Here is a 132868-nt window from a genome sequence, read left to right on the forward strand (position 1 = left end):
CTACCACTCCCACCTGCCTGTCTGGCTCCCCTCCTTGCTCAGGGAGAACATGCACCTCCTGTTACTGCACTCATCCAGGTCTCTTTATTGGAGCAGCTTTTGGATGGGAGTGTGCCAGATGACAGTTGCTACGGGAACCATAAATACCGGCGAATAAGGGGGCAGTGCAGATAAATCGGCTGTAATCGGGCCTGTGGAATCACAGAACTGGGAGAGAAGGTCTCCTTTACGAGACACAAACACAGTTCTCCAAAGTAGGGATGCTCGGTGACAGCTTGGTGCTCGCTGGCCGCCATAACCCATATGCTGCCCTTTCACGTGCTTCAAGGTTGAAAAGAGGAGACATTAGTTAGGAAGGCAGACAGGCAAGCAAAAGACTGAAAGGTCACATCCAAGCGGCAGCCCATCCTGAACAAGGTGCTTAGAATGTCAAATTGTATGTTTGCTTGGAATGAAAGCTTCTGTTCTGTTCTGACCACCTCATGACCCAGAATAAAGTCTCCGAATGCTCCTGGGGTGAGCCAGCTATGTGTGAGAGCCTGAAGAGGATGACCGCAGGGAGATGAAAACAGCTCGTTTTGATGAGAAAGTCCGCATGGATGTGAAGCCCTTCATTCTTTTATCACTTTCTGTTTTTTATTTTTGAGGTTTCTTGGTCTAAATTGTATCTTCATTTCTTGAATTGGGTTATATTCGGCTCACTGAGCAATCCTGGCAGGGGCAGCGTGATGGAAATCTCCTGTAGTGAGTGACAGACCTCGGAGCTCCGTGAACAGCAGGCTCTGGGGGCCTCAATGGATGCATTCTTCTATAATTTGGCCCGTAGCTGTTAATTTTGTGAGCCGCGGTCACACGGTCAGATGACTTTATCCTCAGCTTTGTTGCCGGTAGTGTATGGCTTGGTGGCTGCAGAACTTAGAGCTACGCCCACCGCCCCCCACCACCCCGCAGGACTGGCACCCATGCCCGCTCTTGGCCTATGCTCATGTCTGGGGGGCCAGGGGTCTCCCGGGGGTTGAACCCTACCAGTAAGTGATCGCTGTTGGTGGTAGCACAGCGTAAGGAGTGAGACAAACACTGTCAGTATGGCTGGGGGGGGTACATGAAGAATTTGAAAGGATATGAACAGCACAGATGGGGAAGGAGTATGAGGTGCTAATGTGAAGCTGAAGTTAGGCTGGCAGCAGAACATGGGGATCCATGCTGTGGGGGTGTGCTCTGCCGGTGACACGTGTCGGGACCCCCACGGTGAAGTAAGAATGCTCACTGGGGGCCCCAGGGGGCTGGCCTCGGACCTACATTTCATTTCCCCCGCTCTCGCTCTCTACTACTGCTCCACTGCCTCAGCCGGCACCTCTCTGGTCTGACCCACATCTGTGGTTCGTCTGCGAACCATGCGAAATGGGTCACTGGTCTCACTGAGGTTTTTTTTTCCAGAAATTTCTATGCAACTGTTATTGTATCAGGCTACGCTTGTTGCCATTTTGCTTTTAATATATTTAATGAATTGTTTCCATAGATTTTTCACACTCCGGCAATTACTGTAAAAACAAAACACTGTCTCCTGTCTTGAAAATCATGATATGATACGATATGATATGATATGATATATTAGGAAGTTGGCGACTAGTGCTTTTTTAGGAAGGAATAATGGCAGGCAAACAGCACAGTGGCGTGTGTGTGTTTGTGACAGGAGGGGAGGCAGCAGCCACGGCAGGTCATGGTCTGCTGTCTTCTCGCTGAACGCTTCATCAACATGGCCCTTCCCAGCTCCCCTGCGCCAGGAGCAGCCTGACAGGATGCTGTCACAGCGACTCTGAGCCAGCACCTGGGCTCACGGCCCTGGCCGTCCGTCCTCCGGCATCTGGGAGCACGCGCTGCACCTTTAAGGAACTTCATCACCATAATTCACCATCTGTTATGAGAATCTTTTTGGACAAAATGGCCTGTGACTTTCCTAGCAAGGTCACTAACAGGCCCTGGAATATTGTGCCCGTGGTAGTGGGAGGTGATGCAGTGTGATTTTCATCATGGCTGACCCTTGGAGAGGCGCAATGCTGATCTCAGCTTGTAAAATGAACCAGAGCTTTGTGACCATACAGTCAGGACCTACGTTTTCCACCTGGCAGCCAAAGATGAAGTGAAATGACTCTAGCAGTTGAATTACTAGGTTGTTCTGATGATGGCCAGGTGAATTGTAGTGTACCCAATGAAGCTATTTTACAATTACACTGAAATGCTGTTTTAATGGTGTTTTAATTATGAAAAGAACACTGGAAGTATTATTTAGACATTTACATGTCACTGAAAAAAGCACTTGATTCGACCCTGTGATTATCTTCGGGCTCGGGGATTTGAGATTTTTGTTCTAATAACAAAGCTTTATATCCTGACTCATCGGCTGCCTTGGAAATTGTTAACATGGCAACTGAGTAGAAGAGGAGAAGTCTTAACTGACATTTTCTCACTTTTCTCATTAACAACACTGGGTGTGTGAAAAATGTCCTTCCCTTTCTTCCTGAGTTCATGCGAAACAACTTTACCACTTTATCCCTGTCTCTCTCTCTTTCTCTCTCTCTCACACACACACACACACACACACACACACACACACACACACACACACACACACACACACACACAAGTTGGTCTTCCTATCTAAATGGGGACCATCCATTCATTTCTATAGCAAAAACCCTAATCCCAATCACGACACCCTTAACCTCTACCCATTCCTAACCTTAACCATAAGTAACCAACCCAAATACAAAACTTTTGGCATTTTTACTTTTTTGATTGCATTCACAGGTTTTTATAAAACTGAGGTTATCCAAATGGGGACCTCAAAAGATGTCCCCAAAAGTAGGGACATTTTTTCGACACTTTGGGGACAATTCGGTCCTTAAATGTGATCTATGCAAACCCACACACACACACACAGACAAACAGACAGACAGACAGACACACACACACACACACATAGAACCTTTAGAATTTTATAGACATTAATGTCCATATTTGAAGTTTCACTCGAGCTCAGTGCAGACGGCACCGTTTTTTAGAACATCTAAGCTCTCGCTCACATCTGGTAGTTTGACTCCATGAATCGTAAAAAAAGCTGGAATTTAATGTTGACAGCTGTAAGGATAGGAATGCTGAAAGGGACAGGCTACCTTTGCATCCTAATGACATGAAGACAGCAGACAGTCCATGTTTTTGCTCCTTCCCAATTCCTGATGGACTGTCCGGCTGGGAACTGGGAAGGAGCAAAAACACGGACTGTCTGCTGTCTTCGTGTTGGTCTGTTGGTCCCTGAGGACTGGGCTGGGAAACACTGAACCACAGACCCTGGCTGTGTCCGGCGTGCTGAAAGTCTCCAAGATTCATTTTATTTTTGGCTCCACCCTTTTAAAATATATGAAGGAACTTGAATCCCTAAGACTTGGGACCTTTTCAGTAATACAAAGGAAGAGGAGATACTTCCTCGTTGGCTGCACATGCTCCAGGCCCGAATCCTTTTTGCCGTAAGCATTTTTGACCTGTGGGAGCTCATTAAGAAGACATACAGGTGGCACCGGAGGGAGTTCACCTGCTAAAGTTTTCTCTTCTGCCGCCCCTGTTGGAAAGCTAGGACTCCAGGTAATCCATCGCGTGTGCTGCTATGGACCTGCAAGGTGGCTCTTCACACTTCCAGAAATCTGTCTCGCTTTGCTGTGTGGGTGTCCTATCTCAGGCGATATTCTGGCATCTGCTCTGAATTCTTCCCAAAAAAAAAAAAAAAGTATAGCTGTAAAAGTGACTAAAAGCTGGTGAATCTCTCAGTAATGTACCAGTGTAACACCAGCTAAGCAGCACTGAAGTGAAAAAAATCCCTCGGTCTCGCAGTGTATCTAACAAGCTCTCCAGCTGGTCGGTGATTCATGTAAGATGTTTCATGCATGCATTATAGAGGGTTCAAGCTCCATGTTACCTGTCGTCAAGTTCTCATCCATGGGAAACCATAGCCATGCATATATGTGGTCTGCTGAACCATTTACTGTTGGCAATATGTGCAGCCTGATATTGGACAGCTCTGATCTTTTAGTGCTTATCTGGAACATGATGTACAGTGTCACCTAATGTTACCTCTTAAAACCACTAGAATTTGGCCAGTGTGGATTCTCTGATTATCATTCCCATGTGTAATTATGACTCTCAAGTATAACCATGCGGGTCTTTTGATGTATGAGCCTGAAACTGGACAGGTTGTCTAGGTTAATGATATAGTACCTTAGAAGGCCAGGAAGAATTTAACCCTGGAAATTCGAGCCGGTGATTACAACCGATGTGTGCATCAATAACCAAATTTTGTACATCTGACAGCAGGGCATGATGGAGTGAGAGTAGAATGAGCAAAATGTCCACATCTTGCAGTATAAAAGAAATTGAGTATGGAAGGCTAAAGTAAAACGTGAAGCAGTCATGGTCATGCTTTGGCTACTGCGATTTTAACTTAGTCTTCATTTTGTTTGAGGACCCGTTCATTGAAATGGAACTAGGTTGCTAAACAAGGATTGGTTGTATTTCTTCCCCCACCCCTGCACCAAATAAATTCCCAGTTCAGTCCTTTCATCATCTGATTCTTATAGGACACGTATGGTAGAATCAGCCTAATTTGGCGCGTTCTTCATGCATGTGTATTGAGAATATATATATATATGCATTGCTTTGTGTACTATTTGCCAGACAGTTTTGCTTTTAACATTCAAAGGGCGAATGCTTCATGAAAAGCTCGTCAGGGTGCTAGGCAACGGTGTAGGTCACCAGGTGCTGTACGACGTTGCAGAGCATCCAATGAGAAAAGTCTCTCTGCACCTCAGTGTCAGGAATATAGTCCGTGGTGGGGTTTCTGATCCACACACAGGGGCAGAAGAGAAGATTCCACTTCTGAGTGTCACTGAGCAGCAAAAGTCTACATACTGCATATATAAAACAGTGTGTTTATGTGTTTCGATATAGAATGCGGCAAGGTCACTCCTTCTCGGAACTGAAAGTATAAAGTATCTCTGTCGTGTCTCTAAACATTACCTCATAAATCATTTAAAGCGGAATATTTCTGCGTGTTTTCTTCTTTAAAGAGGAACGTGTCACAGATGTTTTCAGGTGGCTTTTTTTTCTGAGTCCTTTCAATGCTCCCCGGGTTTCTGTGAAAATACAGTGCGACTCCCTTGTCTGTCCATACTGATGACACCCTTGCTTGAATGACCTAACCCTAAGCCTAACCCTAAGCCTAATCCTCGACTGCTGGCATTAGCTAGGCTTGGTCACATGATCACCAGTTACCATGGTGGCTCATCGGAGGCCTTTCCCACTGTTATGAACCTTTAGGTGCATCCGAAAAGACGGAAAGAGATGCGATGGTATACAGATTAAATTCTCTCCAGTAAGATGTTAAAACTTGGATTCTATGCGAACATCATAATTAATACAAACCTATACAGTATACTTCACCTACACTGTACCTTTACTGCCTAAATAGCCCATTTTATATGAAAGACAGAGTACATATTAAAATAACTACATAAAGTACAGTAAAGTCAATACATATATCAATCATATAGATGTTCATTGTCGCTATCACGTGTTATGAGAATTATAAGTTAGATACATATGTAATGTACAATTATACTAATGGCAAAGCAGTCACTTTATTTAAACCAGCTACACGATACACTATGGCCACTTACATCTGTTGTGTCCCATTAGCCGTCAAGGAATTTTTAACTCTGTTTTAACCTTATGGGACCTTGGATGTACATGCTGTCGAACGTGTTGAAGGACGTTAAGCAAGTAATGACTGTATTTGCTTGCTATGTAGTAGGCAAAAAATAGTATGTAAAAGAGTGCAGTATGTCCGAATCTGCAGTATAGATGAGACGTTTGGATAAGAGTACCTGAATGACGTACATCATTCTGTGAATTTACAAAGTGTGCAACCAATGGACTCTACAATTATAACAATTGTTAAATATTAAATAGGCCACTGAAGCTACAATCAGAGACAAAGAATGTTGCTTGCTCAGAAGCTTGTGTCAAGATGGATGTGCGCCTTTGGACTTCAACAGTTCTGCAGGTATTGCGAAGAAGGGAGCGGAGGACAACAGCGAAAATGCGTGTGTGAGTGTGCCGTTCCAGGCTGTAATGAGGTTGTCTACACTTTTCATATCCTTCTCAAGGAACCAAACTGTCAACAGGCATGGTTGAAGTTCATCTTTAACAGGTAAGTCAGGGAAACATTTCCCAAAAGCTCCCGTTTGCAACTTACATAGTTGCAACCATTCAGCTGTATGGTTCTAACTATGTACGTAGCTAACAACTATGCTTTTGGGAAAACATACTCCCAATTTAGCAGGGGAGTAATGGACAACATTAAGAGGTCTGTGATACTGACATTGACAACAGGCTTAGGTGCTTCCCATAGCCTACTTTCGGTTAGCTAAACAAATACAGTATGCAGTCGATACTGCAGTAAGAAAAAAGAATTTAAAAGCAGAACTCCAAATTCATCACAAACAACACACTACAAACTGCTCAGCTTGCTGATTTCATAAAATCATTTGTTTGCGTGAGATGAAAAATAACTTCAATGTTCTCGTTACAATGCTGAAAACAACGTTATGATTATGCTAACATTGTGCCTTGGCTGAAGAGGGATTATTACAGTTATGTGTGGCAAATGGTTCCAGGAAACATTGAATGACAAAACATACTGTTCATTTGCAATCTCCGAGCAACAGGCTGTTCCTAAACATCTGATTCCTCCTCTGATACAGGCTCAAATATATAGGTATGAGGGCCTAAATGCTCCAAGTTTCACCTCACCTGTAGTGATCTATGTTGATTTTGTGTAAGCCATCGCAGTGCATCACTGTAAACTAGCCAATCAGAGCAGAGCTCATGAACATATTAATGAGCCCACCAAATAAGGTAAAACAGCCTGTTTCATTCTAAGACCAAATAATCATGTAGACATTAGAGAACAATTTGGAGAAAAAAAAATATTTTATGGCTCCTTTAAGAAGAAATTAATCTTCATATACATAAATTGAACTAAATTACATAAGTTGACTCAAGTTTTTCGTTGATACCTTTAAACAAAGTGGCCAAGCTATGTCACTGATAAATATCTGGGTCGGATACAAGATTGTATGTCTCATTCCATTCGTACTGTTCTCATGCATACATACAGTATGTACTACATTAATGGTCAAGTAGTAGGCTTCTAACAAAATTCAGTACATACTATTTAAGAACAGTGGTACCTCGGTTCTCGAACTTAATTCGTTCCGGACTCCGGATCGAATCCTAAAAAGTTTGAGTTCTGATCGAATTTTCCCCATAAGAAATAATGGAAAACCAATTAATTGGTTCCCGCCCCCCCAAAATTACACCTATTTTTTTTTTTTTTTTAGCATTTAAACACAAAATGAACAGGATAAAACAAGAAGAGCATTTTTTTCTTAATGGCTTCCAAAACGATAAAGATTTTATCCCAACATTACCCCTGTCCTGCCCCGATTGTCCGCTCCTTCCGTGTGCCACGCCCCCTCGTTAACCTCGTGTGGGATCCCCATGTGATCAGCTGTTTCTGGTTGTTGTCATTAGTCCTCTGTATTAAGTCCGCGTTTCAGTTTGTTTCCCCAGTCCGGTCATTGGGTGCGTTGGACTTGCTTACAGCGCTGGCTTAAAGCAACGCATTCTGATCCTGACGCAATGCATTACAGTTAGATGCATTGCGACCTCTCACCCAGCTGCACAAACTGGAACCGCCTCCGTGACGACACACCTTTGCCCTTATTGGCTGAAGAGTTTAGTTACACGCATGACGTTTGTATCCCAGGCAGTTCCGATGCGTAATCTGCTATTTCTCCTGAATATCACGTAAAACAGTGAGAACTGGTTTTTAGTTAATTTGCCTGGTAAAATAAAGTTTAAATAAATTACATAAATGCTCTAATAATACACGTAAGTTTGTGGTTTATTTATTGTTAGTTACTGTAATGTTGCGTTGCTTTATTTGGTTAATCGTCCAGTCTGTGAAGAAGGCATTCAAGTAGAAATTGCATTGAAGTATGACTCATTTCCTGGCGCGTACAATTTATACTAGGTCAGCGTTCACGGTTCGACTTCTGATATTCAGATTGAGTTCTAGGTCAAACTGGTTTGTTCGCCTTTAAAGAAATTTGAGTTCTAGTGAGTTCAAGAACCGAGGGACCACTGTATTCAATTTTGGACACACCCCTTATTTTTACTAACACTTTCTTGGATTGGTTAGATTGGTTATGTGTTACCATTTTGTTCTTTCTCCTTTCTGCATTCTGAGAGCTATTTAAAGGGGTCTTTAGGAGCTTAATACAAACCTGAAAATATATCAAACCAATTAAATCTAGACCTCACACATTTTCCAAATTCTGATTTGTCCTGGTCCTTCGGCATTCTCTGGCAAACACCACTCCGTTGCTTAACTCCAGGACTGCGTCCCAGCAACCCTAGTGCGGGCAAGGCACACTGATCTCTGCAGAATGAATTGCTGAGGGAGGAGGGTCTGAGATCTTGGTGAGCGGCAAGTTGGTTTGATGGCCACACCATTGCCACCCTCGAGTAGAGCTAAGTCGTGACCCATGGTCATGAGCTGTGGATAATGACTGAGAGAACGAGGCTGCAAAAATAAGTGGACAGAATTAGGCCTCTCCGTAGGGTTGCTGGGAACTTTCTGTGACAGGGTGAGTTTCGAGATCTGGAGGGACCTTCAAAATAGATCTGTTTATCTCTAGAAGAAAAGGCTGAATTGGTTCAGAAATCTAACAAGGATGTCACTTGGTTGGCACCCAAGGGAGCTGAATCGGGTATGTCCTGCTGGTCAGAGTACCATGGGTGAACACAGGAGGCGTCACATCTCCCAGAAGACACGTTTGTGCCCTTGGAATGATACGTCTCTTCTGTCTGTTTAGCATTTTGCCGCCTTCACCAGGAAATGTGGTCTGATGATGGATGTATGGAGAGTTGGGCAGCCATGTGTCAGCCTCCGGGTGTGGAAAACTGTGGAAAAAAACGCTGTACATTAGGTGCCGCCTAGGTGCCATATTCCGACTGATGAACAGTCTCTCCCTTTCGCGGCAGTGGTGAACCTTCAGTACCTGAGGCAGTTACTTAATCTTGGAAGGCAAGGCAAGAGTATAAGCGGAGTAGCCGTCGGCATCATCAGCTACAACGATAAGCTCTATCTTGGCTACGGACACCTTCCCAGGCCAATCATGGTGGCTTCTTTCCTTCTGTCAGGATTTACAAGAGCAGGTTGTGTCTCTGCCTTCCCCACCCAAACTCTTAAAACTAAGGGGAGCAGCTGAGATTAGGGCTGGAGGGGCAAATGGAAACGCAGAACGTCCAAGAGTCCTTTGGGGGATTGTAGCACATCAAGTCGTCGTGGTTATGCATGTCTTCCGAAACGAATTAGCCCATTTACTTAAGGGTCTGCAAAAACCCATGAATATTTGATGCCCCCCCAGCCACTGATGAGTATATACGATGATTTCCTTATCTTATGCAGTCAGCCTGCAAGCTCAGTAGTTCAGAACTTCTCCCTTGACACGCAATTTGGATGGGGGCACAGGATTCAGTGTGACCTCTCAAACACTGTCCATGTTTAGAGTTTTCAGAGGACGACGATAAAACAGCAAAATCGGCTATTCCTTCCTCCTGCCCCTAAAGTAGACTGGGCTTTAAAGTCGTGCACCTTTTACAACACGCTAAATCTGCACCTCCCTCTCACCGATCAATGGTATCATGGCAGTATTCAGTCTCTGAGCTGCGCTCTCTGAGACACTGTCTAGTTTCTTCACTCTGTTAAATAGTAATGCAGGATGTGATTTGTGTTTCTGGTTTGAGTGGGTGCTCAAGGTGCAGTGACTTTCGGTTCATAGTATCAAATGCTTCTGTAGACTGTGGGCTGAGGGTTGAATCTTGGAAGACAAGCAGGAGTCTGAGGCCTAGGGGACAGAAATGAAATCATTACATACCCACCCAAGGGACATTTCCACCCTGATGGATCTAGAGGGGCATCAAAACCCAGCTTCTCCCCTTCGAGGAAACAGAAGATTGCTTCACTTCATTCCTTACAAAAGTGGAGTCCCCCTACAGTAAGTGTATTCCGCAGGATCTCTCCGCTTTACTGCTGCTTCACACCTGCTGAGGAGGAAGGAAAAATGTTTCTGCAATAGGTGCCGAGCTCATGAAATGAACTGCCATGCTACCCCAGCCTGCGCAGAGAGAATCTGCTGAGAAGATACACGACGGTCATGCACATCTAAACGCAGTCCTTTGACTGCAAGGCAAACTATGGAAAACTCTGATGCCTTTTCCCTGTGCGTCACCCCGAGATAAATATTTAGCCTACAGACACTGTTAACATATAACAGAAAAGCCCATCAGCTCAAGTACCCTTGACGTACAACCATTTCTCATTCATTCGAACTCTTTATTTATCTACATAGCCGAAGGGATATTTGTGAATCTGCAGCAACACTGAACCGGTTAAGTGGTTATAGAAAATATCTGGATGGATATTTGTGAATCCAGTCTCATAATGTGAAAACCACCTGACCTGTACATCTGATCTTTTCTCTGTATCGGCCTATTGTGCGGCACTTCATCCCGAAATGTGCAAAAAGTAAAACCTGCCATTACATTTCTAATGAATCTAAACTACGTCTGGGCCATGATGGCACTGGGGGTATAATGTCTTAGCACGGCATATATTTCATTTGATCAAGTCTTAAAGGCCCAGGTTCAGGCTCGGAGCTCAGGGACATGACCTCAGAGCCGCATTGTGCACGTCCACCTTCTACGATGTTAGGCCTTGTTGCCTGGGATTGTGTATTTATGTGGGCATTGCCTTGCCTGACCCAATAAGCATCCCATTAAACAGTCGAACATTCAGCACCACCCACCCAAAGAAAGACACACAGCACAGACCTCACCGGCCCTCGTCAAGCCTCTAATGAAATCACCGCAATTCATTTCGTGTAACACGGACTTAATCGCATTACGGACGGGGTCAGGAAGTGGAGTTCTCGGAGCGAGGGAGGCAGAATCTGGGCTGCCATGGTGATAACCGCATTAGACGGCATCTGGACTGCATTGTGGAGGCACAGTGACACAGAAGAATGAGGATCTTCAGTTACGTGAAGGCGTTCCTTGGGGACAGGCGGTGTACGGGAGCCCCCGTCGAGCCCCGTCCCGCTGGGACTCAGTACTGTCATTGTACGGATGCTTCTTTTCAGCTTCCCTTCTCCCAGGGCGGGAGAACATCTTCCACTCTGGATCATAAAAAGGCCCAGTTGATGCTCCTGCATACTAAGCACAGCATTTACATACTGGTGGGTCTTCCAGCTGCCATTGCTTAAAAACCACCTGGTTGTGAGGGAGATGCATTAGGATTGTTTTTTAATAAATAATCACATGGAGCTCAGTGGAACTTCCAAATGCATGTATTTTTCAGGATGAGGACACTGACGCTCTAACCTAATTGCTCAGGAATGGCAGCTGGATCTTATGACACACTAATAGTGACGCTTCAGTAAACGCTGCAGGGAGATTCTCTTTTCTTCTACCCCATCTTTCTCTCCACGCAAAACACGTACAAGCTTGGGGGTGACAGCGCAGGGTCAGCCGGTGTGCAGCACCCCTGGAGCTGGGGGCTTGAGGGCCTCGTTCAGGGGCCACCACACATGTGACTGTTTTGCTGAGGAGTGCCAGCCACAGGCAGAGAGGCTCGGCCCCCAGAGAGCCAGCAGGTTACTGCCTCCTCCCAGTTTCAGAGCAGAGCTGCATACCTTCTGATACACTTTACGCCACATTACTATGGAGTCCAGATGAAGCCTCATCCTGGGGTTTGATTGTGCAGCCACCTGCTCAGAAGCTTTATTCCGTAAGGGTGCTGCTCAGCACCAGCGTGTGCGTCACTCCCACACCGAGATCCCAGAGACAGCAGGAATACAGTAGGGGAGGGTTATTCAACTCACGGTCCTCATGGGCCGAGCCCTGCTGATTATCCCGCTTTCCTTCACCTATGAGCCAGAGTGAAGCCTCTGACCAATCAGAATCAGTGATTATTAAACTAACTACCTGGGAGAACAGAAAACAAGGCCTGGATTTGGAATCGATGGCCAGATTTGAAGAGCCCTGCAGTCAGGGGCCCCGTAAGGGGAGGGGAGAGTTAGGACGATTCCAAGGGCCCCGGAGTGACTGGGGCCCGAAAATATTTGGAAAATAACTGGATTGGTCTGGGGGCCCAATATGATATGCTTTCATGGGGCCCAAAATCTTTAGCAGTGCCCCTCTCTGAAGTAGAAATACGTTCAAGTAAAGTCAGTTAGATAGCAGGCAACAAACAAATATGGAAAATTTATAAATGAGTTTTTTATTGACTCAGGGACACAGGGTGTTTATCTGAAATCCATTTTTCTTGAGTTGTTATGTGAACACAAGGATAATGGAACGGCACGTTGGTGTTGCGTGAGGATTGCTGGCATAATGTCTGTAGCTCACCGGAAGTAAAGGACATAATCAGTCAGTTCTGTCAAAATAATGATGCAACATATGTGTCTCTACAACCTGGATATCTTTATTTTAGATGTTTTAAAACATACAATTAAATCATATAATTATAGCAATACATAAACTCTTGAATTAAGCCTCGATGTGTTCATGCAATTTTAATACAGCTGTAACTGAATTGTTTGTGTTTTTTGCAATAATTTGTTATTAAGTGTCTGAAGGGGAGAAAATTAAAAGAAATGGAGCGGATGTTGAAAATAGAGATTTCATGACCTGATATGAACGAGCTGTCTGCTTAAGTACCTTGAAGTGTAGATTTCCTCTGCACTTACATTGTAGCCCTGCTGAAGCCATTTTTCTGTGTGAAGCAGCAGTTATGTTTCATGTGAAGAGCTTCAAATTGCCCCCCCAACTCCCCCCCCCCAAACACCCATGCTAGCAGCCATTTTCCTGGTCAGGCTCTTCCACCTCCTTGTGGGACCTCTGTTCGTATAGGTCTCTCATTTGTGGCACCCCCTTTTTTGCTCCAACTAGCGTTGCAACCCCCCTGATGATAAAATTTGTGTGTGTGGGGGGGGGGAGGGGTGGTCTGGGGATCGATTACATGGTCCCAAAATATGACACAGCATTTTATTTTGCAGTACTTCAGGATGTTCCGTAACATGCAGGACCATCCTGTGATATATCGGACGAGCGCTGACTTTCTGTTCAGAACATGGCCGCTGTTGGGTCCGATCACTCAGGGCTGTAGCCCTGAGTATTTCAGCCCTGATGCTAATTATCTTCCTTCAAAAGAAACAAGTCAAGCCCCAGGTAAACTAGACTCAGCCCCAGATCTTTTCGAAAGCTAGAAACTCCCCGGGTTCAGAGGATACCTTCATGTCGAGCCTTTGCACAACACGGCAGCATTTTAATTAACAGCCTCCAGTGAAGCTAATTCCTGAGTCAGCCTGTCCCCTTGTTGGGGTAAAAACCATACCATCCATTCATAGGTGCCACCCACCTTCGTCTGCCCCTAATTCCTCACTGTTCCAGGAACAGCTTCGCTCCCTCGCCCTGCCACCCTTCCCTGCTGTGCCACAATCACGTACGGAAAATGTGCTTTGCATCAGGAAGTGAAAGAGGACCAATGCATTAGCGCTTTCCACCAGGGAACGGAAAATATGAAGCCATAAAGCAGAAACCACATTGAGCCATTATATTCCCAGGCCTAATTGATCCTGTTTCCCCCGACAAATTAATTGGCTGGAAAATATCTAATTGGCCCAGCAAATGTCATAAAAAAGCAGGCCACTTAGTGCCAGCCGGGCCTGGGGCCGTACTTCCGTGGGATTTCTCTCCATGGCTCAACTCGGAGCTATCGGATTCTTCCGGTGCCCGGCCAAATCTCGGGCAAAACCTAAAAGAGACACACCTGCGGCATCCGTCTCTGTTAGGGTTGTGTTTTATTTTCTGTGCCATGGAGGCAATTTTTACTCCCACTGTTGGAGTAGAATAAATAATTTCCTGGTCAAGGCTGGGAGTGGGGTGGGGGGGTAGTCGGTGCTGCGGGTGCTGGAGCACAGCCTGGCACTATGATCCTGGAACACATGCTAATTTAATCAATGTGCTATAAATCTGCCAGGATGCTGACTCATGCGTGTCTGCTGCTGCCCTATGGGACCAGAACCAAGCCCAGTGTCCTCTAGTTTAAAGGGCTGCAGTCGCTGCATGAGCCCCACAGTCCCCAGGGCTCCGCAGGGAGGAGGCAGAGCTGCCGAAGTGGCCCAGTTTTAGGACCCGGGAGAGATGGGACGGTTAGCTCTCCCTGCCCGGGTCTCTGGGCCCCCAGGCCATCCATCCATCAGGAGAGGCCTCTGCTGTCCTTCGGTGAGGGATGCCACGCCCAGGAGGAGCCCCGGCCGAGCAGAACCTGGGGGCTTGATTCCCTGGCTGCAGGGAGCAGATCCAAGGTGCACAGCGCCAGCAGCAGCGACGGTAGAGACTTAATTAACGAGTGGCAGCTTGTGTCGGATTTTAAATCAATGATGCAAATTAAGCGACTGCGAGCATGTGGGCCTCTCAGGCTCTGCAGATTTCGAGGGCAGCGTTGGGGCGGCGGGGGGGGGATTCTTTCTTTGCCCGGGGTTACTGAGCATAACTCAGGCTATAAGAGAGGGCTGACGGTGGGTAACACTGAGCATCTCAGCACCTGTGCAGGGTAAGAGCTGTGTAGGATCTACAGTATATCACATCTAATGCTTGCATTTGGGTCGTGGGAAATGTTACTGCCAACACCAGCCACCTTCACTGGACGGGCTTGAGTGATACTGAACTGCATTCGACCAATACAGAGCCAGCCGCTCCCTCTGATTACTCTATCCTGCATATTTATATTGTCCGTTGCATACAGCAGTGTGCCCCAACCCGAGCCTCGAGGACCCCCAGACAGTTCATGTTTTTGCTTCCTCCTGGAAGGGAGCAAAAATGTGGACTGTCTGGCAGGGAGCAGGGAGGGAGGAAAAATGTGGACTGTCTGGCAGGGAGCTGGGAGGGAGCAAAAATGTGGACCGTCTGGGGTTCCCCAAGGACCGATTTGGGAATCACTGTTATATAGGATTGAACAAAAGTCTTAGTCTTAGGTAGTCAAAGAAAATGTTTTAGGCTATTTATCTGCATACTACATATATATTTGCTAAGAAAAAGCATAGATTTGCATTAGAATATATGCAAATTAATGAAACAATAAAAAATAAATAGGAATTTCTTCTATTCTCCAAAAAGTTACTGATATCTTGCTGGGTGTCTAGATGAACACGGCTTCAGTTCCCAAACCTCTCCTCAGCCGCACATCAGCCATTCTATGTATTCCTTATATTTTACCACCAGCTAACTCAATTAATTAACATAATTAGTAAAATAATTTGAGGTATGTCACGCCCCGCTCCGTCCGCTCCTGATGTGTGCCACGCCCACCTCGTTACCTCGTGCTCAGCCCTGAGTGTGATCACCTGTGTCCTGTTAGGTCTAGCTTGTCTTTTGTATTTAGTCCTCGTCTGAGTCAGTCTTCCCCAGATCTGTCATTGTATTGTTACGTATTGTCCATGGATGTCTCGACTTTGCCAAATGAAACCCCGTTTGCCTGTCAGTCCGGCTCCATTCGCCTGCTTCCCTGCTCACCTCCGTTGCCGATCGTGACAAAGTATTAGCCAAACACAATATGTTAGTGATCGATTCAACAAATACACATGTGCTTTTGATGGTTCCTGGAGTAACTTTCAGAACTTCAGGTTCTGAAATCGCTAAGATGACACATATTGAAAAGACATAAAATAATAGTTTTACACCAACATAATTTAAATAGAATTGTAATGTAAACATTTTCTTTGACTGCCTAAGACTTTTGCACAGCACTGCATTTATTTTTCATCCACTGCGCTCCGTGGTGACATACATACTCAAGTCTAGCAGATGGAAGTACCTTCTTTGCTAATCAGTCCAAATTTTGTAGGACATCCAGCGAACAAGAGGCCTCTGGGCCCAGCGCCATCCGATCAGCACCCAACAGTCCATTTTCCTTGTTTCGTCGCCATTTGTCAGACACAGTAGCACCATTGATTAAGGGAGAAGTATCAGCTTAAAATCGATGCGAGGAGGAGAAAAAAACCTGACAAGGGAAGAGACGATAAGATCAGCAGGTGGATAAATCTAGGCTAGGAAAACACAGCTGTGACCTGGCAGCCAGGCAGTAGGAAGAGTGATTACCAGTTAGATGTCACTGGGAATGGGATAAGCCCAGGAGAGAATACAGTGGTGTACTAAATAAATCCGTAACAGCAGACAAAGGTACTGGGACTGATTTGGATAATGCGGCTTATGCATAATTTGGCACTGAAAAGTGTATCATTAAAGAGCTGTTTAGGTTGTATTCTCTTGGCCCCTTGTCTCTGTGACACAGATAGCAGTGATGTTGGTGTCAGTTCAATTAATGGCATACTATTCATCTGAATAAATATAGTTCTATTTTCTGTGACCTACAGTAAAAACACGATGACGGGGGTCACCCAGGATTCTTGCCTATCTGACTGTATGGGGCATATGCAGTCACTCAAAGGGCCAGTTTGGACAGTATCAATGCACCAGCTCACCTAAACTGTACATCACTGGACTGCAGTGGAAAACCCACGTAAGCCAATGGAGAACACGCAAACTCCACGCACATCTCGCATCCTCAGAACGAGGACTATTAAACCACAGTGCTCCCCACAGTGCCACAGTTAAAACACCATATAACCAGTTAGATCCTTTCAGCTGATTAATGCAGAGATTAGTGCAGTTTCATTGGGTGATTAAGAAAACAAGTCATGCACAAAGAAACTCATATCTGCACCCTCTGAGGATGTACAGTGTGGCTCGCAAACAAACAGAATCACATGAAAATTGGACGTCACACAGAATTAAATGCATTTCTCGGGGGAATGAAGCGATGGCCGTGCCCACTGCCGGCAATAACGTGACAAAGGGAAGAGCGTTGATGGTTTCTGCAGCATTTTGGGAGGCAGCTGCTGAATGACAGGGCGACGCTGTCAGAGGGGGTAGCAGAACGTGTCAGTGTGTGTGCACTGCAGTCAGTCCTCAAGTTATGTAACTAGTTCACAGCCTGAAAAGTGGAAAATGGCTGTTTTGTAATGCTTCAGTATTGTACTACCGTCATAGAAACTGTCATAGTCACTTATCGGCTTTCAGCATCCTGGCTCAACGTTCAACCTGAGACCTCACTGGTGACCCACACTGGAAGGGCCAGGTTAAAACCATTGTACTGCTGGTATGGTCTTGCTTAGGGCTCTGCACCAGTGGCTGGTCAGGGCCATTGTTTGATGGCAATACTTAATACTTTTTGAATATAGAGTTCAAATTTTTTATCATATTGTGTTGGTAACACTTTACTTGAGGGGGCACAATTAATGTAGTATTACACTGTTAGTTAATGTATTAATTACAAACGAAGTGTTAGTTACATAGTGATCCCATGCTTGTTCATTATTAACCAATCATAACAGTTATCTACATGCATGATTTGTACTTGAGTCGTAACTGAGTTACTAAGTTACTTGTGCCTCCCTCAAGTAAAGTGTTTCCATTACGTTTTAAGTCACCTTATAAAATATTCTATATGCACATATACTTTGTGTGCATGGGGCAGCAGAGAGTTTAATTTTAGATGGGACAACTGGCTGTGGAGTAAATGTGCAAACATTTGTTCCCAGAGACTGACAAAGGAATTTGAACAAAGGTCCATTTAAGCGTGTGGTACAGTAAATGTACGGCTACTGGGTGAATGTTCAGTTACATGACTGGGGGCCACAACCAACCAGCACAGAACATTCAGGAAACTTCCTCTTCCCATGTTTTACAGGCCAGATTATCTATCACATGAAGGGGGGGGGGGGGGGGGTCATTCACCAGTGTATTGATTGAACTCCTTTGTTTCATCGAGGAGTCCCAGAAACAGATAGTCCCCTGTGAATCACACAAACGACAGAACCTGAAATGCACTCCATACCACAGCAAACAAATTAAATAAGTCCAGTCTGGCTTGCATGTTCTACAAAAACAAACTAAAGAAGGCCTGAAAAATCAGATATTACAAACACCCACAGTCCTATGGCACACTACCCAAGAACCTGAAATGCTGCAACACCATGTATCATTTTTGGAAAAGACATGTTACACCTCCCTCCACGACACAATTATTTAGTTGTGCAAGTAAGTATAGCCACGCCCCATTTAGGGACTACCTCAGTTAGCGACAATTTGAAAATTCAACGGTAATCAAATAATAATTTTCTGAATGCATGCACAACCCAATCTTGTACACCTGACAGCAACGCGCACTGGAGTGAGAGAGATCTTTGAAGCCGAATGCACCGAATGTAATAAATGTCCGCTTTATGAAGGATAAAAGAAACTGAGTATAGAAGGCTGAAATAAAGTCGATGAAGTCGTGGTCATGCCTCGGCTGCTGTAATGTTCACTTAGCGACCATTTTGCTTAATGACCTGGTTGGTGCAATGGAATTCAGTCCCTAAACGAGGGGCGGTTGTATAATTTTGTTCGGAGGTATGCTGTCTGATCCTGGGGGCGTGATGAACAGTCTGATTAGAAGCAGAACAGGCCAAAGGCTGCAAGTCCAATATTTTTGCCATGTTATATACAATTGTTGTTGATTTTTGGTTGCTTTCCTAGATTGTAATACCCACCACAAATATATTTAGGGAACAGGATGGGAAGGTGTCACCGGTTCATTTATAGTGTCTTTTACATGCAGCTGACATATTTACCCAGGTGGGTCGTGCCTGAGAGGCGAGAGGTCCACACACTGCTGCTTTAGCGACTTTAAGAGCCAGTAGCATGTCCTGGAGACAAGCTGATGGCCAAGTGCTCCAGATGCCCGCAGGGAAGGCGCCAGTGTGGCACCCAGCTCCACGTTCACATGCCGTTCGGTCAGGAGCCCACGTGGGCGGTTTGCTGCTTCAACTCACTAGGGGACAGAGGAGTGTGACTCATTGCCTGTCATTTTGGGGGATACTTCTGGGGAGGGATTGGCTGTGATTAGATTACCTAAAGGAATCATATGGTGAGGACACAGCACTGTCCCACAAGGTGGGCTTGGGTTGCCACTGCGCAGCCTGTTCCCTGAGAGCTTTCTCAGTAACAGAATCCTTTCAATATCCCCCCCCCCCCCCCCCCCCTTCCACAGGCACCCTCCAAGTATACATCGCCATGGCTTTCCATGTTCCTGTGTTGGGGGGGTGCAGTGCTCTATCCTCAACTCATGGGGAGGCTGATCTCTGGTCAGCGGAGGGTTTGTGAGTCTCCCAAAGAAAGAATGATGCCCTTGTGCTTCCTCGACGTGGGTCAGGAGACACGCTGCCTCATCAGTCTCCACGCTGTGTCCCCCTTTTTTTTTTTCCAGTGAGGAAACTGAGTTATTGCTGCTTTTACAAGTCCCCGTTCTGCCTCACCTTCTCTCTCTCACCCGCCATGAGCGTGTGGCAGTACCTCCGCGGTCTCAAAGAGTCCTATCGCTTTACACCGACCTGTCAGCTCGCACTGTTGCCGTGGCGACGGACCACTGTCATGGCAACCTTGGTGAATGCCGGGAGGAGGGAAAGTGAAACCAAAGAGGAAAAAAAATAGTCAGAAAGTCTGCATTTCCTCATTAAACGATACTGAATATGCAGGTCTTGTCGTTTTGGTTCTGTTCTTACCTTCTCAGAATAGAAATCAGCCGCTCGCTGACTGGACAGGCAGCACAGTGCTGTTTGCAGGATAATAACGGCTCTTCATCACTTCATGCCAGTTTGCAGTAGCCTTCAGAAGCATCCTTATTACCTCCTTTTCACCCCGGGACACTTATTTTCTGATGCTGAATATTGAAGCTGGGAATTCAATAGAGCCTTAACAAGGGAGAAAGGATTCAGGTCAGTGGGTCTGGGCAAATACGTTTAACCTTATTACTGGCAGTGTGGCTGTGAATACTGCTGGCTGCTTTAACGGGAGCACGACACCCCCGCAGGATCCCCCTTCAGAATACATTTACAAAAGCCGAGGGAAATCAATGCCGAATCAATGTCCCTCATTTCACGCATACTACTAGATGGCTACTAGAATCTCCCCCATGATCCCAGTGCTTTTGATGCAGCCGACGTCTGACAAAATTGGGCGTCATAAAAATGTATTAAAAACGCTTCCAATGGGAGCTGTAGCAATATAAACACATAAGCCATTACATACAGCGGACTAACAGGCTAACAGAGTGGTATGGAGTGAGGAAGGACTCCTCCTCCTTCTCGAAAACGAGTCTGTCACACTTTCTTTCACTCATGCTTGCAGACCTTGCTTTTAATGCGTCTTGACTATGAATATTTTGGTCCCCTGTACTTTTTTGCTCATTTCCAAACAGCTTTTATCTGAGGCAATCTGGGAATTGACTTAATTTTTCATTGCTATTGCGTGACACAGAAAGATAATTAAAGCTGTGTGGCCCACAAGGTCAGGGGCTGTCAGGCCCTCGTCTGCTAAGAAGAAGCACCACCTGCTTCATTTTATTACCGCAGAGGTGTGAAGTGCCGAGGTGACCGAGGGGGCTGACGGCTGGGGCGGCATTTTATGGCCCCCCCCCCCTAAGCGGTCCAGGGGGAGGCTACATGCAACTTTTGCCCCCGTAAGTGGCATTATCAGTATAAATGAGACCTGTTAATCTGGCCTTTGGTCTAATTAGCTGAATTCCATTCCTCCATCCTTGCTGCCAATAGCTATTTAGTTTATGAGAAGCTACAAATGTTCTGTATAACAACAAAACCAGGGTGATAAAACTTGTCTAGTGTTAAATACGGCAACAATAAACTTCCAGTGCTGTGCATGTTCTTGAAGATCTGGGTTTTTTTTTTGTCATTTTGATGTTTTTAAATGCAGCCCCTATTTCCGGAGGAGGGATCAGACATAATATTGCCCCTGCCTCTAGAGGCAGACTGGAGGCAGTATCCCCTCACGGCCTGCCCTCATTCCTCCACAGCTCCCTTGTCAATTCCCCCCTCATCTAGCCACACTGCCCCCCCCCCCACAGCAATTTGCCCCCAACTCTGTGCCAAAGCCTGCAGCCCATAGTCCAAGTCAATTTGTTAATTAGCATAAATTATAAAGTGATTACATTAACCTTTTTAGGACCTGTTTCCCCGCTGTGTATCCAGTCTAACATCATGTAGACAAGAGCTCCAAAGGAGGAGACATTAATCAGTTTGTTTCCAGGATGGGGGGCGGGGGGGGGGGGGCTTGTTGGGGAAAGGTAGGTACAGTATTGGGTACCCCCCCCCCCAACACACACCTTCTGTATTCTCTTTCATCGGCATGCAAATAAGCATGTATTTGGAGAGCAAGTCACCATCTTACACTTCCACAGTCTTGAAGCGCCTTTTCCAAAGGTTCCTCCAGATTCATCTGTTCAGGAGAAACTGAAGAAATCCTGACAGCATCTGCTGGTGCTGAACTGTCGCTGCGGATCTGCTCCACTTTGCCCGTGTTAATATTTGAACAAGGATATTAAGTCCAACCTTGCAGCTTGCAAGCAGCACCAATTGATTAATGATCACCTTTCCTTTCAATGAGGTGCAACTGCTATTTCTAAAGGCCTCTTTTCCCTTCAGCTTACACTCAATTAACGGTAATTAATGGTAATTTTACTTTATGACACTAGAGCAGGGCTATTCAAATCACGGCTCTGAAGGTCGAGCCCTGCTGGTTTTCCAGCCTTCATTTACTTGTGAGCCAGGTGTGAAGCCTCTGACCAATCAGAATCAGTAATTATTAAACTACCTACCTGGGAGAACTGAAAACACGGCCTGGATTTGGAATCGAGGTCCAGATGTGAAGAGCCCTGCACCATAGCATTCTGATACTAGTTTCTGGTCTTTCGAGTCATTTTGGATATAATTGAACAGTTCATTTTCACATTGCGGCGAGTGCTGAAGCTGTCACCGCACAAAGCCCTGTGGCTTCCCCCGCTGTACGCTGCACGTTTGTGTTCTCTGGAATGTTGGATTACGGTGATTCATCATATCAGCTGTACATAGATCTTGTGTGTGATGTATTGCCTCCCTTTAGCCAATCCATTACATTTAATCATGCAATGAGGTCCAATCAGTTGTGCCCCCCACTCCCCACCCCTGCTCCCAGCCAGCAAAAGAAAGGGAAGGACTGCTCTGGGAGATTGATTGGATCAGTGTGGCTGCGGTGCTGCAGTTTCAGCTGGCCTGGTCCAGGCCTTTACCGCCCCACCGGATACATTTTCATGGGAAACGCTTCACCCACCAATCACAGTAGGCTGCTAATAATCCTTATTGATCAGCAGCCGGTGATAGATAGCTAAGTAAAAACTCTGCAACCCCTCCCTGATCAAGCTGCTTGCTGGGGGCTGTTGCTGATGCTACTGGCACTGGGCCCAGTCATGCCACAGTTGGGCTAACCGTGCGTGAAAAAAGAGGCACGCGGACGTTTGCTTTCTGTGAACCTCCGTTAGAAGAGCAGACCTCACAAGGTCCCGCAGGGTGAGCACAGAAAGAAATAACCTGAATTTAAAGGTATTATCCTTATGTAATATCCTAACAGTATCATTGTGCGGCATCCGTATTTTCCTTTTCACAACAGCATGTTTATCAGCTTTCCTAAATGCAATTCTATCCAGAAAGTGATCGTATCGTGTTACAGAATTACTGGGAGAAATAATCAATGGTAATTGAGACAAGAGAAAGGATTACAGTGGTCTGGAGCACTGATGGTTGATGTCACATTTGGCTGAATGTTTCCCAGTGGATTCTCCGCTCCTCCCGCAGTTGACTGAGTCACGCTCTCCTTTCCCCAGTACTTTCTCCCAGCTCTTGTTGGTTTTTATAGAGAATTAAAATGAGCCAAGGTCAGAAGCCAGGATGCAAAGCAAGAAAGGAACATACAAAAGCTTTGTGCATGCTGGCACAGTACTGCACATGCGGAGCAGCACAATGGTATCAGAAGCAGTGTGAGCGTCCAATCAGACAGCCGACACCTGGCACACACGCTATAAGCTCTGTTTAAATGAAAGGTCCCTTTTAATAACTGCACGAGCTCACGCTGAACCAAAAATCAAAGAGGTGTCATGTCCAGTGGTGGCGGAGTGGCTGCCATCAGGATTCCGCTTTGATGAAGAGGACGGAGAAGGGTTTGGCCGAAAAAGTGAGAGATGGAATTATGTGTGAGTACAGGAGAAAAGACAAGGACCGGTAATCTGTCAGAGTCTGCAAATGAGCTGGAGAATAGTCTGTTGGAAAGAAGACTGAGTGAGGGAAGGCCATCGGTCCAGACCATATAACACAGGCGTGCAACAGATTGCTTTTAACCAATCCAAGGCCAGACTCGAAATAATTAACTTGCAAAAATTCTTCAAATTATTAAGTCATATACGTCTGCTATTCTAGCAAGTAGTTATCATTTTATATAGTATTCCTGCGCTCAGATGAACCAAGCAAGCGACAATCAAGGCTTGGTGTGGGTACAGGAAGCAGCAGAGCCAACCCACAGCATGAGACATGCTTTGGCCGGACCTAACAGGAGCGCTCAGGGAAGCTCTCCAACAGGAACATTCGGAGCCGGCTATTCAGGGGAGTTTGGCGACGTCGTTCTCTAATGACATGGGGCCGGACCAAGCCACAGCACCGTGACAACCAGAGATACAGTCAGTCACCACACCTTCGACCTCAGTCATCTCACATTTCCTGTCTAATGAGAATGGGGTGAAGAGGAACCACAGACAAGAGCTGCACCCAGACAGCATATCAAGCTTGTAGAAAACTACCCAGATAACTTATTGTTATAATCACTATTAAAAACGCTTCCAATCAAAACGTTCAGATCACATATGAGTTCTAAAGAAATCAAAATGTTTCACTTTTCTTTTTCTTTTAGATTAAAAAAGTTTTTCCCAATCCGGTCCTCAGGGACCTACAGACAGTCCACATTTTTCCTCCCGCCCAGATCCCAGGAGGAAGCAAAAACTGTGGACTGTCTGGCAGGAAGCTTGCAGGAAGCAAAAACATGGACCAACTGTGGGTTTCCGAGGACCAGACAGGAAAACACTGGGTTAAAGTAAATTCCAGTCACTTTTTGTGATTGGAAATCTACAATTTAAGCACTCATTTATTAAACTAAACACAAAAAAATATGTGTCCCTTATTTTGGACCTTCACAAAATGCGACAAATTCTAGCAAATTGGCCCTGCTGTCAAATGGGCTAGAAAAGGAATTGCTCTGCAGAGGGCAGAAGGTACAATGACCCCTGTTGGAGATCAGATATATGGAGAACTGGGTGGGTTTTCAGCTCATGTATCTGTGGGTGGGGTAGGAGGGCACAGATGTTTTGGGGGAAGTTAAATACATGCATTATCTAACAAAAATCCCTGTGTTGTTGTCCTAAAAGGGGCTGTCCGAACCGTGTTGGTGACAGAATGGAAATGGGTTTTCAGATATACTGTACAGATATCCGTGTTGATATCTCATGAGGCACTGAGGCACATGAAGGGACGAGGCAGCCTTTTAAAGGCAGTAGCCTGTAATGAGGCAGCCTTTTAAAGGCAATAGCCTGTAATTCAGGTGCCGATGGGCATCGTCTGCTTTTCAGCATTAACTAGGCTCTCAGCCTGGAGTTACTGCAGGAGTCACATAACTATGAGAGGGAGGACAGGACTAAGATCTGAAGAGCTGTGATGGTATGGATTTAGAGGTGTTATAGACTGTAGATACAGGATGCTCCCTTCAGCAGATAAAGACAAGATTTGACCAATGGTCTGTCCTTGGGGTTCAGGAACATACCACTATGACTCTGCAAAACTACAATGACACGGCACTCATTACAGTAATACATTTTCTATGCAATCATATGCACAGTTGATGAGGATCGTAAACAGGAAGCTTCTAAGTGAACAGGTGTATCTCTGTAATCACGGAAGACATAAGGTAAAGGTCTGGGAGGAGACTGGGACGGGGCCAACTGGAGCTGGGAGCAGAGCCTTCATCGGCATCATACGCCAACCGGCACAGGGTTCTTGGCCGGGCCGGGAGCCAGACGCTCGCTTTCAGGCTTTCAAGGCGGGCGTAAAGGCTCTGCGGCGAGCGTTTCCTGGGTTTGCCCGGCTCAGGCCCAGCGTCTGGCCGAGGGATTATTCATCAGCTCTTGGGGTCCAGCTTCTTCGAGCCGCAAGCGGGCCCACGGATCGGTCAGGCCCTGCCACGCAAGCTGAGTCCCATGCCTTTTTTGCATTTGCATTGTTCTCTGCAAGTATGTATATACCTTTCAAAGAAGCTCCAGACATAAGCAATTGCGGTGTCACCTCATTTTTTCAGAAAACTACCAGATTATTATAAAAGTATGAAGCACACTGGAAAAGTGAGTTTTTGCTCCTTCTGCTGAAAGGTAAGGTTTCAAGTGTGTGAAAGTTTCATATCATAAAACAATACGAGGAAAACAGATACAACTATCAATGTTTCTGTCTTGTATTCGAAACCTTGATAGCAGACAAAAAAATCTATATATAGATATCTAATTGTACTGGACTACCCTCTCAAGGTCAACTATCTCCACAGACAAAATGGATCACCTAAGACAGTGATTCCTAACCCGGTCCACAGGGATCCCCAGACTGTCCATGTTTTTGCTTCCTCCCAGCTCCCTGCCAGACAGTCCACATTTTTGCTACCAGGAGCCGGGACCAATCTGAAGAGCACTACTCTAAATGAGTGTTAAATGCTAATGGTAATGCTAACCCACCTCTTCTGCAGTCGGGGCCAGGATGGAACACGCTGAAACCAGCTTTATCCTTATTTAGACTATACCACATAGCCTAGGTGCGGAGTAGGCTACACCACCTAGGTTTCTGTAAGTACACTCTGTAATGTTGGCACAACAATGGAAATTGCCTAACGACGCCTTTCTCGGGATGTTTCCCCATCGTTAGGCGACGCGCGACTGTTTTATCACTCAAACCAGAATCCCTCTGCATGACTCTTCCCTTCATGCCCTGCTTACAGGCCCAGCTCTGCAAAACGAAGCAGATCTTTGTTCTCTCATCCAAACATAGGACAGCACTTGAATCTACAAGTGACACAGTCTTCTTTATTCTGCATGAATAAAGACGTCCATCACAGTCATAAAAGAAAAATGCGTTGTGCCTTCAGCATTGGAGAAACATACCGCCTTGTCATTTGGTGCTACAATATAATGGCCAATAATTCCTGGCTGCACTGAACCACCTGTGAAATGGGGAGGGCAGCCAGAGGACAAGCCCCTCCCTCATCAGTAGTTGAACCTGCATTGAAAATATAAATCAGAAACTTTATTTGCTATTTGTACAAGCCTAGATATATAGTGTTTCTCTTGTTGTTGCACACCCCCATCTTGCCCCCCAATCTATTTTACATTAGTTTAGCAGACACTTCAATCCAAAGCAAGGTCAGGATAAGAGAGCAGAGTCAGATCGCATCCCTGGGGCCATGGGATTGGAGCGAGCAACCTTCCAATCATGGGCACGGAGCTGGAACCTACACGTCTCTCCTATGAGACATTTACACAGACAAGGGTCAGAGCACAGGGTTATCTGCTAATCCTTTGCACCTAGAGCAGTTTTTGGGGTTACACAGTTAAACTATTGCTTTGTATATTCCTTGCAGCTCATTACTATATATATTCCTATATTATCTTGAGGATGCTGCACTATAACCTGTATAAGCCTGTAATCCAGTGCTGCACTACATATTCTTTATAATGCTGCCACCTGTAGGCCATACATATGAATACACCTGACAGGAAAGAGTATTTAATAAAACTGGAACAAGAAGACATATGGTGGTATAAAGCATCATATACTCCCTGTCACACTTCTGGTCAAGACTGTCCCTTATACCCTTATATGTCCCATATACCCTTATATGTCCCTTATTCCCTTATATGTCACTTATTCCCTTATATGTACCTTATACCCTTATATGTCCCTTATTCCCTTATATGTCCCTTATTCCCTCAATTACTTTTGATGTGGGTCATTGTTGATGGAAACTGTGCTTGAATATTGTTCATGCAGAAGCAACACATTTTTACATAACAATTATATGCAGGGTCATCCATACATACATCCATCCATCCTTTTTCTGAAACCACTTGTCCTATTCAGGGTCAGAGGGGTGCAAAACCAAGGCAGGGAACAACCCAGGATGGGGCACCATCCTATCACAAGGCACACTCACACACCTGTCACTCACACACACTCACCTACGGGCAATGCAAGGTCATTCTTATTTAAAAAAAATTCAATGGTCAGAGTCCAAAGTGTGACATACTGTTGCTGAGCTGTACATAAACATATAAACCAGGTGACTGGGAGGGACCCACATCCCTTATGCAACACCTGATCCACCTATAAGTATCTTCATGGAGCATTTTTGGAGATTCTTGGCACCCATTGTATCCTGTGATCTGATGATCGCATAGTGGATGCATCTCCGGCTGAAGTCCACGTAGAGCTCAAGGCAAAGCATCAACGCCAGCGCGATCCGGTCGTTGTGTAGCTGTTTTGTGTCGGCTCCACAGATGGCGCTAGCATTTTTAGCGGTATGTGGAGCACGTAAAACGCTTTTATGTATCTTTCAGCTTCTGTCCTGGTTTTGTCCTGGAAGTGAGGACGTAACTCAATCTGGACGTACCATGGTCATTATTGGGGAGAGGTCAAATATACTGCACATAACATAAGACACAGTATCACATACATCTAACTACACCTCTCTAAGGGCAGTGCAGTCTTGGTTCTTGTTGCTCACATCCGCTACGTCTACTTCAGATGTCTCTATAAATATTATTAAGGGTCTGGTGTGACGTAAGTACAATGGGAAGTTACTCAATAGGATGTAAGTCAACGGAAGACTATGTATGTATGTGTATGTGTGTGTGTGTGTGTGAGTTGTATAATTCGCCATTATGTCAGAGTTTAAGATGCAGACAGAATCCCACACAGCCATCTCACTATATCCTTGGATCTGAATAGATCACCATGTCATTCGTTTGCTCCTGTGCAGACAGAAAAAAAAATGGAAACAGATTTGGATTTACACAGCCTATTTGCATATTTTAATTAGTTCAATATTACGTCCATAGTTATGAAAGTTTGTTTCTTCACATATTTCCACTAAATGAAAATCAGTCATATTGCTTAACGTTTCATAATCCTTTGTTTCTTATTTTTAATCCAAGTGCAGTAGTAGCAAAAATATAAAGAGTTTATCATACTACATATCATACTACACATCATACTACACAGGACAGACTTTGGACTGTAATAGTTATTTGTTAATGAAACTTACTGCATGTGACGGTTCAACCATTGTAGAGGCAGGAGATGCTGAATCTTCTAAGAAGATGCAGAATGAAATTGCATTAAGAACCAGAATTTTAGAAACAATTACCAAACTGCACCCAAATGTAAATTTTAGGGACAGATGGTCAGTTCTATTATATACATATGATCTGTATATGATTCATTAGAAGGTCCAGTATAGATTAAAGACATGTCATACAACCTTGAAGAAATTTTAATACGGCCTTTAATTTTCTTTCCTAATTAGAAAACGAACAAACTGTTTTGGCACTGCTTTGGAAAAAGTATTTTTCTCTTTGACCTTAAGTTTTACCTTTTTTGCTTTTGTTTTTTTTAATTGAGACACAGATTTTTACCACTTTCAACTATTACAAACTTTTTCAAAAAGTAGAAGTTATGAATGACGAATGATGTTAAACTCACGAGAACTAAGACTTCTTAGGACCAAAGCTGCATACTGTAGTTCTTGGTTCTCATCCACAACTGACGTTCTTATAGGACCTAGAAGGGAATTATGTAAGAATGGGAATAGAAAATGAATGCTTTAAGACACACATGCAGAATCTAATCTTTGTTCAACCTTCAAGCACTTGGCTGTCAAGTCTATGCACTGGCGTGTCCTCATGACACTGTATCTGTGTCCTCATGACACTGTACCTGTGTCCTCATGACACTGTACCTGTGTCCTCATGACACTCTACCTGTGTCCTCATGACACTCTACCTGTGTCCTCATGACACTGTACCTGTGTCCTCATGACACTCTAACTGTGTCCTCATGACACTCTAACTGTGTCCTCATGACACTGTATCTGTGTCCTCATGACACTGTACCTGTGTCCTCTGGAAGGTAAATAACGTTGCTGTAGATATTTTCAGTCTGGGCAGGTACAAGTTCTGAGTCATTCTGTACTTCTCTTGGTGACAGTGGAATGGCTAGGATAAGGAAACACGTGTCAGTAATATGATTAGCAAAGTGGCTCAGAGTATTGGATACTGATCAGCCCACAGGACCGGCAATGGTGCAAGGTAAAGGGAGGGTCTCACGCTACATTTGCACTCCTGCAAACTGAGGACGCTGCTGTACTTCGCTTTTGACTCGGACACATATTCCGCTGCCTCCGGAGAAACACCTGTACAGGATGTTTATAGTTAATGAAATGTTAGACGTGTTTAGTAATAATACGGCACACTGAAGGCTCCTAGGGCCAAATTAAGATGCAGTGTATTGATCCCAATGGGAAATTCCGGACATTCGTACCATATGAGCTTCCTTATAGAAATAGCTCAGCATAACATGAATGCTTCATGAATGCCACCCGTGCCCATCGTGACATCCCTCCAATTGGCCACCCCATTTGCCCCATTCCAATTCACAGCCCCCCCCCCCCCCATGGCTGTGGAAAGGACCTGGTTGCTGGTCTCACCTGCTGCTTGTCTCCTCTTGTAAAACAGCACCAGAGCTACCACTAAGAACACAGCGCTGAGTGGTCCAACAGCAGCTACCATTGGGATAATGTTGTTTTGTGAAGCAGATGGAGCTGGAGGAACAGCAGAACTGTTACGGACAGGCACGGTGAAGGACGGACAATTCGTGTTATGGATTCACACTATTTAAAGATACAAACAGGGACCATGAGGGGTCAAACCAAGGTAGGAGGGTAAAGCAAGAATTAAAACAGGAAACCACACAAGGCAACACAACTGGATACAATGACCTACTGAGGAACAAGGGCAAGGGTTGGTACATATATGCACAGATGACAAGGCTAAAGTGAGGGACAGCTGTGGGCCAATACAGTTACTAGGAACAGCATAGATGAGGGCAATCAACAGATAAGGGAAGACTAGATAACAAAGGTAACTGAACAACCCCACAACAGAAAGGAAAGCCTGGACGACAGCTGCCTACTCAGGCCATTAAGCCATGCAGCAACTCGGGGCACAGGACAAACATAAGGAGCCAACACCAAACAGGATGGCCAGCGACACCTGTTGGCCAAACGGGGAACTGGCTTACAGAAGGGGGCAGAACAAGGACCGATCCTGATACAGAACGTCATTGGCCATTAGTCTATAAAGGCATTTTGTACAGCAGGAACATAACCACAAAATGTTTCTTCAATTTCAAAGGCTCAGTTCTTTGAAGGGTGTGTGCTTTTATTGTATGAATTTTAATACTCCCCCTGTTATGATGGTCCATGTTATGATATTTTGGCTTTATTTAATAAATTGCATGAGACATTCAACACCTTTTCTTTTATAAATTAAGCTTTGTGTTAATTATTTTGTCCAGTTGTAGGCTAATGTAAGTGTTCTACGCGTGTTTAAGCTAGGCCAGGCTGTGACGTTTGTTAGGTTAGGTGTCCTGTATTAAAACACATTTTTGCTTCATGATATTTTTGCCTGACAGTAGGTTTATCGAGATGTAATCCCATCGTAACCCAGTGAGTGTCTATACATAGTAATGAGAATAAGATGGTCTTTCATTAGTTTGGAAGCTTCCAGAATCAACTGGAATAAAGGCCTGTTTATTTTACAATTGACTGGGACCCAGCTGCCAAGCAGTTAGCTCACACACCCCTTTTCAGAACCCAAACATAGGTTTTCTTATGTGTCCCAGTTTGTTCTGTTGGTCCAAAAAAACGTGGATCTGAACTGACATTTCCCAATAAGCCACAGTATGTGATTATGTGCCCAGGTATTCTGCAATGGACCAGCATCCCATCCACGGTGCTCCCTGCCTGCGCTTCCTAAGATAGGTGGCAAATTCACTGTGACCCTGTACTGGATGAGCGGATATGCAGAATGAAGGGCTCGGAAGTGAAGTAACGTAATTAAGAAATTTCAAATAATTTAATTAACAGGCAAGGGTTTAAAATATTTATTTAAATATTGATTTATTGTTGAACGACTCATTGTTTTACGTTTCAAAAATCTGAATAATTAGTCTGAATCCCTGTATTCAGCAAAGTTAGCAAACAGGGTAGATTACACTGAAATAACCCAATTTAATACTCAGGGTCAAGTTTTTAGTGTGGCCTTATAATTTACTGTATACATTTCTCGGAAAAGCAGGTCTACAGATGTGAAGGAGTGATGCAGGAAGAACATACCAGGCAGGCTGATCTGCAGGGACGCCTTTGCTCTCAGCGACCTCCCTCTGAAAATAACACAAGCCCAGTGCGTTTGGTCTCTGCTGGGGCTGGACAGGGTCAGCCGGAGCTTCCTGTCGAGCTGATTTTCATTCAGAGCTTCCTGTTTCTCCAGCACCCCCCTATTCCCCTCCATCCTCAACCAGGCCAGGGTCAACGAGTTAGTTGTCTCTGACACCTCACAGGTCAGGACAAGGGTCTTGTTCCCAAAGAGACCTCCAGGGGGATCGAGAGTCACTGAACACATGAACAATACTGTACATTAACATAGACAAGCGTTCAATTGTCACAAATGTAATAATACAAATATTCTGATGCAAAATAGCTGTAGTGCTAGTCAACAAAAAAGAATTACCTTCAAGAGTTACCAGTGTTATAGTGTTGTAGAAGTAATCATTAATATATAAGTCATACATTCCACTTTCTTCATACGTGACTGGTGAGATGTGCAGAGGTATGTAATAACCATCAAAACCCTGAGATGGGAATATCATTCTGGCACTGACAGGCTGTTTATTTTTCGCAGTTGTATGTGAAGCGGGTCTCCAGTACCACCTAGCTTTGCTGGCCCGTTCATAATGTTGGTTTATAAGCGTAACCTTGCTGCTGTTGGATGCCTCTCTGTACAGAGTGTACGGCTTACTGTAGGAGTCTGAAAAACATTGAGATGGGATGGTATCTGTGAAATGAACTGGCCGAACTTAGATTCCACCGCTAATCTCAGAACAGTCATATTAAACCACTTACATTGGTTGACTTTTAACATTTTCATAACATCATAGATTAGACGTCCATTCTTTCTGAATGTACAGTGGTATTCCCCACTGCTCTGCATGTCAACGCTGTGGATAATGATGTGGGCTGTGTTGATGTACAGCAGAGTGGTATTAGGGATGTGATTTTCTTTTTTCTCCCACTGGAGTGTGACTGAATCCGGCAGACGAGACGCCTCACAGCTGAAGCTCGCATCAGAACCTATGACGGAATCAGACTGCGGGGCGACAACTGGAGAAACAGGGAAAATATTTAAATTTAGTTCAATTCATTTTGATATGGTGCTACTACAAAGAGAAAAAGAACATCAAACAAATGATAGAAAGAAACAATAGTGAATAATGTTATATAATTTAATAGATTGGAGAATAACATTGAAGAGAATGAAACGGCTGTAATGGGGTGTTGTGGGAGGGTGGTAACTTGCACAAATAGTCAATATTGTTCTCTAAATCTATGCTTCCTTTGGGACCCCCAGACAGGCCACATTTTTGCTCCTTTCCAGTTTACTGCCAGACATTTTTGCTACCTGCAGCTAGGAGCAGTTTGAGAAACACTACTCTAAATGAGTGTTAAATCTCAGTGCAGTGTTAACCTACCTCTTACTGCAATCAATTCAGTCTGTGCCAGGATGGACCGTGTTGGTTTCATTTGTGAAAAAATATATAGTCCTCCATTTGCAAACTTCGGTTCCATCTGAATGCCATAGTTCTGACCTTGTTTAAAAGATGCCCTTTTTCCCCATGTCCAGGAGTAGCCATGATCTGACAATGTTATTTTGGCTATTTGAGTTTGTTGGGTCATCCCACTATGTGAAGTCCATTCCCAACTGAATTCTGTTCCATTTGTAAGATCTGGATATTGCAGAGTGATCCAAACCGGCTCCCCAGACAGAAAGTATTTTGTCATGATTAAGGCTGCAGTGAAAAAATGTATCGAAGTCAGAGGCCCTAAGTGCTGCGACATCATAAATGTTCATCATGTTTCATTAGGATTCATGATTGATTCAGTAAGTTTTCTGGGAATTAATATTCATTGATAAATATTTCTTACAATAAATAAAGCTTGCTTTGCATAAATGTATTTGCTAAACAAATAATGGCTAAAAATAGTCTCCAAATCTAGATTAAAGTGTAACGACAGCCCTACCCTCAAATTTCCTGTAATGTAACCTCTATTCACAAAATGTATCATCAGAATGAAAACATATTAGTATACAGCTTATCTTGCGGCCTCATTAATTCTTGTTTTTATTTAGACCAGACATACAAATACAAAACATCTGGAGATAGACAGGCACAATATGAGCTCAATAAAATGTGCATTAGGAAGTTTGTATTACAGTATTCTGAAGATTGTACTGCTATTGACTCAAGTGAATAAAAGAATTACACGTAAAATCAATGAATAAATATCTGGTTCATCGAGAGTTTGCAAAATATTTCATATGATACTGTTTTATGACACTTTTCATAAATGTTATGCTCATGATAGAAGTTAACCTTAATGAGACTTTCATAAGGGTTTAATGACGTTTAATTTAGAAATATTTTGAAATTTATTGAATCCATTTAGATTATTGGTCAAGATCATTCCAATTATAGTTGTGTTAAAAATTTCAGTGAAAGTAAAAATTACTCACGGTCAGCTGCGAGTTTCAGACAGTATCCTACTATCGACAGCAGGATCCACAATGGTGCCGCTTTCATGGCGATGCCACAGAGTTAATGCTGTAAATAGCCAGTAAAAACACTGATGAAAAGCTAATTGTTTGAATCCACTTTCCAAAATACAAAACAGGGCGTCTTTAAACAACCAGCTCAATGCTATAAAGAACCTAGACCAACCTAAAGGAATCTTTCCCAACATCTGATTTTTGAAATCATGTTAAAGAGGAAGTAGAAAGAAACGATAAATATCCAACTAATAGCATAGTAACATACAACTAATGTAATAATGAAACAATTTAAGAAATATGACAAAAAAAAATGCAAATGATGTTACTTTGTACGTTCTTTGGTGCAGTTTTCGGGTTCTGAACTTTGAAAGTGCTGGTTTCTTCCCCAGATTGTGAAATGCAGTTGTGATTCAACTTCTCGTTCGCATCTTCCTGCTCAAAAGCAGAGTCCACAAATTGGGTGCAATTTCAGAAAGCATGAACAGAAGCTCTCGCTCAAGCTAACAGAAACTGTTACACTGGTTGTTTTAACATGGAAACACAAAAAGAGACAAAACTCTGGGCAGGACCTGTGTACTGGCGAGGAAAGAGAAACCACTACAGCGTTTGTCAGGAGGTGCATTCAGAGTTTATTTCCTGTGAGCAATGTGGTTAGGAAGTTTCTCAATTTATAGTACACTGAATTAACCACGTTTAATTTAACTACAGGAGGGGGGTTTGAAGTAACCTGAATCTAAATGCATCAGTACATTATTTCCCCCTAGAATGCAACAAATTTTTGTTATTGATGTGAACGAGGAAAATTGAGTTTTCACATTTGATACATATTTTCGGATTTAAAAAAAAGGAAAAAGTTAATGGAAGGTGCCTCAATCAGAAACAGACCCATGTCCAGAGTCTTGTACTGTAGCGAGGGTGCCATACATGCTATGTTGTTCAATAATGGGACACACAACAACGACTTTGAACGGGAGACGGTGGTCATTTGCCATGTGCCATTCACACACCAACCCACTCACACTGCCCACTGTGCTGGTCACGCCGGCTGCTCACACCGCTCACGGTGGGCACACAAACACTGCTATTTACAACATGTAACATCAATCACTACACAGGACATTACGGTACATACAATAACGGTACAACAAACAATAACTATACACAGCTACTTACATTATTTACCGTTTGGATGCCGTCCAGCCTGCCTGTCCGTTCAGTACCCATAGCTCTATATTATATTATACTCTGCAACTGCAACATTGATTCACAATGGTTTCACAATCATCCAACAAGCAGCTCACCTGCCACACAATGGGCTCGAATTCTGCTATTCAGTGCATAATGAATTGTCTATATTGAGTTCATATTCATATTAAATTGGCCACGCGGGGGAAATTTACTCAGAATTACACTTTCTACTCTGTTTCACAACCCATTCTTACTTACCGTTCCTCCTTAGTTCCTTCTCTTTCTCTCACCCAAGCCCCCTTTGGACCTTCACAGTGATCTTACCAGCTTTCCACAAAGTGCTCATAGGACTGGCTCCGCCGGCTACCAACGCCTTCTCTTCTGCGACCCCGACCCAGAGCCCCACGTGGCTGGTTCCCTTCAATAAATCCCTGATAACTGCACCTGGGTCTCCGAGTCCCTCTCGTGACATTTTAACATAAATTCCCAGCTGACAAGCATTTGTTTGCAAGAACCAAATTTTATGGCTGACAAAAGGAAAGTTCACAGACAGAGGTTGAGACTCGAGAAAGTCGCAAGAGACTCTTGAAGGGAGAACATGTTTTATTGTGTGAGAAGCTGAAGGAACAAGCAAGAAGAAGAATGAAACAAGAGGGACAAAAGCAGAGGCGTTACTCTGAGAACAGAAAGACGTCTAATAAACACAGAAGAACAACCACTGTCAGAATAAAATGGATCTACCAAGTTTACTGAGAATTCTGTGCTGTCAAACACACCAGTAAAAGTCATACCCAGAACAGGGTGATGAGCAGTGAAAGAGGTAGAAGATGTTTAGCAAAATGTATCGGCTGTGTTATGGCTGCCTGGTCAAAAGTCACCTCCCTGGGGTGACAAAGCGGGCAAAATCATTACGAAAAAATCAGCTGAGTTTCATCAGAGACTGGAAGGAAAACCACATGGACATTGTGTGAACAGGAAGGTTTCTACAAGCAGGGTCATGATACATCTCGCACTGGTTACTGGTAAATATTTGGAGGCTGATGTGCTGATAGGCTATGCTGACTTCACATCTACAGTGCAGCCAAAAATTATTTGTACACTGTGAAAAAAATCGTCAAAATTATACTGAGGATATTGAAGAACAAACTTTAAAAACAGTCTAATATGTTACAATTATGTGCGTTATGTAAACAAACAAGAACAATTTTTATTCAAGACATATTCTGGAATTGTTTTCCAATCAATAATCAATGTCATCATCAACCATTTTCTCACATTATGCAAATATTTTTTTGCCTACACTGTATAGGTTTGTTATGTTTTAGTTTCACATATTGCTTTGAACAAAACATCTGCCAAACAAATGTAAATGTAAACATACACACTTGGACTTGGTTTGAGGAAGAAAAAAAACTGTTTATGTACAATGTATGACTGAGGGTGGCAACAACAGATGCAACTAATCAACACACCACACCCCAGCCGCCACAGAATTCCCAGAGAATGCCACCCCCCCAAAATAACACCTCCTTTACCTTATATGGGTGACTGCTCTCACTTGGCATTACTGAGCACTGACTTGGCCACTGCATCCTGACATCACTCCACCTTTAGGAGTCACTACAAACTCCCATGGTCTCTGAGTGTGAAAAATCGTTGCTGGATCTAAAAGAAAGTGAAAGGGCTCCAATTTTCTTAATTTACGAACAGATTCATGGGACGTGGGAATTGGAGGATATGGTCTAATGAGCCAATCAAGGATTTTACTGTCTAAAGTTGCTAATGGCAGGCTCAATTTCACCCAAGATCCAACTGAGAGCAAGTCTGTAATCTTCCCATTCAGCAGATCTGGGCACTGTTCTGCACTGAGCTGAGTACTGCAATGCAAATAAGAAGTGCACCCCAATATTTCTGTCCTTAGGGGGCTCAAATTCATACTTGCTCTTGGGTACCATCCCTCCCGGACAGGCCATCTTTAGCTTAAGGATTAGGAGGAAGAGTGTTGGACATCTTCAGCGTTAGCCATCAGCCCATATGCCTCGAAAGCCAGTATCAGCTCTCTCAGGGCTTCCAGTGCATCTGCCTTGGCACTGCAAATTAGGTCACACTGTCCCTGAAGAAACGATACAGAACAAAGAGTTACACTACACAGGTGAACCACAGCTGAAACCGAAAAAACAAAGATCACAACAATGAAGGCCGAGTCACTCCGATTGTAACAAAGTGTTTGGAGGGACTGGTTATGCAACACATTAAAGCTTTGCCTCCCCACAAACCTAAACCCCCTACAGTTTGTATTCAGAACCAACTGGTCCACAGTCGATGCTCTATCCGACACCCTCCACCTCACCCTGTCCCATCTGGAGAATCAGGGTGCCTACACCAGACTGCTCTTCATTGACTTCAGCTCAGCCTTAAACACCATCATACCAGAGCGACTGGTGGAGAAGCTGAAGTCACTGGAGATACTGGCTCCCGTAACTGGATCTCGGACTTCCTGAGCCAAAGGCAGCAGCCGGTCAGAGTCGGCAGCCTCGGTGAGTATAGGCTCGCCCCAGGGCTGCATTCTGACCCCCCTTCTGTCCACCCTACTCACCCGCAACTGTATACTGCTAGATTCAGCAACAACACAATCATCAAGCTTGCGAGTATTACTACAGTGGTGGATTTCGTCAGCAAAGGTGATGAAGTCAGCATACAGGATGGAGGAGGAGCAGCTAACAGCGTAGTGCAACCACCATAACCTCCTCCTGAACATTGACAAGGCTCACGCAGAACAGCACCCCCTGTTGACCACAGATGGCAGGGCCGTGGGGAGGGACAGTGGTATCAGGTTCCTGGGCATGTACCTGACAGACGACCTGACTTTGACCACTAACACTACGGCAGTTGTCAAGAAGGCCCAACAGCCTCTCCATTCCCTCCCAAGGCTGAAGAAGGTCAGCTACCCAGTCCGGCCCTCACCACCTCATACAGGAGCACCCCTGGAAGTGTTCTGACCCACAGTATCGGAACCTGCACAACCTCTGAACAGAAACAGATCATCGGTGCCCGTCTCCCATCCCTGCTGGGGATCTTCACCCATTGCTGTATCCACTGAGCCTCCAAAGTCATTATGGACCCCGGCCATGCCTGCCACAGCCTGTTCTCCATTCTGCCGTCAGGGAAGAGGTACAGGAGCTTCCAAACCAGGACCACCAGGTTTGGAAACAGCTTCATTCCCCAGGCTGTGAGGGCAATGAACACTACTGCCCCCAACACACACTGAATCACTGACCTCCCCCACTGTACTGTACATTTGTTTAACAATAAATGCTGCTACACCCTTAAAACACACTATGTTGCTAAAAAGGTTTCTTCATGCCACTGATCCCTCCGAATCGCACCATGGATCACCATGGATCACCATGGATACAGGTTGTTTGTGTACTGTGGTTATTGCGTATGTTACTTCTTAATGCTCCCCATCGTTCTTATTTTGTAAACTATATTTACACTGTTTGTCTAGGGAGAACGGCATTTCATCCTTGATTGTACGAAAGTGCATGATAAGATTACAATAAAGATATCTATCTATCTATCTAGCTATCTATCTATCCATCCATCCATCCATCCATCCATCCATCCGTCCATCCATCTCCTATCAGCTTGCTGTCACCTTCAGTGCGGTGATGTTCCATGCCGAGTTCTCCAGAGCCTTACTCTGCTTCCTCCCCTTCAGTTCCTCCTTCTCCCCAAGCCTGGACAGGTTCTCATGGAGCTCCATCCCTATTGGGTAAGATGGTGTTAGGTTAACACTTTGTGGAAGGTTATCCATTCAGCCAAACAGTCCAACTTATTTCTGAGGTCTAGATCTCTGTTGGACGTCTAAGTAGGTGAAGGAGTGAGGTTAACAATGTTCAGACCCACAAGACTATAGACAGGTCAATCCTTTCATGAAAAGAAGTTATTCTTACAATAGTCAGTAAACAGATAAAACAACTTACTGAAGGACCATGAAGAGCCATATTATTTTACATCGAAAGATATTTAAATGTATTATTTACTTTAATTATTTGTGAACTTTGAACAATAATACCTGCTTTATTCTATGCCATCAAAGAGTTTTCAAAAATGGGTTTGAAACATAGTAGCAGCAAAATATTTTCAGAAGGTTACATGCAGCTGTGCAATGCTACATAAAGCCATGTTTGTAGAAAATGGTAATATTATTAAGAATATAATAGGCCTGTGATCATAACCCACATAACCACACACACACACACACACGCACACACACACACACACACACACACACTTACCTTCCTTGCACACCTGCTTGATCTCTTCTTGCACCCTGTCCGCATTCTCAATCAGCCGTCTTTGCGCTGAGATCATCTAAGGTCCAGGTTAGTGAAGAAGACAGAATTAAAAAGTATTGCACTGAACTGGCAGTTTAACTGGCACACAAAGATGCGGGTGCCTACAGCCCTCAGGTGCCCTCAGCGCGTGTCAGTATGGTTTGATATGACTGTGCGTGTCGGTGCAGTTTGATATGACTGTGTATATCGGTGCAGTTTGATATGACTGTGTGTATCGGTGCAGTTTGATATGACTGTGCGTGTCGGTGCAGTTTGATATGACTGTGTGTATCGGTGCAGTTTGATATGACTGTGTGTATCGGTGCAGTTTGATATGACTGTGTATATCGGTGCAGTTTGATATGACTGTGTGTGTCGGTGCAGTTTGATATGACTGTGCGTGTCGGTGCAGTTTGATATGACTGTGTATATCGGTGCAGTTTGATATGACTGCGTGTATCGGTGCAGTTTGATATGACTGTGTGTATCGGTGCAGTTTGATATGACTGTGTGTGTTACTGTGTGTATATGACTCAGGTCAGTGTTGCATAAATCTTTTGTTTTGGATTAAAATAGTGGGTCTTCCAAGCAGGGAAAGAACATCAGATATTACGTCCATCCAGATAACTCACAGTGCTGTAGGAGCCCACAAGCTTCTGTACGCTTTCAGACGAGTTCCCCAGCACCTCTAGGCAGGGGTAGCCATCTTTCAGCACCAGACTGGCCCCTAGGGACCCGTCAGGGGCCTGTAGGAGGGGGACCAGGCTCTGAATGCACTGCTTGAAGGTGACCTCCAGGGGGAGCCCAAAATGCTCTTTGAAAGTAACCATGGCGCTCTGTGAAACACAGACGAAAATGACTGATCTGCATGCTTTCCTGTCCTGGGAAGGCTGTGATATGAAACCCGGAGCAGAGTAACAGGCAGCACACCTACCTGTGCAGAAACCCGCAGGTCTGTGGCCTCGCCCAGCGGGGCACTGGCAGAGCGGAAGGTGTCGTCCAGAGCTCTGACGCCCACGCTGTGCAGAGCCACCGACTCGTGCCCCCGCCGCGCCACCTTCTGGGGCTTGCCGCTACCTTTCAGCTCAGTGATGACCACGTGGACGAAAAGGCTGGCGTGAGGCACCGGTCGCCCCGTGAGGCCCAGCAGCGGCACGGTGCGAAAACCGGGCTGCAGGCACTCGAAGCTCACGCTGTACTGGCCGATGAAGTCGTCGGTGATGTAATCGTCATCCAGCACCACGAAACGCAGGACCGCCAACTCGGGCACGCTTACCTGGGGATGGGAGGGGGGCTGTCAGGACACACACTGCCTGCCTGAAGGGCTACAGGCTTCCCCGTAGGTAGGGAGCAGCTGGCACAAACCTCACCTGAAATTCAAAGGTTTCATCAAACAGTGGGTCATCCTGGTTCTGCGCCGCGGTACTGGTGTGTTCCTCAGCGCAGTCAGCAGACACGCCATGCAGCTCCAGCACCACGTACGGGTCGATGATATCCCCCTTGGCGCCTGAGCCCTGCGGTTTCGGCAGGCCGTGGGCACTGATCACCCTGACACGCAGCGTCCGGCCCAACGAAGCTGGAGGGCGGTCCGGCGCTGGCTTTGCGGCCGGCTGCAGGACGTACCCACAGCCGCCGTTCTGCGCGAAATGAGCTCTGTGCACGTCCAGCATGGTCCCAGGCATCTGCAGATTGAGGGCCACCAGCTGACAGCCAGCCTTCCAGAAGTCCTGGGAATTGGCGCTTCTGGAGTCAGAGGGCTCTGCACTTGGGCACAGCCGCACCAGCACATGCTCGGTGAAATCCACCAGCTCTTCTGTGCTCTCGTCAGCCAGCTGGGCTGCCTCATCCTCCCCCATGGAGCACACCGTCCAGCATGGGGGGGCCTGGGGCATGGGGGTGTTGGGAGGTTCCACAGGGCTCTCATTCTGGCAGGCTCGTTGTCTATAAAAGCAGCGGCTACTGGAGTGATTGATAACCAACAGCTCGGAAAGCTCTTCGCAAATGCGCCACTGCAGTGGATGTGGGGGTTTTGGCGCCATCTGCTGGTCTGTGAGCTCACCTCCATCCTCCAGCTCCTCTTCCTCCTCAAATGCCTCCCCTTCTGATGGCTGCTTCTCACCCACCAGCAATACCCGGCCCTTCAACTCCTCTGGGGAGGGCAGCTGAGACCCACCTTCTGGACTTGGAGGTGCCTGTTGAGCCCCAAGCGTGTAGAGCCCAGAGCTGAAGACCTTACGCAGGTGTCCGGCCAGGACTCTCTGCTGGTCTGGGGAGCAGCGCTGGCAGAGGCAGATCAGCAGAGGGTAGGGCGAGGTCGCAAACGCAAACTTCTCGATGATTTCAAGGGCAGCACAGGCGGTAATAGGCACTGTAGGGGCTTGACTGGGGTCATTCAAACTCAGACTCGTCTCCACAGCCAAGACTGGCTCACCACTAGGCCCATCTGTCACTGTGAGCTCCAAACAGCGGCAACCGGCCTGCAGAGCACTCTGCAGTGCCCCCAGATCAGCACTCTGCAGTGCCCCCAGATCAGCACTCTGCAGGTCCCCAGACAGGTAGGAGCGGGAGGATGAGTTGATATAGTAGTGTGTGAGTGGCTGGCTCATATCCTGGCACACGTGCTGGTGTTTAGGGTCAAACAGCTGGCATTCAGGTGACTGCAGGTAGCGGGCAAAGCCATCCAGGCTGAGCAGGCCCTGCTCACGTCCCCAGGCCGACGGCTCGAAGTGCCGTACGATGTCCAGGCAGCCCTCAGCCGTGGCGGAGCGGAGGCCCTGCTCCGTCTCCAGGAAGGTCCGCAGCGCCTGGGCATCCAGGCACTCCCGGTCCTGGGACAGCTGCACCAGCAGGAAGTAGACATCAGGGCGGGTACAAAGCTCGCAGTAGACCTCCTGGAATTCCTCCAGGGTCACATGGGAGGTCAGCTTCTCCTTGATGCGCTGGATTTCCTTAAACCTGAGTCGTACCTGGAGGTGACAGAGAGTGACAGGAGAGAGGATACATGGGGGGAGATGAAATGAGTAGGACAGGGCAGTTAAAATCATCCCCATTTAATTTGTCTGGTGTACAGGGACTACCCAGCAGACTGAGAATGCCAACACAGGATCTTATTAGATTCAAGATTCTTCATTTGTCACATACACAGTTGTACAAGTACAGCATGCAGTGAAATGTACCCTGATTCGGTCCTGAGATTGTGCAATAAGGTTTAGCAAATTAAATTAAACATAAATATGAAAAGGTTAAGACTAAAGTAATGAAAATATATAGAAAAAATATATCCCAATATCATTACAGTTATAGGCGTCTGTACAATGTGCAAAGAGACTATTTACATTTGTGCTGTAAAGTGCAGTGCGATAGTTGCTATTAATGTAAATGGACCTTATTATGTTCCGTTAAGAAGCTGTGGCGATATGTCCTGATTTAGCCTTATGGCCTGATGATAGAAGCTCTTCCTGAGCCTCTCTGTTTTTGCCGTAATATTCCTGAAGCATTTGCCTGATTTCAGCAGATCGAACAGGCAGTTACTAGGGTGAGACGGATCTTTGATGATCCTGGTTGCTCTGGTCCTGCATCTCTTGGTGTAAAATAGGCAAACTGCTAATTATATCCTAGCCTTTTGTTTAACTGAGCTTGTCTGCTTAGAGACACTCGACTGAGCGTGAGCAGAGATTTGCAGTGTCCTCCCACCTTGGTCTCCCTGATGCTGGGACACAGCCTGCAGACGGTGGCCACGGCCGCGTCCTCGGACATCACCCCGTAACCGCTCTCGTCGTCCTTGCCGAACTCAGCGGCCAGCCAGCTGCGGCGCAAGCGGTGTCCAAGGCTGCCCTCGTCCGCACTGCCACGGACGGACCCCGGGTGCGATATCAGGTAGCGCAGGCCCGTCACCCAGATGCTGGCGACCTCAGGAGAAAGTGCCACCAGATCCAGGGACTGGTGGCCATCACCATGGATGATGGAGAAGGAGGCCTCCTCCGGCAGGCACTCGGCAGTGCCGCTGTGGCAGAAGGTCTCGGTGTATTTGCCGGCGCGCACCTCGGACATGGCGCCGACGTCCAGGCGGGCGCGCTCACTGTCCTTCTTCGAGGGCTCCCAGCGCAGACACGTCAGCGAGGGGTCCAGGGTATAGAAGCGGTAGTAGATGCGCGAATTGGGTCGTACCTTTCTGAGCTCACAGCCGCACTGCATGAAGGCCAGGCAGTCGGCGGCACTGCTCACCTTCCTCTCTGAAGGCGTGCTGCTGAAGGACACCGTCTTCTTCCTCGCTCCTGTTTTGTGCACTGATAGGTCCTTGAAAAACCAGCAACAGTGGGGAGTCTAGATCAGGGTTATTCAAATCACGGTCCTCGAGGTCCGAGCACTGCTGGTTTTCCAGCCTTCCTTTACCTGTCAGTCAGGTGTGAAGCCTCTGACCAATCAGAATCAGTAATTATTTAACAACTACCTGGGAGAACTGAAAACACGGCCTGGATTTGGAATCGAGGTCCAGAGTTGAAGAACCCTGGTCTAGATCATTTGAACTAGGGGGGGGGCAGACTGGGGCCAATTGTTCTGTTAGGGGGGGCAGATGCATTTGACCTTAATGTCCTCCAAGTATTATTTACAATAAATTGTCAGCATTAAGAAGCAAAAGACAATTTTGAAAACCAATAAGTTATTTATGCAATGCTACATTTTACAGTTTTCACAAGTAGGTAACTCACTCTCATTTGTTGTTTAGTCTGACTTGCTTCCAAAGTTTGATTATTTTTTTGTCGTTAACTTCACTTTTTCGCCTGTCGAAATGACTCAACCCCCTCGGCACACGCGTGTTAAGAGTCCGTCAAGAAAATGCGCTTACGTTTCTATTTCACCTTTTCCCAGCGAACAAAATTTTATCCCACGTATATAAGTGTAAATAATTAGAACAGTAATAATTATAATAATAATGATACATTTATTTCAGATCCAAATAGCATACATATTTAGGGGGGCCACGAGGGGCCATTCATGTCATGGGGGAACTCGCCCCCCCGACCCCTCCCCCACCCAGAATTGCCCCTGGCCAGCGAGGAGGCCTGGTTCAAGAGGTGGAAAGGAAACAGATAAACTTATGATGTATGGGCTGTCTTTGTGGGTCCTTCACTTAGGAAGCATCATCCAGCTAGGTCACCTCTGCTCAGATACCTTCTGTCTACACAACGACCTAAAATGGCCGTAAAATGGCATAACCAGGCAGCACAACATCATTCATTGTTCATTCATCATTAATCAATCATGTCGGTTCATATATTTCATGCAGAAACTATGTTAGTTAATGATTCGTTCTTGAGTAGTAACTGAGTAACTAGGTTACTTGTGCCCCTTGAAGTAAAGTGTTACCAGCTGCAAAAGAAAATAGTATATGATGGACAGGAAAGCACTGGACTAGATTAGGCATGCTCACACCTGATGACAGGTCATGGACGACCAGCTTCTCCTATCAGCCCACCCTAAGAGGCCATTGATGTGGGTTTAAGCCGCTTAACACAGAGAGGCAGACAGAGTCCTACTGGTGTCTGAAGAATCAGACACAGTCTAACTCCCTCTGCACTCTCTCCCCCACATCCCCCCACTTTTATCTTCCCTCCAACTCCATCTTTTAGCACTAAGGTCCCTCTCCAGAAGCTATCAAACATCTCGCACACCAGATGGATCATTCTCTCCTTCTTCGCGATGCAAAGCTTGCTGCTCTCTCGTTTTATCGGAAAATCACAGCAATTTGTGCAGCCTGCCCCTAACTAACCCCCACCCCCATGACACACTGTGTGGTGGCTCTCTGTGCTCTGCGGTACCACTGAGTGACGGACCCTGGGACGTGGTGGCAATACTCGGCTCTCAGTGACATTCAAGTACAGTGGGCGTATTGTCATTACTCTTGGCCAGTGGCCAGAGCACAGACAGACGGACAGCAAGAGTGGGCTGACATAAGAGAAGAGGAGAGACAAGGATTCAGAGCACAACAGCACAGTATCTACAGTTAAACGGGGATTTACCGTCAGAGCCAGTTGGCCAGCTAAAATAACCAAGTGATGGACTCTGCAAAGGTACTTTTATCAGAGTTTGACTTTAACGGTAATGGATTGCATTTATATAGTGCATTTTGCTACTCTTTCAAGCACTCAAAGCACTTTACAGTTATGCCTCACATTCATACACCAGTGGCAGCCATTTAAGGCACCAACCAGCTCACCAGAAGCAATTTGGGGTTTAGTGTCTTGCTCAAGGACACTTTGATGGGGTCAGGAAGACCCAGGGCTTGAACTGGCAACCTTCCAGTTGCCAAACAGTAGCACTAACTCCTACACCACCATGGTCCCAGACGTAAAGGCAGAAATGCACAAATAATATGACTCGAAGTCAACAGACACCAGTCCGATGGATTCAGGATTCAGAGAAAGTGATCCGTTCTGACCCCAACTGGAATTTTATACATTGAAGCAAAGTTAACATCATTAAAACCACTGTTCTCCTGCTACCACGCCGATTAGAGTCATCAGCTGTCTCGGGAGAATCCATCAGACGCAGACACCAAGCAGTGGGGACAGACGTGTGCCCAGTGGGAGTTAGGATAAATATGAGATATGGCGCATTTTACGCGCATTCAGAGCAAACACGAGAGCCGTACCGTTAATGTATCGCTAATTTCTTTCAGGAAACGATACGCATACCTACATATTTCTTCAGACAATGTAAACTTGCCAAAATTCATGTGGGAATAATCACAGCAGTGTAAACACGTTTAAAGCATCTGATCTGAATTAATAGCAGTAACAGTAACAGGCAAAATAATGACTATGTATTTTAGTGCGAAGTACAATTATGAACACTTGGTCTGGTCGATCTAGACAATAATTCGGTACGTATTACCTGCGGGATTCCTCTTGTAGTTGTTTGCGTGATTTCTAACTCCTACCTTTATTATGCTGCTCCTGCGAGGAGTCGCTCTGATCCCCTCCGGAAAACCGGACTCCGGGTCCAGCGAGGCGACTCCGCTTCGCCTCCCTGCCCTCGACATCCCTCCCGGCGCAAAGTCCGCTCCGGTCCCCCTGGACGCGTCCCTATAAGAGTCCCGCTCCGTCATAATCGTTGGACAAGTGCTAACTACAGTTACTAATTCAAATTGTTTACTAGTGTTAAATATCAGCACCAATTGGTCATTTTTTTATTTCTCGTCGAAAAAGCGATAGTTAAGAGGACTTCAATAAAGCTGGACTGGTAGTGATTGCGCGAATTGTCTCCGTGCGTCTGCAGTTTCTGGCTGAGAGCAGGACGACAGTCATTCACAGGGACAGTCACAGTCATTCACAGGGACAGTCACAGACATTCACATGTAGCTAATTATGTTTTATTGCAAGGAGAGGTGTAGCGCTTCACGCATCTCTCTACTAACTCATCTCAACCTATGCTAACTATTTCATTAGAAATAATAAAAAGAACGACAACAGTGTTAACAAATTCTCTAATTTAACGCAGGTTATTCTATAAATGAAAGCAGCACCCGCTGAATGGTTGTAATAGCTGTATCTATCCTTAGGCAGAAGTAATCCAAGTGATGCTGATGTGGGACCTGCAGCCGCAGATCGTCCGCTGGAAGTGCCTCTGCCCGCCGCCCCCCCACCCCCGACCATAAGTGACAAAAAACGCTGAAAAAAACCGGCGCGGTTGGACGGACAGGCTGCAACGAAAACCATTTAAACATCCCGAAACCCAGGGACATCACGGCGCTATGAACACTAAATGTCACAAAGGAAAAAATGTTGTAATAATAATCCATATTCTAATCACTTATCATGAACAGGTCACTGTAGAATTGACACTTTAAAAAACATAATTATTCAATATAAAAACCATTAAATTCAAACTTGTGTGTATTGTTAACGGGGAACATTCATGGGAAACATGACCGTGTCTGGTTTATTGCTTTATTATTATATTATCTGCCGGATGGCACCAGGTGACTTCAAAATTGAAGGAATATTGTGGTGAGGGTTTAGGACCATAAGCATAATACATTGTCAATAATCACTCCAGCTTGGCACCAGCCTGTACGGCCACTCCAGGCTGTTTGTCGGTTCGCATACTGAACACCAGAGGGCACTAAACAATCGTGAATTTATTTTTACATCTCAAACCAAGGAATTAATATGAGCGCCCTGGTTTTTTTTTCAAAGTCAAAATAAGTTTATTGTAATCTTATAATGACGTGTACATAAGACAAAAATATACCATAAAACACTTGTCAGGTGGGAAAGATGGTAAAAAAAACAGAATTTCATATGCAAAAGACAGATAAGATTTATTTTAGTTACAGGTCTTATGAATCCAAATGAAAAATTAGTACATTTGTGGACCCAGTCTATAGACTGGGAGGGGACAGAGTGTTCAGTGGTTAAATTCCCTGGGGGAGAAAGTTGTTTTCAAGTCATACCTCTCTGGCTTTGAGGCTGCAGAACCTCATACCAGGCGGCAGTGGGTCGAAGAGAGAGTGAAAGGGGCGGCACACTGGGAGTGATTCCGTAGTTCACACATAGCTGGTTGGTGATAGAAGTTGTCCAGACAAGTCTGTGCTGTGATTTCTGCTCAGTTACAGAGGGTCACAGCAAAGCAGCCAAATACACGGAGCAGTTCAGGCTTACATTTTGGGTTAAGGCACTAATGTCAAAAAGGGGAAACATGAAGCTTCATTTTAAAAGTGATCAGAAACATTTCTTCTGAATCACACTCCATGTCATAGCAACAATTAAGTTTAAAAAGTTTAAAAAGTAGAAGTTTATTAACAAGCTACAGACCAAGGCACACTGATGCAAGTAAAATGTCACCCCATGTCACCCCAAACAACGCCGACCCACCTGGTCCATGCCTTCTGCTTGTCAGTACATTTCTCTTCACCAAGCTGCCCCCAAGTATTCAGTAACAGGACTGTGGTGCTGACTGTAATATACATGGCTATCAACAGCTGAGTTGAGAGGGGTGAAGATAAGGTTGAATAGCTAAACAAGATTAGGCAATCAGTAAGATTGTTCAATCTTCTGGGGTTTTCTCATGTCTTTTGAGACATAAATTCATCAAACCACAAGTTTTTGGGGATTACCTGGAGGAAACCCCTGAAATATAAAGAGGACATGAACACAGAACGAGGATGAGATACAAGACCCACAACATCACAGCCTGTTCTCTGGAATGGGGGGTGGGGGTGGGGGGGGGGGTGGGGGTCATCCAAGTGGTCAGTCTCATGGTTCTAAACAAACCTTGGATGCTGAAAGAATGAGCAAATGAAAACAATCAAACACACAGCCTGTAAGATTATCCGTTTACTTTTCTTCATCAACCTTCAGGAACATCCCATTTTCATGCTTTCCAAGCATGACATGGTCTTGTTCAAATCAACTCCAGAATAGTTACCAATGGTCTTTTGTTTCACCAGTTTCACGGGGAATGGTGCCAGTGTTACATTAAGGGAAATAGGGCATTAAAATTCCCCTCTCCTGCCACTAATTTGAGACAAGTGGCTGCAGCTGGTGTCGGGACATTAGCTGCTCCATTTGCCCTGGACACTACCCTCCCCCCCGCCCTCCCCCATCAACTCTCATTCCCTCATGTTGGACAGCTGTTGTGTCATATGTGAATATTCAGTTATCTTCTGTAGACATATTTGGCTAATAGGGTTATCATGCACTGCCGCACCCTCTTCCTGCTAAATACCTCTTATGCACTATATCTGGGTGCAAATCACAGTGGTCGAATGCAAGACAAAATCTAGGACGCAACAAGAATCACTTCCTTTCTTTTGGGTTTCCCTCTTGAATAGAGCCGATGGAGAGTTTAATGGGTCAAGCCTTGTGCATACGTTACATAGAGAGGGACTAACAGGCTCCAGATTATAAACACACACTACAGCCCGACCATCACCATTCTTCTGTGTCCAACGAAGAGTAAAAACCTAAAAAGACCACAGCAAAGACCTCTACCCAGGTACCAGGGAGCACTCCCAGAACTTTAGCCAACGTTATGTGAAGGTCTTCTGAAAGTTGGCAGAGAACGTTCTTACTGTAACGCAAAGCCAGTGTCCCCCACTGCCCTAAATCTGCTTCTCCCCCATTATTCTTAGTTGTAGTAGTAGCTGTAGCAGTGGGAAAATGTTCTGGGAGCATCAGGAACACTGGACACTGAACGTTTCCATATCTTAATTATAACGTTCGATAAACGTTCCCAGAATTAAAAATTGTTAGCGGAGTAGCAAACAGATACAGAACTCTACACAATGTCTGATCTTTAAATAATTTCTTTCATTGTCCTTTGTATTAGTCTATGTATATTGAAGTAGTGGCTTCCAGATATTTAACCGTTGCACTTGTTTGAACTATAATACTTTCTTTAAACATATGGATGGTTTTTAATGAGAGCCAGGCTGTCTGTGCGAATGTTCTCTCTGTCTGGAATGTTTCTTCAGCTCCTCAGTTTCTTAATCCCCCAAATGTTCATTCACTGAGATACAGTCAAACTGCAACCTCTGCTCATGACAAACAGACTGATTTCTTGCGTTGCCGTTTTCACCCACTGAAATGTGGCTGAACATCTCCAACTCCAGCTGTTCAGAGGAGCTGCTTGGACATCGTGTGTTCAGGGATGACCATGATGCAAACCTCAACGACACATCAAAAGGTACTTCTCTACAGCCACAAATTCTGTCCCAACATTAAACCGAACCATTATGTTTTATTCTCCGCTCATGAGCTGTGAGAAGCTTTACTCTCCAATACAATGTTCTTCTCTTGTTGTCACTGCATGGGATAAATATTTCATCTCACTGCATAACAGCTGCTTGTTGATCAGATCACAAGACTGGAAAATCGACATTCTGACTATCACTGGTAATTTGAATCATACCATTCTAAAAAGTGAGTTTCTTAGATATAAGCATCTGCTGAACATTCCACGAAACACCCAGTTACTGTTTCAGTTGATGCCATTTTCTTTACTGAGGGTGAGCATCAATACAGAGCCTCATGGAAACTTCTCTGCTGTTTCTGTTCGCAGATGATGCGAAGCTCTATGAATGTAATGGGGCAGGGCTGAAATATACATAACCATGGACAAACCCACACTTTAGGGCATATAAGTCAGAATATGGTGAATTTCGGGAATTTCTGAGACATCACGGAATAAAGTTTTATTACAATATCCCAGTATATGTATAATAAAACAATAGTCCAAACTGTAGGTCCAGGTTTACTTTATTATTTTTCATGACAGAGCTCGTTTTAGTGCTGAATCCAGATACAGTTTTCAGAGTGGCCATACTGACACTGCAGACCGCGGATTTTGTGAATGGAAGGGAAATGCACTTCCGCTATGGCTGTCTGAGCCTAACTAGTGTGCATGGCTGTATTGTTAACGCTGATTAAAGAATACCCACACGGAGTTAAAGCTCTGCAACCGGTAAATAGCAGAAAAAAAAAGATCTTTTCCGTCTCTTCAAATAAAAAACGGAAATCACAACATAACATTAGGATTCCTGTAACCAGATATTAGCACTGAAACAAACTGTACACGTCTAAAAACATTTGATAAAGTATTTACCTTTGCAGACCCCGACATACCCATTAACCCCGTAACATTTCTCATAAACGCATTCCCCCCCTCCCTTCTCACACATACCCCATCCGTTTCCTCCCAAGGATCATTTCCTCCATGGAAAGAAACTCTACACGGCGCTCGGTCATTGACTCAACACCCTTTCTGGGTGGCAGACAGTCGTCCCCCCCCCCACTCCCCTTTCTTTTTGCAGTCCAGTCACGGCCCCCTCCCCTTTCCCTTCTCCTCCCAAGTTCCTCCTTCTCCAGGATCTCCACTGGGTTCGCCTCCAACTTTCATCAGCGACTTTCATGCTAGTATCTTCTTCTGCATTTTCTTAATTCTTTTCATTAGATCTTATTCCTGGTGAAGTCAGTAGTTAACACCAACGAGAAGTTTTTAAAGCGAAGTTTTTCCCATTCGAACATCCAACAGAAAAAGTTCTACTTTTCCTATCTCAAGAAAACAGAAGTCTTTACTTGAACAAGAAGTAATTTTATTATATTGTGTTGGCGCTAAAGATTATACAGCCTGCTTCCAGGATGGAGCGCTTGTCCCACTAACGGAGCGGCTTCTTCTGGCTTCGGCCCGAGTCCGCTGGTCCTGCCGTGAGTGAGCATGGGGTGCGGGCTGAGGAAGCTGGAGGACCCGGAGGACAGCAGCCCCGGGAAGATCTACTCGAGTCTGAAGAGAGCGCAGGTGGAGACCAAGACTGACACGGCGTATGAGTACGTGCTGCTGGATTTCAGCCTGGAGGGTGAGGAGAGGAAGCCGGGTATGACCGGGGTATGAAATGTGAAAGGAGGTGCACCTATCTTTACAATCAAGCTGTTTCATTCAAAGAATGTAAACTACATCTTACAGGGTTGCCAGCTCTCACGCATCAAGCGTGGCACTCGCTTTCAGGGTCAAACGCTCACGCAAGAAATCTTACAACAAATCCATATTATTCCATTATAAAACTAAAATTAGCTACATCAGAAGCGATGGGGTAGTTTGCAAACCCTACGGACTATTTACGAGGTAGTGATTGTTACATACATGTAATTGCGTGTGCAGAATTGTCTGGAATTGAAAATCTCATGCCAGCCAGCTGACTAAAGTTGGCAACCTTAGTTTTTAGTATCTGAGTTTATGCAAGTTGTATGAATGCTGAAGCACAATTGCTGATTATCAAAGTATCCGATTTTATTTACATATACTGTTTATATATGCTGCTGCCCAAACTAAGTAGCATTAAGCAGAGAGAGGTAATGATGTAATGATGTGGAATTGAGAAGCACATCACGATAGAGACTGGCAGATTCTTCTTTTCAGTACTTAGTCGTAAAGTTATACTGCCTTCTGTATGTCTCTGGTGATTGCAGTGGCGGTGTATTTGGTCACATTAGATGTGTAGAGGGTGCTTGCAAGAAATAAAGCACATGCACATACCTGTGATTACGTCGGCTTGTGCATTTTGACGATATTCGGTAACAGACGATAACAGAGAAGTAACCTGGTGTCGGTGTCTGACGGTGACTGACCGGGGATTACGGCCTTTGCCGGGCACACAGGCGTGGGTTTCACGCGTAGCAAGGTAACAGGAAGATTCATCGTGTGGCTTTCCAGGTTTAGCCTTGCTTTCCGTGTTTTCATTGCTGTTTTTAAGTCATCCTACACATAAAAGAGTCTTTAATGTTTGTGCTAAATTTATTTATTTATCTTAGACGGTTTTGTACGGTTGGCAAGTTATAACGCTGGCTGTTCAGTGGCTTATCAGTACATCGTTACCCCCCGCTTTCATGTTTTTTCTTTAGGCTAAAAAATGTAAGTGGCTAATTTGCTGCCGTCTCTCTCTCTCTCTCTCTCTCTCTCTCTCGCTGTCTGTCTATTGAACGTCTCGATATTATCATTTATCTTCTACACAGTAATCATAAGTATCCAAATGCCCTTCTTGAGGGATAAGGACACCTGTATCCTGTATCTGTGGGCAGAAGGCATTTCTACATTGCTGATATTAAAAGTTCCCCTAATAATCAAGTTAAACCGGATGTATAATTTAAGAAGGTGCACAGAACCAGCTTCCTCCACACACAGCGATTCAAGTGAATTCCGTGTCACCAGCAATCATTATTGGCTAAAAAAAAAAACACACCTTGTTACTTGTTCATTGAGTTGATGTATTTTTTATATAACATTTTGAACTTAACTATTGCAAAGATAAGCTGTGACAAAGCAATGCATCTGCCAATATGTGAGTTTTCCAATAAGAAACATCCATGTTGTTATATCCTGGATTCATTGTGTCTATAGATGGAAAAACAACTTAAACTGCAGATGTATCCAGTTAAAATTTATTCAAGTGGATTTGAGCTGAGATCAGCTGGTTTGATGTCTTAAGACAACTACTGTCAAATCTCACCAAGAAGTGTCTTGATCTCCTTTATAACCTTCCCACATTTGGTTGTCTTTCCCGTCTGTTTTCGAATTCAGCATCTCGCTCCTGCATTTTTCTCACCCCTGCCTTCCCTGTCCTTCATTTCCTCTCCTCTCTCCTCCTTTATCCCTCCTTCATCTTCTTTCTTTTTTATTTTCTCTCAGGGAACAGAGAGTTCAGTGTGCAGTTTGTTAGAAGTGTGGGATTGTGGGGTTAGTGATTGGTGAATGGCGGTGGGTGTTTGCCAGCTGAACGTGGGGAGAAGCACAGGGACAAAAGCACCGGCTTCTCACAATTTGTGTCACATAGGAGGCTGACTGTGGGGACGGGAAGCTCTCCAGGGGCTCATGGGCTTCCCGTCAAACCAGGTGCGACGCTGCATTCGGGGTTATGGGATAGTCACACACAGGCAGGACATGGTGTGTGTGTGTGTGTTTGTGACTATCATCATCATTATCATCATGTTTTGTCCTTTTGTTTTTTCAGCAGTTGTTTAATACAGTATTCAGATCAGCCTTTGTGCATTCTGGTATGTGTTTAAATAAACTTCACCACTAGGATCTGTAAGCCTTATAAAATCACATATGAGTGTTTACATGGAGTGTTTAGGTCTGGACAGGTTTCCTGAATTGTTCCTGCTGTCATTCTGTGGCTGATGATAAAAAAATAAATAAATGGAGCAACTGCAAATTTTGGTTCACAGTCTTTCTATTGTTCTTTTCTTGTTGCCGCTAATACAAAATATATTGCTTTCAGAAGTTTGTGGTGCAGTGGTGTGATTTAAGGATATCTATATGCAGGAATGTGCGAGTACATATGGTTATCTGAGCTGACTGGCTGCCAGCCAAAACTTCAGTGTGAACCCCAGTCCATTAAAACAGTCGCGTATTGTAGGGTAAGAAAGTGTGTGTGTGTGTGTGTGTGTGTGTGTGTGTGTGTGTGTATTGGGGGGTGTTTGGGATTTTTGAGGTGAAGAAGTCCCTGACAGAATTGTGAGTGAAGTATCGACCGCTCGCCAAAATAGATTCTGCCAAAGCTGCTACTTATCTCTTTGTGTTGCTGGTCACGTTTGATCTTTCATCTGTAGCGTATAATATACAGTACATGTGAAATAACTCCCATATTCCGTACAGCCGCACAACCCTCTGGACGTGTATGTTCAGCAGATTAGACTCTGGGTGACACACCATGCTGATTTACTGTTTGAATAATTACTTTGGTAAAGACTTCAAGAGCAGCTCGTAAACAATAAACAACATACCAGGCTTCTAACAAGCTGGGGTGTGTGAGGACTGAGACTGGGCCCAACAGAGCTCAGATAAACAATAATGGCAGCAGATGTGAGAATGTGTTTGTTGATTTGTGTTAATTGTGTTGCTGGATAATTTAATTTTTTTCTGTTCTATGACATGAGACATTAATCCCCATTATGCTTCTAGCTATGTGACATTTGGCAAATGATTATGTAGGTATAGTTTACTCCCTCCAGAGGTAGTGTCACAATTAGTCTTTGAAACTAGACTTAACTCTGTCTTAACCCATATGAGAAAGTGATTCTTATTTAATCCCTGTGGGGAAATTTCTTTGGCTTATCCCATCCTAGTCTCCATGAGATACACAGACCCATGTGTATTTGAGAGCTAATTTTGGGGTCAAAGCACATGGTCACCCAGTGCCTCATGCTCCTGGGGTAATTAGGGATGAGGGCATCAGTTTGCTGACCATGGGAGTCCTAACTTGCTGAGGCCCATCCATCCATCCATCTTTTAACTAACCAGTGGTGTATTCTGGAGTTAATTATAAAATTACATTACATACAGTACTGTGCAAAAGACTTAGATAATCTAAGAAAATGGTGTTAAAATTATCTTCATGTTGATGTGTAACTACGATATTATGCCTGTCAAAGTGTGTCAGTTCAGCCATTTCAAAAACATTCCTAAGGTCATCCCAGTATTTCCAGCAACTGTCCAACACATCCATGTATTTTACTCGACCACCAGCTCACCTCATATCATATCAATCAACTCCCCACTGACTTTTTTTTAAAGAAATTAAATTGATTAATGTTCTAATGTTAAATTGCGTTTTTTGACCTGAGCACATACTCCCTTATTACTCTCTACTCGGGTAAATAGCTTCAAACATCTCCTTTGACGGCCTAAGGCTTTTCGCAGTACTGTATATAAAACCTTAATGAATTGATGCAGCGCTGTCTGAATGTCTGTGTGAATGCATTGTGTCTGTCATGCAGGAGAATAAAGGCAGTTTGTAATGCTTCCTGTTTGTCCCGCCGCCCAGGCAGCCGGCCCACAGTGCAGGGCCTCTCCTCCCTCTTTGAGCTGCCCCAGGCCCTGTTGCCCTACTACACCCAGGGTTACATGCTGGCCGCCCTGCACCCCATCATCCTGTCTGTGGGCCGGAGCCGCACCCTGCCCTGCAGCCTGCTGTATCGGGCCGTTCTGGCCCGCCTGCGCTCCAGGTACCAGTCGGCCATCGTTAACCTCTTTACTGGTGAAGTTTTTCGTTTTCAGTCCATTACCGAATTTAGCCATGAGGGACCGCCTGGTTCGCGGTGTGAGATGTAGATCAGGAGGTAATAGACCAGGATCTGTCTGCCTCAGCAAGCAGGCGGTGACCCTGGATCGGAGTGTCCCTGTGCTGAGAGCGGAGATGTGGCCCCTCCCTGGAGATTCCCTGACTGAGGACACGGTGCGAGCGCTCATTGACAGGGTAGGTAGCTCTGTATGTGTGTGTCTGTCCCGTCCACTGGCGTGTTTGCTCCCCATGAAGTATATATTTTTCTCATTTTTATCATCACTTGGAGAATTTTAACACATAATAAGGGGTCTCGATTTCACCAGTGAAGGGGTCTCTTCTATCTAGACCAGACTTGGGCAATTACTTTAAATAATCGAATTATTAAGCAATCAATTAACTGTCCATTTAGCAAGTAATTTAATTCATCACTCATTATTGAACCATGTCAGCAAGAACCATTTTCTAATGATTATTTTCACTTTCCGTGAAAGTTGCAACAGAAGACTTGCTATGAATGTACGTAGTTGTTTGTTTTCAGGCTTCATGTCCCATATTCATCCTGTGAACCGGGCTTTGGCCCAGCGCTGCTCTGGACCATCAGTAAGTGTAAAATACTGTATGGACGACTGACAAGGTCACACCCCTTTCCAGGTGAACAGCAGTGCCCAGAGCGGCGTGAGGTTCGTGGGCTCCGTGCTCCAACACGTCAGGTCCGACATCCTCAGGAGCAATGGGAGGATGCCCAGCCCAAGGCGGAGCTGCCGGTCCCCCCCGAGGACCCCCCCCTGCACTCCACCTCAAGTCAGGGACCAGGAGGAGTCGGTGTATAGCCCTGGTGAGACCCCCAAGTGAGGCAAAAGAATGAGGGTCTATGTAAATCTCACACAAACTAGGTGCCTCTTTTGCTCAGCCAGAACCAGAATGGTGTGTCTTTCCAATCCAAGGCTGACATGAAAGGCTTCTTCACACAGACCTCCAGCTGCTGGTGTTTTTCCACTCCTGGGCGCCAGGCTGTGCCCCCCTGGATGCCCTGGCCTGCAGCTACCACCAGGGTGCGCTGTCCATGCGAGTGTCACGGAAGGGCCAAGTCATCAGTGCCTTAGAGGCTGATTGGCTGGAGCTGACTGCTGCGTACTACCGCAAGGGCTGGTCATTGGTGGACTCTTTTGTTTACTGGGATATTCCCAAAGGTACTGCTCTGATCGGTAACCAAGAACATGTATTGACAATCACAGATTCTTTATCTTCCAGGTGTTTTGGTTACATTTTGGATACTTTGTCCATACATCTAGATAATCTTTGGTAAAATCGGTGGTGGGAGAGTATGACACTTTTAAATATTGTTTTGGATATACAGTTCTTTTCCATTTACTCTAAACCTACAAAGTAGTAGTGTAGGTTTTCTCTGGGGTATATATTTCTGCAGTCAAAAGGCAGGATTTCATGGAAGTGCGTTTCACAGATTTCTCTTTATTGTGATTAACACTTTTTCCACGAAGCTTTCCTACCATGTGTAAGGCTGGGTATTTAAGGTAGGCCAGTCCTTTATATCAGGGTTGAAACGGCAGTTATCTGTTGCATTCAGATCTGCAAATATTTTGACACAGATCCACATTTAACCTGTGAATATATAACTGAGGGCATTACTCCTGCCTGATAATCTTCTTCTGCTATAGGAGAGCCTGTCCCCAGGTCTCTGGAGGGCCTGTTTGTGTATGAGGAGCGGAGTTCCAGTCCCCCAGCCAACGACACCATTGTTGTGGAGCAGTGGACTGTCATTGAGGTAAGTGATACACAGAAATAGGTACAAGATGTGCATTGTACACGTTTGTGTCTTGTGTCCTGCGACCTTCAAGAGGTCCAGTGTCTATCTAGATTTTGCGAATTAGTGATTATTTACATAGCACTTTCAAGACTTTTTATTCAGTCCGGTCATGCAAAAACGACACGCAGCCAAGAAGCCCTTCTGGATATTAAAGACAGCTCTGGAAAAATTCAAGACCACTCCATATATTTCATTTTTTTTATTTTTTAGAAAATTAGAAAATCTGCATTTTTAAATCCTTGTTTGATCCTGGTTATTGCTGGCAGAAGGCTACACGGCAGGCTGTTTCCAGGCTCAGAATTTCTAAGAAAGCAGTACACAAGAATAAGGTGAAGCAGGAGACACTGGAAACGACCAGAAACCAGCCAGGTAGAGGGTGGAAGCCACTTTCTAATGCCAGAGATGACTGTCAACTTATCCGACAGTTTCTCATGAATCGGAGGATGAAATCAAGTGACCTTCCAAAGGAATGGGAAACATTAAATGCAGGTGTGAAGTGCACTGCTAGGACAGTGTGTTTCACGCTCCTAGAAGCAGGACTGAAGACCCATAAAGCAAGGAAGAAGCCCTTCATTAATGAGAAGCAGGGAAGAACCAGGCTGCATTTTGCAGAAAAATATATATTATTCACAGACGCACACCCATAAATTGAGAAATGAATGAAACAAGAAAATGTTCTGTGGTCTTTTAATTTTTTCCAGAGCTGTATATGCATATTATTTAATCTGCACTACATATACCGCTGTATAGATGTACATTCACTAATTGTTTGCCGCTCCATGTTTCTAGCTCTTTCTAGCGCTTATTTAGCAGTATTCCGCCTGGATGCCAAAATGAATTTTGTTGTCTGTGTACTTGTGCTTTTGCAGTGACAGTCATGTTTAACGTGATGTGATGCATTGGCACTCTGCTTGCTTATGTTGTGCTCGTCTTCCTCAGGGTGCCAACGTGAAGACTGACTACGGGCCTCTTCTGCACACGCTGGCTGAATTCGGCTGGCAGCTCACCTGCGTGCTGCCCACTCCGATCATTCGCCATGACAGGTCGCGCCCTTCGCCACCTGCCCCCCCCCCCCCCCACACACCCCAGACTGTGAAGCTCTCTCCTTGACTGTGTTTTTTTTTTTTTTCCTTTCAGTGATGGGAATCTGGCCACCAAGCAGGTCGTGTTTCTCCAGAGGCCGGTCAGAGCCAGATCCACACAGCACCGCACCCAGGTGAGGCTCGAGACCCCTGCCTCACTGGTGGCTCTACTGTTAAATCTATAACCGTCAGACAAATATGCAGCTCACCATTTTTTGACCTCAGAGATTGCAAGGTCCTCATATTGTCTCTGGCATTGCGTTACCTTACCTTCCGTAATCAGGACTACACATAACAGGTATGCAAGTACACATTCGTCATATAAAGCAGCAATATTTTTTCATAATGGTGCAAATGCACATAAAATAAGTGCATTTGCACTGTTATGACAAGAAATTTACATGCATTTTAACATTTATAGGGCTGTAGCATACTTCATATGTGGTATAAAAGTTTAAATGCACAGTAATTTCTTGATTTGAAAGTACAAATGCACATAAAATAACTACTCATTGGCAGTGTTATAAGATATTGTCACACACAATGCTTTATATGGCAAATGTGTAACTTGCGTAGCAGGTTTCTGTATCCCTGTCCATCATCCGGCCCACATGGCATGGGAATGCAGAAATCTAATGACGCTTCCTATAAGGTTTGGTTGTGAATGGTAGACTTGGAAGATAATCAACTGAATGAACCCACAAATTTAAAAACATTTCTTTCAGTGTTTGTCTTTGCCTATGGTACTTTAATATTGTATCAAATGTGTATCTATGAAAATAGAATTTAATTGTTCCTTTAAACCTGGATGTGAACTAGAGATTTTTATAACCGCAAAGAGGTTTGACTAAGACATTGCAATTGTTGGTGTCATCATACTGATGTGCAATTTTCCATTGAGTGACAATGACTTAAGACTGAGTTGATATCATCTGAGCAGGACAGACAGTTTCTCTCTTTACTCAGGCTGGATCTCCCCAGACCGAGGCCCCCAGCCTCTCTGTGGACCCAAACGACCAGTCCTTTTGCACGGCCGGCACTGGAGTGTTCCCAGTCTTTGGCGGAGGTTACCCAAGCGTCCTATCCCAGCTGGATGATGGGGGTTTCGAACCGGACGAAGGGGTGGCGGAGGTCACCTGCATGTGACCCTCCTGTCCTAACATTCATTTCTGGCCGCAGATTAGGCAAGTTAGACACAAGTGGACACTTTGACCTTTCGTAAAGCCATATTACTGTCTTTAGAGACTTTCCTCCTTGATGTTTAAGATAACGCTGCAGGAGATTGGTGCCGATACGTTCCTGTTGCTAAATGTGACATTCTTGTAATGTTCACATAGCAGTGGAATAACTGTGATCATGTGGTATGGACTCACACAATATGCTGACAGATGTGCAAGGCTTACTGGTGTCAGTGGTGTGCCCCGCCGTACTGTACGCACACTACACCCACAGCACCCCCACTGTGGCCCTGCCTGAAGCACAGATCACTGAAGAACATCCAGCACAGAAAGATCATGTGGCACATGGGGGTGCTATGGAACGGGTCACCCTGAAATGTGTGCACTTCAACCTCTGCTACGTTTCAATCTCTTCTCATTGTTTTCATAACCCTAATCACACTGATTTTGAATGGACTAGTTACCCACAACCAGAGGTGGACATTTCAGGTCCAGAAAGTAAAAATCCAAACCAGGATTTTGTTTCAACCAACCAGTTGCATACTCTGTGACTGAGTCACAGAGTATGCAACTGGTTGGTTGAAACAAAATCCTGGTTTGGATTTTTACTTTCTGGACCTGAAATGTCCGCCTCTGCCCACAACTTTGTGCATTCTGTTGCCAGTTGCCCCGCCTTCCTTCGAGGAGTGATGTCGTCTTTTAAGCATAAGACACACAGTCCACAGCTCCTCTACGCATATGGAGATTGAGCAGCCAGAGCATTTACTGCAAATGCTGAAACATCTGCTAGAAAACGTGCTGCCAGACCTTCCGAGGGCTGCTGTAACAGCAGAGCCAGAGGTACCAGCGGCAGAACTATCGCACAGTAACCTACAAGCTGCTAAGAAACAGCTTCTAATTTAGTAGTCTGTGAATCACAAATGTTTATGTATTATAAACACTGACACTATATAGGATACGTTGTTGAGCACGATGTGCAATTATTGTTTTTGTTTTTCTTGGCAGGGAAGAGAAAGTTCACACTTTGCAAGTAAAATAATTTTTTTCCCATAGTTTACACCAACTATCACTGGAAGGTGATGTTCAGCTTCAAAATATTTCTGTACATTTTATGTGTTGCCCTTCAAAATAATTCAGGTGTTTTGATAGCCTTTGATGTATATATATTTTTTTGTGATTGAAATAACATCAGTATTACTGACTTCAAGCAGTACTGTACCATAATAATGTTTTATTCCTTTTGTGGAAGATAATTCCTTTTTAAATAAAGCTTCTTTACCTTTTCATTTTATATGTGCTTCGTAGAAGTACTATTGATATCAAAATGTTCCAAACATCCCGATAATTCTACCCAGAAACTGACAAAAAAATCTCAAAAGCCAGTATAGAAACACTGCTTATTTCTTTGGCGAAAATAATGCTCTCATGGGGTTCACCAGATCACTAAAAACATATTTTGTGTGAAAATCACACAAAGCTTTGAGAGTGAGAATAAACAGCAATCTACACAACTATTGACATTTTGTATTACCCAATATCCCAACTTACAATCAGATGAGTCAGAATATGAAATGATTTGGATCTTTATCACAACACACGTTATACAGTTAAGCTGACAAAATGTGGATTTCCATTGTTTTGAGAAATGTGCCACCTACAGTCAGGTCTTGTAACGACATCCTACATCCTACATCAACCGTCACAATTACTTTGTTACTCATGAGACCACAATTTTTGGTCTACAGCATCTGTGGGAGAACAGTTGTCTGCTGCATGTGGTGAGTATCGTTGAGGATCCCATCAGTGGCGGTTCAGGTGTACTTGGCACCCTGGGTGAAATCGGATCCCCCTTCTCAGCCGTGGGGCTCCAGTGACGCCCCCCCTGACCAGCGGCCTGTCCGCCTCTTGCTGGGATCCTCCCCTGCTGCATATATACAAATACCACGTATTCACTCATAAAAATACGCGTTTGCTAAAAATCCATCAACATTATAAATATAAAATTGTGCGCATTTGCCTCTTGCTTGTAGTTCGCGTGCACATGAAGCCAATAAGCTAAATAAATAGCATGAGCGTATGGAGCGTACATACACTAAGTAATAATAATGGTCTGGATAAATATGGGGGCACAGTGCACTGGGTATACTGGAGCGTCTCTGAAGGGAATTGTCAGGTAGGTATCTACAAAGCCTGCTAAGGTCAACCATGGCCGGCACTTGACCAAAGCCTCCCCCCCGGGACCTTTTCAGCATTAGGCATAGTTACATATCTGCTTAATACCGAACTAAAAACCATACTGCACACGTCATTAACACTGATTTAAGCTGACAGCCTCAGGATTTGGCATCCTAGCGAAAAGCATGGTTCACTCGGCAAAGATTAAATAAATTGTGCATTTTCACTCATCTCAGTAACCCTGGGATTTCCACTGTACCCGCCAGACGATTTCTCCTGCCACCTTCACTTGATTTATTTTTGCTGAACACTGCTGTCCTGTTCTTAACACCCGGCTACCAGCACATACTCCACACTATATCATTAGTGCTTAGCTATACATTTATACCAGAGCCAAATGCTCATATCATACTCAGAAGATCATGTTCTGCACCTGGCATGCTACAGTGGGCCAGTGGGTGGCGCTGTGGCTTCACACCTCCAGGGCTGGGGTTCGAATCGTTCCTCTGCTGTGTGTGTGAAGTTTACTGGTTTCCCCAGTGTTGTGCAGGCTTCCTATATGTACTACAGTTTCCTCTCAGTCAAAGACATGCAAAGTAAACGGCATCTTTAAATTGCTTGTGGTGTATGATATTGTATGTGTGTTTGTGTGTGTGTGTGTGTGTGTGTGTGTGTGGTTTTATTTTTTCCCCCCATAAGGGGAAACTCAGCTTTATAAATACTTGTGCTCTGTGCTGCCTGGGAAAAACTCCACCCCCCCCCCCCACAACCCTGACCTGAATAAGGAGTTAGAAGATGGATGGATAGATGGATAGATGGATGGATGGATGGGTGGGTAGATGGATGGATGGACATCCTGCACCCCGAGAGCCAAAATTTCCCATAGTCCCACCCATCTGATGAAAAATAATTTAACTTGTTTAATCCTTGGCAAATATCTCCCCAGCTGCAGAACAATGGGCTGGACACAAGGTTCTGAGTGGGTTCATTGGTTAAGGTAATCTCCCCCAACCACTATTCCAGTGTACACTGTCATATTCTGTAGTTCTGTCCAGAAAGTTTTTAGTGGAGGAGCAATTTAGTTTTAGTATCTTGGGGGGGTGAGGGTCAGCTGGGATTGGTTTATCAGCATAGCTCGACACATAACCTTACTGGTTACCATTAACAAGGGTCCCCAGTGTCGATTCCCAGAGGGCAGACAGGACAGCGATGCGAGTCAGAGGAAGGAACCTCCGCTCTCCTTTGCCTCATGACAAAGAAACTAAGCCAGAGGCAATTAAAATTGGGAATAAAATCGAAAAAAGAGCAATAATCAGCCATGGGCTGCTAAAGAGAATAAAAAATCTGTTTTAGTGACACTAAGGCACAGAGGCAGGCAGAAACCTCAGCACTCTGCTATCTCTGAGCAGGCCGAGCATCACAAGCGAAGCCTTATGTCTGGTGTATCTCGTGGGACATGAGTTCGCGTGGTATCCGTGTTTCAGCCCCATACAACTTGTGGGCCCGCCTCTCGAAGGCTGACACCATCTGCTTCACCACCTCATCGAAGAAGACCGTGGCCAGCTGGGAGTGCAGGAGCGAGCGGAACTCGAAGGAGATCTGCAGACCAGAAGAGAGCCAGATATGCAAGTGTTATTAAAAAAAAAACTGATGAAAATAACACTGAAATCCCTCCCAGCTAGGGAGCAAAAATGTGAACTGGCTGGGGTCCACGAGGACTGGATTGGGAAACTGGGAAACTTCAAGATTTAATGTCAAATGTGCTTGGAGGAACACGGTGAAATTCTTATACCACAGTTACAGAAGATGTGAGAGGAACACGGGGGATATGATAGTACAGTACAGAAAAAACACAAGTGTAATATAACACAAGTGCAATATTATTATAAGAAACTAAGAATAAACAATAAAAGATTCCATTATTCAATATAAAATTTCATGCCAAACCTGCCCAGTGAGCATTGATAGTGGTGTGTCCATGTAGATCATAAGAGAAATCAAAATGAAGGTGGATTTTAGACAAGGACACTTACAGCGAAGTCCAGAGTGCAGGTACGGGGATAGCCGGGCAGTCCGGGACTGAAGCGCCACACAGTTTCCAGGTGGTTGAAGAGTTTTCCGTCAGAGCAGGAAGCCTGGAACAGGGCACAGGCAGGTCACGAGCACGCTGAAGCAGGCAATGTGGTGAAGACCTGCTTCGGTTAAAAGGGATTAAAGGGTCACCGTGTAGCATAATTTAATATGTATATTTTGCACTTGGTACAACAGTATAGTTTTATTTTCTCAAGTAATAAAAAGTCTTGTTGCGTTTCATTTCTTGGCTTGTAGATCAGTTTACACTTTCTTACTACCACCCTAAGATCAGCATATTCCATCCTTAATACACAGAGTACACACTACACACTCGCGTTTGACCCAAAACAACAAGGTCCCTTTGCCTAAGTGAAGCGTGTGCACTGTGTGTTCCAGCTGTGGACGAACAGGGACATTTCTGTGATAATATACCAAAGACTCTTAACTTGTTAACAATTACACACTATATACCTCAAAGCCAGTGGCACAAAAGGCTTTATTATGCTTTTCTCAGTAGAATAAATGTAGTTCCTCACCTTAACCAGATGGGGGCGAACTGTGGTGACCAGTGACGTATATCTCTCCAGCACTGGATGGAAGCCCACCTCTAGCTTGGCTTTGCAGAAGCCTGAGCGGCGGAAGATCACGTCTGAGCGCTTGCACCATGGCACAAAGTGGAGGTAGTCTTCAACCCCTGCCACAACATCATACATCTCCTGCATGGAGTAGCTGTGAGAGAGCAACACAGGAATGTTGTATTCACATGCACACGCTTCACTTAGGCAAAGGGACCTTGTTGTTTAACAACGTAGTTAATGCCGCAGAATAAAACCAACATACACAGCTACACTTCACACTCTCTTCCAGCTTTCACCTACTTCGACAAGCCAGTTCCATGTTCACAATTAACCTTAGGTGAAAATCTGATAAGGATCAGAAAGTTGGCTCAATAGCAATCAATCATTCCAGGGTCTATGAACTCAACTAATCCTCTACAAACTTTTGTTCTACTTTTGAAAAAATGTCTCTCCCCTCCAGCAAGGTCTCAATATAAACTGTACAGATTGCACATCTATGACTGGATCTGGAGCAGTGATTGTACCTTGTACCTAGCCAATGCAAAATGCAAGTACCTAAGGTACAAGCAAAAGGAATGACACTATTGCCTATGGCCATTGAGTGGTGAAGCAGAACACAGTCTCTGTCATAGAGGATTTTGATGTACATGCGACAGTAAAGAAATTGGGAAAATAATCTGTTTAAGATTTTTAAGTCATGGTAAAGATGTGCAAAACGCTGCCTAAACATGATGCTATACACAAGATTGGATTAAATTCTGAATAAAGCATGTTTTCATAGGTCCAAATTCTTATTGAAGCTTTAAGTTCAAATGACTTGAACAAACAGAATTCATTGCTGTTTTGACTTTGGGCTGTTTGGGAATTTGCCGGCCTCGTCAGATCAGGACGGGTGACGATCTTTCGCACCTGCATTACGTGACACCTCTGTCCCCAGACTCGGAAACCCTGAACGTTCTATAATTAGGTGCAGATATAAAGCTGGCGGTCTGCCCCAGACTGCTGAGCCTCTGACCCGATAATGCGCCTCTCGGAGTACTCCTTCCTCCTGTTGAATGACTCCGCCAGATTGAAGAAACTCCGAACAGGCGGGATGCTGGGCTGCCTGGGCAGAACCGCCAACAGGGGGGGATATCGAGTCATCAGGATCCCACATGAGGAGAGATATCTGTAACAGAAATAGAAATTACTATGGCCATTCACAACCTAACCCTTAAGATTGACAGCTAAAAGAGGCAAAAAGAACGAGAGTATACACTGTAAAATATTACTGCTCCATTTTTATTTCAAAATGCCATCTTAAAAATTTAAGTCTGTACACTATGCAATTTGATGCAGCTGTGAAGTATATGCATGGGGGTCTTATTAGCTGGAATGGAACATGTGACCTTTGCTCTCCATTGGACTCCTAACCTTGCAATGACATTATGTCACTCATTTCTCACTGCCTGCGTAAACAGTCAGTGGAGATTGTTTGAATACAGGAGCCCAACCATTATGCTGTGCACAGACACAGGTAAGATTACGTATACCTGGCATTGACCAAACAACTGCATTCCTTGAAACAATTGCTGAAACAATATTAAACTAATGTGTCTAAGTTTAGAACATTCAATAAAAGCCTGCTGGTGATTTTTCACACCCACATGCAACATGTATTGCATACGCCTAGCAAACATACTGTACCTGTAACAGTCTGCAACACAACAGTATGACCCGAGGCCAGACTTCTGCAGGAGCTAACCAGGGCTAACCAGGGCTAACCAGGACCCAAGCTGCTGGAGGCCCCACTTGTTCTATTTTTTTGTCTGGTTGTTACAGCCACAGTCTATGCTATAAGTTGGGCCCCGACAATGATTTGAGCCCCACCTCCTAAAGTTGGTAATATGTAGTGCTGGAAAGAAGAGGAAATTCCAGCTGTGGACGAACAGGGACATTTCTGTGATAATATACCAAAGCCTCTGACTCCACAGGCTAAACAACACTCTAAGAAAAGAAAAAAAACAATTAAATAAAGCCTCGACAGATCCTAAGCTAATAAGAATGGGCTAGCTGAGACAGGCAGACAGACAGACAGACAGACAGGCAGGCAGGCAGGCAGACAGGCAAAAAGAGACAGACAGGCAGGCAGGCAGAGAGGCAGACAGACAGGCAGGCAGGCAGGCAGGCAGACAGGCAGGCAGGCAGAAAGAGACAGGCAGACAGACAGACAGACAGGCAGACAGACAGACAGACAGGCAGAAAGAGACAGAAAGACAGGCAGAAAGAGACAGACAGGCAGGCAGACAGGCAGGCAGACAGACAGGCAGGCAGGCAGAGTATATGATAACGTAGTGCAAGCTGAATCCTTGGGTTCCTTTAAATCAGAGCTAGATAAGATTTTAACAACTGTGAGCTATTAGTTAAGTTCTCCACAAGCGAGCTCGATGGGCCGAATGGCCTCCTCTCGTTTGTATAGTTCTTATGTTCTTATGTACTTATAAGATTTTTGCATCTGTAGTATACTGTATCCGTTGGACAGTGGGGGAGGAGGGTCACTGGGACACAGTGTCCTGGTGCTGATGGGCAGCTGGCACCCAGCTGGCCAATTCTGGGACCACCTCTTTTATGTCAGAGACAAGCCATGACATCACAGCTAGTGGCCCTTGTTAACTTTAGGAGAAGAGCACTGTGGAGAGTGTCCTTCTTGTAATTCTTAGTAATACAGCAGCTATCTGGGAACGTAGCTATAAGTGAGTCTGTACAATCCCTGTCACATTTTTATATGCCAGATATTTTCTAGGTGCACTGTCGGCTCTCCTTTGCATCGAGGTCCACACCCGCAAAGTTTTACTCGCTCCAGGACCGTTATCAATGCAAATATGTGACTTTACGAATTGTCTGTCAATAACTATACGAACCCAAACCTAAGTCAAAATACACGCCCGCAAATGAACACACCCACAGCAGTTTTCGGGACAGAACGAGCCGGATCATGCTCGAACCCAGCAAAGCTTTTCACCCGTACCTCAGGCCATTCTTCCGAGAGCTGCCTCTGATCGCAGGTGCCCGGAACTGGCTGACACACCGGGCTACCGCTCCTCGTAAACACCGGCAGCCTCTCGCCATCGTTTGATCCGCTTCGGTATCTGCTGCTAATCATTCCGGTGAGAAGTGGCTGGCTTTCTGTGAGACGCGCCCCCCTGATCTTCGTGCGGATTGGCTGGTCGGGGCCGTAGGCGGCCTCCCATTGGTCACTCGATCTGCTGGTCAAAGGAGAGTACGTGACGCAAATCTGTCACAAGATGCAGTGTTGTGTTGCTGGAGTGTAGAAAGGTTAATGTTAAATTTAGAGTGAAGACGGAATTAAACGAACATTTACGGACAAAGCGTTTCATTTCTGGCGCCGATTCATTGTCTATATAAATTATGTCACAATGTCATCGATAATAATCTAATGTACATAGTACATGATTTTTTGCTTGTTTTTTATATTTATGTATACAATTTGTATACTGCAACAACCCTACGTTGATTTAATCTCGTTCTATTTCGATAAAATCATTACTTACTATTACACCGCATTAGTGCTGCATGCCTTTGCTGCACCATTTGTTTTGTTTAACCCGATTAACGACACCTCCCAGCTTTAACCAGGGCAATCAGTGTCATCTTTTCCTTCTGCTTCCCTTTAAGTATCTCAGGATTTCTCGCACATTGTTGTAATGCTCATTTTGAAACTGGTTAGTGAGGATTATCCTGCATCACGCTGACGTGCTACATTCATTAAGTTTATGGTAATTTAAAGTAAGTTTCTTCGATTGATTTTCACGTAGCAATTATAGCAAGTAGCCTGGTGTTGCCGAGTTACAGGACAATGGAAAATGCAATACATGGGATGCAGGCAGGCATGTGTCCTCTAGGGTTTATCTCATGTCAATTTATGATTTGTGTATGGGAAGTCAAAAATAGTGTAAGTATTTGAGAAGGTATTTAAGAAAGGAAGGCGGGGCGACCAAAACTCGTTTGTAACGTTGCATACCTCCCCGTTTGCCTGTTCATGTGACAACTCTGGATGAACAGGTGAGTACAACACATTAGCAACCCGAATTTACAGACCAGGCAATAACAAAGAAAAAGTAGTTTTACTTTCTTTAAGGGACATTAGGTTGCACCATCTGATCTCTCGAAGAGATTAGATAAGATAGAGCAGGGCTCTTCAAATCTGGACCTCGATTCCAAATCCAGGCCGTGTTTTCAGTTCTCCCAGGTAGTTAGTTTAATAATTACTGATTCTGATTGGTCAGAGGCTTCACACCTGGCTCACAGGTAAACGAAGGCTGGAAAACCAGCAGGGCTCGGACCTCGAGGATCGAGAGTTGAATAACCCTGAGATAGAGCTTTATTTACCCTCAGGGAAGAATTTTTATTGTCCAGCAACATCATCACAGATGCAATAGTTCCCCTCTAAAAACATAAATAATGAACATCCAGACAAGTAAATAAGAATAACATCTTTGATACAGTGTTGGTGATACAAATTACATTTAAAAAAAACATAGGCCTACTCATGAAACATGAAATGTTATAATTTCCTGAAGATGGAACAGTACAGTATGGAGTAAAAAAGTGTACTCCAGTCTGGGCTTAAGGACAAGGAAACCAGAAGCACGGAACAAGTGAATAGCAGTTTTCGTGAACCACTCAGTCAGTCATCTTGGGGGAATTAAAAGTGCTCCTCAACTGTACCAGCTGGATGTTGAGAAAATGGGTCCTCAATTTTGAGACTGGAATTTGGGCATATTCTTCCTTCTACCATCACTTCTAAGGATTCCAGACTGTGTTCTAGATATAAAGAACCACAGCCTAGTTTGCACTTACTTCTACTACCTTGTTGTTCTGCCAGTCCAGTTATTTATGTAAACACCAAGGTGCATGCAGCATTGCACCAATTCTATACTCTCTCCTGAGTTGATGACATCAGTCATCAGCTCTCTGCTTCTACTGAATTCCACAACAGGCTCCCTTATTTTTCCAGCATTGAACTGACTTCTTTACTAGTACATCCCACAATCACAGAATCAGCAGAGAGCTTCCGAAGATGGCAAGAGTGAGAATAATACCTGATATCTGTGGTATACTGAGTAAATGTTACTCAGCACTACATCAGATATAGAGCTACTGACGTGGATGAACTATGACCTTTTGGTGAGGTAATCTGTGGTCCAGACAACTTGCAACACCTTGAGCTTGGACAGGGATGGACGTCTGTGTGGTTGTTATGAGTACTGAAGACATTTCAAAGTCTGCTCAAGTCACAAAGGACAGAATCTTCATGATGTTGCCTGAATTCATCAGGTATGAGTAGGCTCTGCGAAGCAGATTATCATTTATTTTTAATTTTGAAAGCCAACCCCTACAACCATGGTTTCATCTGGGAAGTAAGAGGAAGGAAGATACCATTCCAAATGTTGTTATAACTTTGCCTAGATGTGTTGTGGCACCACTGACTGTGCAGGCTTATCCAGTAGCTGCACCATCTTGCTCTGTAAGATCTGTTATTGGAAGGTCCCTGTTTTTTTCGTGCTTCTCTTTATGTAAAGGAGAGACCTCAAATGTGTTTTTAAAGGTTAGTTTCATACATGTTACTGTTTAAATGGTATTTTGGCACCCTCATATTTCCGATAATAAAAATCATCTAAGAAACTTCCTGTAAGTTTATTTCTCGCAGTTACTGTAAATCCTCTGACAAATTCTTTCTTTTATTGTCACATTTGCACTTGATGTTATTGATAAAAATGCTGAATGTGCATAATTTACAGGACTACATATAAGTCTCGTTTCATTGTGAACAATGTGGAGCGTTTGTCTGAGTCGTGACAGCGTAGGTTTGGTTTAGCACCCAGTCGTGTATCTTGCATGGAATCCTGTGACCCAAAGCCCATTGTTGAAGTGATTGACAGGACTCCATAGCTCAGTATGAATTATTCAGCAGGGGCTGTTCACTGGAGAGCATTGCTGGGTTAGCACTGCGGCAGTCTGCTCAAGGTCCAGTGCTCAGTCGGGGTCCTCTGGATCTGTTGCCTTCTAATATTCACCTCAATTCTGCCTTAGACCTACATAAAACCTGTACCTTGGACACAGCCACACAGGAGTGAGTATCGGTGTTCCTGACATATTGGTATTTAACTAGAATAATGATTAAGGATCAAGGTTTATCATCAAAAGCTTTCTACTGTGTCTCTTGAAGGACCCTGTCACTGTAGTCTTCAGAATGGCATCGAAGTCAAAATGCTTCTGTTACAATACGCTGCTATAATGACCAGTCAATGTCTTTGTTTTCCCAGGTATTGTTGCTCCTGCATTTCAGAGCACAGCATTCACATTACTGCTGCTTCCTGGTGAGCATCTCTAAACTAGCTGAATACCTATAAAACTAGTACAATGGTTTTTAATCTCCACTTGATTACTCTGTGAAATGTTATATAACATCACTTAATGATGTCATACTACAGTTTATATCTAAACTGTACATTTTTTCTTGGAACCTGGTGTTCAGTTTATAATTGACTGCCTTCTGGTTTAGGTTTAAAGTGCTGTTTACACTGTAAGATGTAAATAGCTTTTTGTACATAGTTTGTCTACATATGCTGGCAGTACTCAGGTTATGAACGAGATCCGTTTCCTAAGTCTGTCTTTAAGTCAAATTTGTAGGCCAGTCGGAAAAACAATAATGTAGGTCATAATGGTAAAAAATATTATACAGTAATAGTAAAAGTTACTGCATACAGTACTGTACTGTACCTCGAGCCAATGAACTGCTCAAGCCACACAATGTTTTCATGAGCGCCACAAAGTAGCGTGTGCATTCTTTATTATTAACCATTGTATTTATTCTAAATTTTGAATAGGCAAAGCGAGGCAAGGCAAGTTTATTCATATAGCACAATTCAGACAAAAGGCAATTCAAAGTGCATTACAGAGGCAGAATGCATTTACATAAAAGACATTAAATAACATTTAAAACACATAAGCCAAACAAACAAATAAATAGTTAACTGAAAAGAAATTACACTGTAGTGACAGAGATTGACTAAACTGGTGTAATTAATAATAGGCTTTATGGCAGTCCGTTCATAAGTATGAGTTGTCCGTAAGTCGGACAATCTTAATCCTGGGATCGCCTGTACATCAATGCCTGAAAGTATCAGTCTACGTCAACACTAACCTACTATAAAATTTGATCTCTACATGACAGTGAACAGAGGCATGAGAGTTGGAGATGTGAGGGAATGAAACTTAAGCTTGGAGCACACCAAGCCAATTTTCAGCTGTTAAAAACAGTCAGGCTGTCGAAGAGAGTCGACGACTGCTTGTTGCGTCAGTGTCTGTGGCACAGTCTGATATGGTTGGTCATTGTTGATGCTGTTTTGGCTGATGAGCATGTCGGTGAAACTGATTTCTCTGATTGGGTTGTATGTCAACCATCACTTCTGGTCGTCCCGGTGCAAATTTAGCGGGACAGGTTCGTCAGCCTGTATTAGCACAAGTTTTTTGCCATCAGGCAAGCAACCAAAGCAAAAGCCGTTCATTTAGGTGCCAGCAAGAGAAAAACATGCATACAAGATAACAAGACAAGAGTTAGATCAGCAGAGAGACACAACTAGGTTCAAGGTCGACCCTTGGGCACTGGGCTAGACTGAAAAATCGATAAAATGTTAAAAAAATATTTCTTTGTTATATGTTGCAATTAGTGTGTGTGTGAATGATGTGTGTGTCCCGCAATGGGTTCGGGTCCCATCCTGGGTTATTTCCATGGACCCCTATGACTGTGCACAGGACAAATGGATATAGAAAATGGAATAGATGGATGATGTTGCAGTTAGCCATGTCCTCAGAGTAAAAACTAAATGCAGAACTTTCCACACCCAGGTAACTCTAGTGCCGACCAGCATCGAGGAGCTGTTCTAAGTGGAAGTCGTAACCCCAGGTAACTCTAACGCTGTTTGCATGCACCTCTATGTCAACCGTATATATCACCTTACCTGCCATTAGTACGGGATCCGGGCGGTGTCGGGTTCAGAACTGCCCTGTAGTCAGGGTAAATTCAGTAGAGTCAACCTTCAGGTCGGACCGGCACAGGTGAGAGGATTATTTACCGTCAAGGACCCAAAAATCAATTCAGTTTCTTTCTACATAGATATCTTCTCCTTAACTCATATAAAAAGGTGAGTCCTTTATGTTTCAAATGAAAGCGAGACTATTAAGGTATAAGGTCCAAAAATCAACTTCTAGGTTTTTAGTAAACTGGCCGTGATCCATTAAAAGTATGCCGTAATAATATTAATTAATAATAATTACAAAGTCTAAAATCTGAGTGGTATTGAGTTACTTCAGAATATTTTTACTTATGTGCACCAAATGATTTACTGTCTGTTCTGTGCATATTAGACTCATAATATCTCCTACAGAATTCAAAAACCCCACCTATGACTATGTAATGTCCCACACAGACTCCGGAATGCCTTTTCTCTGTATGCCGGGCCCTTTCTTTCAGGCTACTTCCTAGCAGGACTGAAGATCTTCTCACTAGACATCATAGTGAGGGAGACTGAAGTTCTACAATGGAAACACGGCGTCTGAAACAAGATATAGAGGCTTTGCTGTGAGTTTGTTTTAGGAAATTGTGATGCCTTTTTGACCCCCTTTGAATAACAAGAAGCATGTTGCATTGGGAATACTGGTGTTTCTTTCATTGTAACCTACAGCATGAATTCTCCAAGTTAATAAATAATCTTGCAATAAATAATCAATTATGTTGGATAAATCAGCTCAATTTTATTGAGTTCTTTGGTGGTAAAATCAACTTCAATCTGAGGTCAAAGAAAGCTGTCGGATGATGAAACCTGCCCAAGTCAGAAGCATAAAAAAGTCCTTTGATTACAGCGGAGATTACATTGGACAGAGACTCAGAGAAAATGGATTTGACCCCAAGGGAAAGAGGTCCTCAACTTTGCTGGATGACTTGGTAAGACTGAAAGATCCTTCTGATGCTGTCATTGAAATTAGAAATGTAATGTTCCACATAAACCTCCAAAACAGTACAGTGTACAGTAATCTTGACATCGAAACTGACATCTTTATGACAGTGGCTCAACTGTTTGTAAAGCTGAAAGTCAGTTTAGTCAAAAAGTTTCAAACTCTAAAGTGTTTCCCTGGATTTTGCCTTGTGTGGTTCCAGACTAACTCTGTGAGAAGCAGTTGGAAGATGAAAATTAATAGTTGTTGAAATGTCATTTTTTTTCCTGGGCATGCATGGCTATGCTTCAAGGTACATCATGATCTAGCTATCAGCGTGGCTTTTTGGTGGTTAGAGAAACATGAAGGACAAGATCTGATTCAGAGTAAATTCCTGTGAGTATAATCGTTAAATCCAGCTGGTAAATCAAACAATTTTTCAAAGGAATATATTTTATATATTACATCTATTAACAGTACATTAACTAGGCTATATTATGGCATAAGTACAACACAGTGGCTTTTGTTGTTCACATTTTGACAAAATTAGGTAAGTGCTATATGAATGTAGCATCCAGGCCACGGTAGCCAGCGGGTTTCCAAGCTACACGTCATTGAAACACGGTGCTGTGGGTGTGGAAAATGGCTGACAGATCAGTGGACACATCACAGATGAGCTGTTTGTGAACTGCTGCTTGAGCTAGAACCTGAAGGCAATACGACAAACATGTGGTTTGCTAAGAACTTACTGGATCTGGATTCCATCAGACTGCAGAATGGCAGTATGGATGGGGAGTCTAACCTTAGTGCACTGGTAGCTGAGTTTGGTCTTTCAGCCAACAACTCGCTCATTTCCAAGTGTTAATTTAATAAAGATAGACTAAGTGAAACATAACAAAACAAAACATTCTGGTAACACTTTCTGTGAATGCCATCTTCTATGAACACATTCAAACCACATTGTAATGTACTCATAAAGCATTAAAAACATTGATATAAATGTTTATAAAACGATATAACACATTATAGCCATGTTTATTATGCATTATGAATGCTCTATGAAGCTCTCATTTATAATGCACTATACACACAGTACCTTCATAATGCAGTACAAAGCATCCTTAATTCTTGTACCAACCATTATAGTGCATTATTAAGGTATCTATAGTGCGTTATAGATAAGAGCTTCATTGGAGCATATGGACTATTATAATCAACACTATAATGCCTTATTACTGTCAATAGAAGATGCTGTAATAATTTATTAATTTTTATACCAACTATTATAATGCATTATGACGATATCTGTAATGCATTATAGATGACAGCTTTAAGTCTTACTGACATTGTCTATAACAATTTTCATTAACGACGGACAAAATGATGCTTCATAGCCCATTTTCTGTATTTTTTGATTCCACTAGATGGTGCTCTCTGTTCAATAAAGGGCACAAGGCTTGTCCAAAAGCAGACCTAGTGGGGTCAAAAATACAGCAAATGGTTCATGAGGCATCATTTTCTCCATCACTAATTTTCATGAACCAGGCTTCCCCATCCTGTGTTCATTTTCATTATTTCATATCTGGAATCTCATTACCCAGGGGAACCAGCAGGCCTGGGCGTGGCCAGGACCCCACCCATTTGGAGCAAGAGGCCATGATACTGTCCTCCTTTGCAGGGATGCTCCTGGTCAGTGGTGTGGGGCTGTGCTCTAAGGGATCCTGTGGAGTCTGTAACCAAGGGAGACCTCCCCTGGCTGGCTGTGATGGATTCATTAATCATTCTTTTGCATAAAGAACAGAACTAGTGATAGCCAAAAGGAGACCTCATGAACTATTTGCAGTATTTTTTGACCCCACCATATGGTGCTCTTGGTTTACTTTGGAGGACGCTTTGACTGCTTTTTTGAACAGACAGCGCCATCTAGTGGGGTCAAAAATACAGCAAATGGTTCACGAAGTGCCGTTTTGGCCATCACTAAGCAGAACATACTCCTTTCATCTGGAGTTTCTGACAGGCTCAAAACAGGTGGAAATGTATTGTTCAGGCACCAACAATTTTCACTTTTGTTGTTGGGGGCAGCCTGTAGTTCAGCAGGTTTGGACACTGTGCCCGTCACTGGAAGTTTTAACACAGCTTGCTGATATTCATGCTCAAGAAACAGGCAAAGACGAAGTCCATATGTCCATTTGATGTCTACACTGTCACTGCACAGTAAACTCATCCCTCAACTTCAATTCTTTGAACCATCTTATTTTGCATTCCAGAGCAATCTGCCTGTGGAGGAGCTGCTGTCCCTATACAACTGCAAACCCTCCACGGCTTATCAGCAACCTCACACCAAGGTAGGCCCTGACCGAAGGAGCTCACCTCTCCATTATGTCTCTTTTCACCAAATTGCCCTCTCTAATCACTAAAGATGTCAAGTGAGCGTAACGACACACTCAAATAACATGCAGACACTCATCTGGATAACAGGGTGAAACAGGATAGCAGTGGAAACAATGGAATTCGATCTTGGTGTTGAGTATCCTGCATTTCTCTCAGGAAGGCAGCTTATAAGCCTGGCTGTAATGGCTGAAGTACATAACCTGAAACTACAGATGCATCATGGGAATTTTCATCTCTTTTCACTGGAATGTTTGTGGGGAGTCTATATTACTGACGCAGTCACTGGTCTGAAGTGCGCGGCGCGGAATCTGCCCTCAGATAGTGACATCAGTTAAGGTGAAAAAAATGACAGTTTGTCTCAATATTCCCTGTACAGAGCACAATCGTGCACCCGTTCACGCTGTCCCACCACCCATTCGCCATGCTCGGAGGCTACAAGGCTGCGGGCCATTCTAGGAAGCACAGTAAGTTGCCCATTTTCTGACATGACCTGATGCAATTCTCATCTGTTATGAAGTAGAACTGAAGAAAGTAGTTAATTTCTGTGGAGAATGACAATGCCCTCAGAATGATTCTCTGAGAAATGCCCAAAAACCAAAACAAGGATTCCCGATCGTGGGGGGGTGGAGTGGGGTGGGGTTTCAATCCCCCCATCTCCCCCATAATTTATGCCCATGCAGTGGTTATTACTTAAATCAATATTAGCCTTCTTAATCTTAACTGTTACACGCTGCTACAGTAATTATGTCACCATGAGAGTCACCTGACATGTGTCTTTGGGGTCAGTTTGACCCCAGGGTAGGTGTGAGACTTGGTAATATTTAAACACAATCAAAGAAAAGCAACACACTCATTACAATCTGTAAAAAGCTTTCTATAATTTAATTGAGCTGTTGACTGCGTTAACTGAGATTCAATACTTATTATACCTCTTCTATCAGGACCATAAACTTAGCATAACAAGTCCTGTATTTATAACCCTATAACCTTATGAAGCAAAAAACATACATTTAAAATAAATCTTTGAGTTTAGGGTAAAACTGAATATGGAAGTGCAGAAATGTGAAGAAACGTTCCAGCTGTAATCTGTCTGGTTGTTTCTGCTTGCAAATGGCCATCATTGTCAGCCCCTGCACTCCATATGATCTTCTTTAGCCCAGCGGCTGCAGCTAAGGAGATCCGGCTGCAGTAAAGCTGAAGCGGCTGTGGAGCCCAATGAGGCAGTGAGATCTCTGGCCTCCTCCTCCCCGCAGACCTCCACCAGCGTAAGTTACTCCAGAGGCATGTCTTATTGGGTCATCCCCTTTTCATGTATAACAGTTATCACTTTTCTGGGAAGACTTTCCAAATGTTCATGGAGTGTGTCTGTGGGAATTTTTGCCCATTCATCCAGAAGAACGTTTGTGAGGCCAGGCACTGATGTTAGATGAGAAGGCCTGGCTCACAATCTCCATTCTAGTTCATCACAAAGGTGTTTAACGGGGTTGAGGTCAGGGCTCTGTGTGGGGGCAGGCAAGTTCTTCCACATCAAACTCACCCAACCAGGTCTTTATGGACCTTGCTTTGTGCACTGGGGTACAGTCATGCTGGAACAGAAAAGGGCCTTCCTCAAACTGTTCCCACAAAGTTGGAAGCATAAAGTTGCACAAAATGTCTTGGTATGCTTCACTGGAAAAGGGGTCTCTGTCCCAAGCCCTGAAAAACAACCCCATATCATTATCCATCCCCAATAAAACTTTACTTTTGGCACAATGCAGTCAGGCAGGTAATATTCTCCTGGCATTCGCCAAACTCAGGCTTACCCATCAGGCTGCCAGCCAGAGAAGTGTGACTCGTCACTCCACAGAACACATTTCCCTTGCTGCAGAGTCCAGTGCCAGTGTGCTTTAAACCTCACAATCTGATGCTTGGCATTGCGCTTGGTGACATCAGGCTTGCATGCAGTTACTCAGCCATGGATGCCCATTCCATGAAGTTCCCGGAGCACAGTTTTTGTGCTGGAGTTAAGACCAGAGGAAGTTTGGAACTCAGTTATTGAGTCAACAGAAAATTGGCGACTTTTAGGCACCATGCGGCTTAGCACTTGACAACCCTGCTCTGTTATTTTGTGTGGTTTGTCACTTCATGCCTGAGTTTCTGTTGTTCCTAAACACATCCACTTTGCAATAATACCACTTACAGTTGACCGTGGAATATCTAACAGGGAAGAAATTTCACAAATTGAATTTTTGCAAAACTGGCATGACGGCACCACGCTTGAATTCACTGAGCTCTTCAGAACGACCCTTTCTTTCACAGATGTTTGTAAACCTGACTGCATGGCTAGGTTTATAATCCTTATTTTATAATCCTTGTGCCAGTGGGCCTCAATGAAACACTTGAGAGGTGTGCCTCAACACTTATACATATAGTGTATATAGAAATGAAACTTACCATGAGAAAGCTGGGTACAAGCCGGCCTGCTGTTCACAGGCCAGTGAAGACACGGCAAGAGAGGAAGATGAAGATCATGAAGGCTCAGGCTGACCCACTGAACCGCAGGCCTGGAAATAAACGCTGCCAGCGATCCCAGAATGCAGTATCACCTCTCCACATAAGTGATGAGCGACAATGCACAACAGTGTCAACACAGGCGTGTTCTTCTTACTGTGTCTGTGGGTTTTTGACTACAATCAGTAGCCATATTCTGTAGATGTAATGTTTGTCTTTAATAAAGTTTTCACGAAAATCACAGAGTCCTGCACATTTTTGGGTTTCCCCTCATTTAACACACCTGATTCAACTCCTTGTGCTAATTACCACACAGCTCTTGGGCTGACTCATTTATGGTGGAACAGGGAAAGAACTAAGCTACACAGGGCTCTCCAGGACTGGAGTTGGGCAGATTTTTACAACATCAACAGAATCCATCTTAGACTGGGGAATGAGTCCGTACTGTCTCTTTGCTGCCCTCATGTGGTTGTTAGAGAGTAGGGCAATGAAGAGTTGTGACTGTCCTTTCCTGTTATTTGTTCATGGTTATGAACCATTTACAAGTTAACTGAAAGGGTGATTGCCTGTTTTTCATAGCCATGTCCCTCTACCTTGTGCTATAAAAGCATCTAGAATAAATGCTGTATGTATTTTAATACTATACTTTTAACACTATACTATACTTTTATACATTTCATACATTTGCTGAATTTTGAGCCGTCATGCATTTTTCTGTAAATAAACTTGTTTGATTGACTCAACCTCAAACTACCACAGTAAGGGCAAAAGCGGAGGAATTAATGGTGTGTGCAGTTCCAGCATGAACGCAGAACGTACCCAGGGGGCAGGTATTGTGTTTGCTAATAATGACCTTTCAACTTTATTCATTCACCCCAGAATAAAGGACAGAAAGGCAGCACACACTGAACCAAAAAAAGGCTGGGGTGGGAGTGTCATGCAACATCTATATGGGGGAGGCCAGTGAGGAGAGCATTCAGAGTGAAGACTTCAAGCTTAGGCTTCAGGCCTTGCGAGAGAGACAAACTGGTAGTCATATCAAACTGGTAGTCATACCAAACTGGTAGTCATATCAAACTGGTAGTTATAGCACAGGCCTACAAACCTTAAGGAGCTTTTGGTTTTCCTTATTATACTCCATTCATATTTCCCTTTCCATTCAAAGCATTACAGAGGGTTTTTAAAACCTATTTTTGTTTTTCTGATGCATTCAGTGAAAAAACGTGTGTGGACTGCGAGTCCATCTCATGTAAAATCAAAGAGGAATTTTCTGTGCCTGTTGTTTTCCAGATATGTGGACACTATACTAGCATTTTATGTTTGACAAGAGATTTGTACATTTCTGTACAAGTACTGTGCTTTAACAGAGAAAAATGATGGCCATTTTCCTTTTGCTACCAACTCTTATCCAACAGATTATGTATTATGAAGACAGGAATTTCCTGGGCCGTAGCTAAGAGTGCAGCAGTGACTGCATGGATCCATGCTGCTGCTTCAGCCCACTACAGCTCCTCCAGAGTGGAGAATGGCTGCTTCATGAAATAGTCCCAACCACACCGGGAATCAGTACTCTGTGTGGAGAGGGGGGTACCCAGTACTCTGTGTGGAGAGGGGGGTACCCAGTACTCTGTGTGGAGAGGGGGGTACCCAGTACTCTGTGTGGAGAGGGGGGTACCGAGTACTCTGTGTGGAGAGGGGGGTACCCAGTACTCTGTGTGGATAAGGGGGTACCCAGTACTTTGTGTGGAGAGGGGGGTACCCAGTACTCTGTGTGGAGAGGGGGGTACCCAGTACTCTGTGTGGAGAGGGGGGTACCCAGTACTTTGTGTGGAGAGGGGGGTACCCAGTACTCTGTGTGGAGAGTGGGGTACCCAGTACTCTGTGTGGAGAGGGGGGTACTCAGTACTCTGTGTGGAGAGGGGGGTACCCTGACTACCAGCGATGGATGGGGTGTAGCAGCTCTGTTAGATTTTGCCGGCTGACTGCAGTGGTGAGTTGCCATCTTTACAAGAGTAGCATGGTTAACACTGTTGGTTCATAGGGTTTTGGGTTTGGTTTCATTTCAGGCGGAGGTCAATTACATTAAAGCCAACATCGTTGTCCAATATTTCTCTCCTTTTCACTTATAACCATGAGATACTTACTGTACACTGGGCTCAATTACTGCTGAAAGAATTTCACACACTTTATATTTGTCTCACCATTCCAGTCATCTACAATGAGCAGGTTTACTCCTAACATCCATTCCAAGAGAAGTATTTCTATTGTTTCATTTAGGGATTTTCCATATGATGCATCTATCCTTGCATGCAGTTTGACTGATTGAGTTGGCGACTTGGAAAACCACAGAAAATATGGAACACTTCACGAATTTGTGTGTCATCCTTGCACCTCTGGCTGGGCGATCTTTGGGTTAAAGTGAAGCGAATGTAGCGGTTGTTTCAGCTCTCTATTGGCCAGTTGAGGAGACTGGCCCGGCATGATTGGCTGAAATGGTGGCTGAAGGCGGAGACCCCTAGGATCACCAGCTGGTAACAAGCGAGTGTGCTATCCAGACTGGCCAATACTAAGGGACAACCTTCAAGTGGCTGCTGTCCAATGAAGTCGGCTATGCTGCCATAATCCTGGCCGGGCGTCAGACGGAGAGGGAATCTGGCAACCTGAGCAAGACTCCAATAATGAGCAATAAGCAATAGGTCTTCCTCAGGTAAGTAATTAAACCACATGGCACAACATCACCACATCTCACCTACATCAATACAAAAGTACCATGTTAAACGATCCCCTATTTGATTTACACAGATAGGTATGTCAGCTCCTTCCTCAAAATGAGCGAGGCCATAAGGCAGCGGAGGCAGCTGGAAGCTCCATCACACAAGGGTCTTGTGGGATTTGCTGCGAACAAGCATTGCACCCATAAGGAGCTGCATGAGTCCAAGGACAGGGAGAAGAGGAGGTCTCTGTTTTTGATTATATGTTGTGGTCTGTGCAGTTATTTAAAGTTCATGTATGGGTAGTGAGCACTCCCTCTTCGTAGCAGCCTGCTAAATGTGCTTGTAGTACATAAGAACATAAGAAATTTACAAACGAGAGGAGGCCATTCGGCCCATCAAGCTCGTTTGGGGAGAACTTAGCTAATAGCTCAGAGTTGTTAAAATCTTATCTAGCTCTGATTTAAAGGAACCCATGGTTTTAGCTTCCACTACAATAGCAGGAAGACTATTCCATACTCTGACTACACGCTGTGTAAAGAAGTGCTTCCTCAAATTTGTTTTAAAATGTTCTCCCGCTAATTTCCACTTATGGCCACGAGTTCTAGTATTTAGACTAATATTGAAATAGTCATTTGGCTGAACAGCATCCAGACCTGTTGGAATCTTATAGACCTGAATCATATCCCCCCTTAGTCTCCTTTGCTCAAGGCTGAACAGATTCAGTTCCGCTAACCTAGTAATGGTTGTAATCGTTAGTGATAATGACTGATGATTCAGTGCACCCCCCCTCCCTCTCTGGTACCCTGTCCGTCATCCAGCTATGTCCGGTGAATTAGGGAGCAGCCGTACAAGGGACCAAAATGGATGTGCTGAAGACGTACATCCAGAGGAGGGATGCACAGCGGGCAACTGCCCAGCTCTGTGCCCTCCGAGCTCCCCCTGCCATTCCAGGCTCCTCTAAGGAGATGCCCACCACAGCCCCTGGTCAGCTTTAAATATAGTACATGCAGATCTAACAACTCCAGTGTTCTTTTATTCAGACTTATATACTCAGATATTTCCCATCCGGGTTTGTCGGAGCCCTCAGATGCAGACCTCCTGGTCTGTACAGTGGAGGCTGAGATATCAGGTCTGTCTAAATATATCTTTGAATAAATGAAATAATGTTACGTGCATAGAAATCTGCCAAATGTATATTATACAAACATATGAACTGCATATTTATTGATGTTGTTATTATTATTCATCTTTGTTAGCCCTAAAAATCCATGCTGGAGTGGGTTAAGGTAAGCAGCTAAGCTGAATGTTAGCCTTACAGTCTTTGGTGCTGGTGGTCTAGGCTGCACTAGTCTGCATGTCCTGTCTGCTTGTCTGCAATAGTAGGATAATTACATAAAGAACTTACTGCTCACACCAACTTTTCTTTACATGCCTGTTGTGCTGTGCTTAAGCTTGCCTTTCATTCATTCATTCATTCACTTGATCATTCTGTTAACATCTCTTAAATCTCTATTCACTTTTAATATCATTTAACATCATGTGGTCTGTACAAGAGGGTGCTGGACGTAGACGGATGGTACTTCATCTTGAATACTGTCTGTGTAAGATGAAGGTGGTAGGCTGGACATCTTGAGCAGATGGACCCTGCGCACTGTGCAGAATTTCAGGCCATCCAGACGTACCGGTAAGCATTTCTCTATCGGTGATGGACAGGGCTGGGCCTGTATGTCGTTATCAGCTAGAATGGAAAACCTGCTGTATAGCAGCACTTGAGCTCACTACTATCTTACATATATCAAAGATGATAAAATACAATACAATGGCATAGAACATTAATGTCATCTAAGAGCTTCGGTTTCTGACACAACCTGTTTGATCTGACATCTGACAAACTGGCCGCTTTGATCTGCTGTGACCTTTTGCTGAATTGCTGTTTGGCATGTCCAGTCATTAGCCCCCATTGTTCTGACCTAGACCCCACACCTTTCAATCACCCCCCACTGTTCTCCTTTATTCCTCCCCAATTACCCCCCTAACACACACAGGTTTGTAATTATATCTTTGTGGGGACTCTCCATTCATTTCTATGGGGAGACCTCTAATCCTAACATGACGACCTTAAATGACATTTTTATTGAACATTGTCACAAGCCACCCTTTATAATTAATGTCCACATTCCTGGTTATTTAAAAATCTGGTCTGGGTTTAGCGTTGTAGTCTTTTTATCGGAAAAATCTCGTGACTTCGTTTCCACCTAGCTGTCGACCCCGTTCAAATGGCTGTTTCTGTTTCCATGTTGTTTTTGCACAGTTTTGTCACATAATACCTGGGGGGGAAACAATTAACTTATTTTAAAAAGTAGCTTGTTTCACTTTAAAGTTGTGACAGTAAGTGACTTTTCTGTATTTTCACTTATATCCTTTAGAATGTAGATTTTATTGGTATCAAATAATCCTACCAAGATGGAATGAGAAGGAGTTCCACCTACATTGTATTCAGCTCATTCTGGACCACATGCTTTACAGTTCAATGATGTTTGATTAATGTTAGGAATGCAGAACTAGAGCAAACACATCAGAAAGTTATGCATTTGATATGCACATTTCTTGGCTTACCCCATGACATGAGTTGTGATTTGCACATCCCGCATTGCTGGGTACCGGCAGCCCCAAGGTTTTTTCAATGTCTAAAAAACAAGAAGTCAAAAAATGCTAGTATTTTATTCTTTACCTTATATTAAATAGTTTGCCTGATCGACACGGTTTAAATCCTGGAAGAAAGGAACAATCTTGCACTCTTGGGCAAGGTACTACACATGAAATATAAGCCATTGATTCATCTTCCAAACCAGAGTCGTATGGTAGCCTGGAGTATCTCCGATAGCACTGGGCATAAGGCTCAGGGCTGCCCTGGACAGAATGCCAGTCCATTGCAGGTAACTCACAGTCACACACTATGGGAAATTTAGCGATGCCAATTGCTGCCTGTCTTTGGGCTATGGGGACAAATTAGAGTTACCTGTAGGCCACCTATGGAACACGAAAAGACCTCGAAAACTCCAAATACGTGGAGTGTAGGCGTGAGGAAACACTGCTACTCACTAAGGGACCATTTTGCCCCAACGTAGAAGCAAAAATGGCAACATTTTATATATGTTTAATATTATACGTTAAACAAATATACCAGTAAGGATCTCATCGATCCTGTCCACAGCAAACTTGGCATTTTCTTCAGAGAAGCACATGGGTGGTTTGAACTTCAGAACATTCCTGTCTGGACCATCAGCACTAAGAAGGATTCGATGTTCCTTCAACCTGCCAAGATGAATAGCTTACTTTCAAAACCAGCTAGCATCTGTTTATCTTTAAATATATAAGTAGGTGCACAGAAAGGTATTGTGTAAAATACTGAATAATCCTTTTTGACTTATTATTTGAATAAGTTATGGGGCTCACTTGTAAATGACATCTTGGGCCTCTGCTGTAGCTGGAGTCCGCTTCGATCTGTCTTTCACAAGCTCAGCGCCAACAAACAAACCCACCCCCCTGCAGGCAAATGCAAAGCAAGACTATTTGTATAATGCCAAACCTTGGACTATGAACTCTTCATACAGTTCTTCATCAACAATGATCTTCCAGTTCATCTTCTAAGAAACAGGAATTGCTTATTTTGGGACTATTTTAAGATTTTTCCACATCTTCCAGCAAATATAATGTAGTAATAGAAAAGTATAACAAGTATATGGGGCTCTAAAGTAAATTAAATTGGTTGAGTCTTATGAGTAAACTTCACAACTTGAAGTAGCATGATCAGAAAATGAATCCCTAGTTACAAAGACATTAATCAACTGATTATCAAACTCTTCATAAATTATTTGGTATTAATGTCTTTTTGAGTGGCACACACTACTCTGGTAAATACTTAGCTACTTCTTAATATGGATATATGTGACAAATCAGATCTGTGTGTGATGTGTACGTTGGTGATTACCAGCTCTGTGATGTGTACGTTGGTGATTACCAGCTCTGTGATGTGTACGTTGGTGATTACCAGCTCTGTGATGTGTATGTTGGTGATTACCAGCTCTGTGATGTGTACATTGGTGATTACCAGCTCTGTGATGTGTACGTTGGTGATTACCAGATCTGTGATGTGTATGTTGGTGATTGCCAGCTCTGTGATGTGTACGTTGGCGATTACCAGCTCTGTGATGTGTACGTTGGTGATTACCAGCTCTGTGATGTGTATGTTGGTGATTACCAGCTCTGTGATGTGTACGTTGGTGATTACCAGCTCTGTGATGTGTATGTTGGTGATTACCAGCTCTGTGATGTGTACGTTGGTGATTACCAGCTCTGTTTACCTGACGTCTCCAATCAGTGGGTGCTTCTCTTTCTGTTGACGCAACAGCTCTGCCAGGTACCTCCCGACTCGCGCAGCATTGCTCTGAAGAGCCTCTTTCTCAATGACATCAAGAACAGCCAGTCCAATAGCACAGGAAACAGGATTGCCTCCAAACTGCAGCATGTTTGAAATTTAGTAAATTTATTATTTTCATAGCTTGCAATTTAAGTCAAATAAGCTACTGGTTTAAGCACAGACCCACCGTGTTGAAATACTCCATCCCAGAGGACATAAAGGCTTCAGCGATTTTCCTGGTGGTGATGACGCACGCCATTGGGTGGCCATTGCCGATGGGCTTCCCCATGGTTACAATATCAGGTACAAAATCTTTGCCCTGTAGCTGGAATGCCCAGAAGTGGGTTCCTGCACGGCCGAAGCCCACCTGTATTTCGTCTGCAATGAAGATACCCCCTGCCGTCCGCACATGTCTAAGGAAGGAAGGGGGTATGGTGACAGAATATGTGAGAGAGGGATTTCCATGTGGGACCCTTACCTAGTGCTACACAAGCTATGGAATGTGCTTTAACTGCAATAGATTGCACAGATATGATATAGATGAGCATGTCAAATGTTTCATAAAGAAATATATATCATTTTTTTGCATTTGAAATAAAAACACAATCAGGTCGTAGTCCTGTTTTACACATTGAATAATCACCTTAAAGCTGTAAGGAACAAACAAATCATATGTAAAAGGAATAGAAAACCAGTCATACTGTGCCACTTTCTGGAAGTATCCTTGAGGTGGGATGACCTGCCCTCCACAGCTCTGCAAGGACTCGGCGATGAAAGCTGCAATCTACAAAACCGCATACTGTGTGAGTGAGGCTTACAATAGCAAGGACTACATTTAGAAGGACTGTAGACAATGACTGTTCTATGAAAAATGACGTAAGCAGGTAAATAATACGCCTTGTGATAATAAAATGCACAATTTCATGCACAACTTGCAGCTTTCATATTGATAGTAATGATGTGAAAATCAAAGGAATCTATGGTACTTATTGCAGAGCTGCTTTTAACTTCAGGTTATTGTGACAAACATGATAACAAATCATTTACTCAAACTGGGATCCTAGGATAAATCGCACAAATAAAGTACAAACTTCACTTATTAGTTTAACAGAACTTAAAGCTCAGGGAAAGATACTGTGATTCTTTATGGGATACATAATAATCAGCTGACTTTACAAAAGTCTTCTTATGGAAGGGGACTATTATTCTTTCTTGGTTTTACAAAGTTCCTTCTGATCCTTTAATACAAAACACTTTATAATAATAATAATATCCATCCATCCATTTTCCAAACCACTTATCCTTATAATATAATATAATAATTTATAATTATAATAAAGGCCTGCACAGAATGGGGAAGAAGCCCTGACACGACAGATGTTGAGAAACTATGTTTCTGGTTTGTCTTTGGGGGGAAAGTGGACTTTGAGTTCCATTTATACCTAATGACACTCATTCAGGAGAAGGGGAGCTCCTTCATTCCTCAGGCTCAGCAGGGGACGTACCTTCTGCCCTTTCTTATGGGCGTCCTGAATGATGTTCTCCACCTCGTCTGAGTAGGCGGTAGCAGCGTCAGGGTGATCTTCACGGTGCTTCCCTCGATAGATATCAGGGCTGGGAGCCTTGAGGACATTACTTCAGTTTTTATAAACAGTATTATATTGCTACTATACTATATACCATATTGTAAAGTTATGCATTCTCTCTAATTACTCATATAAATGAGTCATATATTATTGTCTGTTTAATAGCTATAATAATGATATGAACTTGAACCATTTTTGTGGTACCTTTGAAACTATCTGTACACTCAACAGCAACATTTGCCTCCTTACCACATAAACTAATTGGCTGTGCTGTGACCCTGTCATCTGGTGAAACTTATATGGGCTGATGTCAATGAGGGATGACACATGACCATGGTAGGCACTGGAAAAAAAACAACCTGTGCAGCATCACATATTATACATTATACTAGGCAGACAAGGGGCTCTGTAATGGTACCACTGATAAAGAACTTAATTAGTAAGCCATCCTGGTGTATGGGGTATAAAAAGGGGTTAAAAGTCACTTTGAATGAATACATCACTAACTAAATGTTACAGGATCCCAGTTAACTTATTCCCTGAGTTGTATGTTCAACAACCAACTCTAAATGTTCATGACTCTCAACTCAGTCTTTGATAAAAGTCTAGCTTTGCATCTAATGTTTCACATAGTCTAACTAAAAAATGACAGAGGGAGACCTTGAATAGTCACCCCCCCCCCCCCACACAAATGGACATTGGCTTTTTTGTTGATTATGTGCTGTGTGAAATAAAAGCACTGTTGACTTACTGGTCCAAAGTGATGATGCCTTTGTGGCCAGTGTACTGCCAAGCCAGCCTCAAGGCCAGGTCATTGGCTTCGGAGCTGCAGGAGAAATGCATACCAGTTATACATTTCCTAGCAAGTAGGTCAGTGGTACAAAGTATCCTTCTGAACAGGAGTCTACAGCTGCAATGTTTCAGCATTGAATGATCAGTATCATTTATGAAGTTAGTGCTCTGTCTTTTACTCTATGCCTGTTGACCTCTATTGATGACCTTTGCCTTGTTTTTACAATGATATTGTTAGTTACTTAGACATCTTAAGAGTAACATGAATATCAGCATTAATTATATATTTTTATCATGAGTTTAAGCCTTCATACTTCAGCCCTGGAGAGCAACATAATGTAGTAGTAATTTAATGTAATGTTAGTACATTTTAAGTGTATTGTTTGTCAATTTTAAGTACACTCTATTATATTTTCAGTTCAGGAATTTTTGACATAAATCATTTTTCAAACGGATAAAAGCCTTTGCTTTCTTATGGGAAATGGGAATATATTTTTTTTTCATAGATCTTGAATATCCCTTTGAGTAAAATCCATATTGATAAAGTCACTGTATATGTTTATAAGCTTAATTCCCAATCTGTGGTGCTTTCAAGGAGCTGTTGAGGTTAACATCTGAAATTAGCGTTAATGTTCCATCTTGACCATGCATGGCTGGGCTATATGGTGGATTGGAAAATGTATTGGACGATGTACTGAAAAAACTGAAGTGTAAATATTTGAAATCAAGTTAGCACATCTGAAGACAGATCTGTACCCTGAATTGACAAAATAGCAAACGGAGAGGCTGTCTGGCAGGGTGGCCTGAAGGCGTTGGGCGTATTCTACCAAGTTATCATGCAGGAAACGTGAGTTGGTGTTCAGGATCTCCATCTGCATGGCCCCAGCCTTTACCACGTCTGGGTGACAGTGGCCAACTACAGGAATAACACAACGCAAGTTTTTATAATCCAAAGGACATTGATTTACTGGCAAAAACGCCACAAGCAGTGAAAACTGTAAAACTCACATTTGAAAAATGCTACATATCACATAACATGCCAGATGTTTTACTCCCTGTTCTGTATTTTTGGTGAATCTCTACTGAAGTTTCTGTTTTTGAGAAGAGGGTAACTTTTAACATATGTGGTGAGAACCCGGTTTTGCAGTTTTTTTTATATAAAATATGTAGCAATGAAAATGTATACAAAATGCCAACCACCTCCCTTTGACGAACATGATCTTTCTTATAAATGCATCACAGATGTTATACATTGATAAAATAATATAAAACTATATTGAAACTATTTAGTCAAGACACAAACAAATTATTGTAAAATACCTTGACAGCTTTTATTTTTTAACTCAAAAGAGTAATTCATTTTTTAAATCTATGGATAAAATAATTTTGCAAAACGCAAAAACTGGACTCAGCTCAATTTCAGTCAGTGCTCATCACTGAGCATTAATATTAAGGGATGTCCAGCCTCCACTAAGAGAATACAATTTGCGCTAGGTTTTGCTCACCATGGGCGACATTGTTAATGCAGTCCAAATACCTCTCTCCTCTTTCATCGTACATGTACTGGCCTTTGGCACGAACGATCTTGATGGGGTCTTGGCCAAAGAAAACCTTACAGGAAGGGCTAAAAAATTGGGCTGACGTTAGCATCTGTTTCATACTCAAATAATATACTAGCAGAATCGATCTTTTTATATTTAAGTGAATTTGTACACTTAGTAATATTATTATTATCTATTATTCTAATGGGAAATTTTAGTCATACTTGTGGCTATTCATAAAACACTGACTTAAAATGTATTGCAGTAACCTTGAGGTCTTCAAATAGCCAAGTCAAATGCTACAGTTTGGACCTGTGATGTAACATGCAGGTTGTTTCACACAGAGAGTACTGTAGCAAGCTGATAAACTGGTTCATGAAAGGTAAATGATAAGGCCGTACAGCTAAGGTGAATTATATAATATGCTAACTACCATATCAACCATTTGAAAAAGTTTGGTGAAACCGTTTAATCACAATCAAGTAGTGATTAAATGCCAGTTGTATGCTAAGTGGTCAACCAGGATTTCTTGCTTAGCTGGATAACTTGTTGGATTTAAGGTAGTCTGGGCTAAATGGGCTTCATCATCGTTCACCTACATTTAGCCCAGACTACCTTAATTCTCACAAGTTGTCTGGCTAAGCAAGAAATCCTGCTTCGTAGAACACCCCCCTGCATAAAAACAAACATGTAAATAAAAATGTTGAACAATTCCCCTGGAAATGCATATCCAATATAGCCCAACTTGATTTGTACTTTCTTACTCACCATCACATACTTACCATCATAAATCTCCCCATGGTGGGAATATTAAAATACATGCAATAATAAACACACTTCAGTGTTTGATTCAACAAAACATCACAGAAATGGTATATTTTTCCCCTCTAGCTTTTTATCTTTCACCTTGCACATTTTTAGAGCAAATTTGTTTAGGGGCAGTTTCTTTTAAAAGCTTTCTTTCTGAAGAAATTTGATTAAATTATTTGTTTTACAGGAATTTCCTTTTGTAACAATTGTATTGTATAAGCATTTATTCTAGTTTAGAAACACAAACCATATTCCTGGACGACTAAAATACGATGTATAGAATAGTGGGGATTTCACATAAGAATGAGGCACTGTGAATGTTCTGTGTGAAATCAAGTTAGCAGAATCAAATTAATATTTTTTTTTGTTTTATGTCTGCAGTATACAGCCAACCAATATTAACTGGTCATTTTTCTCATTAATAATTATTATTTTCTACTAATTTTTACCTACTGTGGACTAGATAAATCTGAGTCCTCAGTGCACTACTTTTTGCAATTTCAATATGTGTATTTGTATAAACAATTGCAACTACATAGTTTTCTGTAAATAATAATATTTTTTAGTTTTTGGAATATCTTACATGAGTACACGTTAACCTAGGTATACACAAATTTCATAGAAATGTTTCATTTAGGAATACAGTATATATCTTCCGGTTAAAAAAAAGTATGATAATTTAACTGCTTTTTATTTAAGCTATCAAAGACATAGTAAGTACACTTTTACATTTACTATGTTTACTAGACAACCAATCAAGTGACATAATCTGACGAGATTTTATATATTATGTAAACAAACTCTTACCCAATATACTTATGCCTTAGATCAATTGTCTTCTTTTTATCAAATGTTTCTGCCATTTTTTATGATAACAGAGCAACAGCAATGATTTAGCCTGCAATAAATAGTCTCAGTCTTTTCGATGTGCTGTACTTAACCTTGTCTTCGCAATATCATCGCTGGTATTGTTGACACAGGCAGACTGGTCAAGGGTCAGATCTTCCCATAAGACTTTTTTTTCCTCTGGAAAAGTGCATTATTTTTAGGTAAGATATGCCACCTGTCATGCTTGTTTTAGGTTCCTGGTGGATTTATATTTTGTGATATCCAGCAATATGAAAATAGGGTTCATAAAAATGGTACTTTTTATTTGCCCAAATTTAGTTTAATAATTAACTATGAAATTTAAGTGTGTGCATCTGCATGTACATACTGAAACAGAAAAAGGTGTTTAAATTCTTCTTGTTATTTCTTCCACTTCCAGTGTCAGTCACAGTCCTAGTCACAGTAAAAATATACCGGTGTTTCTTTCACTATACAGTGCTACAGTAATCACTGGGAACTGCATAGTAAAGTTAAATATTTTTCAGTGGTGCTGATAGAAATGTATACAGCATATATAACTAAACAAAAATGATATCCACAAAAGTTCACCAGCCTTCATAGGAAGGGTCCCAGACATTTTATTAAATAAAATACCCCAGTCCCCATGGACCAAAATTATATCTACAGTATAATCCTAACCTATTTTGTATTCATGCAGTCTGGTATAAGACTATTCAAATTTGAAAATGCATAACTGGAATTCCAGATCTCCAATAAAAAAAAATCCAATTGAACATGATTCATGTCTCCCTCTATAATAACCCACCACTTGGAGGAAGAACCACTTGGACACGGTTAATCTGTACGTGTTACACAGAGTACAATGAACTCCATTCCAAATTTCTGTAATTCCAGTTCCCTTTTTCTGAGCATCAAACATCTTTGCCTGAGTAAACAGGCAAAAAAAAAAAAAAAAAAGTAGTTTTCCATGTAGTTAGGAAAGTTTTTAGATAACTATCATGAGTCAATATGTTGAGGAAACCTAAAAAAAGATAAAAAATTAAAAAAAATTAGGTCCCTGAAGCAAAAACAATCAATTAGATTTTACACTCCACACTTAGTCACCAAGAAGTGACTTGGGCATGTGACGTTAATTAGTCCATTCCAAGGGTCTTCAGCTGCCTCTCGATATCCTCATCTGAAAGTACATTGGAAGTAGAGGGAAGTGGAACGCTGTGCCCAGCAGAGGGAGCTCTTGCCAGCTGTAGAAAATAAATGGTAAGCTTTTTGAATGGTGCTCATTGCAGTTTTTGTCATGTTTAGCCACAATTTCACCTGCAAAAGTCCATAACTTATTCAAAATGTTTAAAGATCACGTCAATTCAACACTATGTCATGAATTTAAATATCCTGTTATTCTTGCTTAAACCACGACCATAAAAATGCTAAAGAATAGTGTCAGTCTGATGATCCTGAAGATGTGTTTCTTTAACTCATTTCTTATTGATACTGATAAGATCACCCCCATAAGATAAGGCCAACAGCTACACAACTTGAAATCTGATAATATGCTTCCTTTTGTTTGATCGCAATAGGAAATGCTTACAATGCTGTGAATAAATGTAATGTTGATGTGGGGGGTTACAAATAATGCATAATAATTACGCAAATACGGATAATAATTACGCAAATACGGATAATAATTACGCAAATACTGACATTCAAGGATTTTGCTTAAACAATTATGAAAAACCTTTAGAAGAGGTATTTACCTTATTTTTTGTATTTTGTCTCTAAAAAACACTCCAACAGGAGCTAGAACCAAAGACTCTACTGCGAAGAACTACTTTTCACTACATCGTCACTGGGCTTCATTGCTAAGGTAGGAATAGTAGTTTGTGCTGATCCAGAAATAGTGCAGCTCAAATGGGCTTAATGCAATGAATATCCTTTTGTTACTTTGTGACAGACTGCAGATACTCGCCAGGTCTCATAACTAAATCTGTCATTTCTATCAAATACCAAGAATCAGCTGGGTCCACAAAAAAGTCTAGATTGGACTATGGATCTGAACAACAACCTAAAAGCAAGAGAGCAAAATGCTGACAGAAAGTCATAAATTAGCATCTAAGAAAATGGTGGAACAGAGGAAAAGGTCCTCTCACCTTTCCTGAGATCTCGATTCCAATTTCATCCAGCACTTGGTTCACAATCTCCTGAGATTCCTCTTCATCACTGGACTCATCAAAAATCTCATCCAGGGTATTATTGACTAAAAAAAAAAAATGACAAAATCATTATCAAAATCCATAATATCATTAGCTATTGAGACTATATTCTTATAGAAACATCAACAGAATCACAATAGATACTGTGGCCTATAGTTACTAGTCCTTTGTAGTTAATCCTTCATTATGATCTCAAAAATATATCAAACATATTGGCAAGTGGACGAGGACATATTAGTACACAGGCATTCGAAGCATGCTGCCCTTCCTGGCTGTGTAGATGCAGTACTCTAACAGTCTCTATCAGAATCACAGATTCTTACTCATTTCTTCTGTCATCTCCATCTTCTGGTTTTCTTTCTGGAACTCCTGCATTGTCTGCAAGGTCTTTCTTGGGTCCATTTTCTTATTGACTGTCTGCATAGTCTGAAGGAGAGTGTAATTAGTCAAACCCTGGATATAGCAAGCTAGTTCGCACAGCACCTCAGACACGTCACACTGTCTGCTACTCTGTTCATTTATTTCTCGTGAACATACAGTATTTATATAATGAAAGGAGCTGGAAACAGCACAGATCTGCCATACTTCGAAATTGCTCAGGAAAAGTCACGATTATTTTGTTTTAATATTTGATTTTTTATTGTTTCCTGACAGAAAGGCAAAAAGAGATAGATCAGGCTCTTGTGAGACCCATTGTAAAGGACTCATAACCATTTCCAAAAATGTCACCCCAATTATACCCTTCAATCCAGAAATGCCCCCAAGATCACAGTCCGTTCTCAATACCAACAGAGCAAGGACACGGTAACGATAGAGGTGATGAAAGCAAAAGCCGTGTGACTCCGTACGTGTCGCCCTCAGTTAACACGGATGCTTTACTTAGCAGCGACAGGCCGTCTAACTGACAATCAAAATAAACTATGCACCACTTTCCTGGGGTATCAAAATTCCCTGAGAGACACACAGCTGATCATATAATAGTGTTACAACCATGTCTAGTGTTTGGTCACCTAGAATGGTGCGTGTTGTGTGTGTACGTGGTAGGCAGGGGCAAGGGAGGGGAAAAAGGAAAAAATTAGACCATAATGTATGTATATAAAAGGAAATTGAACAGTATACTTTAGGGGATTTACCGTTCATCCAAAAGAGTTCTTCTAGTTGCAAGGGAAATAAAGGAGAAGGTCAGATGTCTTGGCCCTAGTTATGGTCAAATGAAGCTTCATGAACCATTTGCTGTATTCCTTGACCCCACTAGATGGTGCTCTTGATTTGCTTTGAGCCCTTTTTTGAACAGAAAGCACCATCTTGTGGAGTCAGATAATACAGCGAATGGCTCAAGAAGCTTCATTTGATCACTACAATGCTCCCAATATTATTGCTTGTGTGCAGCTTTTACAAAAATGCCACATGCCTTGTTTTTTCACATAACGAATGGTGGTGAAAAAAGCCACCATCAACCCTCAACAGCAAAAGCATCAAACCTCTGATTTGCATGAAATATACCTGCAGCCTCAGCATATAGTTTACTACTTCAGGTGTAGCGGTACTGATGGCCAAATAAAGCTTCATGAACCATTTGCTGTATTCTTTGATCCCACTAGATGGCGCTCTCTGTTCAAAAAGTGCTCAAAGCATGCCCCAAAGCAAACTAACAGCACAATGTAGAGGCGCCAAAAAAAATACAGCAAATGGTTCATAAAGCTTAATTTGGCCATATCTACTGTGGCAGCACGGCAAAGCAACAGCTCTCAAAAATCCAAGAGCAGATGGGAAAATCCAAAATGAAACTTATCCAAAAAATTTAATCCAAATGTAATGGCACCTTTTTAATATTCCAGCACTTGTATCAGCAGCTTGTAGCAGTGGTAGCAACCGTAGCCGCGCTCAGGACCAACACAACTGCATTAAACAGTGCTGCTAATGAAACAGTCAGTGTGTTCAGGTTCTTGCTGTCTCCAATCAAGCCAATGTGGAACTGGCAATGGAAAAAAGAGGTTCACCTCAAAAATGTATATCACTTAGGCTCAAAAAGAAGGACACCCATAAAAAGGTGTTATATATTAGGTATATTAGGCGGAGGTATATTATACACATATTATGGAAGCTGAGAATGGCGTATCTGTCCAGATATTTATCTCGTTCTCTCGAGATTATGCTATAAAAAATAATTTCAAGCACACCATTGGCCAGTGTAGCACTTGTTGTTGACAAGGAGCTGGGTAGGGGGGAGGGGAAAAGGAGGACAAGGGGGCTGAAAGAAGGACAACACACCGAACAGCAGTCCAGACAGTCCGGACGAATGGTCACCCTAGTACTGTGCTGCCATCTGCGTAAGTTTGCAAACACAAGAAAGTCATTTTCAGCCATCAGTATCTGCAATTACAGCGAGATACTGAAGAAAGGCTCTTGGATTATTTTTATGGCAGAGTCAGCGAAAGCAATTCAGTTTCTTTGCTGATGCTGAGGTTCAGCTGTATCCCCTACACCCTGGAAGTGACCCCCTAGATTTCTGCAATGTTTCAGCCTTTCTGTCAGTTAACAGAAACATGTCTCTCCCTTCCAGCAACCTCAGTGCCTTGTGAGTGACTGTTCTTTAAAGCTGGAGGGATTTTGAGCAAGAGGAGAAATAGACTCACTCCAAAGACAGCTGAACAGATGGTCTTCCTTAAAGATAACATTACACAAGCTCAGTGCACAAGCACTCGCCCTACAAATCCCTATGAATCATATTAAATTATAAACCAAGTAAAAAAATAATAATAAATAAATAAATAAATAAATAAATAAATAAATAAAAATAAAAAAATCAATAAAAACAAACCTTTAACGGTTCTGACAAATGTAGGCTTATGAAATAATCAACAGATTCTGCTGAAATTGATGAAATCACATCAGTGCCAGAATATGCCTTTAATAAAGTTACCTCCATTTATCCATTTTCTGAAACCACTGATCTAATCAGAGTCACTGGGGGTCCAGAGCCTATTCCGGAGGCTATGGGCACAAGGTGGGAAACAACCCAGGGTGGGGCACCAAACCATCGCAGGGCACACTCACACACACTAGTCACTCACACATGCACACCTACGGCCAATTTGCTAACAACAATTAGCCTCAGCATGTCTTTGGACTGTGGGGGGAAACCGTAGTACTGGGAATGACATGGGGAAAACATGCAAACTACACATACATGGAACCCTGATGGAGATTCGAACCCATGTCCCAGAGGTGCCACCTATGCATAAAGTCACCTGCATACTGTTTTCGAAGGTTTCTATGCTGCCACAGTGCCTTGGTTTCCATGGAGTGCTACTTGGCCACTAGATGTCGCAATGAAACAATGTTTTAGCAAGGCTCAGTTGTTCATTGGTTCAATCGTTTCAATCTTCCAAAGGCCCCTTCTTGCCATTACTACAAAGCACTAATCAAAGAACAAGAATGTGGCTTGTGCTATGAACAGAACGCTGAGTAAAAATAATCTCGGAGGCTTTCTTCAGTATCTCGCTGTGACTGCAGATGTTGATGGCTGAAAATGACTTTCTTGTGTTTGTAAACTTACGCAGATGGCAGCACAGTACTAAGGTCATCTCAAGTTTGTTTTTGTGTAAATTACGATCCTCTCCCCATAAAGGAAAATAACCAAGCATGCTTATAAAAAGATCTCCCATTCAATCAAACATCCCACTACTTTAACTCTTTTAAATTCTTTAGAAGCAGATCGCTGTAAGGGCATTCCTATTTTCCCTAAAAAACCAGAATCAGACATTGCATGTCAATAAACATCGATGAATAGGAAGTAAGGAAAAAGGATACCGTCTCTTACTTTGGCTGTTGTGGACATAACTCCCGCCATCTTCATCTGAGAATTTAAGACCTTGGTCTGCGTAGACATGGACGTGACCTTAGAACTGACAGCATAGGTTCGGTTCTTTTGCTTCCTCAGTTGGACCAGCTGCTTGGCGAGGATTTTGCAGGCCTCCCTGTTACCAGTCTTGGCCATTTTCTTGATTTCTAGCTCCTGTGAGAAAAGTGTGAGTGGTAGTCGGTCAGACCTGGAAAAACATTAGCACAGACCTGTGCTTTCTAACCGACAAGATATCGTAAGGTTTCATCACAGAAGAAAGAACCGACAGTCGATTAACTGTAAAGCTAATAAGTTAGTAGCATATGTGGGTGGGGTACAAATCTGGCGTGTGAGTCAGGCGACTGCATAGGTTCACATAATTTCTCTCACACCTCCTCCATCTTTCCGCTGGTTATTTATATTTGTGTGTTTTTCTTTTGTTTCTCATGCGCTTGGATCCAAGTCAAGCTAATGGACATATTGATGTTTGTTTGTTCTGACCCTGTTGAAACTGCATCTTTTTTGTGTCCAGGAAAATTGTTCTGATGTGCCCATGTTGTTCATTTGATTCAGTCCCAAAAAAGGAGAAATGCCACAAAAAAATGTCTGTCTTTTTCTTTCCAAATTCCTCACAGTCACATATCTGTTGCTTATATATATATGTGTGTGTGTGTGTGTGTGTGAGAGAGAGAATTAGGTTTATATTACATTGTGAGGACCAAGTTTTTCTGACATTGTGGGGAACATTTTTCAGGTTCCCACAATAATCTGTGAATGCAATCAAGAAAATAAAAATGCCAAAAGTCTTGTATTTTGTTTGGTTACATATGGGTAAGGTTAGGGCTGGGTAGGGGTTAAGGTCGTCATGTTGGGATTAGAGGTTTCCCCATAGAAATAAATGGAGAGTTCCCACAAAGATATAATTACAAACCTGTGTGTGTGTGTGTCTGTGTGTCTGCATGCGCACGTGCAAAACTCTAAGCCAGCCAAGGGAAATAATATTTCAATTATGGTTATGTTGGTATAAAACTACGACTATATCTCTGTAGTGTGTCAAATTAGCCATTTCAAAACCTTAAAGTCACTGACTTGTACACCTTGCTTGGGTAATCAATACCTCATGTAGTTAATTCACTAATTTTGTTGATTAATTAAATGAGCTATTGGTGAAATTTAACAAACAAATAGAATGGGCGGGGGTCCCCCCCCAGGAAAGGTTTGGGAAGATTATTTACATTGTTTCTCTCTTCCTGGGTTACAGTGAGTATTATCAATCAAAGAGCTGTGGCAGAAGCTGCTTTTCCCTTCTTGCTAAACAAGCCAATAAATGCATAAATCAGAATGTAACACCTCCTCTCCAGACACCAATAAATGCATTTCTTAGCGCTACACTATTTCTTCTGAGGATTCAAATTAAGTCGACATACACCAAGCAGCACAGTAAGTCATAAAAATACAGGTTCACATTATTTTGTGCTAAGGCTGAAATATTAGGCAATAAATGGCAGTGTTTGATTATGATTTACAGTCCTGTCAGCTACACACGCTGGGCTGAAGATGGAAGTGGGAGTGACAGATTGGCTGCTGGCATCATGAAGTACTTGATAAATGCGGACAGGGACATACGGATTTTCACATGCTTAGGAGAACAGTGTCAAAATGGATGAGACTTTATGTGCGAACTGTACTTCTGCATTGTACATCATCTATTTTTACATCTACATCAGACGCGTAACAGAAGCCTTTTCATCACGAGTAATGATGCTCACATCACAACTTAATTTGGCACAGGGAATGTTCCAGGACTGAGCAAAGAGGACATATATGCAACTTCAAAATATAGGCCAAAAAAAGTTCCTAAATCAAAAACAAGAATGTATGCATGCACAAGTACCCACACGTACACAAGGCATGCAATCAAACAGCATATGAAGATATAACAATTGTATTATAGACCAACAGATATTAAATTTAGAAACTGTCAGAAGCAACTAAAAAAATAATAAAATGAAAACAGCCGAGCCATTACTCATACTGTTTATGCAAAACTGTTCTGATGTCCATTAATTCTCAAACTTCCAGTAGAAATATTTGTATTATTTAATTAATCTGACAGAAAAACACATGAATAAAAAAATCACTCATCATCATAGTTATTTTCATTGTTAAATGAAAATAAATACGATCAATAGACAGACAGACAGACAGACGGATAGACAGATAGATAAGAAGTTTTACTGAATAATTAATAAATACATTTTTATTTTGCTATTCACAGGAAAAGTTGTCATCTTTTTTTTTCAGCATGACAAGATTCCTGCATAATAAAAAATAGCTATTACTTTATAAAATATTTAATATGTAAAATTGAGGAGATTTTAGAATCAAAACGCAGAGTTAGGCAGTACGCTGGAGTAGTTAGGCCTAAGGGCCAACAGTGATATGGCTACACCACTGGCTTTTGGATTTGAACCCACAACAGTTCTGGCATAGGTATCAGATCCCTAACAGAGAGAACTACACACTGCCCCGTTTATTTCTCTATTTATGGTCATTTTAACTTAAGTTATATCTTTGGCTTCAGATAGCATCAATTGTGAAATTGTAAAAAGCACTTACATTCACAGCACTGAGCTGAATCTGTCTCCATGACACTACACACTCACCATTTGCTTCTCCTGTCTTTCCAGTGCCCCTCGATCCCTGGTGATCTGTCTCTGTGTGCGCAGCAGCTCCTTATGCTGATCTTTGATGATGTCTGTATCAGAAACAATGTTTTCTAGACCTCAAAGCATGTTGTTGATAATCAAGGACCAATGAATCATCAGATGGCTTGATCTTTGTTTTAATGTGACTGACAAATATACTGAATGTGTTGCATGTTTTAAAAGCACCGATTTTTTAAAATACACCAGAAATAAATAGTGGGAACTAGACCCCAGGTATGTTTTTAAGCAGTGCTTAAAGTACCAGTTTGTACCTTTATGGATACAATTACTTGTCACTGAGGCTCTATCCTCAAGGGTCTGCCAGCTGTACCCTAACGGTAGGTAAATGCACCTTTTAAGGTAAAGAAATAGACTCTGAGGAACATCTTGTACCATTGGGAGTACATTATTGTTGTTTGTAACTTGGGGAACAAAACTGTATGAGGATCATAACCTTTTTTCTGACATTGTATCAGGTGTCTTTCAGTTTGATTAATTTTGATTGCTTGAGAGTTTACCAAGTAGTTTGGTTCATTTAAAAAGGTCTGAAATTGCAAAAAGAAAATGGTGAGGATGAAAAAGCTCACCTTCCAGGTGTTTTCAGTGTTCATGAATTGAAAGCTTGCTCATTGTATGTTTTTCACAGGCTTGCATTTTGTACTGTGTATCTTGCAGCCTAGAATATTTTAGGTCACCTTGTCTGTCTGATAGCATGCCCAAGGCACTTAACAGGAGTGTGCGGCGATACATTATTACAGCATAGATACTAAATTGCTTGTGGTGCACGGAAAAATAGGAAGAAGGAAAAATGTCAGAAGGAGAGGAACCAAAAAAACCTCTGAGGGTTCAAGATTGACTCAGTAGGCATGCGGGTACTGCAGAACGCAAAAGAAATTATCAAGCTTTTTGGCAGATGCTTTTTCCTGGGCACTGGTGTGTGACTCTGTGGGTTGCTGGTCGAAATCCCATGACTAATGGTGTGATGCTGCCATCGGGCCCTCGAACAAAGGCCTTGATCACGGTTGCCTCAGGGACGTCTGACCCTGCTCAAAATACCTAATACAGACGGAATCTAAATTACAAACTTTGTCCAAAACCACATACATATAAGGAAGCATGAGGTATGAGGACGGGATCAGGACAGCGTGTCCGTGGAGCAGTTAGGCTCAGGGACCTTGCTCAAGGGCCCAACAGCGATATGATTGCACCACCAGACATGGAATTTGAACCCGCGACATTTCAAATACTGGCACCCCTAGCCCACTGACCTATACCCTCCCACTGCAGAAATCATCTGCCAATGGAAGTGCCAGTATACATAAAGAGCTCGAAAACATATAAGGTAATACTGAATGTTCATTACATAGGATTTCATCAGTTTAGAACAAATCGGTTATGAAATGTGTCAGAGTTTTCAGTATTTAAAATGTAGTGAAAGTGGTGATTATTATGATCATTATTATGGTTACTATTTCTATTATTATTATTATTATTATTATTATTATTATTATTTTATTATTAGAAGTAGTAGTAGTATATAAACTACAAGAATAATAATAAGATATTGTCACTATGGCATGTTTATAACTTTCCTACGCGTCTTAAAATGATCGGATGTGAGATTTTTTTTGTCTTGGATTTGAACTGATTTTTAATAAATAACGGCTATGAAACCTGCCGGACTCCAATGAAAACCATCACACGAACAACAAGACATTCTTCTTGACGTAAATAACAAGCCGCTATGAGACCAACATCGCAACCGATGCCCGATTGTCAGCAATGTAATTTCATAGCTCATACTTTAAAAAAACAAAAACTACAAAACAAACTTATGGGCCATAAAGAGCCAATATTCAACGAACACGTATGCTGTTTAATTATACAGATCCTCATATTAGTTAAACGTAAATTATGTCAAATCGCTGTCTGACAATAAATGTACTACAAATTGCACCTGAACGAAACACGTCATTTTAATAGGAGGTAAAAAGCATAATTAAAAAGACAATTAATATGCAGCGTTTCATGCTGAAAACACACTCACCATCTACCGTCTTCTTCTTAAATAAGGAAGCCATTTTTAGACCACTGAGGCAAATCAAACTACGAGTCCTTTTACACCTTTTCGTTGCTTCTTAAAAATAGATAGTAGCACTAATGACATTTGCGTGACATGATTCCCTAGTTGTTAGAGAATCGGCTTCTTTGCCCAAGACAGCCGCGAACTCACGTTCTGTGACGTCATCAACGGACTCAACCGCCATTCGCAAAGGGACCTCAAGGGGTCGCTGATGATCCAATTTCTCTGGATGCTTAGTACATGGGGTGTCTCTTTGAGTAAAGGCTACCCCATAAATGTGGACCTGCAGGACGTGCCAAAATAAAAAGGTAATTATAGGGTTGCCAACTTCATCAGCTGGCTGGAGTGAGATGCATGCAGACTTACAGGTAACAGTTTTATTACCATGTAAATGGTCCGTAAGGTTTGCAAAATACTCCAACGCTTTTGAAGTGGCTAATTTTAGGTTTATAATAGAATAATATAGATTTGCCGTAAGATTTTTTGTGTAAGCGTGAGAGTCTGGAAGCCTCACGCCAGTTGCGTAAAAATTGGCAAACCTGTGATATAAAAACTAACAAAAGTCACCGTGGGTTTCATATCTTTAAGTTATTTTCAAATAAAAAAAGTTATCAGTGCGGGGGTCCGTCCGTTCATATCGTTTAGCATGTTACTATAGAAATTAAAAAGTAGTATGGATAAGCAGTCTGAAGAAGGATAGATGTATGGTATTACTAGTACTACAACCATCAGTGGTGTGTCACATATCATGGTGCAATGCCTAAATGTCGTTATGACTGGCAGCCATACCATATTCATACTATTTTCTGATATTGCAGTGAAAATTGTCTAGCGACGAATACAGAATACCGAAAACGACCTATGTCCGGCGTCACATAGAATTAATTGTAAACATATATTTCACTCTATCTTTCGTTTTGTTACTGCAGCGACACAAAAAAAAAATCACTAAGACTGTAACAGAAATTTATCACTGAGGGGGGTCGCAGAGCAGACTGGAGGGAGATTCACATCTTCTGGGCTGCAGGGTATCTACCTTCCGTTTCCCCCACTCCTCAGAGTCGTTTGGGCTTTACATACTGTTGATTTTTATGTATATCAGTTGCTGTCTCTTACCATGTATTTCAATTCCAATTTCCCATTGTATTCGCACAAAATTAATCTATTGAAGCAATCGGTGCAATTGTTCAAGTACAATTGTCTCTGATTGGTCCTGTAGTGTACAGTAAGCTCTGGTAATCACAATGGATTACATTATTACACTGACAAATTTAATTATTTTCACATATTATTATTAGCATTACTTGTTCTTAGTACCCCCTACTGTTTTTCCAGAGTATTTCCTTTATTGGTGTGCTGTCTATCCATTTTCTGCAACCACTTATCCTATTCAGGGTCACGGGGGTCCAGAGCCTGTCCCAGAGGCTACGGGCACAGGGCAGAGAACAACCCAGGATGGGGTGCCAACTCACCACAGGGCACACTCACACCTAAGTGTGATTTGGTAACTCTAATTAATCTCACCATGTTTTTTTTTTAACTGTTGGGGGGAGATGGAGTACCCAGAGAACACGCAAATGCCACACATGTGGAGCCATGGCGGACACTCGAACCCTGGCCCCAGAGGTGCAAGCTATCAGCTCTAACCCCTGCACTACCATGCCATCCCTGGTGTGCTGTGAATTTCTGAAATCTGCTCACACTATGTTTACTTTGTTTACTCTCATTGTACCTTGACTGTTTGGCCCTATATGTATGTTCATCTGTGCAATATGTTCTTGCCGCTGTATGCACTAGAATTTCCCCCTGGCATCAATAAACTTAATGTATATCAACATGCTCCTTGTGTAAATCTTAAGAGGCATAATACTCTAACCAACGGTCACAAACTGCCAAACATATTAATTACATGAATTGCAATTTGCAGTGTCAAACTGAAACAGGTGAACCTTGTGATTTATTCCAATGTTCATTTTCTCTCATAGCAACCAAACACACATAAACTTTTGCTTTCAGTTGAAACTGCCAGTTTTGAAACACATCAATGCTAAAAGTTTGAAACTAAAAAATTGCTGAATATGGAATGTCCTGGTATCAGACAGGAACTATAGGCTGCTCTTAGAAGAGGACGGGGTGTTCGAACATGAGGTGGTTTATGAGTGCTGGAGAGGGTCATAGCACAAGGAAGGGGGTAAAGACGGAGTAATTTTAAATGAAAAGACGGCCGCAACCTCATACCCTACAATCTGCCATGGCCAGTGACTGAGAGTGCAGCCTAATTTGAGTTGGTCCAAAGTGTCTTCACCAAAAGTATACAGTACTTCCTCATAGTACTTCAGTAAACTCAGTTGTTTCATGTTTTAGAATTCAAATAAATTGACCTACTGTATTCAGTTTTTTTCTAATAGTTCTTAAGACATTTCAATGTAAAGGTAAAGGTATGTATTATAAAGGGAAACAATATACAGTGGTACCTCAGTACTCGAACTCATTAGAACTTGAATTTCTTAATGGTCAAACCAACCAGTTTGAAAAAAAATTACCTAGAACTCGATCTGAATCTCAGAAGTCAAACCGCGAACACCGACCTAAGATAACTTGTACGTGCGGAAACAAAGTGTAACACTTCAGTCTCAGCCTCGCATTCGCTGTGATAGTATCGTTTGTTGGTGATAGTGCTTTTTCTATTGAAAATATCAGGTAATACACTGTACTTTATATCGTTTTGGTAGCCATTGCACATTGTTTGGATACATTTATTTTCTTACTTTACAAATTACTGTTTTGATAGATGTGTTTAGTATATGCTCTTCTTGTTTTATCCTGTTCGTTTTATGTTTAAATGCTTAAAAAAAAAAAAAAAAAAAAAAAACATATTTAGGTGTAATTTTTTGGAAATTGGTTTTCCATTATTTCTTAAGGGAAAAATTCGATCAGAACTCAATCTTTTTCAGATTCGAACCCCAGTTCTGAACGGATTAATTTTGAGTTCTGAGGTACCACTGTACATTTATATATTTCTTGAGATTGGTGTTTGTGTGGCATGAGTTGGCTTTGATACTATTCACACAGATAAGTTTTGACCTTGTATTGTAGGAGTGATCAGTCTCAGTGTGAAATGAGGTAGGGAAACATACCTTAGGCGTTTCCTGTAATACTGGCACTATTTAGCATTTGGATAGATGTAGTTTAAGCAATAATAATGGGACATTTCATTTTATTGATACTGACTGTGTTCATTGATGGATTTCTCCACTTGCTCTCCTTGAGCATTTCATGAGGTATCGCTGGGTTTTGGACACCTTGCCAAGTGTACATTTTGCATTCATGATCAACATTCGGATGATTTGGGTCATTATTTGTGTGTCCATCCAGATTGAGTACTGAACCTCCACCCCTCCTGAGCCCCCCTGGGCGTACCCCTCTGAAGTGATTTGGCTGGATTGGTTTCTATGTTTCGGAGGCCCCCGTTCGGGGTGCTACCCCTTACTGCCTTAGTCTGAGCTGTCCACTGCCTTTTAATCTGTCATCACTGTAAACAAGCCCATTCCCAAACATCACTGCTGATTCAAATTATAAAAACAAATTAGTGTTTCACAAAGGTGGTGCAATAAAGAATTACGTAAACATTACATGAAGCCAGTTTTTGTCTACTCAAAAATGTCAAACATCCATCTTCATTCTGCTTGTCTTGGTAAGAATAAAAGAGGGATTGCACCTAGGAGGTTAGTTCAGATCTTGTTCTCCAAAGCCACAGACTTCAGCTCCTTCTAGGGATTCCGAAGCACTCTCAAGTATGCTGGGAGATCACATCCTGGGTCTGTCTTGGGACTTCTGCCCAGTGAGACCTGCCCAGAACAGTCCTGTTGGGATCTAACCAGGTGGCAAGCTGGTCAGATGCCTAAACTCCTCAGATCTCCAGATTTTTCACTCTATCATGAAGCCTGAACTAGGAATCCCTGCAGACTTTAACACGGCCTTGTCCCATCAGTCATTCCCCACGACTCGAGGCCTAAGGTAAGGAAAGGGATTTAGCCTGATCATTAACCAGTAGCATCATATGCCGGTTTGGCTCCCAGTTCCCATCTGTGCGAAGCAACGACAGCTGGCCAGCAAGCATAAGCGTATCACACCTATTTGAAAATTACACAGTTATTTAATGGTATAAAAATCTGTTGCTTCATGCCCTGCTAGCATAACCTTTCTTATTGTTGGTTCAGTGGGTAGCACTTTCTATCACACCTCCAGTGTTGAGGGTTGAAATACCACCTCAACACACAAGCTTTGTGTGTGTGTGTGTGTGTGTATGGAGATTGCATGTTCTTTCCATGTCACACCGTCGTCCTACTGAAACCCAAAGACATACAGTTGTGCTAAATAGTTATTGGGTGCAGTGGTCTATAACTTCCACTGAGACAGAACAGTCGAGGCGTAACAAGGCTATTTCGCGGCTGTTCGTGGATGGAGAGAAATCATGTTGCTTACATAAAGGAGATGTACAGGACAGCGTCTTCAGCGTGATGAATCTGTTCTCCAGGGCCACTCTGGTCCGTAAGGTAATATATTGACTGAGTGCCTCCACTTCATACACCCTTGGGAATAATCATACCGCAAGCTACACAGCACAGGGGCAACGAGGGGTTGTGTGTAATGACAGATCATCGCCCCATTGTGCTGCCTTAGGATGGATCTCTTCCCCCTTCTCACACAGCTGTTGTGTGAAATCATACCATCCAGACTGTGAACAGTAACAAATACATTCACTGTCAAATATGATGAATATCCTATTACATATAGCTAGTAGGATAATAAATGTAGTTTGTTTTACACAATTAATATACAATTGAGTTATTCAAGTAGTATTCAGTTGTTTCACATTTTTTATATATTAATATATTACTTATGATTTGTTCAGGCATTTTTATAGGTTTTATTTAAATTAGTGCAATCAATAGAAATGAATTGCATCATTAATAGAATGATTATAGTCACACGTTTAGTGTTTCTGAAAACAGGTGTCCTATGTCTGAAAACATTGGCCTGAAGTGGTGAACTACAGCCCCAGGGTTCAACAGAAGCTGAAGTATCTTTATTAAGTGGTGACAAATGAGCCACAATCGCATGGGGAATTATAATTGTTAAAATATGAAGGGCACTGGTAGGACGTGCCCTTGCTTGAGACGCGGGGATTCTCATGACAGATTTAACTTCAGCCACTATATCAAATATTCTGTCTTTTTATGCCGTGGAATCATTTTCAAGTTTAGCGTGACTTTGGTGTCCTCCAATTTATGCCCTCAGTTATTTAAATGTAAGCCCCAGAGATCAAGACAGCTATTTTCAGTAATGCTTCACATTAACTGCACCTTCATAATGCCTTTGTAATGCATTCATAGAACATTCAGTGCACCTTCATCATGCATTCATAGAACATACCTTACCAGCTGTAAAATACATTAATAACAAATAATACGATAATACAAATGTTATAATCATATAATGTTTGTTATTAATGTAAATTAAATTTGTTAGGATATGTTAAGATGTTAAGGTGTACTCACATGCTGCTTATGAATGTTGTATGAATACATTATACATATAAATGTGTGTGTGTGTGTGTGTGTGTGTGTGAATGAGCGGTCCCCATAAGGATATTTATACCCTACATGTGCGTGTGTGTGTGTGTGTGTGTTGAATCTTCAAGATAAGTAATTGTAATTAAAAAAAAATTAAATAAAAAGTTGAAAATGTATCTTTTTATAAATCCATGTAATTTTAATTATAATTATGTATTCTACAGTCTTTTTTATCCTTCTGTACTTAAACTATCCATAAAAGATTACAAACTGCAAACAAGTGATGCAAATATATATATTTAAATGTCAGATGAGCACAGAAATGTTTTTAAAATGTAAAATTCAGTTCAGGAAAAAATGTTTTGGCAGAATGACCAAGAATTCTTTGTTTATGATAGTTCTATTTTAACAAATAGATAGTGTATTACAAATAGAAAATAGCAGCTGTTTACTTAATATCAAAGCGGAATCCTGCAGTGTTGTCAGTTTAACTGACCTGAAATACAGAACAATCCTGGTGATCATTTAAAATCCTACCCATTATTCAGCTACTCTTATATATGGGAAGATGGTCTTTCCTGCGTGTACTGCATATGGCCTGCAGTTACCATTTGGTTTATGACCTTGTTCCATCTGCATATTAAGTGTCATCATTCCTCTTACAAAACTAAACAAAACATTGATATTCAGAGTGAGCTTCTTTTTTCAGCATCTGCATGAGCTGTGGCCAGAAGACAAAAAATGTGGCGACCCTGGGGCAGAATCGGGAAACGCTGGAGGAATTTTATCTCCCAGCTGGCTTGCGGAAGTCGCTGGGTTTTCCCAGAATAAACTACGGTGTTTGGCACTGGAAAGAGTGATTTGGTCTTACCTGCTTCGAATGTCGCTATCATGACCTCTACCAGCGGAGGTTGTTTCAAGATAATAATGACAAAGAAACCAAACATCTCTGATCTGGAAATATCATCTGGCATATATGAAGGCATTTTTGTCATGTAGGAAGCCAAGTTTCTTAAACTGTAGTATAATTTAAAGAATGTTTATGCAGGTCGCTGAGTCCGACATAGCTGTCTCCTGTTCTAATTCTCTCTCTCTCATCTTTTATCAGTTTAGCTTGGTGTATTTTGTGTGATTCTTTGCGGAATATAATCACACATGATGTTGCTTTCAGCAGACATCACTTCCTGCAGTGACTCAGTATGTCCAATGATTGCATCCCAGTCCAACTCCAGTCACCTCTTTCCAGAAGGTATTTGCATTGTTAGCATCTCGATATACAGTGCTCACTGGAAAACCAATATGTGACCAAGAGGACAACTTTCTAAAACTCAAATAAAATGTATCTGCAGTGCCCCGCATCGTTGACCAGGCAGAAAAATGGGTAGAGTTCATGGATTCATAATACAATCATTTAAACCAGTGATAATCGTATAACCTTGGTGTCTGTCACTTTACTGTATGTGAAATTAAGTAATTTTCTGTGAAAATTTATTCAGTGAGGTTGGAACATCTTAGAACTCAAGCTTAGTATAATAATTCAATCTGAACCAGTGGCGTATTATTGGGAACTCATGAATAATTAAGAAGGGGCAAAATGCAAATGATAGATTAAGTCATTGTATATTCTATTGCTTCCAGGAAATGTGGCTTAATCTGCCAGTGGATTGATGTTAAAATATTCTTTGCTTCCGGTAGCTGTGTCATTTATGATACATTGTTCCAGTACTTTGTTCTGTTTTTTGTTATTTACTTCTGGTTCCACCAACATCACTGTATTCCTCCTACATGCTGTCATGATATGAGGAATGAACAAAGAATGGAAACAAACAGGACTGCGAAGGACAACAGAAGAGGAGGACTGGCAACCAGGAAGGACACAGGCAACGGGAAGTCTTGTCGCCAATGACCAGGCTGGGGATAATGAGACAAACAGGTCCATAAGTACGAAGACTAACAAAGTGCTAAGGAGAGGTAGCTACTACACGTGATCTCCACACAGGGGTTAGGAACGAAACACAAGACAAGAGCGATACACAAGTAACAGGACCATGACGCGGAGTAGACGGGCAGGAACATGACATACCTGGTTCTGGAAGCCCAAGTCCCGGAGATGACCTGCTTCCTGTAGTGCCCTGTCTGACAGACACTGGGATCATTGAAAACCTGCCAGCATGAGTGTGATGGTTTGGATTAGAATGTTTTGTCTTATGACAATAAAGTCCATCTTACCGAATTAACTGAGTCCTGTGATAAATGGAGCTGGAGGAGGTGACTGGAGAGAAGGAGGTCTGGTCATCCCTGCTTAGACTGCTGCCCCGCAACCCTACCCTGGATAAGTGGCAGATGATGGATGGATGGATGGATGGATGGATGGATGGACAGATGGATCTGTACATGTAATTTGTTGTTTCATTTTGCCATTTTCCTATTATTTGCAACTGTAGCCACTGGCTCCCAAAGGGATTCTATACTCAAAATGTATTTTATATTAATGCAAAGGTGTTACTAATCGAAAATCACCCAATGAGACTGTTTATCAATGTACTTTTAAAATCAGAACAGCTGTTTTAGGGTTCGGGTTTCAATGTATTACTACATAAACTTATGTCTTAATGAATAAAGTGCTGATTTTTGTTATAAAGCCGACACAGGTCCAATATTTGTACTGCATTCACTAAGCATCCCAAGACTCCCTGTGAGCACTGTATATTTTTACTGTTTGAAACAGGCAAGAACCATCCTGTTCAATGCAGAACAGCATAGAAAAATGCCATTAAATGGGGACTTTTGTATTTTTAAAGGTCTGAGATTCCAATTCTTAGTGTTGTCTCACCTAATTATACAAGGGTTCAAACTGTCACCCCCCCCCCCAATCCCAGGATGCTTCGAGGTCCAGTCCCACTCCCAGGAAACCACCAACTTGCCTGCAGCAAGGACAGTGCTTGCATTTAATACAGGAACATAATGCAGAGACGTGCTATAACTCAAGAGGGTCCTGCTCCCCTTTAAACTCAATGTTGCTTCATCCCTCATTGCCTCAAATATAAATCCTGCAGGATTGATCTCCAGCTCTGTACTTAACCTTGATGTTTAAGTGATCAGTTTCCATTTCAGATAGAGCTATTCAGTGGCACTAAAGGTAAACAATTATTCCCTATTCAGCAAAAAAATTAAAATACAAAGAACAGAAATAGAGTTATCGATATTTCTGTTATCAAAGAACAAGCTGTACTCTGACCACAAAACAATGGCGAGGACATGCTGAACATGAATAAAAGGCCAGTTCAAGTTGATCAACAGTAAGGAGCTGCATGATCATAACATATCTAATTGAAAATAACAGATTTACCTTCTTTGTTTTTGTATTAGATAACATTAGATAACTACATGCTATGTTATGTATGGGGGCGGCAAGTGGCTCAGTGTTCTAATGCTCAGAATCAAAAGGTCACCAGACCAATTTCACCACTGGGTCTATGAGCAAGCACTGTAATCTCAATTGCTCCAGGGACTTACCGCGTTCTCACTTGTTCATCACTTTGGATTGTCACGTCCGGAGAGACAAACAACCCAGGTGCTGCTACGGAGCAGGTATAAAGGGGTCTTATTACGACAAACAGAACAACGCTGGGGACAAAACAGGACCATGTGGGTTCAAAAGGGGAACTGGAGGTAACTAAAGGCAGAAGGAAGACATGGACCAAACACGAGGAGGTTCAGGGCCAAACAAGCACAGACCATGCAGGCACTGACACAAGCAACTACATGGGTAACAACAATGACCGGACTGGGACTGAGGAGACAGACAGGCAGCCTTATACATGATCAACAAGGGTACAGCAAGCAACAGGCGTGACTCATTAGGGCCACAGCAGGGAGGAGACCAGAGGGGCAGGCAAGATATGACATGGACAAAGGTATATACAAAATAAAGAAATGTAAATATACAAATAAAATATATAACATATTGTCCCAATATATTACAAGACTAGAATGACACGATGCATGCCGTCTGTGTAACAGTATATGGAAGGTCATGATGTCTGTGTGATTTTATGGTGATGTGTGATTTCTGATGGTACATGTAGATGTGTATGTCTATGTGAGAGCACATGATGATGCATACCTTTTGTGTGGCGGAGGGATGATGCATAGCGTCTGTGTGGTAATGTGTGACTTCTGTGTGATGACACTGTATGATTCCTGGGGAGAACATGTCCACAGTCTAGGAATTAAATCAGTTTTCACCTTGTAAGAATAAAATTCTCAGCCCGTGGCTCCAAAAAGGTTATACATAGGTTACACTTATAGAATAATTAGATGGAATATGGATTTGTGTTAAATGTTGCATATATGCATATATGTAGTTCATATTTTTACATTGCCAGTAAGCTGAGATTGCAAGTGTACAGCAGCTGCTTTAGTTTCAAGTTAAACTAAAATGTAAAATGGGAAAAATAAATCGAGAATAATTGTAACTTGATATCAAACGTTTGATGAAAAACCTTGATTTGAAGAGCATCCATGCAGCTTTACTTTACTAAGAAACAAAATATTTTTCAGTGACACTAGTTTGTAGCTACGGCTGGAATGTAGTCACCTGAAGCAATAGTTTCACTGTAAACACTTAATATTCAGATTTACAAATTGGTGAAATGCAGGGGAATGTATGAGTTCAGTCCAAGGTTGTCTCAAATATTAGTGGCATGATAATTTGGTCAAGCAGAATCTATACCATTTAATTTGATAAACTCCTAGTATGTCATACCATTTATCTCACTGGGTCTTGCCAGAATATTCTTTGTTCCAGGTGTTTAAGAGGACAAAGTAGTGCAATCACACACATAACCAATGAAAATTAATCTGAAAAATCCATCCTCAAAAAATCATGGGAATTACATTCCATAGTCTGTTTTAACACATAGTACTGTCATCTTAGGCAGCCAAAGAAAATGATGTTTAAATGATCTTTAAGTTGGTATAAAAATATGCTATAATGCCTGAAAAATAGTGTCAGCTTAGCCATTTCAAAACCTCTGCTAAAATCACCCCAGTACTTCCAGCAACTATACAAGACACCCATGTACTTTCTTACTGGGGCACCAGAACACCTCGTATAGCTAGTTAATATATCTTAACTTATTTCAATGAATTAAGTTACTTAATCAAGTGAGCTGGTGGTTAAATGTAACAAAATCATGGAACGGCTGAGGTGCCCCTGAGGAGAGGTTTGGGAACTGAAGCCGTGTTCATCTAGACATCCAACCAGATATCAGCAACTTTCAGGAGAGCAGAAATGTTACTAGTTTTTATTGTGTTATTCTAAATTTGCATATGTTCTAATCTTAAATTGTGTTTTTGTTAAATTGAGCCAATGTGCATTTACTTCCTAGATAAATAGCTTTAAATGTTTATTTTGACTGCCTAAGACTTTTGCACAGTACTGTACATCAGACACATTGTTGCTATGTAGTGGGTCAGTGTTTTTACAGTCAATCCCATTGTCAGAAGATATCCTGTGTCTTTCTAAATAACTCCTGTAGCACTGCAAGTCTGATTAGGAAAACAGGGAAAGACAGGGGGGCTAGATGTCCCACCTCAGGACAAAATTGTTGATGAGCTAACAGTATACATAATGATGTAAAACACCAAAAATGAGCAGGTGATGAGCTCACAGTATACATAATGATGTAAAACACCAAAAATGAGCTGGTGATGAGCTCACAGTATACATAATGATGTAAAACACCAAAAATGAGCTGGTGATGACCTCACAGTATACATAATGATGTAAAACACTAAAAATGAGCTGGTGATGAGCTCACAGTATACATAATGATGTAAAACACCAAAAATGAGCTGGTGATGAGCTCACAGTATACATAATGATGTAAAACACTAAAAATGAGCTGGTGATGAGCTCACAGTATACATAATGATGTAAAACACCAAAAATGAGCTGGTGATGAGTTCACAGTATACATAATGATGTAAAACACCAAAAATGCTAAAGGCACATGCAGTGCATTCAACCATAATAAAAATTGTTTATTTATCATCAAGTACTTTTACATGCAAGGAATTTCCTTTATGTTGTGCAAAACAATCAAGACAAAATAATACATTGTGTACAAAAATAAAATAATGTGCCTAGTTCAGATATTGTGCATAGCGCAATGCAATGTAGTATCAGGCCGGTTAGGTGTTTAGTTGGGGGGGGGGGGGTAAAGTGTTTAATCTAAAGTAGCAGCAGATGGTTAGATAGGTGGGGGGAGGTATACTGCTGTAGGGGGAAAAAACTGTTATTTATGCGTTTGATGTTGGTCTTGATGGGCCTCAACCTCCTGCCAGAGGGGAGTGTTTGGAAAAGTCCATGCCCAGGGTGGGAGGAGGTCACCTGCAATTTCTGACGCCGACTTCATGATCCTGGAGGTATGCAGGTCCTGAAGCAACAGTAATTTGCAGTCGATTACCTACTCTGCATTGTCAATTAGACGCTGCAGTTTGAATGTGTCCCTGGAAGCTGCAGCAGTGAACCAGACAGTGATGGAGGGGGTGAAGATGGGCTGTGGTGGTTGGGTATAAGGTCGCCATCACTGTCTTTGGCTGACTGACCTTCTTCAACTACCTCAGGAAGTATGTCCTCTCCAGGATTTTCTTGGTGAGAGAACATGTCAGCAACATTTTCATCAAATCAAATCAAACCAAATCAAATCAAATCAAGGTTATTTATCAAATGTACAACAGTAAAGCAAGCAGCAGTAATACATGCAAAAAAAAATTAAAAATAGTAAATAGCAACAGTAAAAATTATATATATCTATATATATAGAAATGTGCAAATATGAAAATTGTCCATACTGATAGCCTCAAAGGATGCACAAGAGCTACAAACAGAACACAAGAACTACAAACAGAACACAAGAACTACAAACAGAACACAAGAACTACAAAAAGACTGATTCTACAGAGATGAGTTGGACTTCAATATTATAAAATACAACCTGACTTATGTTATTTATTTCAGTATTCTGTCACAAAAGCTAGAAAATGTCGTCCACTGAATTTAAATATTTTGTTTCCAAACTCGAACACATACTTGGAGTTTGGGACTGAAAGTGTTTTTACGTCACCTTGGAGGGTTCAGTTCTCAGTGACACATCCAGGCTGCAGTTCCCCAAGTGACTTTACTCTGTGCCTCTCCTAAGCTTTGCCCTTCTAATGGACTTTTAATAGGAATCATTTAATTCCGGGCCATGGTAATTACTCATAATATTCCTCCACAACTTGACTGAGACAGCATGTCTTAAAGGCAAACTTGTTGGCAAGTTACAGTTAATTAACTTTGCCATATATCCTGACCACAAGACTATTCGTTTTTTCTTCACGTTTATATACCATTCATTCCAAAGTTATTAAAATGTAAACTCTTCTGCTTCACCTCTGGAGTTATTGAATACATTACACTAAAGTTATCTTTAACTGAAACTGCAGTGTGGATTTGGATCATACTGCAATTTTAATATTTTATTGGAGATGCACACTAATTTACAGGTACAAACAGAACTTTCTATTATTCCTATAACTGCATTGGGTTTTGCCACTGTTCAAGCATTTATGTTATTTTTATTACAAAAGATTAATACAGAAATATATAAGACATGTAAACAGTCAGTTTCCCTATTACAGAAAACTGGGATCAATAGCATTTAATTCCTTTTATTGTATTGTTCCACAGCACAGCTTAATTTGCAATTGGTCACTATTCTAACATGAACGTTTAAAATTTACATCTAGACAAAATAGTTGGGATGCCATTATTGTCATTGTATGTGTCCAGTACAACACAATTTCCCATCAAAGCAAGGCAGTTCCAGAAGGACTGTGTTTTAACACCATCTCATCACATTTAACAACAATGGCGGTGAGAAAAATATTAACAAAAGGGGAAAAAAAGCTCCACTCACTGACGCCCTTGGGAGAACATTTATCATGCATCTTCTCACTGAATGCATGGGTGCATTTTAATTTGCTAACATACTGATGAGGGCAAGTGGCTGTACGCAAATGCCTATGATTCTACTAGTGAGCCAGTACTGCTGCAGCAATCACTGACCACAGCAAAGGTGCTCCCCTATACGCACTGCTTTGAGGACCAGTACGCAGCAGAACATCACTCGCTTGCCAACAGCAGGCTTTGACAATGCTGAAGATGTGTTGGTATTCTAATATGAGATTTTTCTCCAATAACAGTTATTTAAGATATGCAACTGAAATCTAAATGAATTATGTGTCTAGATAGATTTATATGTTTTCAGATTAAATACATAATTTCTTTATCAAGAAAATAAATGCAACGTATAATGCAGTGACTTTGAACACTGTGTGAATTCTAGGGCCATTGCCTTTATGCTGCTACTGCTATTTTAAGCCTTCAGGAATCTATAGACAAATAGTTATTCTACTGCCTAAATTTGTATTATTCTTCATAGGGAGTCGAATGTCATATATGTGGATGCTACTGTCCATCACAGCTGATTGGTGTTGATGTGATCGCCATGTTGCTCACTGTGCAGTTGATGCAAAGGTTATGTCATAATTAATGGCAGCTGTCAGGCAGACTACATATACCTAGATGGTGTTCCGTTCAAGTGCCCAAGCAGTAGCATTTCTAGGAAGACCTGCTGCCCCCTGTGGTGAGAGAGTGCAACGCAGGTCAGGATGACCCTGGGGTGTTAATGCATCTGTCTTCAGATGATGAATGTTTGAATATTAAATCTTCTAATAAAATATTTAAATTTTAAATTTGGACTGACAACAGCCAAGTCCCAGTGACAAATCCTTGGATTTGTGTATGATGTTCCATACAGCTACTGTGAGGTATAATCACGCCAGTGTGAATCACATCAGCTCTCGGGTATCCTGCAAAGTTTCAGTAGGATCCAACAAGTGGACATCTACACTAAAACTGTCTTCTTGTTTTGAAGATGCAGTGACTCTATTAGAGACTCTCCCTGACTCCTTCCCATTGTCACAGAGATGTAGCCCACTTACAATTCATAGGTGAGGCTAGGGGCACGAAGTAAAAGACCTTAAAAACATAGGCGTTACTCGGGGGATGGGGGGGAAGGGTGCAATATTCAAAACAGTGCTATTTGTCTCACCAAATATTTTCGAGGATTTTGCCTTTCAAATATCAACAAATTTGTCAGTAGAATTCCTTTCTCATTGAGGGAAAAAAGCTTTTAACCGATGGTTAAAATGCATAAACGAATGTGTACACTACATATTGAAACGGACGGTAGCCTATACATAGGTGTACATGCGAGGATATACACTCACCTAAAGGATTATTAGGAACACCATACTAATACGGTGTTTGACCCCCTTTCACCTTCAGAACTGCCTTAATTCTACGTGGCATTGATTCAACAAGGTGCTGAAAGCATTCTTTAGAAATGTTGGCACATATTGATAGGATAGCATCTTGCAGTTGATGGAGATTTGTGGGATGCACATCCATGGCACGAAGCTCCCGTTCCACCACATCCCAAAGATGCTCTATTGGGTTGAGATCTGCTGACTGTGGGGGCCATTGTAGTACAGTCAACTCATTGTCATGTTCAAGAAACCAATTTGAAATGATTCGAGCTTTGTGACATGGTGCATTATCCTGCTGGAAGTAGCCATCAGAGGATGGGTACATGGTGGTCATAAAGGGATGGACATGGTCAGAAACAATGCTCAGGTAGGCCGTGGCATTTAAACAATGCCCAATTGGCACTAAGGGACCTAAAGTGTGCCAAGAAAACATCCTCCACACCATTACACCACCACCACCAGCCTGCACAGTGGTAACAAGGCATGATGGATCCATGTTCTCATTCTGTTTACGCCAAATTCTGACTCTACCATTTGAATGTCTCAACAGAAATCGAGACTCATCAGACTAGGCAACATTTTTCCAGTCTTCAACTGTCCAATTTTGGTGAGCTCGTGCAAATTGTAGCCTCTTTTTCCTATTTGTAGTGGAGATGAGTGGTACCCGGTGGGGTCTTCTGCTGTTGTAGCCCATCCGCCTCAAGGTTGTGCGTGTTGTGGCTTCACAAATGCTTTGCTGCATATTTCGGTTGTAACGAGTGGTTATTTCAGTCAAAGTTGCTCTTCTATCAGCTTGAATAAGTCGGCCCATTCTCCTCTGACCTCTAGCATCAACAAGCCATTTTCGCCCACAGGACTGCCGCATACTGGATGTTTTTCCCTTTGCACACCATTCTTTGTAAACCCTAGAAATGGTTGTGCATGAAAATCCCAGTAACTGAGCAGATTGTGAAATACTCAGACCAGCCCGTCTGGCACCAACAACCATGCCACGCTCAAAATTGCTTAAATCACCTTTCCCATTCTGACATTCAGTTTGGAGTTCAGGAGATTGTCTTGACCAGGACCACACCCCTAAATGCATTGAAGCAACTGCCATGTGATTGGTTGATTAGATAATTGCATTAATGAGAAATTGAACAGGTGTTCCTAATAATCCTTTAGGTGAGTGTATTATACAGGATTAACCGTGAGAGGACAGGTTCGACTCACAGTCACTTAAAGTATCAGATCCGTCCCTGTTCAAGATCTCAGCTCATACCTCACCAACGCAAACCAACACACCATTGCTAGTGTGGTTTGCTCCTCAGTCCTACAGCGTGGAGATGAAACTCATTAAGATCATTACACTAAAAACAAATGATCACCCTGCACCTGAAGACAAAAATAAAAGAACCTGCGGGATGGAAATGGCATAACACAATTAAAAATAAAACAAACGTGTAAACCGCCCATATCTTAATCTCAATGGAAATAAAACAAAATGTTGTTAGTGAATGTCAGCAGTTTGTTTGGTTCTGTTGTTTGCATTTTCAACCGACAGGGGGCGCGTGCGTCCCAGGAATGAGCGGTGCCCGCCGATGACGTCATGGGAACGGTGGAATTTGATCGAAACGAGAGAAGGTCCCCTGGAAAATTACCATAATCTAAAGCAGGGGTGGGCAGTCTTATCCAGAAAGGGCCGTTGGGTATACGGGTTTTCACAGCAATTCCGTAATTAGATTACTAAATAGAGGTCTGATGGACCGATGACTCCTCACACCTGGGTTTGAACAGCCGATCTAAAGGTTACCAGCATACACACTTGCCCTTTGCGGATAAGATCCATCCCTGATCTAAAATAAATGTAAGGAAATGCCGTCACCAACAAGGACGAGAATTCTTTTTTCTATAGTTAAAGCCAGTTTTGATCGATTGGCTTGCTTTTTCGTGTTCACCGTGAGCTTTGGATGAAAGTGATCCCGTCAGGATCATATGATATTTTATTTGACACTGGTTTCTTTTTTAAACATAAGGAATCGAAAAATGCGGTCGAAAATATATCTGCACGAGTGCACGGTTTACTTTTCCCTAACAGATGATAGAGGAAACATATGAATATTCCGCTGTTTCACTGACGACACACGTTGTCCCCCTGCCTTCTGCCCCTGTGCTTTCTGGGACAGACTCCAGGCGCCCCCCGCAACTCCGCTGCATAAGTGTCTGGAAGATGGATTCGGCGTAGGCTATATAGTGTTAGTGTCCTGTGACCATTTCGTCACCGCACTGCCTAGCCTGTTCCTGGATGTATGTAGCTTGTGGGTATCTGAGAAGTTTTATTTGGTGCTCGGAGTTTGTGTGCAGTGCGAGCTGGGCTGCCAACTATCAGGCATCTGGCGTGACACTCACGCTTTTAGACTCGCAAGAAATTTAAAGGCAAATCTATATTATTCTACCATAAACTTACTATTAGGTACATCAAAAGAATTGGGGCAGTTTGCAAACCCTGCAGACTATTTACCAGGTGTCACATACCTGTAAATGTGAATGCAGTGTATGCAGACTTGTCTTGAATTGAAAATCTCACGCCAGCCGGCTGACAAAAGCTAGCAATGCTGTATTTGTAATAACTCATTGTCCTGTGTTTATTGTTTCCATATTTAACTATGTGAGAGTTATAAAATAAGATGTGAATGAAGATGAAAACTAAACACTCAATGGAACGTCACCTCTATTTTCATCTTTAAGATAACCAGTAGAACAGAAGACTATGACAAAGCCCTTATAAATGTGATGTGAACACAGATGGACTTTCACAAACTGTAAAAATGAATATCAAAGACAAAATGATGGAATATGTGTCATGCCTACTATGGTATGTGTATCATAATTGAAAATGTAAAAAAAAATATATAATCCTTTTTTAATAATGTGGATAAGATCAAATGGACAATACCCGTTTCTATGCATTTTCCATTAGACCTATATGGGGTGCAGGTTTCAGATTTCCAGCACTGTTGCTTGAAGATGGCTTGAAAACGTTAATATTTATTATCGTCCATCAAAGCTGTAACATTTTTATGAATATTTAATTAATATTTTTTAACAGAATGTGAAGTTGGAGAACTGCCTAGATAATCTAACCCTTTGTCTTGCTGGTTTTAAAAAAACATTCTTCCCAAGTGCTAGACTGCATTTGATACTGGAAGCTCTTCGCCATTTTATGTGTAGGAGGCATTTATCAGTATACTGCCCTTCGTCCCCCATTGGCAAGTTCATGAACCAAGAGGGTTACAGTCTTCTTCAGAGATCTCCTGGAGATCAACAGATGTAAGCACTACCTATACAACCACAGGTCCTCATTGGCACTTAACCCTCTCAAGGCAGGCGTTGCTGATTTGCAACAGTTAAAAACTAACTACCTTATTACCCCACATACATATTTTATGAGTTTTTTTTACTCAGAAGTACCACTGCAGGACTTGGTTGTCCTGTCGTTACTAAAACTTAATTTGAGCCTGAAAGGGTTAAAGGATCTGTCAGATATTTTGTCCTTGGCATCCACTGATAGACCTGAAGTCAGTTGTCTTAGATTCTGGTTTTGCATTTGGATGCAAGAAAGTTATTAGCTTCTGATTTGCAGATTGGATTAGATTATGGAACACACCCTTGTAGGACAGACAACCAGAAGACTACAGCCCTCTGCTATGAATATTGAGCCTCAATCCAGACCCGTTGCATCGTATATTCTTCTGTATAGGCAAGATTGGTAAAAACTAAAAATCGCTTTGTTGCAGGAGATAGTAGACTTACACTGCAACTGCTGATCATCGGGCACATGGAGTGTATGCGTCACTGTAGGGTCAGGACCAGATTAAGATGCCCAATGGAGTGAACAGGCCTGAGGCCTTCAGGAGCTGAATGCCACAAGTTGCCAATCTCTGTGAAAGTCACTCTGCATGGACAATTCACATGATTCTCTAGCATCCCTGACTGCTATTTCAAGTGAATCTAAATTAGTGCCTTGTATTGAAAAAGGGTTTCCATGCTGTGCATTTTCAATTGACTTTCGAAATAAATTTGTTGTGGCTGTTTGATGCTACTTGGACATCCAAGCTAACGAAGCTTAAAGCTAGATGATGGAGTATTTGGTGCTTACACTTCAGCAGGACTCCAAATGTTTGAACCCTGAAGCACGTAGCCTCAAGCAGCACTGCATGAAAATGAACACAGAAAGGCCGACTACAATACTGCAGAACCAAGGATTCATTGATATAAATATTAATGGCTGGGAACCAATTGCCATACGGTTCCACATCCAACGGCAGTCTAAGGTGTAACAGTCACCTCACATTGCTAATCATTTAACATTTTATACAAGCGTTTCACTTGATTGAAGATATTTACAAACTGTAAAATGGCACGCACAGTACATTGCAGTACACCCCCCCAGTTACAAATACAAACGGTAAACAAAAACTACACAATGTAAGGGTTAGGAAAAAAAAATAAGTGAACATCTCAGTGCCAACTAAAAAAACACTCAGCCCACAGAAGCAACTGGTTCTGCTACTAAAACGCTGCAGTAAGTCTGTCCCTAGTCACTTTTCTCTTCCCCTTGGTAATGTCGGTACTCTGGCCTCAGCTCCCATGTGTTTTTGTGCGTTCCCTTCACATTGTAGATTCCAATGTCGTGCAGAATCTCCTTCAGGAATGTCTATAGTAACAGAAAGATAACAAGAATGGAAACAACACATAAAATCTTTAAATACATGAACTGTTATAGCCTAGATACTCATCCTAGAAGTGCACACAGGACACGGATCTTAAGCCTGGGACACACAGAGCCGATTATCGGTGTTGCGAAGCCGTCGGACTGTTGGCGAGTCGGGGATTGCCCAGTGTGTGCAGCACGGTCAAACATAGTCTGCCCTCGTTTGTGGCGTTTTGCCCTATTTAGCGCAATGAATTGCCGTTGTAGCGAGTGTGTGAAACAGTTCTCTGAATGGGCTACATGTCAGTCGTCACCTCTCGCCGTGCTTTCGTGTTTTCCAGCTCAAATTTTCACAATCGAAGGGAGCTGACCATTCATCAGCCTTGGTTGGAACTAATTTTTTTTGCGTTTGGCTTCGTGTGTAGCCAACTTTAGACTTTTTTTTCCCCTCCATGTTAAGATTTACTCATAATAAAAATTTAAATATTTCAGACTGCATTCCAAGTAAAGATATTTACAGTGGCCTAGAAAGTAAAACTGTCATGTACATATGAGCAATCAACAAGTTAACCCAAAACGAGCATCTGACCATCAGATTTCACACTTTTCCACTCAGGAGGGCAAACTCACCACAGGCTGCTTGGTGATATCTACTAGGTCTTTTATGTTGTAGTACTGGTGCTTCTCGAAAGCGGAGAAGAGCATATCCAAGACCTGCTGCTTGTCACCACGTGCCCGTTTGCCCTCTTCCTTCTTCTTCTTCTCATACTCCACCTACACGGGGGGGTGCAGACAAAGACAGCCTCTATATAGCTAGGATGCCCTCCTACAAGAATGTCATGCTACACGTGCATGTCGAAGAGACTTACGTTGTAAGTATGATTAGAGACAGGCTTGTAGTTTGTGGTGACGGGCTTCTCCAGCTGCTGTGACAGACGGACCGGTTTGGACGACTCCTCGATCTGTAGCCTGGATCGGATGAGCACAAATTCAGTAACGGATGAGCCCAACTGCGTAACTTTGTCAGTATGCAAGTGGTGTCATATTTGGGAGTAGGGAGGGGTACCAACCTCTTCAACTGCATGTAGTTCTCACTGACCGCAGGTCTGCACTCTGCACGCTGAACCACTACCCCTTCCAGGACAAGCTTGTCTTCAGAACAGAGAGATTACAAAGTATTCACTGACAGTCAATGCATGTTGACAGACACTTTTTAAGAGCTCCATCATTCTACAATGATTTTAAAAAATGCATGCTAGAAAACACTAGAACTTGCTATAAGAATAAAACAAAAAAAAAACCTGCATTTCAAGAACTTGGCAATCTGCCTAAACAGTACAATGTGCGAGTCATTCACACCCCCCCCCCACTGCTACTTACACAAGACAAGCACATCCTTTATTCCTTCGCTTAAAATATGCATGATTTATTGCTTCTTACACCATATACTTTTGCAGTGGCTGAACACACTGAATAATAAATACGTCATTAGAAAAATTCAGTAATGTTACGATCAACAGCAAAACCACCTTTCATCATATCACACCGTAGTGCTGAGAGTAAATTAATCAGTAACACTTTACTTGACGGGGCACATACAACATAGTGTTACACTATTATTTATGTATTAACCACAAACTAAGTCTTAGTTACAAACTGATCTCACATTAATTCATCATTAATGAATTGTGACAAATGTTCTCTCAAGCAGTGATTATATTTGTTGCTATATCTGGTCATTCTGCAAAACTTTGGGAACTACTGAAGGAACTACTGTAGGAACAAGTCATGAAAATCACAAGTTAAATACTGATCTCATGTTTGTTCATCATTAATGAATCACGACACACCTTATCTCAAGTAGCAACCATATTTGTTCATGATTTATGATTTGTACTTCAGTAGTACCTGACATATTACTAAGTATTTGTGCCCCATTACGTAAAGTGTCTAATCCTGAAAAAAAATCTATAATTGCATTATTTAAATAGAGATGAGCACATTAACTCCTTGATTTACAAACCTATTTCATTTAATAAAAATCAGTTTGGAAGGTGAAAAAAATATAATCAAATCAATAATTTTCCATCATCATATGGGAGAATTACCACTTGCTCCAGAAAAGCAAAATTCCCTCAGAAATAAACCTAAAACATATGAAACTATTAAAATATTATTCTGTGCTGCGAGTCCTTCTCACAAAAGTTGATGATTACCGATTCATAATTACGAGACGTGTGAATAGCTGCTCTCTCTTACCACTATGTTAGAATTACACAGAATGGGGATGGTGGTATGACTGAACAATTGCCATGGCATTTCAGGAAGAATCGTATGGAGGTGAAGGGGAGGGAGGAGAGTGCCGAGCAGCCAGCTGGTAACGGAGGAGTGGGGACAAGGAGTACACAGGAGCTCTGGAAGGTTTTGTTCACTTTCTAACTCCAAATGGTATCAATTCTCCAGGCTCGAATAAGTCACAATCCCAATACCAAGCCAATTTTATATCAAGGGGCAGATGCATTAGCAAATACACAAACACAATACCAATTAAAATGATGAGTTTAACGTCAAGACAACTATTGAAAAGAGGGGTTAGCCCAGCCAGGGGCAACACGTCGGTACAGTGGTTAGCACTGTCGCGGCACACTTCTGGAACCTGGGTTCGAGTCTCCGCCATGGCTCCGAGTGTGGAGTTTGCATGTCCTCCCTGTGTCATTGTGGGGTTTCCTCTGGGTAATCTGGTCTCCCCTATAGTCTAAAAACATGCCGAGGTGAATTGGAGTGACTAAATTGCCCTTGGGCGTCTGTGTGCCCTGTGATGGGTTGGTGCCCCTTACTGGGTTGTTCCCTGCCTTGGGACTGGGACAGGCTCGGGACCCCCCCCCACAACCCTGAACAGGACAAGTAGTTACAGAAAATGGATGGATGGGTTAATGCAGCCTGAGACAAATTCCATTTCATTCCAATCTTACCCACTCAGAATTTCACCCACAACAGAAAGTCTGGATCTAACAGCCAGCAGAGCTGAATGATATTCAAATGCTTCAGAGCTGCTCAATCATTTTCCCATCAATTATAGGATCCACACATTTTGCATGCGACTGAACCTCCCTATATTCCATACAATTTAAATGCACCATGGTTTGTGTTGGACCACCCCAGTTAGCACTAATTAGATACTGGCCGTTTCATAATCAACACATGGAATGGAAAAATCTCTGATGAGCTGGAAAACAACCAATCCTTCTCTTCATGCTGTCTATGCCGATGGTCCTACAAAGATGATAGCAACAAAGATGTTTAATTGTTGGAATAAAAAAAAAGAAAATATAATTTCCTTTTACACAGTTAGTTCAAAACGTGGATAAAGAAATGAAATGGAGCAAGGTGATCATTTACTAGGGTATCAAGCATTTTGCCAACATCTGATATCCTGTGCAAATATAATATATTATAGGCAAACACTTTTTTGCAAGCAGTTCTGTCAGAATTTAGGCCTAATTCTCAATAGGTGCTATTCATGAGGAATCATTCAAATCAGGACTCTCTACAATGCATTACTATTCAACATTATAGCTAAAAAGTGTCAGCAAAAAAAGGATTTTTTTTCCATAGTTGAACAACAATTGTATATACTAAATTAAGTCGGAGGAAACAGTTTGCATTTGGTTTGCAAGCACTTTTTAAAGAGCAATCTTCAAACATTCTGAAGAACATAAATGATCCTAATGACTAATTTCGTCGGTCCTCATCTGTTGTGTCATGAAAAGAACTTCTAACCTACAAGAAGATAAAAATAAAAGTCTGAGGATGTACATACCAGCATTTTTTTTTTTGTTCCCTCAATTAGAATCAAGCACCCTCGTTATCCGTTCTTAAGGGCAAACAGATGGAGTAAAACTAAAAGCAGTCTTTCAAACAGGGGGCGAGCGAGCATCCTTCTCTGGCAGCCGTCCCCCTCCCAGGAAGCCCGCCCTCTTCGGAGGCACGCCTTTAAACAGCTCCCACGCTGCTGGCAGTTTACATCGTTCCCTATCAAGGCCAGCAGTGCTCAGACGCCACCCAGCTCGCTCGCTCACTCCCTCTCATTCACATGGCTGTGTGGGAGGCTGGGAGCTCGGCACGGCACAGAGCAGCACCTCGCAAGGATGGAGAACCAAGGGAAGCACCTCAATCCCGACCTGTTGCAGTCCAGCAAGAGCATCAAAAGATCCTCGTCTAGTACCATCACTCTGAACGTGGGGGGTCACCTATACGCGGCCCTAAGGCAGACACTGGCCAGGCACCAAGGATCCCTGCTGGAAGAGATTGCCAACGGGAAAAAACCGGTGCAGCATGTGGACTCCATGGGGAACACCTTCATCGACCGGGATGGACTCGTCTTCCGTCACGTTCTAAACTTCCTGCGACTTGGCGAACTCATGTTGCCCAACGACTTCAAGGAAGCAGGGCTTCTGCGACGTGAAGCCGAGTTCTACCACCTGGGAGCGATGGTCCTGGCTATAGAGGACTGGGAGCAGCATCAGAGTGCTAAACAGGACCCTGCTTTTCTGGAGGTTACAGACAGCCATGAGCGATCGCAGGGCCTGAAGGTCTACTGCAGCGACCCCGGGATGATCGACGCGGTGAAGGGGCGTCTGCTGCAGGTGTCCAAAAGCCGGCTGGATGTTTTTCCTAAGGAGTTTGAGGTCTCGTCCAACATCATTCAGTTCCGCCACTTCATTAAGTCAGAGGCAGGCTCCCGGCTGATTATAATGAAGGACAGCACCTTTGTTTGTACGGCCGAGAGCCTAAAACTGGAAATAATGATGCTAGCACTAAGAGGTGGCTATCGCCTCCTCACCAGTCTGGATAGCACCCACGGCTCAGCGGTTCAATGCGAGGCTCTACACTTTGTCAAGTGAGCGTAGGAACATTCGTCAAAAGCATTTGCAATTAAAGGGCCATCAAAAAGAAAAAAATCTTTTTACTCAGTATATATCTTTACCCAAGTAAAGCCACTTCAGCTTCTCTTGCATTGAATGACAGGACTTAGATGTAATTATGGCAATTATTCTGCTTTATGTGAGACTAGTTGATTCTGAAATTCAGCAGCAGATATAAAGCTTTCTGTAATGAGCTCAGCTTTTATAACTAATTTTAACTAGTGAAAATCTCTCAAATATTCAATATGAATTTTAATGTGTAAGTGGTACATGATGTGTCTCAATGGTGGGAAAAAACTGCTTTGATGTTTAAGAATGTGAAGTTTAGAAGAATATTTTAATGAGCATTACATATTTAAAATGTTCAGTCCATCTCCTTACTTGTAGATGTGAAGTGAATAAAGTTATAAGCTTGTACATTAGCCTTTAAATAAAAATGGAAAATGGCTCAGTTGTAGTGGTTGTGTTTGTCTACAGAAATACGTGAAACTACTGTAAACTCTAAAACACCTGTAAGCCTCCCACGGAACAGTGAGAATGAACGATGACACTGGCTTATCAATATATATGTATGTTCTATGCACTGAAAGGTTCATTTTTATAAGATCTGTACTTCTCATGCTGAAAGACAGAGTAGCTATAGAAACTGCACACTGATCATTGAAAGGGTTAGTAGCTATAGAAACCACAGCACTGTGCTTGCTAAAAGGCTTGGTAATGAAATTAATCAGTTAAGCAGTTTCAATCAAGATATTTAAAAATTTACAACTGAAACAAGTGATATTGTAACATACTGACACAGACATGATAAAAGCTATATTCATTTTCGTATAAGACACTCCACACACTCCATAAACTCAAGTCTCGCATAGGGTGATACTTTTCAAACACAGATAAAGCAAGAGACTTGCTTATTGTGATTAGGAAGCATATATATATCAAAACATTTATTTTGGACATTACATTCTAGTGTTGTTTTTAAGGAATGTCATGGAAAAGAGTTATTGTGAGTCATATACAGAGATTACTTACTAATGGAAGTCAAGCTGCAGAACTAATAATCATAAGTAAGACTGCAGAGGAACTTTTTTTTTTTAATCCGAAAAGGTCTTTGATGACCGAAACCCCTGAGAAGCATTCAGAAGTCTCCAGTCCAAGCCAGAGGTCTCAGTAAGACTCACCTGGAGCACTGCCATCAGATCTGTCTTCTGACTGCCCTAAAGAGGGAGAATGTGCTGCTGTCAACAGGCATTCAGAACAAGGACACAGCTGATGCAGACCTGGCCATTAGTAAAGTGCACGCAACATCCCAAGGGACGCAGAGCAAGCAGTGGCAAATAGGTGACGTCTTGTTCAGAATTGCATGCAATGCACCCACAATCTAGAACCCCCCAATTTTACTCTTCACAACACTTGCAAACAACATAGAATGTATGCAGACACATAATAAAATACAAACAGTACTGTAACCTTCACCCACATTTTGATTTAGCCAAACACACAAGCAAAGCTATCAATCCTTTAACAGGTTAAAAAAAAAAAGAACTGGAACAAACTGCAAAATGTATGCTGGATACAAATCAGCAGAGAGGGGAACAGTGTTCCTTCAGGATATTACAACTGAGTGAACAACTTTGTTGTGAAATTCATTAAACTCAAATTGCTGATATTAAACAAGAAAATCCATAGGGTAGGATAATTCATAATGAATACATTTTGACAATAATATAGATCATCTCTCTGAACACCTGAAACTACCGTGAAATGACCACAGTAATGACAAAGAGAAATCACATTGTTACTTTCTGACTTCCTATTCCTTCCCTTCCATTCCCTTTTCTAGGAAATCTGTGAAAGAAATTTTAAACTTCTAAGTTCAACACATATATTACCCAAGAGTGAAAAGCAAATTAGTGCAATGGAAAGGGAATCTCTAAAGCCATCAGACACTTTAAAATCGAACATAAATTTAATCTATCTAGTTATTTACAGCAAAATATTCAAAATAACCCGTCAACTTATCTAGAGCACTCAACATTATCAAGCAGGTAATATCCCAATTTGCACATCTTGATTGCAACTCAAAGCTACACTAACCTGTGATATATCAAATTAACCTGCATGGAAAGGTGACACCTCAGTAGACAAGGGCAATACAACTCAGCATCAAAGTATGACAAGCATGAAATCCCTGAAGCCCAATAGCAGAGATAGGGGCAAGCAGAGAGATCAGCGCCAAGCAAACGCCCCCCCCCGCCACCCACCCAAATTCAAAAGGTCAATTCCACCATTACACTGGCCACACTGGCAGACGACACTCCAATGGCTGACTTTCCATTTCTATCGCTTGGCTACTTTTTATTAAAAAAAAGGAACATTTGTCCACAAGGATATCCTGCCCAAAACATCTGAAGCATGAACAATCACAATCAGAAGCAAAGTGCCTTAACTTAATTCATAATAATTCATAAGTTTCAATTCAGAGAATGCACAGTGGAGCTTTATATAGCGCTGCGCATTTTAGCACAGCCTGTTATTCATTCGCATACTCTGTGAAAAACCTGTTGCTTAGCAACTACTTAATCAGTATTTGCTGCTTACAAGAGCTAGATGTAAAACTCAATAGCCACAAGGACAAAAAGCCTAGTGGAAAGAGTGCAATTTATTTATAACTTAAGTCATTCATGGACATGAACATCCTATAAATTGTGTTACTTATATTCTGTCAAATCAGTAATAAATTAAGACAACAGCTTGGATGACATTAATTAAACATGATACACAGATGAAGCTGACACAAAAACAAATGTTTAGTCTCATACTGATACATTTTTTTTCTGGCAAATGCCCAATCTAGTGGATAAGGTCAGCAGATGATCGTAGAATGTATAAACCTACTAGTGAATCCTATAATAACCTGCATTGTGTTACTGGGTTTTAATAACCATGCTACACTAGCACACACCAAAAGCCAGAAACACTGCTATAAAAAAATCACTTCAAGCTTTCGGGAATCTTATCTGTGTAAATGGGAGTACCCCCTCGATTCAGCAATGACAACTCGATCCCAGGCTTTACCTGAAGGATTCTCAGTGAAGACAGCCAGTGTCTGACCACCAACTGTCTGCATGGTGAAAGGGTGGTCCCTGGGGGCGCGTACCGAAGACGCTTTCTCCCCAACACAATCAATCGCTGTAAGCTCCTCATTCAGAGTGAAAGAAACCTGGGGAGGGACACATCACGCTGAGCAATGCTTCACCACGTCATCTGATGGAGTCGTGTGGCATTTATAGAAGATCAATCAGTTATGATATCAGGTGACACTTACCTCAGCTTTTCCTTGGTTCCTTTGGTTTATGTAAAAAAAGAAGAAAAAAAAGAAAGAAAGAAAAACTGCATTAAGCAATATGGCAAGTAAATAAGTAAATGTGGTAGAAAAATCTGAACACACCTACATTACACAATTGTAAAAAGCGGTTTATTAAACATCAGACAGCTTACAACGTGTAAAAGAAAACGTTGCAGGGACGTGTGAGTGGAACACATCCTTAGTTCCTTACTTTACAATTCTGAGTTTGCCGACTTCCCCTCTTCCCGATGCTTTTGCCCACTGTTGAGAGAGGTACTTTGGCACCTACAATAGGACAGGAGTTTGCTGCAGTGACAAACCTTCCCGACCCATTAAATCTCATAAGCATGCACAATTTAAAATATATTAAACAAAATGTTAATTCCAATTTACTGGCTAAAGTTTTGATCGCGTTTGTTAGCATAATTTGGGATTTTTAAATGGAATTACACACGTATTCCAAAGCAAACATATCCGTGCTTAATTAGACTCAAAGCTGTAACCTTCATAGGTTACTAGCGAAAAACATTTTCGAGCCCTAATTGTTCCATGATATGTAGAAAAACACCGATTAGCTGACGAGCATTAGCATGCGAACACTATAGTAGTTAAGGAGAACTACGTACCTTCACCAGCCACACACCAGTATTCTGTTTGGCCCCTGTTAAATCAACTTCGCCCTTTTCAGACATAATTATGTAAGTTTGTTTCTGAAAAGATTAATATGAAGCCGTTATTTCAGCTAACTGAGGAGCTGGCTAACATAAGGTAGCAACAGTACGAATCGAGCTTAAATTTATAACGGTGGCTCTGAAGGGTCAAACAGTACGACGCGACCGAAATGGCATTTAGGGTTGAAGCGCAGTCACCCTTGTCACGGCAAACAAAAAGGTGAACTTCTAATCATTTTACATTACCAAGCAACCAGTATACGAAGCATTAATTAATTCATATTCGAAATAATTACAGTGCTGTCGTAATCGAAGCAATCCATCTTCTTCTGAGCTTGTTATGTATTATTCCTGAGTGTACAGTACTATACTTACGGTTTTGTGTTTCGCCGTCTCATTATCTGACACGTTACAGACTCGCGACTATCGCCCTGTTGTTCTAAAAGTGCGGAGTTCCTACAGTCAATGGACAAGTAAAAGTGGTGATTCCTGCCCTTCGACCTCATTGTCGATTGCTTGGATTGAATCGTAATAGTTGGAAGATAAATTAAGATCAAGATGTACTTCATTGATCCCAGGGGGAATTCTGATGCGTACATTAGCAAGAACGTTGTGTCCAGACGAACACAGAATGCCAGACAATTGATGCAAAGAGAGTACACAAAGTGCAAACAACGTGAAAGCAAATTTAAAGGTTATGCAGTACACAGATTAAATATCCTGTATAGACCCTGAGAAGACATCTTGAATAGAATATATAGTGATACTACAGAAAGATGTTAAGCATTACAAAATGTTGTAAGATAATTTAAATATCAAGTCATGCAGGTTTGCAGAACAACGAGAAATACTTTATCAAAACAATATCAATGATACATTATCAATACAATATTAATTATCTTACTGCATTTATAAGTTGCCATAACCTGTTTTGCATAATATATAGTTTTATACATATGCATCTATACTTGGAATAAACATGCAAAATGTGCCAAGTATAACATTTATTTTATTATTCTGTTGTTACTTTTACGGCTGATGAACAAGTGCTAGTTGCGTCATTCTGCGGAACTGATGTGTTTTCATTTAAATATTAAATTGGATTTGGTGCAATGAATCATCATTATAGACCCGCTGCCTCGCTCCTTTGTCTGCTTTCATGGAGTGTCACTCTGCACCGCCGAATTTGTCACTGTCTAGGAGTCACTAAAACAAGGGTTTCAAACTAATTTCGGTTAAGGGGCCATTCAGTCTCAGGTGGGCTGATCTATGTATAGTACGCCAAAAAAAACGTCACTAGCACTTCTAAAGTTTAGTCTGGAAGGGGAAAATGTTTCTAATTTATTAATTACGGAAATTTAATGAGGCTAATACGATAAAAACGACGCCTGATGACAAACCATGGCATTTCAAATAACAGAAGTTCACCTGCCAGATGTCAGTTTCAGTAACATATATAGCTGCCGATCCGTGTAATTCATGAGGTTCATCACCAAGTATTGACGAAGAAAGAAAACTGAAATCCTGCAATTGCATTTCTCGTGGCCACAGCTGGCATCTCTGAGCATGAATTTCCACACAAATCCACTATCCGAGTACGATTTACGCTGGCTAGCATTCACAGCAGCATTTCTGTTCTACTGACTACGATTTAAAACGTGCTGCGATTTCTTGTTTCGCCAGTAATAAGGGTTGGCACCCGTCCCTTATAA

At 42.5% G+C, this 132868-nt stretch overlaps 9 protein-coding genes and 1 long non-coding RNA gene across 15 annotated transcripts; 3 read left to right on the plus strand and 7 right to left on the minus strand.

Annotated features, from left to right (window-relative positions):
• Window positions 1-26296: 26296 nt before the first annotated feature.
• On the minus strand, window positions 26297-34931 carry LOC111852763 (uncharacterized). 2 transcript variants are annotated; one of them, XM_023828998.2, is made up of 12 exons: window positions 34456-34931; window positions 34094-34181; window positions 33051-33368; window positions 32425-32682; window positions 32033-32329; window positions 31639-31914; window positions 29950-30063; window positions 29575-29655; window positions 29357-29458; window positions 28947-29024; window positions 28510-28553; window positions 26297-28216 (listed from the first exon to the last, which is right to left on the minus strand). In XM_023828998.2, exons 2-12 carry the CDS (start codon window positions 34158-34160, stop codon window positions 28172-28174), a joined length of 1680 nt encoding a protein of 559 aa, XP_023684766.1. In that variant the 5' UTR covers window positions 34161-34181; window positions 34456-34931; the 3' UTR covers window positions 26297-28171. The 2 variants fall into 2 exon arrangements, with proteins under 2 accessions (XP_023684766.1, XP_023684765.1); XM_023828997.2 differs by having other exon boundaries at window positions 28510-28556; window positions 34456-34927.
• A 971-nt stretch (window positions 34932-35902) lies between these two features.
• On the minus strand, window positions 35903-47282 carry LOC111852758 (inactive phospholipase C-like protein 1). Of its 2 annotated transcripts, XM_023828991.2 has the most exons (9): window positions 47183-47282; window positions 46598-46742; window positions 43351-43953; window positions 41028-42623; window positions 40592-40933; window positions 40290-40493; window positions 39619-39694; window positions 38976-39085; window positions 35903-37430 (listed from the first exon to the last, which is right to left on the minus strand). In XM_023828991.2, exons 2-9 carry the CDS (start codon window positions 46697-46699, stop codon window positions 37305-37307), a joined length of 3159 nt encoding a protein of 1052 aa, XP_023684759.2. In that variant the 5' UTR covers window positions 46700-46742; window positions 47183-47282; the 3' UTR covers window positions 35903-37304. The 2 variants fall into 2 exon arrangements, with proteins under 2 accessions (XP_023684759.2, XP_023684758.2); XM_023828990.2 differs by having other exon boundaries at window positions 46598-47266.
• Window positions 47283-51683: 4401 nt separating this feature from the next.
• LOC140578747 (uncharacterized) lies at window positions 51684-52830 on the minus strand. The gene is made up of 2 exons (XR_011983022.1): window positions 52693-52830; window positions 51684-52008 (listed from the first exon to the last, which is right to left on the minus strand). It is a non-coding gene; the product is annotated as an uncharacterized lncRNA (long non-coding RNA).
• LOC111852757 (raftlin-2-like) lies at window positions 51877-60822 on the plus strand. Of its 3 annotated transcripts, none has more exons than XM_023828987.2 (9): window positions 51877-52015; window positions 55979-56159; window positions 56302-56410; window positions 56870-57053; window positions 57190-57408; window positions 57895-58001; window positions 58983-59086; window positions 59181-59259; window positions 60092-60822. In XM_023828987.2, exons 1-9 carry the CDS (start codon window positions 51877-51879, stop codon window positions 60269-60271), a joined length of 1302 nt encoding a protein of 433 aa, XP_023684755.1. In that variant the 3' UTR covers window positions 60272-60822. The 3 variants fall into 3 exon arrangements, with proteins under 3 accessions (XP_023684755.1, XP_023684757.1, XP_023684756.1); XM_023828989.2 differs by having other exon boundaries at window positions 51926-52015; window positions 55983-56159; XM_023828988.2 differs by lacking the exon at window positions 51877-52015 and adding an exon at window positions 52721-52837.
• A 990-nt stretch (window positions 60823-61812) lies between these two features.
• LOC111852785 (coenzyme Q-binding protein COQ10 homolog B, mitochondrial-like) lies at window positions 61813-68299 on the minus strand. The gene is made up of 5 exons (XM_023829030.2): window positions 68137-68299; window positions 66145-66297; window positions 65088-65280; window positions 64512-64613; window positions 61813-64077 (listed from the first exon to the last, which is right to left on the minus strand). Exons 1-5 carry the CDS (start codon window positions 68235-68237, stop codon window positions 63910-63912), a joined length of 717 nt encoding a protein of 238 aa, XP_023684798.1. The 5' UTR covers window positions 68238-68299; the 3' UTR covers window positions 61813-63909.
• Window positions 68300-68986: 687 nt separating this feature from the next.
• LOC111852791 (uncharacterized protein C2orf80) lies at window positions 68987-79248 on the plus strand. Its single transcript, XM_023829038.2, has 11 exons — window positions 68987-69191; window positions 71456-71509; window positions 73041-73098; window positions 73666-73773; window positions 74055-74136; window positions 74440-74522; window positions 75728-75815; window positions 76394-76471; window positions 76894-76981; window positions 77673-77782; window positions 78990-79248. The coding sequence occupies exons 4-11, from the start codon at window positions 73733-73735 to the stop codon at window positions 79041-79043; spliced, it is 624 nt and encodes a 207-aa protein (XP_023684806.1). The 5' UTR covers window positions 68987-69191; window positions 71456-71509; window positions 73041-73098; window positions 73666-73732; the 3' UTR covers window positions 79044-79248.
• A 3486-nt stretch (window positions 79249-82734) lies between these two features.
• On the minus strand, window positions 82735-92180 carry etnppl (ethanolamine-phosphate phospho-lyase). Its single transcript, XM_023828992.2, has 13 exons — window positions 91678-92180; window positions 90025-90143; window positions 89276-89435; window positions 88479-88553; window positions 87977-88070; window positions 87647-87763; window positions 86843-86925; window positions 86329-86554; window positions 86086-86240; window positions 85178-85267; window positions 84906-85036; window positions 84338-84408; window positions 82735-84048 (listed from the first exon to the last, which is right to left on the minus strand). The coding sequence occupies exons 1-13, from the start codon at window positions 91731-91733 to the stop codon at window positions 83977-83979; spliced, it is 1449 nt and encodes a 482-aa protein (XP_023684760.1). The 5' UTR covers window positions 91734-92180; the 3' UTR covers window positions 82735-83976.
• A 122-nt stretch (window positions 92181-92302) lies between these two features.
• LOC111852761 (charged multivesicular body protein 2b-like) lies at window positions 92303-102737 on the minus strand. Of its 2 annotated transcripts, none has more exons than XM_023828993.2 (6): window positions 102526-102737; window positions 100437-100528; window positions 97750-97944; window positions 94250-94352; window positions 93864-93970; window positions 92303-92960 (listed from the first exon to the last, which is right to left on the minus strand). In XM_023828993.2, the coding sequence occupies exons 1-6, from the start codon at window positions 102557-102559 to the stop codon at window positions 92853-92855; spliced, it is 639 nt and encodes a 212-aa protein (XP_023684761.1). In that variant the 5' UTR covers window positions 102560-102737; the 3' UTR covers window positions 92303-92852. The 2 variants fall into 2 exon arrangements, with proteins under 2 accessions (XP_023684761.1, XP_023684763.1); XM_023828995.2 differs by lacking the exon at window positions 92303-92960 and adding an exon at window positions 93497-93778.
• Window positions 102738-121748: 19011 nt separating this feature from the next.
• gtf2f2b (general transcription factor IIF, polypeptide 2b) lies at window positions 121749-131339 on the minus strand. Its single transcript, XM_023829009.2, has 9 exons — window positions 131112-131339; window positions 130697-130770; window positions 130465-130483; window positions 130215-130359; window positions 128318-128353; window positions 123282-123363; window positions 123081-123180; window positions 122842-122985; window positions 121749-122214 (listed from the first exon to the last, which is right to left on the minus strand). Exons 1-9 carry the CDS (start codon window positions 131175-131177, stop codon window positions 122095-122097), a joined length of 786 nt encoding a protein of 261 aa, XP_023684777.1. The 5' UTR covers window positions 131178-131339; the 3' UTR covers window positions 121749-122094.
• On the plus strand, window positions 126259-127577 carry LOC111852769 (BTB/POZ domain-containing protein KCTD4-like). The gene has a single exon (XM_023829010.2). The coding sequence runs from the start codon at window positions 126360-126362 to the stop codon at window positions 127113-127115; it is 756 nt and encodes a 251-aa protein (XP_023684778.2). The 5' UTR covers window positions 126259-126359; the 3' UTR covers window positions 127116-127577.
• Window positions 131340-132868: the final 1529 nt, after the last annotated feature.

This window comes from Paramormyrops kingsleyae, chromosome 16 (assembly GCF_048594095.1).
Source record: "Paramormyrops kingsleyae isolate MSU_618 chromosome 16, PKINGS_0.4, whole genome shotgun sequence".
In the NCBI taxonomy this organism is placed as follows: domain Eukaryota; kingdom Metazoa; phylum Chordata; class Actinopteri; order Osteoglossiformes; family Mormyridae; genus Paramormyrops; species Paramormyrops kingsleyae.

Excerpts from the sequence above, each read along its gene's own strand:
- LOC111852758 (XM_023828990.2), bottom strand. The coding sequence starts at position 46,765 with ATGACGGAGCGGGACTCTTATAGGGACGCGTCCAGGGGGACCGGAGCG. Across the intron at positions 39,086-39,618 it reads CAAGCAGGTGTGCAAGGAAG|GGATGGAGCTCCATGAGAAC; the intron begins GTAAGTGTGTGT and ends CTTACCCAATAG. Across the intron at positions 37,431-38,975 it reads GGAACATCACCGCACTGAAG|GGACAGTGTGACCTAATTTG; the intron begins GTGACAGCAAGC and ends TCGTTTCTTCAG.
- LOC111852769 (XM_023829010.2), top strand. The coding sequence starts at position 126,360 with ATGGAGAACCAAGGGAAGCACCTCAATCCCGACCTGTTGCAGTCCAGC.
- etnppl (XM_023828992.2), bottom strand. The coding sequence starts at position 91,733 with ATGGCAGAAACATTTGATAAAAAGAAGACAATTGATCTAAGGCATAAG. Across the intron at positions 88,554-89,275 it reads TGCTATTTTGTCAATTCAGG|CTCCGAAGCCAATGACCTGG; the intron begins GTACAGATCTGT and ends TTTCTCCTGCAG. Across the intron at positions 86,555-86,842 it reads TACTTCCAGAAAGTGGCACA|ACATGTGCGGACGGCAGGGG; the intron begins GTATGACTGGTT and ends TTCCTTCCTTAG.
- LOC111852763 (XM_023828997.2), bottom strand. The coding sequence starts at position 34,160 with ATGAAAGCGGCACCATTGTGGATCCTGCTGTCGATAGTAGGATACTGT. Across the intron at positions 32,683-33,050 it reads TGAATTGATTGCAGTAAGAG|TTGTCGCCCCGCAGTCTGAT; the intron begins GTAGGTTAACAC and ends CTGTTTCTCCAG. Across the intron at positions 29,025-29,356 it reads TTACCTTCCAGAGGACACAG|GTCCTATAAGAACGTCAGTT; the intron begins GTACAGTGTCAT and ends ATTCCCTTCTAG.
- LOC111852785 (XM_023829030.2), bottom strand. The coding sequence starts at position 68,237 with ATGGCGAGAGGCTGCCGGTGTTTACGAGGAGCGGTAGCCCGGTGTGTC. Across the intron at positions 66,298-68,136 it reads TCTCGGAAGAATGGCCTGAG|ATATCTCTCCTCATGTGGGA; the intron begins GTACGGGTGAAA and ends TTTCTGTTACAG. Across the intron at positions 64,614-65,087 it reads TTCGCCCCCATCTGGTTAAG|GCTTCCTGCTCTGACGGAAA; the intron begins GTGAGGAACTAC and ends GCCCTGTTCCAG.
- LOC111852791 (XM_023829038.2), top strand. The coding sequence starts at position 73,733 with ATGGAAACACGGCGTCTGAAACAAGATATAGAGGCTTTGCT. Across the intron at positions 75,816-76,393 it reads CCTTTGCAGGGATGCTCCTG|AGCAATCTGCCTGTGGAGGA; the intron begins GTCAGTGGTGTG and ends TTTGCATTCCAG. Across the intron at positions 76,472-76,893 it reads ATCAGCAACCTCACACCAAG|AGCACAATCGTGCACCCGTT; the intron begins GTAGGCCCTGAC and ends TTCCCTGTACAG.
- gtf2f2b (XM_023829009.2), bottom strand. The coding sequence starts at position 131,177 with ATGTCTGAAAAGGGCGAAGTTGATTTAACAGGGGCCAAACAGAATACT. Across the intron at positions 123,364-128,317 it reads ATCTGATGGCAGTGCTCCAG|ACAAGCTTGTCCTGGAAGGG; the intron begins GTGAGTCTTACT and ends TCTGTTCTGAAG. Across the intron at positions 122,215-122,841 it reads ATATCACCAAGCAGCCTGTG|ACATTCCTGAAGGAGATTCT; the intron begins GTGAGTTTGCCC and ends CTGTTACTATAG.
- LOC111852757 (XM_023828987.2), top strand. The coding sequence starts at position 51,877 with ATGGGGTGCGGGCTGAGGAAGCTGGAGGACCCGGAGGACAGCAGCCCC. Across the intron at positions 57,054-57,189 it reads GGAGTCGGTGTATAGCCCTG|ACCTCCAGCTGCTGGTGTTT; the intron begins GTGAGACCCCCA and ends TTCTTCACACAG. Across the intron at positions 57,409-57,894 it reads TTACTGGGATATTCCCAAAG|GAGAGCCTGTCCCCAGGTCT; the intron begins GTACTGCTCTGA and ends CTTCTGCTATAG.
- LOC111852761 (XM_023828993.2), bottom strand. The coding sequence starts at position 102,559 with ATGGCTTCCTTATTTAAGAAGAAGACGGTAGATG. Across the intron at positions 97,945-100,436 it reads AAAGACAGGAGAAGCAAATG|GAGCTAGAAATCAAGAAAAT; the intron begins GTGAGTGTGTAG and ends CTTTTCTCACAG. Across the intron at positions 93,971-94,249 it reads GGAGATGACAGAAGAAATGA|TCAATAATACCCTGGATGAG; the intron begins GTAAGAATCTGT and ends TTTTTTTTTTAG.